The sequence below is a fragment of the Somniosus microcephalus genome, chromosome 10, assembly GCF_052327205.1.
Source record: "Somniosus microcephalus isolate GS21.2 chromosome 10, FLI_Smic_1.0, whole genome shotgun sequence".
NCBI classification, from domain to species: Eukaryota; Metazoa; Chordata; class Chondrichthyes; order Squaliformes; family Somniosidae; genus Somniosus; species Somniosus microcephalus.
Window position 1 is genome coordinate 157,367,286 of NC_140996.1, and position 144,179 is coordinate 157,511,464.

The 144,179-nt window shown below is 43.8% G+C and overlaps 2 protein-coding genes across 6 annotated transcripts in view; both read left to right on the forward strand.

Annotated features, from left to right (window-relative positions):
• The first annotated feature begins 4,914 nt into the window (after positions 1 to 4,914).
• On the forward strand, positions 4,915 to 74,478 carry ranbp2 (RAN binding protein 2). 4 transcript variants are annotated; one of them, XM_085999020.1, is made up of 33 exons: positions 4,915 to 5,151; positions 5,705 to 5,772; positions 10,688 to 10,799; positions 13,080 to 13,235; positions 13,655 to 13,885; positions 16,994 to 17,139; positions 21,274 to 21,469; positions 22,036 to 22,126; positions 22,273 to 22,482; positions 22,890 to 23,071; positions 23,158 to 23,333; positions 23,429 to 23,552; positions 24,631 to 24,792; positions 29,045 to 29,182; positions 29,263 to 29,412; positions 30,811 to 31,026; positions 31,594 to 31,677; positions 34,858 to 34,999; positions 36,274 to 36,368; positions 36,445 to 41,149; positions 48,286 to 48,363; positions 56,806 to 56,946; positions 57,535 to 57,618; positions 57,696 to 57,785; positions 57,862 to 57,969; positions 58,046 to 58,117; positions 59,283 to 59,488; positions 60,027 to 60,255; positions 64,889 to 64,981; positions 66,740 to 66,882; positions 69,868 to 70,141; positions 70,403 to 70,737; positions 73,319 to 74,478. In XM_085999020.1, the coding sequence occupies exons 1-33, from the start codon at positions 5,077 to 5,079 to the stop codon at positions 73,622 to 73,624; spliced, it is 9,618 nt and encodes a 3,205-aa protein (XP_085855146.1). In that variant the 5' UTR covers positions 4,915 to 5,076; the 3' UTR covers positions 73,625 to 74,478. The 4 variants fall into 4 exon arrangements, with proteins under 4 accessions (XP_085855146.1, XP_085855147.1, XP_085855148.1 ...); XM_085999021.1 differs by having other exon boundaries at positions 4,916 to 5,151; positions 60,027 to 60,240; XM_085999022.1 differs by lacking the exon at positions 48,286 to 48,363 and having other exon boundaries at positions 4,917 to 5,151.
• Positions 74,479 to 101,913: 27,435 nt separating this feature from the next.
• The window catches only part of ccdc138 (coiled-coil domain containing 138), a 162,197-nt gene continuing 119,931 nt past the window's right edge, over positions 101,914 to 144,179 (forward strand). For both annotated transcript variants that reach the window (XM_085999024.1, XM_085999025.1), the window contains exons 1-4: positions 101,914 to 102,717; positions 106,786 to 106,840; positions 110,117 to 110,252; positions 132,185 to 132,306. In XM_085999024.1, the coding sequence (XP_085855150.1) occupies positions 102,574 to 102,717; positions 106,786 to 106,840; positions 110,117 to 110,252; positions 132,185 to 132,306 (457 nt within the window). In that variant the 5' untranslated portion in view covers positions 101,914 to 102,573. The remainder of the gene's footprint in view (positions 102,718 to 106,785; positions 106,841 to 110,116; positions 110,253 to 132,184; positions 132,307 to 144,179) is intronic.

Here is a 144,179-nt window from a genome sequence, read left to right on the forward strand (position 1 = left end):
TCTGCCGGGAGTAGTCGGACCTTAGACCCGCAACGAAAGCGTCTCGTATCAGTCCCTCCGCATGTGCCGCGGCCGATACTTCCTTGCAGTCGCAGCCGCGTCCGAGTACCCACAGTGCCCGTAGGAAGGCCTCCACCGATTCCCCGGGCTGCTGTCTGCGAGATCTTAAAAGGTGCCTGGCATAGACCGTGTTAACCGGGCGTGCATACTGCCCTTTCAGTAGGTCGATAGCCGCCGCGTAGGTCGTCGCATCTTGGATTAAAGTATAGACTTGGTGGCTCACCTTCGAGGCCAGGATTTTCAGTTTATTTTCATCAAGAGTCACGGTCGAGGCTTCCAGATACGCCTCAAAGCAACGCAGCCATTGTGCGAATTTAGTCGACGAACCCGCTTCTTGGGGGTCTAGGTCCAGGCATGTTGGTCTGAGGGCTCGCAGCAGCGCCTGCTGCTCAGCGTTTTGCGCCATCGGTTGATCAGCATCCGCAGCCAACATTTAATTTTGGTAATAAAATTGATGCACTATCAATTGCTACAAAAGACTGGAAATTGAGAAAGTAATAAACAGGCTTTTATTACCAAAGAACAGAGCATGCCTCTTGTGGTTGCCTGGTATCCAAAAGGGCCGGGGGCTGCCGAGCAGCGACCTTTATACCCAGCCATGAGGGTGGAGCCAGGGGCGGAGGCAGCTGAGGCATGCACAGACAAGTACAACAATATGCAAGAGTGAACAACAGTACTAACAGTGAACAACAGTACTAACAACAGTGGTGAACAACAATACTAACAACAGTGGTTTACCACACTGAGTATTTCCAGCATTTTCTGTTTTTATTTCAGATTTACTGCATCCACAGTATTTTGCATTTGTGTTGGTTGGATTTGTTCCTCCATCTCTGATTTACTGATGTGTCCTGATTTTATGAGGTCCCGTGTTGCCGAAGAGAGCCTCCCTGGGAGCCAATGCATGTTGTCAAATTGGATATGTATGCCTGCAGTGAAATATGGCCAGCACTAGCCTCCTTGTAATGTATTTATTTTATTACTTAGGTCCAATACCAAATGTTGCATTCTTCAGATGGGTTCCATCCCTGGCACTTACCTTGCTTGCATAAAATGGGCAAGTGACTAATCCACTGAGCTGTCCTGTTCAAGTTGGATTTTTAAGGCTAGGTTTCTGTAGCAAAGGTTCATACTAAACTTGCAGTTATTCTCAAGAAGCATTGGAATTTAGTTTAATTTTGCTCCCTGCAGTAGTTTCTGTTGAGAACCTCATTTCAGCATAAGAACTTTCTTTGCATAAAATGTTGCACCAGTATTCTTGTTTGCTGTTGCAATTGAAGTTGGAGCAAATAAAGTGCTGAGGATGGGAATTCCTTTGAGTGTTCCTGTAGTGCTGCAGGATTTAGATTTAGATAGAATCATGGAACTTACAGCATTGAATGGGTCAATTTGACCTGAGCCTTACTGTTGGTGCTTGCTCAACTGAAGCTGTCTACTTCAATCCCATTTCCTTGCCCTCTCTCTAACTTTTATTATTCTTTTCCAATCAGCTAATTCAAATTTAAAAGATACTATAGTCTTGTGGTAAAGCATAATCATTTTCACATTATAATATTGTAGATGGGAGCAGAAAGTTGCAAAGGGGCATTGATAGATTAAGTGAGTGAACAAAACTGTGGCAGATGGAGTTCAATATGAGGAAGTGTGATGTCATCCACTTTGGACCGAATATAGATCAGACTATTTTCTAAATGGTGAGAATCTAGGAACTGTGGAGGAGCAGAGAGATTTAGGGGTCCAAGTATAGAAATCACAAAATATTCTAACAAGCCCCTATTGAGAATTCCAAAGCGCTTTACAACAAATTTATTAGTTTTAAAGTATAGTCCCTGTTATGTAGGGAAGCACAATGGCCAATTTGCACGAACAGTAAATGAGGTGAATTACCAGTAAATCTGTTTTTGGTGCTGCTGGTTGAAAACACTGTTTTTGATGTGCCAATATTTTTTTTGGTAGGGGTTGTTTGTGTCAGCTGGTTTTCTAGGTTGGCATATATGCAGGAAGCAAATTAAATATCTTTCATTCCAAACCACTCCTGGCTGGTCTCCCACGTTCTACCCTCCGTAAACTTGAGGGCACCCAAAACTCGGCTGCCCGTGTCCTAACTCACATCAAGTCCCGTTCACCCATCACCCCTGTGCTTGCTGACCTACACTGGCTCCTGGTTAAGCAATGCCTCGATTTTAAAATTCTCATCCTAGTTTACAAATCCTTCCATGGCCTCGCCCCTCCCTATCTCTGTAATCACCTCCAGGCACAGAACCCCGCCCTGAGATATCTGCACTCCTCTAATTCTGGGCTCTCGAGCATCCCTGATTTTAATCGCTCCACCATTGGTGGCCGTGCCTTCAGCTGACGAGGCCTTAAGCTCTGGAATTTCCTCCCTAAAACTCTCCGCCTCTCTAACCTCCTTTAAGATGCTCCTTAAAACCTACCTCTTTGACCAAGCTTTTGGTCATCTGCCCTAATGTTTCCTTATGTGATTCGGTGCCAAATTTTGTCTGATAACATTCCTATGAAGCGCTTGGGCCGTTTTACTACATTAACGGTGCTATATAAATACAAGTTGTTGTTGTATTGGTGTGCAAAACTCCCGAGTAGTGACGAACAGCTTTACAATCACTGTCAGCCATATTCTTTGTCTCTAAGATTGAGACCATCCATTCAGCTGCCTCTGCCACTTCCCTTCCTTCCCCTAGCCCACCGGGCCAAACTTCCTCTAAGGTTCCCCCCTGTCCTAGCCCTGAACTCACATCTTTCTCCAGTTTCTCTCCGATCTCCCCTCATGACCTCTCTGCGCTCATCTTGTCCATGAGGCCCACTTCCTGCTCCCTCGACCCCATTCTCACCAAACTGCTGACCACCCAACTTCCTTTTCTGGCTCCCATGTTAGCTGATATTGTTAACGGTTCTCTCTCCTCAGGTACAGGCCCCCTCTCCCTCAAATCTGCCGACATCACCCCTCACCTCAAAAAAACCAACACTTGACCCCCTCCGTCCTTGCAAACTACCGCCCCATCTCCAACCTCCCTTTCCTCTCCAAAGTACTTGAACGTGTTGTTGCCTCCCAAATCCGTGCCCATCTTTCCCACAATTCCATGTTTGAATCCCGCCAATCAGGTTTCCACCCTTGCCACAGTACCGAAATGGCTCTCATGAAAGTGACAAATGACATCCTTTATGACTGCGACGAAGGTAAACTATCCCTCCTCGTCCTTCTTGACTTGTCTGCAGCCTTTGACATGGTTGACCACTCCAACCTTCTCCAACGCCTCTCCACCGTCATCCAGCTGGGTGGGACTGCACTCACCTGGTTCCATTCTTATCTATCTAATCGTAGTCAGATAATCACCTGCAACGGCTTCTCTTCCCGCTCCCGCATCTATCCTTGGCCTCCTCCTATTTCTCATCTATATGTTGCCCCTTGGAGACATCATCCGAAAACACAGCATCAGTTTCCACATGTATGCTGACAACGCCCAGCTCTACCTCAGTACCTCTTCTCTTGATCCCTCCACGGTCTCTAAATTGTCAGACTGCTTGTCTGACATATGGTTCTGGATGAGCAGAAATGTTCTCCAATTAAATATTGGGAAGACTGAAGGCATTGTTTTCGGTCCACGCCACAAACTCCGTTCCCTAGCCACCGACTCCATCCCTCTCCCTAACATCTGTCTAAGGCTGAACTACACTGTTCGCAACCTTGGGTGTCATATTTGACCCAGTAATGAACTTCTGACCACATATCCGCAGCATAACAAAGACCACCTATTTCCACCTCCGTAACATCGCCCTTCTCCACCCTTCGCTGCTGAAACCCTCATCCATGCCTTTGTTACCTCTGGACTTGACTATTCCAATGCACTCCTGGCTGGCCTCCCACACTCTACCCTACGTAAACTTGAGGTCATCCAAAACTCGGCTGCCTGTGTCCTAACTCACACCAAGTCCCGTTCACCCATCACCCCTGTGCTCGTTGACCTACGTTGGCTCTCGGTTAAGCAACGCCTCAATTTCAAAATTCTCATCCTTGTTTTCAAATCCCTCTATGGCCTCGCCCCTCCCTATCTCTGTAATCTCCTTCAGCCCCACAACCCTGAGATATCTGCGCTCCTCTAATTCTGCCTTCTTCAACATCCCTGATTATAATCGCTCAACCGTTGGTGTCTATGCCTTCTGTTGCCTAGGCCCTAAGCTCTGGAATTCCCTGCCTAAACCGGTTTACCTCGCTACCTCTCTTTCCTCAAGACTCTCCTTAAAACCTATCTCTTTAACCAAGCTTTTGGTCATCTGCCCTAATTTATCCTTATGGGGCTCGGTGTCCATTTTTTTGTTTTATAATACTCCCGTGCTGCGCCTTGGGACGTTTTACTACGTTAAAGGCGCTAATGAAGGGTCCCAGACCTGAAACGTTAACTCTGTTTCTCTCTCCACGGATGCTGCCTGGCCTGCTGAGTATTTCCAGCATTTTCTGTTGTTATATAAATACACGTTGTTGTTGAACAATTAACACCTGCTCAACAGAAGCCAAAACTTCACTTCCGTGACCGGTGGGCGCCGCGGGGACTGGAGTGCATAATTGGATTAAACAATCAAATTTTAATTTGATTTGTTAAGGTTTATTTAAAGATTTTTTAGTGGTTTAGTTACAGTTTATTTGTTCATTTATTTGGTCTTACCAAAAGAGAAGCCAAAACTTCAGCCTCGCGAGATTTGATTGCAGTCGCTCCTTGCCTTTGTGCGTTAGCGCCGCTACGTTTGCGTGTGTGACGTTCGCGACATACGCGCGGAGTTTCTTGTGACGCCAGGCCTTGGTCATTGGCCTGTGCCCGTGTGCGGAAGGTGTAGGCGCGTTGGGTCGGGCTTGTTGCGTATTGGCTGCATTCGAGCCGCGGACCCGGCGCTAAAACGTCCGAGTTCAGAACAGCAGTAACGGCGCAGGACCGGAACAGGCCTGGGAGGAGAGGCGTTAACAGCGTCTTGTGTAGCTTTGCGGCCTAAGGCCGAGGAGCAAACATGATGCGTAGTAAGGCGGAGGTGGAGAAGTACATTGCCTCGGTGCAGGGCGTCATGCCGCTCTCACCCCGCGAGGTAAGTGCCTGGGACGATCCATCACAGCGGCCCGAGCAGCCAATCTGCGGGTCGAGGAAAGGGCTGTTGCGGCCTGTGCTGTTGGGCCTTGTACTTTCAGGACCGCGCTTATCTGAAACAAACCGGGGGGAATTCTGAACAAGCTGTAGTTCGCGCTTTGCAGGCGGCGGCAGCGACCTGTGTCATATTTTTGGCGATGCAGTGATTCTGGAGGCTGTAAACCAAGCTAATCCACACTTTGGTTGATTGTCATTGGTTTCGTTTCTGTGGAAATTTGAATGCTGGAGGACAGATAGTTGACAATGTTGCCGCCCACGATTGTGTGATCTCCCTGTGAGCGTTATGAATTGCTTGGGTACAGTGTATATAAATAGTGTAATTTGGATTTTTAGCTTATCTGCAGCAGTAATAATGGCCTGTACAATTTAATGGAATTTGACGTACTCTGTTATAATTAGTTTGTTTACCTCGCCAAGAATTTTGGGGGAATGGGCTGTTTTTAGAGGCTTTATTAATTTGTCTATTTTACACAACCTCCAACTTTTGTTTTTAGAAATCACTCAAAGGATTTTTGTTTGCAAAACTCTACTATGAAGCCAAGGAATACGAACTTGCGAAGAGGTAAAAATATTGCCAGTATTTTACAATGCTGCCTTAGTTTGTTTATTTATATGCATTTATTATATATTTATTTTGATTGTACAAGTCCAGGAAAATTAGTCTCTGTAGGTTGTTATACAAGCTTTTCAACTTGTACACTGCTGGGAAAATATTAATTACAGCAATAAAATACAAATGTATAGCTTTATTATTGAGGAAAACACTTAAAAAAATTAAGTACTTGTCCTTTTTCCATCTTAGTTTCTCTATCCTATTGTAACCTCTAACTTATTTTCCTAGCTGATATATTGCATCTCTAACTTTTTAAAAAATTGAGTTCAGTTGTTAAAGGTAGTGTGCAGCAGCCATGCATTCAGATCAGGTCAGTGTTAAATGGCAAAAGGGGTGCTACTTTAATGTTTGCAACGTAGGGCTGGAGAGGGGAAATCAACTGCTTTTCCTGCTCCTGATTATTATCTAGTATTGGATGTTGTGCCTTTTACTGTTGCAAACAACATCTTGTATTTATATGATAGCAAAATACTGCAGATGTTGGAAATCCGAAATAACAACAGAAAATGCTGGAAAAACTCAGCAGGTCAGGCAACATCCGTGGAGAGAAATTTGAGTTGACGTTTTGGGTCGAACCCTTCTTCAAAACTGGAAAGAAAAGAAAATAGATCGAAGACAGGGCTGCGATCGGACAAAAGAAGTAAAAGAGCTAGACGCGATGGTAATAGGCTGAGATTAAGTGTAAAGTGTACTGGCAGGGCAAGAGATAGCTGCCAGGTGTGAGAGAGAAACAAAAGGAAAGGGGGGGGAAGGAGTGGAAAAATTACAAGAAAAAATGTGTAATAGGGGCCGAGGTTATGATCTGAAATTGTTGAACTCGATATTGAGTCCGGAAGGCTGCAGAGTGCCTAATCGGAAGATGCAGCTATCTCTTGCCCTGCCAGTACACTTTACACCTAATCTCAGCCTATTACCATCTCGTCTAGCTCTTTTACTTTTGTCCGATCGCAGCCATGCCTTCGATCTATTTTCTTTTCTTTCCAGTTTTGAAGAAGGGTTCGACCCGAAACGTCAACTCAAATTTCTCTCCACGGATGTTGCCTGACCTGCTGAGTTTTTCCAGCATTTTCTGTTGTTATTTCTTGTATTTATATAGTGTCTTTAACGTAATAAAACATCCCAAGGCACTTGACAGGAGTGTTGTAAGACACAAATTTGATACTAAGCCACATAAGAAATCAGGGCAGGTGACCAAAAGCTTGGTCAAAGAGGTAGGTTTTAAGTAGCGTCTTAAAGGAGGAATGAGAGGCGGAGAGGTCGAGGGAGGGAGTTCCAGAGCTTAGGGCCCAGGCAGCTGAAAGCACGGCCACGGATGGTTGAGCAATTTTTAAAAAAATATTCGTTTATGGGATGTGGGCGTTGCTGGCGAGGCCAGCATTTATTGCCCATCCCTAATTATAGTCCGGGATGCTCAAGGGCAGAATTTGAGGAGCACAGACATCTCGGGGTTGTTCAGCTGAAGGAAATTAGAGATAGGGAGGGGTGAGGCCATGGAGGAATTTGAAAATAATGATGAGAATTTTGAAATTGAGGCATTGCTTAAATGCGAGCCGATGGAGGTCAGCGAGCACAGGGGTGATGGGTGAACGGGACTTGGTGTGAGTTAGGACACGGGCAGCCGAGTTTTGGATCACCAAGTTTACGTAGGCTAGAATGTGGGATACCAGCCAGGAGTGTGTTGGAATAGTCAAGTCTAGAGGCAATAAAGGCATGGATGAGGGATTCAGCAGCAGATGAGCTGAGGTGGGGCGGAGACGGGTAATACTACGGAGATGGAAATTGGAGGTCTTAGTTATGCTGCAAATATGTGGTCGGAAGCTCATTTCAGGGTCAAATATGACACCAAGGTTGTGAACAGTCTGGTTCAGCTTCAGACAGATGCTAGTTAGAGGGATGGAGTTGTGGCTAGGGAACGGAGTTTGTGGCGGGGACCAAAAACAATGGCTTTGGTCTTCCCAATATTTAATTGGAGAGAATTTCTGCTCATCCAGTACTGGATGTCAGACAAGCAGTCTGGCAATTTAGAGACCGTGGAGGATTCGAGAGAAGTTGTGGTGGGGTAGTGCTGGGTGTCGTCGGCGTACGTGTGGAAACCTACACCGTGTTTTCGGATGATGTCGCCAAGAGGCAGCATGTCGATGAGAAATGGACGTGACTGCTGCCAACGAAATTAATTAGTTGTGCATGTGCAGTTTGTGTTTTTTTGGTGGTTCCGAGTGGGGAAAAATACTGTTGGGTGAAACTATGCTGTGACGCCATTTGCTGCGACTGTTAAAAGCATCTGTTTGTTGCTCTGAGAAGAGGCTGTCACAGTCATATCAGAAGTGCTTATTCTGTATAGGTTCTATTTACTTTTTAATTGGGATGAAACTTTTTATAAAATAAGGTGGACACCATGTCTGGAGAAAGTTTGGAGGTTTGGTTTTTAAAAAAAAAAAAAAAAAAAAATTGAATCCATGTTAAAGGATCCCAAGTGCGAAGTGAACAGTGAATGTTTGCTGGTAAGTGTGGAGATTAATAATGAGTTTAATGCATTTCTGCTGAACAGAGCCACGTCCGGAAAAGATCATCTGGGTCAGCAAACGTCAATTTTTGTTACATTTCTTATCCTTTCCCTTCAAACAGAGCTCACGCTCCAAAAAAATGAATCTTTGCAACCCTCCCCTGTGAAATTATTATACATTAATATCACGGGTTAGTTTTAGTATTATACATTATTATTAAACCAACCCAGAGCTCCACAGATTTATGTGATATTACGATATTATTGTACAGATTTATGTGCAGAATGCTTCTGCGCAGCTTCTGGTCATTGGCACAGCTTCAGGTTTGTTGGCAGCAGACACTCATATGAGAAACAGGAATAGGAGGGGGCTAAGGATAGATCCTTGGGGCACCCCAGGGATAATGATGTGGGAGCGGGAAGAGAAGCTGTTGCAGGTGATTTTCTGGCTACGATTAGATAGAAAAGAGTGGCAACGACGAGTGGGGTCCCACCCAGCTGGACGATGATGGAGAAGGATGGAGTGGTCAACCGTGTCAAAGGCTGCAGACAGGTCAGGAAGGACGAGGAGGGATAGCTTACCTTTGTCACAGTCACAAAGGATGTAATTTGTGACTGAGAGCCGTTTCGGTACTGTGGCAGGGGCGGAAACCTGATTGGAGGGATTCAAACATGAAGTTGCAGGAAAGATGTGCACGGATTTGTGAGGTGACAGCGTGTTCATGGAATTTGGTGAGGAAAGGGAGGTTGGAGAGGGGTGGTAGTTTGCAAGGACAGAGGGGTCAAGAATTTTTTTGAAAAGAGGGGTGATGACAGCAGATTTGAGGGAGAGGGGGACAGTACCTGAGGAGAGCGAACAGTTAATGTCAGCTAACATGGGAGCCAGACAAGGAAGTTGGGTGGTCAGCAGTTTAGTGGGAATAGGGCTGAGGGAGCAGAAGGTGGGTCTTGTGGAGAAGTCAAAGGGAGATCGGAGAGAAACTGGAGAAAGATGCAAGTTCAGGGCTAGGGTGGGGTGGGGGAATCCTCAGGAAGTTTGGCCTGGTGGGCTAGGGGAAGGAAGGGAAGTGGCAGAAGTAGCTGATCAGATGGTCTCAATCTTAGTGACAAAGAAGTCCATGAGCTCCTTGCACTTGTTGGAGGTGAGTGTGGACAAGACAGGGGAGAGGTTTAAGAAGGCTATTATCAGTAGAGAATAGAAGCCGGAGGTTATCTTTGCATTCCAGAATGATCCTTGAATAGTTTTGGCAGACGAGTAGGACCCGATAATGCTTTGTGGTCCAGCCACATCTGGCAGTGAATGGCTAAACCAATTGTCTGCCATATCCGTTCAAGTCTGCGTCCCTTGAACTTGGAGCGAAGATAAGGGCCGTACCAGGAGGAACAGCCAGGGTGCGAGAGTAATGGTTTTAATAGGGACTAGGGCATTAAAGGTAGTGGTGAGGTTGAGCAGATTGGTAGCTGCAGAAGTGTCATGGTGAATGGAGGGCCAACGGCTGGACAGTTGGGATTTCGTAAGTGCAGTTGTAAGAGAGTACACACATATGAACAGTGGTCACTTGGGAAATATCGGAGAGCATCCATTGAATCCTCTTACAGCAGGTGGGCAGAACATTTCCAAAATTTGGAAATGGGAACATCTCTGGGGAAATGTTATTTGGCTTATGATCTGCTTGTAATGCCGATTATTTCAGCAAGTCAAATTGCAAGTACCAGAAAATCAGAATAGTTGTATCATGCATGTAACTGGATGGAATTGTCATGAGGCTAAGATACAGATTAACCATGATCTAATTGAATGGCGGAAGAGATTCTGAGCTGAATGGCCTACTCCTGTTCTATGAATTGGTTTCATGTTGAGAGTAAACTTTTGGTTTCCCACAGAAGAAACCTGTGCCCAAGTAAACTTGGTGTGTTAAGGATTAATGCAATTGTTCTGCTAATAGAATTCTTTGCTGTTTTCTATCATTTGGTTTCCTTATAAAATGAGAAAGCAACAACCAACCTTAAATATCCCAATTCTATTTAACGTGTTTCATGTCATCTATATCCTGGAACATTTGCTTAATTGGTATTGCTGGCTTATAAACAGATTTACATAGCTGATGCTGTTCATAGAACCATCCAGCACAAAATGAAGCATCATGCCTGTGATGGCTCTTTGAAAGAGCTGTCCATTTAGTCCCCTGTTCTTTCCCTGTAGCCCTGCAAATTGTTCCTTTTTCAATTATATATTACTCCCTGTTGTGACTCCCTCAGATTTAATTTCAGGGTTAAAGACCACTTGCTTGGCTAATTATGAAATATAATTTTATAAATGCATTTAATGGCCCTGCTGTAATCACTTAATTTTTTTTGCAGGCAGATATCAGCATACATAAATGTACAGGAAAGGGATCCAAAAGCGCATAAGCTTCTTGGCCAGATCTATGAGTCTGAAGGCAACATTGAAAAAGCCATTGGTTGTTACAAGGTAAAGGCTATGGTACAAATATGGCCTAATTGTTTTGTCTTTACCTAAGTCGGTACATTTTTTGAATTATTAACTGAAGACCTGTAGCTGCAGGTGTGGTAAAATATTCTTAGTAATTGACCTGAGAGGGCTACAATACATTTTAAAGATGAATTCTATGGTGTTTGCAGCCAGATAATTTGGCAATAGGCATTAGTAAAACATTCTAAGATGAATAGCTTTTTTATAGCTGGTCAAGTGTGTCATCCATTGTTATGTTCAACCAGTCATTACCATTACCATTGCAATGTTTGGGCACAGTTAATAGTACAAGCTTCTTCGCTTCAGGTGACAAAGGGCCAACAAAGATCAAATTACAAATATAAAGATTCAGGATAACTAGTCATCTTAGTGCATATAATAGCAGTTCTGGTAAAAGATTTATATTTCAATAAAACTCTTGTTGCCTATGAGAATGCAGCATAGGATTCCAGCAGGTATCCCTTGCCCCAGATTTTAAAAAATCCGCCATAATGCTGCTTGGAAGTTAAAAAATTGGCAAATCCTCTAACAAAAGTAACCAAATGTGTTTAGTCTATGGTTTGTGATTGTGTAAACTGATCAAGGATTTGGTGCAATAAATTATGGTGCCACCCAAATATATTCTAAACTGTACAATCTATTTGTCTTTATATAAAAAAAAAAAAAAAAAATTTGCAGGGTTTGTTGAGATCCCTTGTCATTCTATGACCTGAGCAAAGCATCATAGAATGGTTACAACACAGAAGGAGGCTATTCGGTCCTTCGCGCCTGTGCCAGCTCTCTGCATGAGCATTTCAGCTAGTCCTAATCCCCTGCCCTTTCCCCATAGCCCTGCAAAATTTTTTCCTTCAGACTTCCAATTCCTTTTTGAAAGCCATGATTCAATCTGCCTCCTCCACCCTTTCAGGCAGTGCGTTCCCAATCCTAACCACTCACTGCGTAAAAAAGTTTTTCCTTATGTCGCCTTTGGTTCTTTTGCCAATCACCTTAAATCTGTGTCCTCTGGTTCTCGACCCTTCCACCAATGGAAACAGTTTCTCTCTATCTACTTTGTCCAGACCCCTCATGATTTTGAACACCTCTCTCAAATCTCCTCTCAACCTTCTCTGCTCTAAGGAGAACAACCCCAGCTTCTCCAGTCTATCCACGTAACTGAAGTCCGTCATCCCTGGAATCATTCTCGTAAATCTTTTCTGCATCCTCTCTAAGGCCTTCACATCCTTCCTAAAGTGCAGTGCCCAGAATTGGACACCATACTCCAGTTGAGGCCAAACCGGTGTTTTATACAGGTTCATCATAACTTCCTTGCTCATACTTGTGGCGTGTCAAGGCCATTCATATATGCACCATTTTATACCTGAATGTAGTCTGACTAGCATTATTTTCTTTTTAGTTGTAATGTTCCCTTACTTCCACACACTACTGTTTTGCAGTATTCGTGAAATTTAACAGTACACAACTGTTAAGCTTTTTCTTGTCATCTGTTCTTTGTTCCTCATCCTTTCTCAAGTTGGTGACTCTTTGGGGTATGGTTCCACTGGTTCCAGTTACCCTGTTACATTGCCCAATTAATCATTGTCCGTATGAGTATTGGCAGGTATTCAACTGTGAAGCAACATCACAGTCAAGGCTAATCCTCTTTCCATTTGGTATTCAAGCACATGAACTTCAAAAAAAAAAAAAATCCAGAGATTACTATCTTTTCGAGGTCTTGTTTTCAATCTGATGCTTAACTCCGTAAACTCCCTCTGCAAGATCTCATGCCCTTCTATCTGTCATTGGTTCCAACATGAACCACGACATTTGGCTGCTCTCCATCCCACATTCCATAATGTCCTTCATCCTGCCACCAGGAAGGCAATATATCATTTGCGACTCCTGGTTATGACTGCAAGAAAGACTATTCCCTTCGCCTTCCTCTGCGCTACAAATATAGTACAGTATAAAATATTGGCATTCTGTGGTCCTTGGAGAAGAGAGGAGCTAAGGACAATAGATAAAAGATAAACTGACCCTTCACTTCCACCTGTTTGCTTTCTCCCCCCCCCCCCCCCTCCATTTTGTTCAGGCCTACTAGAGAGGCTGCTTATCTCTGATTTCTGCCTGAGAAACTGAACCTTTTCTTTCGAGATGACAGATCTGCTGTATGTTTCCAACACTCTTTGACTCGTAGAGGATATGAGTTGTGCTTTAAAGACTAATTTCCTGTAAATTGTCATTAAAGTTGGACTGACATACTTCCTCCTTGGTTCTTATTAGCGAGTTGTGGAGCTGAATCCCGTACAGAAGGACATTATTCTGAAAGTGGCTGATTTGCTCTGTAATAATGGAAACCTGATTGATGGAAAAGCTGAATACTGGGTGGAGAAAGCAGCCAAGCATTTTCCTGGTAATGGAATAGTTTACAAACTGAAGGTGAGCTAAAACATGCTCATTGTGGAGCTTTAAATAGTGAAAGTGAATCAAAACTCAGGAGATCTGATCCATGACACTGTGACATTATTTAAAAATTCACAGGTTTTGCCAATTGCATTCAGATATTTGCTCTTCATTGGCTGCAGTAATGAGATGCTAGGTTATCAGTATCCAGCAAGCTTAAATGTTTTTTGGAACTCCTAAAAAGCTCTGACAGCCAAGAATTTTATGTACTGTGATTAAAATCTTGTGTTTTTATAGCCTTCAAGCAATGGGGTATTTGAATTGCAGAAATGTAATTCTCTGGCACATTTTAAATTGGAACTAATTTGGGTTTGTGACCTATATTGTAAGCCTTTCTTTGCTACTATAGATCTGTTTCAAGCACTCGATCATCTTTGTGTATCTTTTTTTTAAAGGAGAAGCTGCTGAGCAGAAAGGGACAATTAGGCCAGTCTCAACTGTTCCACCTTATTCAGTCCGAACTGCATTCTAGGCCAGATGATCCACATGCTAATATTCGCTTGGTGGAATTCTACTGCTCTATGGGGAAACTTGAGGAAGCTGTGAATTTTTGCATTAGTACGGAGAAGAGAAGAACGCTTTGCAGAAGTCTGGAATGGTACACCTGCATGGTACAAACATTAAAGGTGTGTAATAATGTTATTTTTGTCATTCTTTCTGCAACACTGCACTTTACATTTAAAAAAAATATATATCGGCTATATAAAAGTCAATACTCTTTCTGTCAATGAACGTGTCAGCTTAACATCAGATTGATCTAAAAGTTTGTTTTCTAGGATCTGCAAAGTTTTTTTTAAAGTAAGGGTTCTCTACAAAGAAGAAAAGTAGTTACAAAATATGTGAATTTTCAAAGATTGTAAGAGCTTCTACAAGTATGTAAAAAGGAAGAGAGTAGCAACAGAGGCTGAAACAGGAGACATAATGGGGAATAAGGAAATGGCAGAGACTTTGAATGAATATTTTGTCTCTGTCTTCACAGTAGAAGACACAAAAATACCAAAAATAGTGGGGAATCAAGGGGCTAATGAGTGAGGAAAAGTAATTAAGATAAGTAGAGAAAAAGTACGTGAGAAACTAATGAGACTAAAAGCTGACAAATCCCCATGACCTGATGGCCCACATGCTAGGGTTCTAAACGAGTTGGCTGCAGAGATAGTGGATGTCCCTCAGAATTTTTTCCAATAATTTTCCTACCACTGATGTTAGGCTCACTGGCCTGCAGTTCCCCGGTTTTTCCCTACTCCCCTTCTTGAATAATGGTACTACATTAGCGGTTCTCCAGTCCTCTGGCACATCCCCTGTGGCCAGAGAGGTTCTGAATATATGTGTTAGAGCCCCTGCAATATCTTCCTTTGCCTCACACCGCAGCCTGGGATACATTTCGTCCGGGCCTGGGGATTTATCCATTTTTAGGCCTGCTAAAACCGCCAATACCTCCTCCCTCTCGATGTTAATATGTTCGAGCATATCACAGTCCCCCCGCCCTATTTCTATGTCTACATCGTCCCTCTCCATAGTGAAAACAGATGCAAAAAATTCATTTAGAACCCCTCCTACATCTTCCGGCTCCACACACAGATTGCCACTTTTGTCCCTAATGGGCCCTATTTTTTCCCTAGTTATCCTCACCCTTAATATACTTATAAAACATCTTAGGATTTTCCTTTATTTTGCTCGCCAGTGTTATTTCATGGCCCCTCCTTGATCTCCTAATTTCTTTTTTAAGTATCCCCCTGCACTTTTTGTACTCCTCTAGGGCTTCCTCCGTCTTTAGCCTTTTGTATCTGCCAAAAGCCCTCCTTTTTTTTTCTAATCCATTCTCGTATATCCCCTGACATCCAAGGTTCCCTGTGGTTTTTGGAACCACCCTTGACCTTTACGGGAACATGTTGCCATTGTATGATCTCAATCTCCCTTCTGAAAGCCTCCCATTGCTCCGATGCGGATTTTCCTACAAGTAGCTGATCCCAGTCCATTTTGGCCAGATCCTGCCTTATCCTATTAAAATCGGCCTTCCCCCAATTTAGAACCTTTATTTCCGGCCCATCCCTGTCCTTTTCCATGACCACCTTAAATCTCACCATATTATGGTCACTGTCACCAAAGTGCTCACCTACTAGCACTTCTTCCACTTGGCCGGCCACATTCCCTAGAATTAGGTCCAGTACCGCCCCCTCTCTTGTAGGACCTTCTACGTGCTGGCTCAAAAAGCTCTCCTGGATGCACTTTAAGAATTCCACACCCTCTGTGCCTTTCACACTCTGACTATCCCAGTTAATATTGGGGAAGTTGAAATCCCCCATTATTATTACCCTATTATTTGCACATTTCTCTGAGATTTGCCTACATATCTGTTCCTCTATCTCCCCCTGACTGGAGGCCTATAGTACACTCCCAGCAAAGTGCTTGCCCCCTTGTTTTTAAGCTCCACCCATATGGCCTCATTAGAGGAACCTGCTAATATGTCATCCCTCCTTACTGCAGTAATTGACTCCTTAATTAATATTGCGACACCCCCTCCTCTTATACCTCCCCCTCTGTCTCGCCTGAAGGTTCTGTACCCCGGAATATTGAGCTGCCAGTCTTGCCCCTCCCTCAACCATGTCTCCGTGAAACAAAGAGCCTGCAAAAGGGTATAGATAGTTAAGTGAGTGGGCAATAAGGTGGCAGATGAAGTATAATGTGGGGAAATGTGAGGTTATTCAATTTGGTAGGAAGAATATGATTTTTTAAATGGTGTGAAACTTAAATGTTGGTGTTCAGAGAGATTTAGGTGTTCTCGTATAGGAAACAGAGTTAGCATGCAGGTACAGTAAGCAGTTATGGCAAATGCCATGTTGGCCTTTATTGTACAGGGTTAGAGTACAAGAAGTCTTGCTACAATTGTACAGGGCTTTGGTGAGGCCACACTGGAGTACTGTGCACAGTTTTGGTCTCCTTATCTGTTTTGAAATCCTTATCTAAGGAAGGATATACTTGCCTTTGAGGCAGTGCAACAAAGGTTCACTAGATTGATTCCTGGGATGAGAGGGTTGATTCCTGGGATGAGAGAGTTGTCCTATGAGGTGAGATTGAGTAGATTGGGCGTATACTCTATGGCGTTTAGAAGAATGAAACATAAGGTTATTAGGGGAATTGATAGGGTAGATACTAAGAGGTTGTTTCCACTGGCTGGAGAGTCTAAAACGAGGGGACATAGTCTCAGGATAAGGGGCCGGTTATTTAAGACTGAGATGAGGAGGAATTTCCTCACTCAGGGTTGTGAATCTTTGGAATTCTCTAAGGCTGTGGATGCTGAATCGTTGAGTATATTCAAGGCTGAGATAGATAGATTTTTGGACTCTAGGGGAATCAAAGGGATATGGGGATCAGGCGGGAAAGTGGAGTTGAGGTCGAAGATCAGGCATGATCTTATTAAATGACGGAGCAGACTTGAGGGGCCGCATGTCCTGCTCCTAATATATATGTTCTTGCGTTCTTAAAGAACTAGCCACTCATATAGTTACTATATAAGTGGCTTTCCATTAGAAAGTATGGAAGCCAGGAAAGGGGGAGAAAATAACAAATTAGGTCCTTTTTCTCTGTTCCGTCTGATTTTGGTATCCAGTTGTGTAAGCGAGCATTACCTATACTTAGAATAGCCTAAATTCCAGAATAGTATAAGGGTTCCAAGTATTCTTTGGTAAACTTCTGTGTTTGTGTAATTCAGATTTTTTTTTTGTACTGTTCTGCAGAGAAATCTTGTTTCATCAAATGTCTCGGGAGCTGATAAAAGCAGACTGAGATTAATGCAGAAGGAGTTGCTCCTGGCTTCCTCTAATCTCATGGTTCTGACATTGGCAACCAGAGATGTCCAAGGTGCTGTAGATGCTCTAATGAGGTAACCTTTTGTGTGTTTTCTAAAACCTTTTTTGTTCTCTTGATGACATTGACCTGTGCCGGGGTTTGATTTCATAGGTGCTTCCTTCTATGTAGCCCTTCCATATCACCCATGGCTATGTGAACCAAGGTGATTAGTGTCAGCAGCCTTTGACTGGGGGCACCTTCTGGCCATGCCAGATGTTCTCACTAGATATCTGCATGCAGCAGGGGTCACTGTATAGAGATCAGGAGTAGGAGCCCAAGCTTGGTTTTCTCTCCCTAGGGGCACTTAGACCTGTAACATCTCTATCGTTGCTCCGCCGAGGTGACCTAAGTAGACCAGGAATCGAACCTTGGATTTTACTCGTCTGTTTGGCTTAGTGCTATAACAAAAAATAACTTGCACTTGTATAACTCCTTTTAACATAGGAAAATATCCCAGGGTACTTCAAAGTGGAGGTGATTAGTCACTGAACAGGAATTGAGAGAAGATTGGGATTAGTGACCAAAGGCATGGTGAAAGAGTTGAGTTTAGGGGAGACTTTCGGGAGAGGATTGATATGGCAAGGCGGCTAGGTTTAAGAAAATTTCAGATTGCTTGGCCATCATGGCCAAAGACCATGCTGTGGAGGGAGGGGCATGGACAGCCCAGACTAGAGTGGAAGGCGTGAGCTTAAATGTAATGGTGAAGGAGATTCTGAAGATTGGTTGGAGTGAAGAAATGGAGGGCTTTAAGTGAGGACAAGAATATTGTCCTCACTTAATGCTGGAGGACATTGAGAATTGAGGTGATAAGTGAACAGGACTTAAGGAATAGGATGCTAGGTGGTGAAGTTCTAGATGAGTTGGAGTTTGCAAGACCAACGAGGAGCGCGTTGGAAAAGTCGAGCCTAGCTGAAGTGGAGGGGGATGGGGTGCAAGATCAAAATAGGTGGTCTTGATGCCAGATTGGAAGTGGACTTGGAAACACCATACAAGACATTGTGAGAGTAAGTCCAGGTTAGGTGAAGGATGCAATTGGGACCCAGAGGACACATCTTTGGAGAGTATTAGATAAGGATGGCTTTGGTTTTACTGATTCAGGAAGTTCTTGCTCCTCCCTGACTTAATGGCAATCTGACAGAGCCAAACCCTAAATTGATCTTGACAAATGATACCAGTCTTGGTTACTGATCTCTGGTAATTTGATGATCCAACTAATGCTGAATCACGGTGATACCACTGGAACTGCCTTTATGATATCTGTTGTCTATTTTGTTAGTTAACCCTCTACAACTATTTCTGTCTATAGCTGTTTAGATACTCAATGTTGAGCATTGCTAATCATGATTTTGAAGCTAATAAACAGTGCATGACCTGTCTTCGATTTGGCAAGAACGGATTAATGCAGTCATTCAGTAGCTTGTGAGTATCCTAATGGGGATTGGTAAAGTAAGCTCAAATTTAATCTGAACTAGTTGATGCAAGACAATTCAACAAGCCAAACTTGGGCATCATTCACTCCTAGATGTAGACTGGGCAGGAAATCAGAAATGGGAAGCAAGGAGAGAGAGAGAGAGAGAGAAAAATTTTGGTTTGCAGCAGATTTTGCCTAACGTTATTGTACAGGTAGACTATCCTTTATCCGCACTTCCGAAAACCGAAAGTTTTTTCGTGGAGCGTAAGTCGTGCGCACGACATGACCCGAGTGGCGCAAAACATGACCCGACGTGGCCGATGCTTGACCCACGCAGGTGTGAGGCGTCAGTTGTGTCTCAGCGCTGTCACACGTGCGCCTGCTGCTCTCTTTGATATTTGTTGGTTTTTTACGATTTGTGAAAATGCTAAAAAGAGCTGCAGATACCCCTATGGGTAACAGTGAGAAGCAGAGAAGGAAGCATCTCTCATTATCGATCATCCGCAGAAAGTGGAGTTATTGCAGAAGCTTGATCGTGGTGTGTCTGCAACTTCTTACTGAAGAATATGGTGTGGGAACTACCACCATATATGACTTAAAGAAACAGAAAGCCAAGTTGTTGAAGTTTTACACTGACAGTGATGACCATAAACTAATGAAAAGTAGGAAAACATTGCATAGGGCAAAAAATGAAGATCTTGACCATGTGCTGATTGAGTGGATTCGACAATGAAGAAGTGAATGTGTGCCACTGACTGGTTTGATGGTCATGAAACAAGCTAGAATATGCCATGAAGAACTGAACATTGAAGTTGAGTGTGAATATTCAGAAGGTTGGCTGCATAAATTTAAGAAGCGTCATGGTATAAAATATCTGAAAATCTGTGGTGAAAAAGCTTCTGCTGATCATGAAGCAGCTGAAAATTACATTGACGAATTTGCCAAAATAATATCTGATGAAAACCTCGGTCCTGAACAAATTTACAATGCTGATGAAACAGCTCTGTTCTGGCGCGACGTTCCTAGAAAAACATTAGCAACGGCTGATGAGAGTGCACCAGCAGGTTTTAAGGATGCTAAGGACAGGTTGACAGTTCTTTGGTGTGCCAATGCTGCAGGCACACACAAGTTAAAGTTGGTAGTGATTGGAAAAAGCCAACATCCGAGATGTTTGAAAGGTGTATGCAATTTACCTGTGCATTATTATGTGAGCAAGAAAGCATGGGTAACCAGAGGAATATTTTCTCACTGGTTCAATAACCACTTCGTACCAGCGACACAAACTCATTGCAGGCAAGTTGGACTGGAAGAAAACTGCAAAATTGAATTGTTCCTGGACAACTGCTCCGCACATCCCCCCTCCTGAACTTCTTGTGAAAAGTTATGTTTTCGGCATTAACTTTCCCCCTAATGTGACATCTTTAATACAGCCTTGTGACCAAGGAATTTTACGCTCCATGAAGAGCAAGTATAAAGATGTTTTTCTTGAACTCTATGCTTGATGCAATCAACAGAGGCATAGGAATCCAAAGCTTCCTGAAAGAGTTCAATGTTAAGAATGCCATTTACGCAGTTGCTAATGCTTGGAACGATGTTGACAAACCAACATTAATAAATGCTTGGCACAGACTTTGGCCTTCAACGATGTTTCATGAAGATGGACCTGCAGATGAAGATTTTGAAGGATTTCCTGTCCGTCAGGAGAAGATGATATCAAACCTCCTTACTTACGCCGAAGGTTTATCATCCAAAAGTGTAAATAAGTTAGAGGAAGCTGACGTCGAAGAAGTGCTGAACATTGACAATGATGCACCTGTTGTGCATTTGTTGAGTGAAGGGGAAATTGCTGAAATGGTGTTAAATGAAGACAAGCATGAGGATAGTACTGATGATGATGATGATATTGTGAACACAGGTGAAAAAATCCCCATAGACGATATGGTGACAATGTGTGATCAGTTAATTGCTGGCCTTGAACAACGTGCATTTATCAGTGAGCAAGAGATTATGCAAGTTTACTCAATTAAAGAGAGACTGCTTAGACAGAAACCAATGTTAATGAGACAGATGACACTGGAAGAAATCTTTAAAAAGGCCATCTGTCGTAGTGCTGCTTTATCACTTGAGAATCCTGTTCCTGGCCCATCTTCAGATGTCCGACTCCAACCTGATGACGACGATGACAACACTGATGTACCCTCTTCTCCAAGATCCTCAAGCCAGATGTAATGTACCTTTACTGCATGTATATGTACAGGTATTTAGCTTAGTTTGTACCTGTATATGTTTGAAGTTTTACTGAATGTTTTCCTTACAAATAAACTGTACTAGAGTATTTATCCCTGTAATACTACAGTATTTATAGTCTTTATTTATCCCACTCAGTGTGAATACAGGTATTCATAAGGTTCGCTGCAGAAATATTAATGTGGTGGCTTACGGGGTGCTGCCCCGTAATACCTTCTGAAATCCGAAATTTTCCGAAACACGGCTAGTCCCAAGGTTTTCGGATAAAGGATAGTCTACCTGTAATAGTGTGTATGAAAGTATTTATGACATTTAAGGTCCATTTATATCTTTCACAACCAGTGGAACACCATTTTTAAGATACTGACATCTTTTAGGGATTTTATACAGATGGCAGCTCTTGGATAAAGTAAGGACATGGGTAGTTTAAGTTTTCCTTTTAGTCATAGTGACTGGCATTAGGAAAATTGTATGCCAACTCCTTAATGCTTTTTATATATTTTGTTTTAGTTTTGATCATGCAATGCACATTGCAAAGTCTTATGTAACTGCAACTATGGATGATCTTACTGCTGCTTTCACTGAAATACGAGGACATCTTTATTTACATGCTGGAACATTGCTTCTAAAGATGGCTCAACAGAACGAGATCCAGTGGAAAGTAGTTGTAGATCTTGCTGCATTGTGCTACCTAATTGCTTATCAGGTAGGCTTCTCCAGTGCTTTGAAGCTCGTGATCAATTGCCATGAAAATGCTATTACAATAAACTCTTGTTTAAACGGCACTTAATCATCCGGAATTCTTTAATAACCATCAAAATTGTATTCTGATTAATGCACATTCTAACTGCATGTTTAAATGGTGGGGAATGACTTGCCACTTGTTCCTGCCGTCGCTGTGGGTACTGCAATTTTCCCCGCACAGTATCAGCTGGCCGTCCAGCCAAAGAGGAACCCAAAGGTAAGTTTTACTGTATATTTGTGGGGCCAGAATAAGCAGATGTGCTCCTTCGGCTTTTGCAAAACCAGCTTGGGCCATTGCCACTCCATGTCCCACCTCCCCTCCTGAGTTTGGAACACCCCCACAGAACTACCTTCTGGTCTGAGGTCGGCCGATATATAAATAGCCTCGGTCGGTATACCTCTCCGTTATCCAGAATTTCTAATCAACCAGCACCATTCCGGTCCCGTAGGTGCTGGATACGAAAGAGTTTACTGTACTGACATTGTTTATAACATAATTGCTGTACTAAAGGATGTATATGTTTCCAGGTTCCAAGACCCAAGATGAAATCTATAAAGGCAGAAGAGACAAACCAGGAATTGATAAACTGGTTAGCATCAGACAGGCAAAGTCAGTCAGGTAATGCTACTTTAATTTTGTCTTCCTTGTTTTGTTTTTCAGTATAACTTGAGGTTACTTATACAGAACAGCTTGTTGCTAGCTTTTGTTTTACAAAATTCCTGCAACTTGACATTCTAACAGATCAGTCCCTTCTGTTTTTGTAGGGCATATGTTAATTAACTTAATGTTGGGGAAGCCTGACTTTCACAAAGAAGTGGTGGAGACTTTTGCGAACAAAAGTGGCCAGACTGCATTAATTGAGATGCTATTTGAAAGTCGAATATCTACCGAAAGGTCTTTTCTTGCCAATGATGATATCAGAAATGTTACAGGAGCACAACCAGATCTGAATGAACTCATAAAATGGGATGATGGTAGGAAACTTTCAAGATTTGAAATATTCCTATGCTTTGTCTTTAGATTGTTGTATAATGTCCAATATTGGCTTCCTATGCACTTTTGGTTATGCTGGTTGGTTTTGTAGGGCATGTTCTTGCCACGGTAGCTGATGCTGTGCTTTTTTCCTCTGTGTGGTCTTTTCTGAAATGAGGGAGGGGAAGGCATCTTGAGTATGTTCTGTTAGGTGGGTGTCTAACGGGTAGTTGTCTAGGGTATGTATATATAAAGTAAATTTTAATGTAAGTAGTCAGATGTGCAATGAAGCTAATTCTACATCCGGCTTTATTGATTACAAATTACAATTTAGGCTGCTACATAATTTAGTTACATTCTATACTTGTGTCTATCGTACATAAGGATTTTGTAACCTGTACTTTTTCAGCTTCTGTTAGATTGCATGGTGGAAATCTGCAGCATCTTGTTTGGCTTGGTTTACACCAGTTTTCAATGGGACAGTTGCCTGTGGTCCGGAATTGGCTTAAGCAGTTATTTCCTCGACTGCCCCAGGAAGCATCACGGCTTGAAACAAATGCTCCTGAGACTATTTGCATTTTGGATCTTGAGGTAAGATGAAAGCAATGCTAATTTTTGAAGTGCTGCTATAAATGGATGATCTTGATCAATATTAAAATAAAATATTTTTATTTCAGGTTTTTCTTCTTGGAGTGATATATTCAAGTCACACACAGTTAAAAGATAAATCAAATCTTTACTACAGTTTGCACCAACCAAGGTGCATGCCGCTACCAATCAGTAAACTGCTCTATACAGACCGACAAAGAGCATGGTGGGATGCTGTTTACAGCCTTATCTACAAAAGAGCGCAGTAAATATGCTAATTTTTTTAATTAATTGACTGCATATTTTGAGTATATTGAGAAAGCAATTTTTTTATTGCACCACATTTCTTTGTTTTTTAAGACCTGGTACATCAGCTAAACTAAGACTATTGATCCAACGTGAACTTGGTATCTTGAGGACACTAGAAAAGCATGGACTTCATCCTGCCCTAATTATACACTGGGCACAAAGCCTCATCAACATTGTAAGCCTTAATTGCTGTGCTTTTTGGGGAAATGTGATAATTCAGCTTCCATTATGCTGTTGTATGAAATGCTTAATTACATCCCATGAACTTTCTGTTGAAAGATCTGTTATCTGGCAAAACGGCTCGCTACTCCAGGATCATCCTGGCAAGCACGCAACTTTCCTTCTCCCCCATCCCCTCCGTGCTAGCTGACATTGTAGATGGTTTCCTTTTCTTCAGGTACTGTCCCCTTCCCTTTCAGTGCAATTGTCACCAACCCCCCCCCCCCCTCCCATGGACCCTGTTGTTTCAAACTATCACCGCATCTCCACACTCTTCTTTCAAGTCCCTGCCATGTTGTGTCTCAAATCCATGCCATTTCTTCTGACAGTGTTTGAATCTCTCCAATCAGTTTTCTGCCCTGCTACAGTATTGACACAGTGATAATCAAAATCACAAATAGCATTTGACTGTGACCATGGTGCACTATCCTACCTTGACTGCTCTGCAGCGACCACAACATCTTTCTCCAGTGCTCCTCCTGTGTTATCTAGCTTCGTAAGTTTGGTCATGCTTGTTTCCATTCTTACCAATCCAAGCATTCTTACCTGCCAGTACATCATTATCACTGGAGTTTCCCAAGGATCTAGCCTTGGCCCAATCCTCTTTCTCACCTGCATGCTGCCCTTCGGCAACATCCTCTGCAGTCATAGAATTTGCTACTACATGTATGCTGACGACATCCAGCTCTACTTCTCCGCCACCTGTCTTGACTTCCCCACCCCCTACTGCCTTTGTGGCGTTCGACTGCTTGCCCGACATCTTGGATGAGCTGCAATTTCCTCCAGTTAAATATTAGAAAGACTTAAGCCATCATTTTTGCCTCTGAGGCACCTCCCAAACCAATTCCATCCCAATCACTGCCTCTCCGGTTGAACCAGACTGTTTGTTTGCAACCTATGCATTTTATTTGCTTTCTAAATCAGTGATAACATTTTTGTTATTGTGTTGTAACTTTGAATGTGCCGTTATTGTTTCAAAAATACCAGTTTGCAACTTTTAAAAGTTTCATTTGACTTTTGTTTTGTCGATGCAGGGAAGTGGGTTAGATTCATACTATGACCAGAAAGAATACATTGGACGGAGTGTCTACTATTGGAGGAAAGTTCTGCCCTTACTGCAGAGCATCAGAAAGAAAAGGAGCATTCCTGAACCTATTGATCCATTGTTTATACACTTCCATAGCAAGGATATTAAGGTACCAACGTGGGCATGTAGTTAATCACCTGAGAATTGGAAATGTCAATGGTCGTGCATTTGATAGGGTATCATTGAGGTGTTGCCCAGCGTACATCAAATTTCTATGTCAGACTTGCATGAAATGTCATTCATAACTGAAAACAGCCAATTACAACTGAACAGATAGGGAACATATCAATCAACAAGTAGCAAGAGGGAAATGAAAACCGCCAATCATGAAGCTGAATAACACTACAAATCAGAACTGGGTGCTGAACAGCTCCCAGTAAAATCGCAAATCACTCCAAGCAGTTGATATTTAAATAAACTTTTGGCTGCCATCTTGGGTGCTGCACTAAGCTGAGCACTTAATGTTGGAAATAATATAATAAAACGACAAAGTTTCAAAGAAAATAATTACGTTTCTGCATTTGAAAGGCCTAACAATATTTTCTGTCTAAGACAGAGTCTTGTGTTTGTGCAGGTTCCTATAACTCATCGCTGTTAGTTGAAGAGGCTACAGTTCCAGCTTGCACTGTGTAACTACTAGAAGTTTTTTGATAGGCTGTCCTTTTAACATGTGTCTGGACTTGTAAGCATGCCCCTCCCACTCCTTTCTTTCACTGGAAAATTGCTGCTGATGTAAATGCTACACAAAACATTTTTAGAAGCGGCCATTTTATTTTGTATAATTTATCAAAAGAAGGGTAAAGTGTGAACTCCTAACTTTTTGAAAGCAAAAGGTATGCACTATATTTTCTGATCTCTCACGTCTACGGTCAGGAAGTACAGTAAGACTTGAATAGGTACAGCTGAGGAGAAACCAGTGAATAAGGAAAGATTTGAGGAGAACTCTGAACAGGTCTTTGTTTTGTAATGTGTTCTAAATAGTAACGCCAGATGTATTTCTTTTAGTATCTATTAATTTCAGAACTCAAATAACCAGGATTCATAAAGTATATTGTACCATTCAATTTGGAAGAAGATTCTGAATAAAAGTCCTGAGATTAAATAAAGTTCATTTAAATACTTTTGGTAAAACTACTGTTAGAGCTATATATGTAAAAAAAAAAGAGAAATACTAACTAGGCACAATAGAACGCAAACCCTTAGAGCAAGGTGAAGACTGATTTCCCATATTATATGCAGATTTATTTTTCTATTTATCTGCAGTGGATAAGAAACACATTTCCCCATAAACTAATAAAAATTGCATACTGCACTAATCTTTCCAAATTATTTCAATTGAGATTTTCACCCCTCCCATAGCCTGCTACAGCATAATGAATAATACCATGGGAGATCAGTTAGTACTAATGAACTTTCAAAAGTTCTGAATTTTATGTTTCTTCAAGAATACAGAAGTCCCCATTTTCATATTTACTTATGAGAGGCAAGCTACATCTTGGAGGTGAAACAAACCTACCCTTTTGGCAAACCCCTAAAAGATGAGGACCTTAATAGAATTATGTAAATTCTGTTGCGAATGTTCATTTCCGAAATTATTCAGCTGATCCAGCAGCTTCTGGGAGACAGAAGTGAAGGGGATGTTTGTCTAATCGTCGGGGGAAAAAAACTACAAGTTTCAAAATGCTGTGGATAAATAATGGTTGGAAGCAAACTAAAATTGATGGGGCATATGGGGCCCAAAGATATGCTACATGTTATAAGATTGAGAAAGGAGGCTAAAAGGAGAGGAACCACTTCTTTTCACTGTACAGCAATGATTTGTATATAGAACTAGAGGGAATAGTGTTTGTATTAGCAGACGATGCTAAAACAGGAGACATGGAAAAATAATTCTGAAGGCAGCTGCAAGGGGATATTGATGAGATGGTGAAATAGGCCAAGAAATGGCAGATGGAATTCAATGTCAGTAAATATGAGGTGTTGCATTTCATTTTATAAAGAATGCAATTTATAATTTGGGAGAAAGCTAGAGGAGAGGAATTTAGGGAGGGGTTCTGGTCCACAACATTAAAAGCAGCACCTCCAATGGATAAAGCCATAAAACTAATGGCATACTAGATTTTATGCAAGAGGTATGGAATATTAAAGTCAAGTTGTACTGTGTACAACCACAGCTGGAGTAGTGTGCAGTTTTGGGTTCCACACTATAGAAAGGATGTTGAGGCAGTAGAGCGAATACAATGCAGATTCACTGGAATGCTGCCTGCAGTGAAGAAAGACTTGAGAAAAATAGAGGCTGTTTTCATTTGAACAAAGGAGATGATGGGGAGCGGTGGGGTGGGGGGTTAAATATATGGAAGGATAGGACAGAGTAGATAGAACAGACTCTTTCCAGTGATTCTATGGGCTAGAGCTAGGAGATCTAGATATTTAGAACAGAGCAGAAGAAACTATTTTTATAAAGGGCTGAGACTGGAATGCACTACCAGAGTAAGTGAATGAAGCAGAAATCATGTCAACATTTAAGAATAGGTTAGGTGATTAAAGAAAAGGCGAATAAAGGAAATGGTAACTGGGCAAGCACATGGGATTAGGACTGAGAGTATAACCACCAACACAGACTGGTTGAGACGAACGGCCTGTTTTCATGTTGTCATTTCTATGTAATTCTATATAACTAAGGCTACACAAGACTGAGATGCTGTTCTTTATCTTTCATGGATAGTCTGTCTTTTAATTTGCCTGTGTGGAGAAGGAAATTGGAGCATAAACCCTTTCCAATCTTGATAGCCAAATTGGAAGTTGAGAGTTATACACACAACTCAAACTATTAAACCCTAAAATAAATACTCATTATAGCCTTAAATAAAAACAGAAAATGCTGGAAAAGTTCAGCAGGTCAGGTAGCATCTGTGGAGAGAGGGAAGTGGGTTAACATTTCAGGTCGATGACTTATTGTCAGAACTGTTTTAAAGATGATGGGCTGTCCATGGAACAGTGTAGGAGGCCAAGGACAGAGAGTGGGATGGAGAATTAAAGTGGCAAGCGACCCGAAACTCCGGGCTGCAGTTGCGGACAGAAGGGAGATGGTCAGCAAAGCGATCACTTAATCCGCATTTGATCTCCCTGATGTAGAGGCGACCGTGTTGTGAGCAGCCGATACAGTATACTAGGTTGGAAGAAATACAAGTAAATCACTCACAACTGGACGGAATGTTTGGGGCCCTGTGGTACGGGAAGAGGTGAAGGGACAGATGTTGCATCTACTGCGCCTGCATGGGAAGGTGCCGAAGGAAGGAGAGCAGGTGTTCGGGGTGATGAGGAATGAACTAGGGTGTCATGGAGCGAACAGTTCCTTCAGAATGCTGAATGAGGAGGGGGAAGGTGCGTTTGGTGGGATTGTGTAATAGTCCTTTCCCTGCCTCTGTACTTGCTTAAAACCTGTTACATCTCTAACCTTTTTCCAGTTCCGATGAAAGGTCATCGACCTGAAACTTTAACTCTGTTTCTCTCTCCACAGATGCTGTCTGTCCTGCTGAGTATTTCCAGCATTTTCTGTTTTTATTTCAGATTTCCAGCATCTGCAGTATTTTGCTTTTGTATATTCATGTATTAGTCTTGTTTGCTTAAAGGAAATCAATGATTCAAGTAAACTACTGCTTAAGTTGTGGACCTGTGAGGGAACTGCTGACATATGACTTAAATATCTACTGTTATGTAGTGGTATTGGCACTTGAAAAGTAGAATAGCAATGGCAGTCACATCCGTCCTAAATGGAAGACCATCTTAAAAGGGTTACAGCATATAAATGAGATCTCTAAACCAGCATAACTAATTTAAAATGGAAATTTGCCCATTCTTAAGGATTATCATTTGGGTCATTGGTTTGCCATGACTGAACGTCAAATTCTGTTTCTATTACATGAGATTCTTAAGTTTTTACCTGTGCTTGCAGATCACATACTGTGATTCAGTTTTCTCATGAAAACCTAAAACCAGTGGCCTTGCTTTTAGTGGAGCATGACCAGATACTGTACTTGTTAACTACCAATGCTTCACCCATTTGAAAAATAGATGGAATGCTTGTTAGATCCAAGAATAGAGAATCGCCATGGATGGAATCTAATATTCTGTTCTGCAGCGCAACATGTTCTGGTTTTAAGTGTTTTTGGGAGAAGATCGGGTTGGGTGGTGGATTCATACACCAGATGAAAAATTTAAGCTGGGGTTATGGCAGACATTCAAACAGGAAGTCGTAACATGTATGTGATTTTTTGCTTAAAATTTCGATTCACACTAGTATTAGATACTGAAGTACCCATTTTGGCACTGTATGAATTAAGAATGTTTATTTATTTTAGGTCACTGAAGTTAAAGATTATGAAAAGGAAGTGGAGATTGCTTTTGCTCATCTTGATGTAGTTGATGGAAAAATTGATGAGGCAATTGCTGCTTTTGAATCAATCGATAATATTGTTGCACATTGGAATCTTGCTTTGGTAAGTGATGGCTGTATCTATTATATTTATAGACATGTCTGCAAGTGCTGGGGTAACTTGCATTTTACTGGTTTTGTTAGATATTTCACCGGAGGTCTGAAGACTATGAAAATGGCGATGAGATGGCTCCTGATGAACAAGAAGAATGTAAAAATTGTTTGCTTAGCAGCAGAGAATACCTAAGAAAGGTCCTGAATGAAACTGAATCTAATGATGCAGCTATTGACAGAGTAAGTGCCCACTTATTAATAAATAGTATAGCATCCCGTTGATGTGAATAAACTTGGTTATTTGAAAAAATATTACAGTATGTTGAAACGAATTCAATATTAGGCCGACAGATGAATTACTGAGCCTTATGGGCAAAGTAATGGCAGATTAGAATTCAGTTCTTAACTTTATTAGTAACTGTCATACTTCATCCAAGCTCAATATTAGCATTCAATTCTTTGGATCCTGAATGGCTCAGCAAGTTTATCCAGTTAATAACTGAGCTATACGGACTAGGAATAGGAAGATCGTAGGCTCAGCCCCTGGTCTTTGCTGACTTGCCAGATCTCCACCTTGGCACTAGAGAGGGTGTTAAAATTGGTCTCTGTGCCCATGGGTTAAGGAGAGGGCTCCTGCTGTCCCTGTTTAGTGACTATCCTGCAAGTAGATATTGGATGAATACAAGATCTGGCTAGGCTATAAATGCTCCACTGACTAGCCTCCGGACAATTCTCTCCAGGCTTGTGCATGGCTAATAGCTATTTGACTAAGACACTTATGGAAGCTTACCTTTGGTGAATAAGGAGAAGAAAACTGTAATTTATACTTGATGTGCATCAATACTTGAGACATTAAACTGAGACCAGATCTCCATGTTCCAGTATCTACTAAGAGGAGACTTCTTCCCAGTCTTCCGGCCGATGCCACTAAAACATGTCAATTGGCCATTATCTCAGTTGCTGTATGTGGGACCTCATTCAAATTGGTTGCAGCATTTGCCTGCCTAAGTTACTAGACTTAACTCATTTGGCTTTTCATAGTCTACTTTTGTTGCCAATTACTCAAAGGAGGAGGCTAGACACACAGTATATTCCCCTTCTGAAGCCATGCTGACTGCTGTTTACTAGATTAATGTTGTCGAGATAATCTTTGAGTTTACTCCTGAGATTCTGTTTTACATGGTATGAAGACTGATGGTTCTGTAGTTTCATTTTTGTCACCCTTCCTGAATATGGACACTGCAAAAGCCTATTTCAGGCCTGCTGGTACCTCAAGTGTCCAGTGATTCTCTTATAATTGTCAGTGCCTCACGTCTAGTCTCGGCATTCTGAGATAATTGCCATCTGTCCCGGGGAAATTACTGGTTTTAAACCGTTTTGACTTCCATTTCATTCAAATCAAGTCATTAATCTTGCTTTGGTTACCTCTGGTTGGGGAAGACTGCTCATGTTTTTTCTAGTGAATACTTGAAGGAAGTAATCATTTAGAATATGAACTATTTAATGCTCATCCTCAGTTTTGAGCCAGGTTTCAGCTTTTATGGTTTTTGCCTATTCTTTCCTCGTCCCGCCTGAACACTCCCCTCACCCATTTTTTCCATTATTGTAGTTTTACAATGTCTGTCTTTTTTTTGCTAGTTGCCTGTACCAATAGATACAGTGAAAGAAATGCTGGAGTTGGTAAATCAGCATCTTCAAGAATATAATGGAGATGTGCTTGACCAAGGAGAAGAAATAAATGAATATTCCCAGATAGCTGAAAATGGCACTTCTATGGAGTCAGTAACATTGCAAGTAAAACATTCTACCCCCTCTCCAACAAAGCTTACTCCATCACCAACCAAGAGTTACAAGGTAAATTTAGTATTTGCAAATTGACTTGTCTACAAATGATAAAATGGCATAAATTTCTGATTCATACTTTTAGTGGGGAAATAATTTTTGGGCTGTTGATGAAAGTGAAATGCCATTCCCCTCCCTCTTCATTCTCGTCAGCATCCACTGCTCCCAGATCAGAGGTTTGTTTCCGTTTTCATCATCTTAAACCTGATCTCGCACCTACAATTAGGTATCCCTTTGATCTCGTTGAATTCGTGTATCCAGTTTACTAAAGCATCAAGACCAATTGAAGGCTATACTCAATTGTTGATACTTTGTCTTAAATATCCAAAACACAAGAAACTAAATGATTACACAAATATTAATATGATGGATACTTGGCAGTTTGTGTAAATTTAAAATATCTGTGGACTGGATACTTTATTCAGTTACACAGGAAGAGGGAGATGTTACTTTGAATATAATTTTACCTTCTGTAAATGCCAGAATAAAATTTCTGTTGTGTATAAACTGCCCTATTCTGAATTTGCTCCTTGTGAGAAATTGATTTGGTGTAGAACTTAATTCAGGGTCTTTCTTTAGTGGTCTCCAAAAACTCCACCTCGCTGGGCTGAAGATCAGAAACATTTGCTGCAGATGCTTTGCCAACAAGTAGAACAGCTGAAGGTATGTAATCTTTGGAAGTGTCACAATTTCATGTGTAGGTAGTGGTGAATAACCTGGTGAAATGCAATAACAAAAAAGTAATACCTATTAATTGACTGGTCCTTTTATCCTGTTTGTTGCTACTTAATAATCTTTTGGCATAACTGATTTTTTTTACCAATTAAAAGACTTTTTGTATATCCAGTTTTACATAAAATGAGATGTGGTTATTTTATGTAGGCTAACATGAATAAATGTGTTACAAGATAGTGATGTTTAGTAATTCATATGATGTGCTAAACCACTTGGGCAAAATTCAAGTGGTTTATCTATGTTATCTTAAACATGAAATGTATTAAGAACATAAGAAATAGGAGCAGGAATAGGCCATTCAGCCCTTCAACACTGCTCCACCATTCAATCAACTCCACCTTCCTGCACTAACATAGAAACGTAGAAGATAGGAGTAGGCCATTCGGCCCCTCGAGCCTGCTCTGCTATTCGATGAAATCATGGCTGATCATCCAAATTCAGTACCTTGTCCCTGCCTTCTCTCCATATCCCTTGATCCCTTTAGCCTTAAGAAATCTATCTAACTCCTTGAATATATTTAATGAATTGGCCTCTACTGCCTTCTGTGGTAGAGAATTCCACAAGTTCACCACTCTGGGTGAAGAAATTCCTCCTCCATCTCTGTCCTAAATGGCTTACCCCTTATCCTTAGACTGTGACCCCTGGTTCTGGACTCCCCCGCCATCGGGAACATCCTTCCTGCATCTAGTCTGTCTAGTCCTGTTAGAATTTTATAAGTTTCAATGAGATCCCCTCTCATTCTCCTAAACTCCAGCGAGTATAAGCCCAATCGACCCAAGCTCTCCTCATACGTCATTCCTGCCATCCCAGGTATCAGCCTGGTGAATCTTCGCTGCACTCCCTCCATGGCAAGAACATCCTTCTTCAGATAAGGTGACCAATATGCAAGATGTGGTCTCACCAAGGCCCTGTACAACTGCAGCAAGGCATCCTTGTTCTGTACTCGAACCCTCTCGCTATGAAGGCCAACATACTTTTTGCCGCCTTAACCACCTGTTGCACCTGCATGCTTGCCTTCAGTGACTGGTGCACAAGGACACCCAGGTTTTGTTGCACTTCCCCTTCTCTCAATCTATTGCCATTCAGATAATCTGCCTTCCTGTTTTTGCCACCAAAGTGGATAACCTCGCATTTATCCACGTTATATTGCATCTGCCATGCTTCTGCCCAACCTGTCCAAATCATACTGGAGTTTCTCGGCATCCTCCTTACAGCACACACGCCCACCCAGCTTTGTGAAGTCTGCAAACTTGGCGATATTACATCTAGTTCCCTCGTCTAGATCATTAATATATATTGTGAATAGCTGGGGCCCTAGGACCGATCCCTACGGTACCCCACTAGTCACTGCCTGCCACTCGGAAAAAGACCCGTTTATTCCAACTCTTTGCTCTGTCTGCCAACCAGTTCTCTATCCAAGACAATACCTTGCCCCCAATCCCATGTGCCTTAACTTTACATGCTAATTTCTTATCGAAAGCCTTCTGAAAGTCCAAATACATCACATCCACTGGTTCTCCCTTCTCTATTTTACCAGTTACATCCTCAAAACATTCCAGTAGATTAGTCGAGCACAACTTACCTTTTGTAAATCCATGTTGACTTTGTCCGATCCTGTCACTGTTTTCCAAGTGCTCTGCTATTACATCTTTTATAATGGACTCTAGCATTTTCCCCACTACCGGTCTATAATTCCCTGTTTTCTCTACCACCTTTTTTAAATAGTGGGGTTACATTAGCTCCCCTCCAATCCATGAGAACTGTTCCAGAGTCTATAGAATTTTGGAAGATGACCAGCAATGCATCTACTATTTCTAGGGCCACTTCCTTAAGTACCCTAGGATGTAGATTATCAGGCCCTTGGGGATTTATCGGCCTTCAATCCCCTCAATTTCCCCAACACCATTTCTCTACAAATACTGATTTCATTCAGTTCCTCCCTCTCATTAGACCCTATGTTCCCTGACATCTCTGGGAGGTTATTTGTGTCCTCCTTTGTGAAGACAGAACCAAAGTATGTATTTAATTGGTCTGCCATTTCTTTGTTCCCCATTATAAATTCCCCTGATTCTGACTGCAAGGGGCCTACGCTTGACTTCACCAATCTTTTTCTCTTCACATATCTATAGAAGCTTTAGTCAGTTTTTATGTTCCCTGCAAGCTTACACTCATTCTCCATTTTCCCCCTCTTAATTAATCCTTTTGTCCTCCTTTGCTGAATCCTAAACTGCTCCCAATCCTCAGGTTTGCTGCTTTTTCTGGCCAATTTATATGTCCTCTCTTTGGATCTTATGCTATCCCTAATTTCCCTTGTTAGCCACGGTTGAGTCACCTTTTTTGTTTTGTACTAAATGACTGAGCATCCACAGCCTTCTGGGGTAGAGAAATCCAAAGATTCACCACCCTCTGAGTGAAGAAATTTCTCCATCTCAGTCCTAAATGGCCGAACCCTTATTTGGAGGCTGTGACCCCTAGTTCTAGACTCTCCAGCTTGGGGAAACATTCTCCCAGCATCTACCCTGTCAAGCTCTAAGAATTTTGTTTCATTGAGCTCACCTCTCATTCAACTAAATTCTAGGGAATATTGTAGACTTTATTTGCACAGGAATTCATTAGAAGGATGGGCCAATTCTATATGGACTTTTGTCATGGCAAAAGAATCTCGTGAAATTCATGGAACGTAGTTAATAGCAATATACTTGTCGGACAGTAATTCAGGTGTTCTATGACGGAGTGAGGACAGAAACTTACCAGTCAGTAGAAGGTCCATGCACATTCAACTGTGGTAGTACCTTGTGTAGGAATAGCATATCCTGTATACAAGAGTATGAATGACATAATTTGAGCCTGTATTCTGAGTAGAGGGAGGTGTTCCCTGATTTCTTTTTGTGTTGATTGTTAATTCAAAAAGTGATGTCTGGAGTCTTGGTTCCCCCTTTTTCCTTAGATTTAGGAACTGCATTTTGCATGGCTGATTTGAATAGAGGATGAATCTGTTCCTGATCCATGCCCATGTCTTCCTGTGTTGATGCATTAAAATAAGTGTGTATATTTTTTTTTAAAGTAGTAAAGATATGGTCAATTTGATATGTTATTAAAATACTCCAGGGTGAAGTGCGTGAACTGAAGCTCAATAGTTCAAATACAACTGAATCGCCGCATCCTCGATGGCACACAGATAGTTATGGTGGAGATGCCCGTCCGGAAAGCTATCAGGGACCACAAAGTTTTCAGGGGGCACCTTTAACAGGTAAATCCAAAAGCAAAATACTGTGGATGCTGGAAATATGGCGCAAAAACAGAACAAGCTGGAAATTCTCAATAGGTCAGGCGGCCTCTGTGGAGAGAGAGAAAGAGTAATCTTTTCAGGTTGATGACCTTTCATCAGGTAAATCCAAATTTGTAAACTATGTTGTCGGGAGGATCAGTGAAGCTTTCACTCCTTGCCACGAATAAAGATGGGCTATCAAAGTTTCTATGCTTCTCTCTAATATCAAAATATTAAAATTAGTCCATAAAATAAGTTATAACCTACTGATATTCTAACCACATGCAGCTGTATGAGCAATTATGTACGCGTGTTAAGCAGTAAGCGATATAACTTAGCTGTAGAGAGAACCATTAAATTAGACACTGGATTTTTTAAATCCTAGTACAGTATTCTAATTGATTTGCATGTGCTGCTCTAGTTTTCTTGGAAATCTTGCAGGTTTTAACATTTTCGATAAACAGCAGCTCATCTTCCGATTAGGCACTCTGCAGCCTTCCGGACTCAATATCGAGTTCAACAATTTCAGATCATAACCTCGGCCCCTATTACATTTTTCTTGTAATTTTTCCACTCCTTTCCCCCCCCTCCCCCCTTTCCTTTTGTTTCTCTCTCTCACCTGGCAGCTATCTCTTGCCCTGCCAGTACACTTTACACCTAATCTCAGCCTATTACCATCTCGTCTAGCTTCGAATACCTTTTATTGTCTCTTTCACTTCTTTTGTCAGATCGCAGCCCTGCCTTCGATCTATTTTCTTTTTCCAGTTTTGAAGAAGGGTTCGACCCGAAACGTCAACTCAAATTTCTCTCCACGGATGTTGCCTGACCTGCTGAGTTTTTCCAGCATTTTCTGTTGTTATTTCTAAATAAAGCAGTTAGTTTCATTTCATAATCCCTTTTTATCTTCGTTTTTTCATACAATTGATCTGAGTGACCGTATGAAGAATTAATGCTAAGGTAGAAACTGAGTGACACTAAATGCATATAAAATACTGGAATTTAAGGAGGTTGCCCAATAATTGTGAATAGCAGGTTTTAGCTTGCTTCTGTTTATTTAAAAAAAAAAGTATTCCCTTCAGAATAGCAGTTTTGGCTCAGCCTAGTAATTTTAAATATAACATTTTAAAGTACTGTTTATATTAAGCTATTTAAAAGTAGTTTTTTGATTTGTTATTCACATGGACTCTTATAATGTATTCTGTTAATAGCCATTGAGACATTTATGTAAAAATACGAACTAACACGCACATTCTTAGTTGCTACCTCAGGACCATCTGTGTTCTACAATCAATCCCCAGCGTATAACTCCCAGTATCTTCTTAGAACAGCAACCAATGTGACTCCAACTAAGGTACCTAACATGATATTCAGCATTTAATGTGTTTGTGTCTAATATTTGACACTGACAGTTTTTTTTCTTAAAACAGCCTCCTGCATATGGAATTGGTCGGATTCCACCACAACAATCCATGTATGGATATCAACAGCAAACTCATACACCCCCTATTCAAACCAACTCAGCTTGTATGTATTCACAGGATATGTATGGAACACAGATGCGTTTTGAATCTCCTGCAACTGGATTGCTTTCACCATTTGGTGAAGACTACTACAATCATGGTGTTCCACAGACCAGCACAAACCCACCATTGCCAGAGCCTGGTTACTTCACTAAACCATCAGTGGGAATACAGCTAACTAAACCTACAGAAACTAAGGGGATAGAATTTGGAAAACTCAACCAACAAATGCAAAGTGAAGCTACAAAGGCTTCCTTGGTTACTGGACTAATGCATTCCACACCAGCAACAACATTCAAATTTAACTCTAATTTCAAGAATAATGAAGGGGATTTTACATTTTCATCACCACAGATGAAAACCCAGACACCACCTTCATCTGCCAGTGATAGTCTTTTGGGCATTTTAACTGCAGGCAGCTGTATAAAAAGTGGCCAAATTGGAGGTCAAATGTCTACACACGAAGCAGTACCAAGTCAAGGAAGCTGCTTTTCTCTGGGAGTGCAGGACTCTTTTGATTTTTCAGCTCAGAAGCAAAATAAAAATTCATTCAACAATGTTTTGAGTAACCAGGCATTTGGTTTCCGGGATGCTGGTAAGGCAGCAACGTCTGGAGACAATGCAGAAGACCGAGGTGGTGAAAGTGATGGGGACGGTGTCCCCGATGAAGAGGATGGTCCGCATTTTGACCCAGTTATACCACTTCCTGACAAAGTAGATGTGAAAACTGGAGAAGAAGATGAAGAACTACTGTTTTCCAACAGAGCTAAGCTCTTCCGTTTTGACACCGAGACCAAAGAATGGAAGGAACGAGGCATTGGACATGTGAAACTACTACAGCACAGGACGTCTGGCAAAATCCGACTCCTAATGAGACGAGATCAGGTTCTTAAAATCTGTGCAAATCATTACATAACAGCAGATATGAAATTGAAGCCCAATGCAGGATCTGATAAATCATGGGTCTGGTGTGCTTTAGATTATTCTGATGAAATGCCAAAACCTGAGCAACTTGCTGTTCGATTTAAAACTGCAGATGAGGCTGCATTGTTCAAAACCAAATTTGAAGAAGCACAAAACTTGGTTAAAGGTCAAAAATTTAAACCAAGCAGTCTACCTGGTCAAGAAAAGAAAATGGGAATTAAAATCAAGGCTGAGGATGCAAACTTGGGTGCCATGAAGCCTACTACTGAAGATTCTGGATTTGGTGCTCAGTTCTCCAAGAAAGATGGCGAATGGGATTGTAACTTTTGTCTTGTACGAAACCTTGCTGCTGCTGCTGTGTGTGTAGCCTGCCAAAGCCCAAATACCACTATTGGAAAACAGGGTTTGCCCTCTACTTCACAAACCTCAGTGCAAAATAGAAGTGTAGTTGAAGCAACTGAGAAGATTACACCTTTGACCAAAACAATAGGATTTGGTGACAGATTTTCTAAGAAGGAAGGCCAATGGGATTGCAGTGGATGTTTTCTCCGAAATGAAGCTAACTTATCGCATTGTGCAGCTTGCCAGGCACCAAATGCCAACAGCAAAGATGGCATTACCTCAGCCATTCAGGCACCTGCAGCTTTTGCATTTGGTGCTAATAAAGGCATTGCAAAGCCAATTGCACCTGCTGGTTTTGGTCCACTGTTTGGCAAACCGGATGACGAGTGGAATTGCAATATATGTAATGTGAGAAATGAAGCAACTGCACTAAAGTGTGTGTCTTGCCAGGCACCAGGTCTATCTTGTAAAGATCCTAGCACATCATACAACCAGCCAGCAACTACCTTCAAATTTGGTCTCCACAGCGAGTCTATCAAAACACCAAAAGGTTTTGGTGCATTCAGCAAAAAGGAGGGACAGTGGGATTGTGTTACTTGTTTGGTGAGGAATGAAGCAAATGCAGTAAATTGTGTAGCCTGTCAGACACCCAAACCTAATGACAAAGTTACAGTTGTCGCTTCAATGGGTCAATCGGCATCAGCCTTTAAATATGGCCTTGCCAGTGAGAGACCATGTACATCTGCACCAGAAGCATTTGAAGGTAGATTTTCCAGAAAGGAAGGACAATGGGATTGTGGTACTTGTTTGGTGAGAAATGACGCAAATGTGGCAAAATGTGTAGCCTGTCAGACACCCAACCCAAACAGTAAAGCTGCAGCAACTTCAACAACTGCTACTGCCCTATTTGGTCTTGGCAGTGTTTATACTAAATCTGATGCACCCGAATCAGGATTTAAACTTAACTTTCCTGCAAGTGGTGTTAAATTTAGCCACAGTGATATTAACAGCTCAACACCTTTCAAGATTGAGCCATCCTCATCTCAGTCTTCAAGATCATTTTCTAGTACTGCATTTACATTTTCTTCATCCAGTTCAGGTGGTGGATTTAAATTTGGATTGCCTGATGTAAGCAAAGATTCCACTGATAAAAGTAGCCAGCCAGTACAGGAAGGATCAGCTGCGCTCTTTTTAAAAACCTTTGCTGAGCAGCAAAAAGAGAGAGAGAGAATAACTTCAGTATCTGTTGGCGACACAATTCAAGCATCTGATACTTCAAGCCAAAGTGAAGATTTTTTTCTAGGTAAGGATACCAGTGTCTCTTCCTTTGCTGATCTTGCAAAATCTGCAGATGAAGAATTTCAGTTTGGCCATAAAGATCCTCATTTCAGAGGTTTTGAAGGAGTAGGTCAGCAGCTGTTTTCAACATACAATACAACAGCTGCTTCTGCAGAAAATGAAGATGATGAATTGTACAAAACTGAAGAGGGGGATAATATTCATTTTGATCCTGTAGTTCTCATGCCTGAAAAAGTAGATCTCATTACAGGTGAAGAAGATGAAACTATACTTTACTCCCAAAGAGTTAAGCTATTTAGGTTTGATACAGAAACCAGCCAGTGGAAGGAACGTGGTGTTGGAAACCTTAAAGTTCTCCAAAACAAAGCTAATGGCCGCCTTCGGATACTAATGCGTCGAGAGCAAGTTTTCAAAGTGTGTGCAAATCACTGGATCACTACTACAATGAATCTCAAACCATTAATGGGCTCTGATAGGGCATGGATGTGGTTGGCTAGTGATTTTTCAGATGGCGAGGCAAAGCCAGAGCAGCTAGCAGCAAAGTTCAAGACTCCTGAGTTGGCTGAAGATTTTAAGGAGAAATTTGAGGCATTCCAAAGGCTATTGCTAGATATACCACTGCAGACACCTCATAAACTATTAGACAATGGTAGGACTGCTCGACTGATACAAAAAGCTGAAGAAATGAAAAGTGGTTTAAAAGACCTGAAACATTTTTTGAAAGATGAGAAAGGAAGGTCAAAAGATGAAGGGAATGTAATGGTGAGTTCTGCATCTGAAAGCAGCAGTACCTCTGGTTTAGTAATTAAACCACATTCTGAAAGTACTGGGCCTACATTGGAGTGGGATAATTACGATCTGCGCGAAGAGGCCTTGGATACAAGTGTATCTAGCACTGCATATGGGTCCCCTGATACTAGCAGTCCCGTGAGAAAAAACCTCTTCCGCTTTGGTGATTCAACAACCGGGTTTAACTTTAGCTTCCAGCCAAACTTGAGTCCATTAAAATCTCCTAAACTGAACCAGAGTGGGTTGTCTGTGGGTACAGATGAAGATTCCGAATTCGGTCAAGAGGAGGAGAAGGATGTTCAGCATTTTGAGCCACTCATTCCACTGCCTGATTTGATTGATGTATCGACAGGGGAGGAAAATGAGCAAGTTATCTTTTGTCACAGAGCCAAACTTTACCGATATGACAAAGAAGTAAGTCAGTGGAAAGAAAGAGGAATAGGGGACCTGAAGATTTTACAAAATTATGATTCTAAGAAAGTTCGGATAGTTATGAGACGGGACCAGGTGTTAAAAATTTGTGCCAATCACTGGCTAACGCCAGAGGTAAGAATTGAGCCCATGAAAGGAACAGAAAAAGCATTCATTTGGAGTGTTATGGATTTTGCAGATGATGAGGGAAAGATGGAACAGTTAGCTGCACGGTTTAAGCAGCAAGAAGTTGCCAACTCTTTCAGAGACCTCTTTGAAGAGGCTAAGAAGGCTCAAGAGCAGGGAACATTAGTTACACCATTGTCTTCAAGGGAGAATACACCAAGAGAATCTCCATGTGGTAAGATTGCAGTATCAGTGCTAGAAGAAACTATTAAGGAGGCAACAGAGCAAACAAATACTTGTGTTGCATCTCCAACCAGTGCAGTCAAGTTAGCAAGTACTAGCTTGACTGAAGCACCATCATATGCCTCTGGCTCGCCTCCAAAATTCGTGTTTGGATCTGATTCTGTGAAATGCATCTTCAGCAATGAGAAGGAGAGGCCTTTCACCTTTGGTGGTAGTTCAGCAACTGGATCCTTGTTTGGTTTCAGTTTTAAAAGTACAGATTCTATGTTAAAGGATCAAGTACAAAATGGCTCCTCTGCCATTAAGAACAAACTGCAGGAGGTAACGAGTGGTGGATTTGATTTTCGTAAAGCAGCTGCATCTCTATCAAAGTCTACAACAACCAGCATGTTGCCTTCAGCCACAACAGAATGTTTTGAAACTGCTTTTGCAACTGGGGATAAATCCAGGCACACTACATTTAATATGCCACAAACTGGTAAGTTGCTGTAGTAGCTCAGAATTATTTGCTTATGTTAGCACACTTGTTGACTATGGCCCAATTTGAGTACAGGAAGACCCTTGGTCCATCTATCTCTGACAAAGCTGTCTCTGATCACTTTCTCACTTCTATTAACATGCACTTAATTATGCCTGCTGCACATCTTTCTACAATCATTCTGTGCTCCTGGAGGATAAACTTCTCACCACCACTCTCCCTGGTCTTATCTTTCGCCCCCCCCCAATATTCAATTTCTAACCACCTCTGAGTCTTAGCTTCATCTCCTCTGGCCTCAAATCAACTTGCTCGACAGCTGCCTTGCCTCTGCTTTTGCTAGAATCTCCTCCAAGTCTCAATGTCTCCTATTGTTGTCTTGGTACAATTCTTATCCCTGCACTCTTAAAGCTGAGGGCTGGAGCACACTTGGCACATGACTTGCCTTGGTTGTTCACTGCTAGATCTGGCTTGATCATAAAACAATATCCTGCTTCCCTCTCAATTCTCTCACGACTGATTATCCTGGAGACTAAGAGCAGCCCCAAGATGTGCTTTCCTTTCCTCCCTCCCCTTCTCTGTCTTCACCTCTCAACATCAAATATAAGAAGCTCATGAATTTCTTCATGGTTAAGATCATGTGCTCAACCGCCTCCTCCTTTTCCCAGGTCCTTACCAAGCTCCTCTGAGTCCTACCTCCTGCACCCTTGATCCCCTTCTCACCTTGGTGGTCACTGATTTAGTCTGTGGCTGCACCTTCAGGATCTGTCCTTTCTATCAAGACTGCCATTGCCACCTTCTTCTCAAAAGCACCATCAATCCTGTCGTTGTCTCCCACCACCCCATCTCAAATCCTTGAAAGGGACATCACCACTCTGCTCCATGTGCACCTCTCCCATCATCCCTTCAAACCTGCTTTGGTGAAAGTCACCAAGAGCATTCTTTTTCATTACAGCTGTAACCTATCCTTCCTTGTCTTCGATCTTTCCACAGCAGTTGACAGACATCCACTCCATCCTCCTCCATCAACTTTGGCATTCCTTTAGCTTGGTTCTATTCCTACATATCCCAACAAAGCCAGCCCATTACCTCCTCTTGTCAGCTCCAATGTACTCCAAGGATCCATCTTTCATTATTTTTCCTCGGTGTCATTTTAGGCATGCTTTCACTTGTATGCTAATGACTCCCAGCTCTGTTTGCCACCACCACTGCCCTGTACAACTACTTAACCAACATAAAGTCCTGGATGATGAGCAAGAACTCCCTTCAGTTCTTCATCAGCAAGACCTTAAGCATCCTGTCCTACTTTTGCAAAGATTCCATGTCTTGGCCAACAACTCCATCCATCTCTGTGCCAGCTCTCATGCTTAACTAACTGTTTCAGATCCCATAACCTAGCTTTTTTAAAATTCATTCCTGGGATGTGGGCGTCACTGGCAAGGCCAGCATTTATTGCCCATCCCTAATTGCCCTCGAAGGTGGTGGTGAGCCGCCTCCTTGAACAGCTGCAGTCCGTGTGGTCAAGGTATTCCCACAGTGCTGTTGGGGAGGAAGTTCCAGGATTTTGACCCAGTGACGATGAAGGATCGGCAATATACTTCTAACTCAGGATGGTGTGTGACTTGGAGGGGAACTTGGAGGTGGTGGTGTTCCCATGCGCCTGCTGCCTTTGTCCTTCTAGGTGGAAGAGGTCGCGGGTTTGGGAAGTGCTGCCGAAGAAGCCTTGGCGAGTTGCTGCAGTGCATCTTGTAGATGGTACACACTGCAGCCACGGTATGCCGGTGATGGAGGGAGTGAATGTTTAAGGTGGTGGATGGGGTGCCAATCAAGCGGGCTGCTTTGTCTTGGATGGTGTCGAGCTTCTTGAGTGTTGTTGGAGCTGCACTCATCCAGGCAAGTGGAGAGTATTTCATCACACTCCTGACTTGTGCGTTGTAGATGGTGGAAAGGCTTTGGGGAGTCGGGAGGTGAGACACTCACCACAGAATACCTAGCCTTTGACCTGCTCTTGTTGCCACAGTATTTATGTGGCTGGTCCAGCTAAGTTTCTGGTCAATGACGACCCCCAAGATATTGATAATGGGGGATTTGGAGATGGTAATGCCATTGAATGTCATGGGGCCATGATTAGACTCTCACTTATTGGAGATAATCATTGCCTAGCACTTCTGTGGTGCGAATGTTACCTGCCACTTATCAGCCCAAGCCTTAACGTCGTCCAGGTCTTGTTGCATGCGGGCATGGACTGCTTCATTATCTGAGGAGTTGTGAATGGCGCTGCACACTGCAGTCATCAGCGAACATTCCCATTTCTGACCTTATGTTGGAGGGAAGATCATTGATGATGCAGCTGAAGATGGTTGGGCCTAGGACACTGCCCTGGGGAACTCCTGCAGTGATGTCCTGGGGCTGTGATGATTGACCTTCAACCACCACAGCCATCTTCCTTTGTGCTAGGTATGACTCCAGCCAGTGGAGCGTTTTCCCCCCCGATTCCCATTGACTTCAGTTTTACTAGGGCTCCTTGATGACACACTCGGTCAAATGCTGCCTTGATGTCAAGGGCAATCATTCTCACCTCACCTCTGGAATTCTGCTCCTTTGTCCATGCTTGGACCAAGGCTGTAATGAGGTCGAGAGCCAAGTGGTCTTGGCGGAACCCAAACTGGGCATCAGTGAGCAGGTTATTGGTAAATGCCGCTTGATAGCACTGTCGATGACACCTTCCATCACTTTGCTGATGATTGAGAGTAGACTGATGGGGCGGTAATTGGCCTGGTTGGGCTTGTCCTGCTTTTTGTGGACAGGACATACCTGGGCAGTTTTCCACATTGTCGTATAGATGCCAGTGTTGTAGCTGTACTGGAACAGCTTGGCTAGAGGCACGGCTAGTTCTGGAGCACAAGTCTTCAGCACGATAGCCGGGATGTTGTCGGGGCCCATAGCCTTTGCTGTATCCAGTGCGCTCAGCCGTTTCTTGATTTCACGTGGATTGAATCGAATTGGCTGAAGACTGGCTTTTGTGATGGTGGAGACCTCGAGAGTAGACCGATATGGATCACCCACTCGGCACTTCTGGCTGAAGATGGTTACAAACGCTTCAGCCTTGTCTTTTGCATTCACGTGCTGGACGCCATCATTGAAGATGGGGATTTTCATGGAGCCTCCTCCTCCCGTTAGTTATTTAATGGGCCACCACCATTCACGACTGGATGTGGCAGGACAGCAGAGCTTTGATCTGACCCGTTGATTGTGGGATCGCTTAGCCCTGTCTATAGCATGCTGCTTCCGCTTTTTAGTATGCAAGTAGTCCTGTGTTGTAGCTGCCCCAGGTTGGTACCTCATTTTTTGGTACACCTGGTACTGCTCCTGTAATGCTCTTCTACGCTCCTTATTGAACTAGGGTTGGTCCCCTGGCTTGATAATGGTAAAGTGAGGGATATGCTGGGCCATGAGGTTACAGATTGTGGTGGAATACAATTCTGCTGATGGCCACAGCGCCTCATGGATGCCTAGTTTTTAGCTGCTAGATCTGGTCTGAATCTATCCCATTTGGCACGGTGGTAGTACCACACAACACGATTGAGGGCGTCCTCGGTGTGAAGATGGGACTTCATCTCCACAATGACTGTGCGGTGGTCACTGTTACCAATACTGCCATGGACAGATGCATCTGCGACAAGTAGGTTGGTGAGGACAAGGTGAAGTAGGTTTTTCCCTCGTGTTGGTTCTCTCACCACCTGTCGCAGGCCCATACTGGCAGTTATGTCCTTCAGGACTCGGCCAGCTCGGTCAGTAGTCGTGCTACCGAGCCACTCTTGGTGATGGACATTGAAGTCCCCCACCCAGATTACATTCTGTGCCCTTGCTACTCTGTGCTTCCAAGTGGTGTTTAACATCAGCTGAGGGAGGGCGGTAGGTGGTAATCAGCAGGTTTCCTTGTCCATGCTTGACCTGGAGCCATGAGACTTCATGGGGTCCAGAGTCAATTTTGAGGACTCCCAGGGCCACTCCTTCCCGACTGTATACCACTGTGCCACCACCCCTGGTGGGTCTGTCCTGCCGGTGGGACAGGACATACCCAGGGATTGTGATGGAGGAGTTTGGGACATTGACTGAAAGGTATAATTCTGTGAGTATGACTGTGTCAGGCTGTTGCTTGACTAGTCTGTGGGACAGCTCTCCCAATTTTGGCACAAGTTCCCAGATATTGGTGAGGAGGACTTTGCGGGGTCAACTGGGCTGGATGTGCCATTGCCATGTCCATATCCGGTGCAGAGGTTGTTGCCCGATGGTCCGTTCGGTTTCATTATTGTGTTTCGTAGCTGTTTGTTACAACTGAGGCTATTTCAGAGGGCAGTTAAGAGTCAACCACATTGCTGTGGGTCTGGAGTCACATATAGGCCAAACCAGGTAAGGACGGCAGATTTTCTTCCCTAAAGGACATTAGTGAACCAGATGGGTTTTTACGACAATCCGTTACTGATGCTAATAATTATTCCAGATTTATTTAATTAATTGAGTTTAAATTCCCCAGCTGCGTGGTGGGATTTGAACTTGCGGCACTGGATTACTAGCCCAGTGACATTACCACTACGCTACCGTTCCCTACTGCTAAGACCACCTATTCCCACTTTTGCCCATCTTTCACCCTCATGGCATCTGAAACATATCCCAGTTTCTACTAATACTGCCTATTTTTTTTACTTTTTCAACTTTGGCAACTTCTGTCGCTACCCTCTCCCACTGCTGCTGAAATGCTCATCCACACCTTTGTCACCATCACACTTGATTAACTATACTGTCCTTACCAACCATCTGAGTCTACCCTTCACAAATTGCATCCAAACTGTTGCCAACTGCTCCATATCCTGCTTTCTCATCAACCTACATTTGTCCCCTATTCCCCAGCTCATGAATTTCAAAATATTTGTTCTCATCTAAATGTTCCTCCATGACCTTGCCCTTTCCTACCTTTCCAGGCCCCTTCAGCTCTGTTTCTGCTTGCACTTTTCACTCCTCCAACTCCTGGCCTGTTTTAAGTCACTGTTCTCTTTGCACCACCTTCAGCCAAAGAGCTTTCAGCTGTCCTTCATAGAATTACACACAATCTGCAGCACAGAAACCGGCCATTCATTCCAACTGGTGTATGCCAGGAGTTATACTCTGAGCTTCTCCTACTCTAATTAATTCTTCCCACCATGCCTCTGTTCTTCTATTCCCTCCTCCCTCATGTATGCATCAAGCCTCTTAATGCATCAGTGCTATCTGTTTTAACCACTCCATGTGGCAATGAGTTTCCCATTCTCACCACTTGGTGTAAAGAAATTCCTCCTAAATTCTTTAATTGATCTGTTGGAGACATAAATACAAGACAGCCACTTTTTTCTGGACTTATCCCCAAGTGGAAACAGTTTCTCCACATCCACACTATCAAGCCCCTTCATAATTTAAAAAACCTCAAATCAAGTCTCCTCTTAATCATCTCTCTCCCAGTGAAAGGAGGCCCAGCCTGCTCAATCTTCCCTGATAGTTGTTTCACCCCAATTCTGGTAACAGCCTTGTAAATTTCACTTTCTCCAGTGCTTCAATATCCTTTTTGTAATATGGAGACTAGAATTGCACACAGTATTGCAAGTGCAGTCCAACCAAGGTTCTGTATAAATTTAACATTCCCTTTTTTATATCTCATTCTATTCTTCTAGAAATGAGCCCTAGTACTTTGTTTACAGTCTTTATGGCCGTATCAACTTGTGTTGTCACTTTTTAATGATTTATGTATATGTATTCCCAGATCTCTCGCCCTCTATCCCATTTAGGTTCTTGCCTTACAAGGAATGTGACCTCCTTATTCCTCCTACCAAAATGAACCGCCTCACATTTGGCCCCGAACTCTGAAATACCATCCCTAAAAACCTTTGTCATGCTGCCTCCTGAAAACCTCTTTGTTAACGCCTTTAATCACCACCACTAAATCAGTCTCCCACCACTGCTTCTGTTATTTTCACCTCTGAAGTGGTCTGATTCTGTTAGCAATGCTGTTGAAGTCTAACTTGGAATTGATGAGTTACAGATTGACTGAGGAACTAAAATGAGGTGAGTTAATATAACAAATCACTGGGGCTTAATGTTAAATTCTGCAGTTTAGAGATTGCCCAAGGAAAACAATGGTGTAATTTTACCCTAACCCGCCTAGTGGGGAATTGATGGGATTGGATTAGCTGCCTGTTTTACACCCTGCCCATTTTTACTTTCCATTGATTTTGGAAAGTATAATCAGGCAGGGTGTAAAATGGGCAATTGCCCACCAGGAGGGTAGGTTAAAATTACCCCCAGGGTCTTGAAAATTACATTTTTCCCCTTTTCTGTTGTATCTTCCGACTCTATTTCCAGGTTTCTAAGTTTTAATGTAGTAAGTTGCTGAGCTGCAGAGAAGTATTTTTCTCTCTTCTATTTCCCCTCCAATTATTCTAAGGAATAATGTATGCATGATCTTGGCAAATTGTGGGTGAACAGTACAATTGAAGGCTGAGAGATTTTAGTTCATTTAATGCATTTAATACTTTAGTACAGTTCATTTACACTTAAACACTTGTAGTGTTTCATCATTTTTGAAGAATTTGTAACTTTTAATTGGTCTGAATTATTAGAACAGTTTAAGTTGCATGGGAAATCACTGGGGCTTCATTGTGTGACATGTTTCACAATGCAGAAAAGGTTCTGTGGATAATAGGTGCAAAAATGTTAGATTTGAATTAATCCAAATAGATTGGGGATTACTGTTGAATCCAAATAAATTGTGTTGCTGATGTGTAAACCTGGAAAATTATGATAGATTAGATTTAGAGGATTGAATTATATTGGAAATTATTTTAAGTACCGTGGAAATGAGCAGCCTCCACTGTCAACTGCTTTGTTATTTTATCCTATTTCTTGGTGTCCTGACATTTCAAGTGTGCATTTATTGGGGATGAGGGAGTAGATTGTTGTTTAGCAATAGCTTGTATAAATGGTTAGACCAAGAGATCTGTGCAGTGTGCAAGTATGATTGTAAATTAGTACTTTACATTTGAAAAGGGTCCATTTCTTTTGACCAACTTTTTGCATCTAGATATTGACATGGGAATTCTTATTTTTAGGATTTAATTTTAGCCTTTTCAAATCTAATCCGTCGGCCTTTTGGACCAGCACATCTGTCCCACGGTGTGAAAATGAAGGTATTTCTGGTATCTTGAGCAGCAACTTTGCATCAAAATTGCAAAATGATACAGCGGTGGTGTGCAAAAAATAAATAATATACTACTCCGGCAACTTCTGCATGTAATACTTGTTTTTGGCATTTCCTCTTGGAAAACACTCAATGAGCATGTTTTTTTTTTAAAAGCTTTGTTTTGTGTTGGGGGTGGGGGAGTGGCCATGGCAGGACAACTCTGCACTTTAATCACCTGTTGTCCATATTTGAATGCACTCAAGTCAAATATAACACAACTCCCTCTATTTTCTCAAATCTGTCTTAACCGGCAATTTTGGGTCACCACTTTCTATACTGTTGGAAATTACCCAGTTCCCCCACCTGATATTCTCATGAACTCTGATTGCTGAATTGTTACGTGTTTACGGTGGATTAACTCTTGATTAGCTAAGTTAAGACTGCCGAAACACACTTCACGTAGACATTTTAGAGCCACCACTGACCTGAGTGCATGTGTGTCTGTCTCATCTCTTTCTTCCTGTCTCTTTCTTTCTCTGTCTACCTGCCTCTGGAGCTCTGTCTTTCTCCTGCTCTCTCTTCCCTCACACCCCCCACAAATTTTCCCTCCCCTCCAGTTTCCTGTCAGCAACACTATTTCCATCAATCCATCTAGCTGCACCATGCCTTTTTAGGTCTACAATCCACCCACTGCCGATCTTCAGTTAATCTCCATTCCTGCTACTTAATGATTTCCACCTAGACAGGTCTCCAGTTTCCCTTTACTCCACCCAAAGCATTTTCTGCCTTGGTCACTCCCTGCTCCCCCCGCCAATTGTACTCCCAAAGCAGCACCCCCTTATTCACCTCGATCTGCACAGTTCCCGCCCATATCTTTATTTTGGACCAAACCGCTCAGACCCTCTGTCCACTACTTTCCCTCTTTGCCGCCAGATTCTCCCAACTAGCCATTCTCCATCAGTCCCTTATGAATGAGGCTAATGCCGTCCTGTATAATTCTGGCGACATTTTGGACCGTGGTGGCTACCACCTTACTAATGCTACCCACCCAGCTACATATTCCATCACTTTCCCCACTGTGACAGCTAACAATATGACTCTCGTCACTCAATCCTATCTTGGCCTTCTCCCCAACTCCGCTAACATTTTATCATCTTTGGTGCGCCTCGCGTTGTACCACACTTGCTGCTTTAAATTCCTATCATCTACTGACTTCCCAAATCCCCTGATAACTTTCTCGCCAAAATCTACAATCTCACCTAACCTCTGCACCATGACTCCATCTTCGGTTAGTTCAATCTTTACCTAAATTGTCCTTGGACCCAGGCACCCCACCCCATCAGTTTCTCTGCATTTCTGACCTCATTTGATCTCAGCCCACTTCTCAATTCCCCCACCCAGATCCACAGAAACCCCTTAACCTTGGTATCTTGCGAAGCTTGACTACTGAGATTTATATCACTGACACGTCTATCATACAAGAACATAAGAAATAGGAGCGGAAGTAGGCCATACAGCCCCTGGAGCCTGCTCCACCATTCATGGCTGAACTTCTACATCAACTCCAGTTTCATGCCCTATCCCCATATCCCTTGATTCCCTTAGTGCCCAAAAATCTATTGACCTCAGTCTTGAATATATTCTTCAACTAAGCATCCACAACCCTCTGAGGTAGAGAATTCCAAAGATTCACAACCCTCTGAGTGAAGACATTTCTCCTTGTCTCAATCCTAAATGGGCGGCCCCTTATCCTGAGACTATGGCCCCTAGTTCTAGCCAGGGGAAACAGTCTCTCAGCATCTACCCTGTCAAGCCCTCTAAGAATTTTATGTTTCAGTGAGATCACCTCTCATTCTTCTGAACTCCAGTGAATATAGGCCCATTCTGCTCAATCTCTCCTCATAGAACAGCCCTCTCATCCCAGGAATTAATCTAGTGAACCTGCACTCCCTCTAAGGCATGTGGATCCTTCCTTGGGTAAAGAGACCAAAACTGTACACCGTACTCCAAAGTGCAGTCTCATCAAAAGCCCTATAAGACTTCCTTATTCTTGTACTAAAGCCCCCTTGCAATAAAGGTTAACCTACCATTTGCCTTCCTAATTGCTTGCTATACCTGCAGGTTAACTTTGTGATTCATGTACAAGGACCCCCAAATCCCTCTACATACCAACATTTACTAGACGCTTACCTTTTATTTAAAAAAAAATTAAATTCTGCTTTTCTATTCTTCCTACCAAAGTGGATCGTTTTTCACTTCCCCACATTATACTCCATCTCTTGCCCAATCACTTAACCATTCTATTCCTCTTTGCAGTCTCTTTGCATCCTCCTCACAGCTTACTTTCCCTCCTAGCTTTGTATCATCAGCAAACTTGGATACATTTCACTTGGTTCCCTTAAAGATTGTAACTTGCTGAGGCCCAAACACTGATCCCTGAGGCACTCCACTAATTACACCCTGCCATCTCAATTAACTGCTCACTTTCTTCAACAACTGCATCCCTTTGTCTGCCTCTACTATACCCCTTTGCGCCTGAAAATACACTGGAAAAACAAAACCATATGTAAATAGCACACAATGAAAAGCATGGGAGATGGGTAAAAGTAACAGTTTAGATAAGTTATTTCAGCTTAAGGAAGACAAAGCACCAGGACCTATTGCAGATGACCTGGAAATTATATTTCAGGACTTCATTGAGACTGGTTGTGTGCTGGAGGACCGGAGTGGCCAATGTAATACCCATTTGTAGGAAAATGTTAGTATTTAAGGATGTATAACCACATATCTAGAAAAAGAGAAGTTAGAAGTGATCAGCATGAATTTCAAAAGGGAATATCATGCTTGATAAACCTCATAGAATTCTGTGAGGCGGTAACAGACATCATAGATGGGGGAAATGCAATGTACATGGACTTTAGGAAAGCCTTTCGCAAAGTACCACATGGGGATTACCAGAGAACATGGGAACAGGAGTAGAACTTTCAGCCCCTCGAGCCTACTCAGCCATTCAGTTAGATCATAGCTGATCTGTACCTCAACTCCATTTACCCTTCTTGGCTCTATATTCCTTGATACACTTACCTAACAAAAATCTATCGATTTCAGTCTAGAAAACTCTAATTGTCTCGGCATCCACAGCTTTTTGTGGTGGTGAATGAGTTTTACTATGCTTTGTGTGGGAAAGTGCTTCCTGATTTCCCTCCTGAATGACCTAGTTCTAATTTTAAGATGACATCCCCATATTGATTTTCCCCCATCAGACGAAATAGTTTCTCTGTTTTAACATTTTAAACACCTTGATCAGATCACCCCTCAATCTTCTATACTCAAAAGAATACAAGCCAAATTTATGCAACCTGGCCTCATAATTTAACCCTTTAACTCCCAGTATCATTCGGAGAAGATTAAGGGGTATCTAATTAGGGAGAAGTTAACAAACAAATCAATCATCGGTTGGGAGAATACAGATTAGATGTTATGGGTTTAAGGCGTTCAGAGTGGTTGGGGATAAGCAGTGATATATGTAATTCTTTAGAAGTTGAAAGGAAGCTGCAATGGAATATTAAAGGGGTTGGGCTAAAAAGTGACCGAGATGGTACCAGTAAGTGATGCATTTTGGCTAAAAATAAAAGTGGTAATTCTATTCTGATCGGAAATGGTGCTGTGGAAGAGCTGATTGATTTATTTTTTTACAAGTTCACAGGAAATAGGTTGATATGGCTGTTTATATTTTTAATAAGGCTATTGGAATTCTAGGTTTTATCATGAGATAATGATGAACCTATATAAAACTCAAAGACTTCAGTTAGAGTACTGCGTACAGTATTGGGCTCTGCACTATAGTAAAGATACTAAGGCTTTAGGGAGAGTATAACAACGATTCAGTAGAACACTGCCTCGTATGAGGAAATACAAATACGAAGAAAGACTTGAAAAATTAGGACTTTTTCATTATAACAATGCAGATTATGGGGTGATATGATTTAAATGTTTTAAATTATGAAAGGATGGGATAGGGTAGATAGAAGTAGACTGTTTACAGTAGTTGAGGGGTCAAGAATGAAGTGCTATTGATACAATAATGCAAGAGGTTTAGAACAGAAGGCAGGAGAAACATTTTACATAAAATTGAGAGGCTGTGGCATTTATGTCATGGGGTAGTGGTTCATGCAAAAACTACATCAAACTTCGATTGTATAGGTGCATCTGTGCCCTGTCCACCATGATTGAGGGAAATGTTAGTGAAGGAAAAAAGACATTTTACAGGAAACTTTGTGCTATCCGGCACTGACGGGACCGAGCTGTTGCCGTCCCATCAAAACTGCCGGCCAAACCAGCGCTAATGTTGAAACATACGGAGATTTTGAGCTCCGTATCTGGCAACAACCCCTGTGGCTTAGCAACAGCTTCTAAACAGTCGGCCGTACCTTGCAAGCGTCTCTGTAGCTTAGCAACAGCTTCAGCGAGACCTTGCAGAGCCTGACTGGTGGGGAAAAAAAAGCAACGAAAAGAAAAAAAACTAACGAAACGGCTCCTGATTTTTGCCGGTGGCTCGAGCATTCCGGACAGTTAACCTCCGGATAATACAAAGTTTCCTGTAATAGGTCTGGCGTGGAAAATAGTCATCAGAACAGATATAATGGACACACAAACTGGGAGAAAAGAATGCAATCTTTAAGAAAAAATCTAATCCAGTGTGTTGTGGCTTGTAATAGATGTCTGTGAAAAGTACATTGCCAGAGATGGTGAAAGAAGTCCAGGAAGGGAGAAGTGATAAATAGACCATGTAAAGGGGAGGAATGGGTGGGAATTGGAAGAAAAATTCTCTCAATCCTCAAGATCAGAGTGAAAGCAGGGAGCAGCACCAACAATCACAATTGTCGAAGTACCAGAGAGCATCAGAAGAGTTGTACAAGTAAATGAGTAGACTGGACTGAGAAAGGGGTTGGGAGGGAGAACGGTGGAGAAGGAATGAAGTCAGATGAGAGAGAACTAGTTTGGTGGGGACAGAAGCAGGGTGAAACTCTGTCCAACAGGACAGTCCTATTTGTGTATTTTGAAAGGAGGTAGCAACAGACTAGGTTTGGAGGACTAAAGTTGGAGATGGTAAAGGAGGGAGATATGGATTGGTAAGTCTGAGAAATGATTTGGTGTTCAATAGTGAGGTCATGGTTCAGAGGGAGATGGTGGGAGGAGAAGTGACATAGTTAGTGTTCACCCTTAGCCAGGTAGAAGCACTTTAATCATACAACAGATTTTATGGGGTTGATACAGATCTGTACATAACTTTGTGAATGAAAATCCAAACTTAAGTACATGGAAGTTATAAACACAATCTTATGAACTAACTACTGCTACTGTTCAAGAATGAGGCTGCTATGGCAAGATTGCTTTTAATGCATGAATGCCAGTGCCTCTTTTAGAATTGTGGTCCAGGCATCAATTTTCAGTCATTGATTTCACCCCCTCCCCCCCGCCCCTCCCTTTCTACATTGGCCCTGAAATTAGGATCGGGGGCTTGCCGCGCGTGCAAGCCCCCGATCTGCACTCACCCGGCGCGCTGACATCTGAATCCCGGGCCTGTTTGCATTTCCTGTCCCTGGCCCGGTTCAGATGTCAGCGCGCAGTGCTTACCTGATCCAGCGGCGTAGTTAGTGCGATGTGCTGGCTGGGATCAGGTGAGCACTGTACAACCAATCAGGGGAGGGGAAGGTTCGTTCATGAGTTTGAGAGTAATAGCTGTCAAACTCATGAAAACTACAGGGGCCCAAAACACTATTTAAACTTTAAATAAAAATTTAAAAAACATCCCAATCATTAAATTAAGTATAAATAAGTTAAACAAAATAATTTAAACAATTTTTTTTTTTTTGAAAAAAATAAATTTTTAATAAAAAGGGTCTAAAACTAAACTTACCTTATTGTAGATTCTTTAAAATAATAAACCTGTGGAAAAAAATTTTCTAAATTGCACTAAAACACCACTTACCTGTAAAAATAAATACTTACGTATGCTTTTTACAAGCGTAAAGACCGGAGGCCTTTACACATGCGCAAATCCCCCAAAACACAGGAAATCCAAGACGCACGCGCTGCCCCCTACAGCGCACGCGCTAGCCTCTTCACCTCTTGGGTTAGAGGAGAGGAAATGCCGGTTTTCAGCGCATGCGCTGTGCATGCTGAAAACCGGCATTTCCTCCGGCCAGACGCGTGAATACCCCTTCCGTACTCACGCGTTTGGGGAGGAATTACTGCCCCATTGTGTTTAGTGGTTTTTAAAGTAAGTGCTCTGTTGGGGAATGGAACATTTCCACTTTTCATACTTCGTGTCTCTGTCAAACATGACCAGATTTAGAGTAAACCTCCCTCTACTCTAACCTAACCCCAGTAGCACCTTCCTTTCCACTGCAACTACCAGTGCAAATATTTCCATCCTTTTTAATCTCCAGAGTGAGTGAATTTGTGCTAAATTGAGTATTTTGTGCTGTAGACACGTGTCCACTAGGACCTAGAGTAGAAATAGTCAATACTATTTTAATATAATTGCCTTTTGTTCCATTAGTCAGCTTGGCTGATATTTGGAAATTTGTAGTGCCTGATCAAATAGCTTGCAACACTTGCATCCAGCTTCCTGGATCATGGGCATCTGTGACACTCCAAGGCCTACTTTATATGACTAATTCATTTTTGGATTGTTTAAAAAAGCAGAAATTTAACACTGGCTATACTGATTTAAATTGTTTTTAAAACAGTATAGCATTGTTAAATTAGTATTTGCAAAAATGTCATGGTTTTATTAAACTGTGAGTGTGTGCTGTTTGCATGAACTGCTTTTTGAGTTGGTTGATTTCAATTAACTGAACTTGCTTCTAATGAAAGAAAACAGTGTTTTGCTTCTGAACTATTAACCAAAATATAGGTTAAACATTAGATGTAGAATAAACTGTACCAGGTATGTTAATGTGTTGAAACATGTACCCATGAAATCATACAGCACAGAAGGAGGCCATTTGGCCCATCGTGTCTGCGCTGGTCCTTTCAATCCCCTTCTAAAAGTTACTGTTGAATCTGCTTCCACCACCCTTTCAGGCAGTGCATTCCAGATCATCTCTCAAAATTCTCAACTCCCCTCTAGTCCTTTTGCCAGTTACCTTAAATCTGTATTCTCTGGTTACTGACCCATCTGCCAGTAGAAACCATTCCTTCTTTACTCTATCAAAGCACTTCATCATTTTGAACACTTCACTAAATCTTCCCATAACCTTCGCTGCTCTAAGCCAAACAATCCCAGCTTCTCTAGGCTCTCGGCATAACTGAAGTCCCTCATCTAATATTGAGACGGGGACTCGCCAAAATTAATGTAAGCAAAATAACAGTAATGAAGAAAATAATGGCACTGAAGAGTGACAAATCCCCAGGACCAGATGGTTTTCATCCCAGGGTTTTAAAGTAGGTGAGAACATTGCAGATACCCTAACTATAATCTTCCAAAGTGTTCTCTATTCAGGAACTCTTCCTTTTAGATTGGAAAATTGTGTATGTCACTCTGCTATTTAAGAAAGGCGAGCGAGGGAAACCAGGGAATTTTAGACCAGTTAGCCTAACATCTGTTGTTGGGAAATTACTAGTTTATAATTAAGGATAGAGCGACTGAACACCATGAAAATTGAGTTGAACAGAAAACCAGCAGGGATTTATAATGGGTAAGTCATGCCTGATGAATCTGATGAATTTTGTTGAAGAGGTGACACTGGAATGTTTATTATGTTTATATGGACTTCCAGAAGGCATTTGATAAAGTCACTCATAAAAGACTGTTTGCTAAAGCTGAAGCTCAAACCATCTTCCTTTATCTCTGGCCTCCAGTGCATCATCCCTCCCTTTGTTCTGCCATCAATCCTACCCCACTTCTCTCTCCCCACCCCACCCCCCATGCATTTTGAAATGACTTCTTAAAGCTATTGAACCATATCTTTGCTTACCTGTCCTAACTTATGCTCCGTGCTCATTTTTACTCAAGTGCTTGGGAATGTTTCTTAAAGGTGCTATACAAATGCAAGATTGTTGTATAATAGCTGGTTTCAACCTCAAAGTACCTTGTGTTCAGATTGATATCTGCATCATTTTAGGTTATAATTTCTCTGCTATACATTTGAATGCTAACATTATGCTATGTTCTCATGATGGCATTTTCCTATTTGTAGATGCAAAGTCTTCTGTTATGCAATTAGAATTTATGGGCTGGAGTAATCTGCTCTCTGCTGTGCCATTATATAGAGTACCATTGATGTGCATGGAGAATTCTTGCTGGTTGTGGGGAAGGAACACAGGGTTTGAGAGGTTTTCGATGTGCATTCAGTCTGCTGATGTTGTAGGCGATGTGGGTTGACTAATCTAGAAATTCTGCACTTCTAGAAGACTGTTAACGCAATTGATTCTTTCTTAGTTGGAGATGAAGATGTGCAGATTATTTTTGTATTGGCACCCACACCTGAACAAGCAGCTCTTGCAGAAGAACTGCAACTTCCTCCAACATTCTTCTGCTATAAGAACAAACCTGGCTATTTCAGTGATGACGATGAGGATGGTAAGATATGTTGAGACAAAAATGTCAGTCTTTACTGGTGGTTCATAGTTTAATTGGTGTATGTCTATAATTTAAGCAAAGCTGCCACAACCAATCATACAAGACTGCAAATTGAACCAATTCATTCATTTTTTTCTCGAAGCTGCCAATCTGGGGACCCCAACTAGCCCAAAACTAAATTGTTTCTTTTTCAGTTCTGTCGCCTGCTGCCTACCGCCCCCTCTCTCTCCGGCAGCCCCCCTGCCCCCTCCCGGCCTGCTCTCGCTCGCTCACTCCCGGCCTGCTCCCGCTCGCCCCCCTCCCACTCCCCCTCTCTCTCCCGCCCCCCCCCCCGCCCTTTGCACCACATAGATTAGAAAATTAAATTACTAGACTCCTTTTGTGTACCTTCTAATGGCTAATAGGTGTAATCAACTCACATGGTTGTCATCTCATCTGTGTAAATCTGTTTGGAGCATTGAAGGGCAGAACAATTTTTTAAAAATTCTTTATAAATACACGAGACAATTCTGTAAACTAGATTTGTTTTGCACTTAGAAATAGCTTGTTGTAAATTACAGATGTCAAATTAAACTTTTTCTGTTTAAGATGAAGACTATGAAGCTGCTGTTAGAAAGCTCAATGGAAAGTTGTACCCAGATAAGCCACAGAAACAAAAGACATCTAACACAGGTACAAATTGAAATTGGGGAAACTACCGTATAAATTAAAAATGCCAAAAGATTAATTCTAGAATTTTGCTGTGCTAGGTGAAATCATGAAAACTGGTAGAAATTTGGATCCAGGTGAGCCAAGGGAGCAGTTGTATCCAAATGAACCAGAAGACTTCTCTGAAGCAGGTAAATAAAATTCTTTAACAAATATTCCTTTTGGAACTAAAATAACTCTGTCCTAATTGTTGTTTTTATATTTAAGAGAAAAGGTCAGAAGCTGATAAAAGGCTTAGTGGAAGTTTGTACCCAGATCAGCAAAGTGAATGGGCGTACCAAGATGAGTCATGGCAGCAAGTCTCTGTTGAAACAGGTACAGATTTTGTACAGAAAATTTCCATGTGATTTGAGGGTGTCAAAAGTTTTAACTCAACATTTTCCTATTCAAGGCACATCCTTGGAAACTACTGATAGAAAGCTATATGCAGATGAGCAAAGGGAGCATAAGTCCTGTGCAGCAGGTATGCATTTTAAATGTTTTTATATTTCTGTAACGATTGTCCATATGGATCTGTAATTTAGATCTGAGCATTTGATACTAGTTTTGGCACCTGCAAACGTAATTGGATGGTGTTAGTAGCTGGCTACAAGTTTGTGGCTCAGTTGATGTATAATTTTTGGTGTGTGCATAAACTGGTGTTTCTAAATCTGAGATTGTCTAATGCCACATTAACAACTACTAATTGTGGTCTACTGAAGAGCTTTGTTGTCTGAAAAAGGACGAAGCTTTATGTATTCTGGATGAAAAATGCAAGTAGATATTACATATAATATAGGCATTGCATTTTGAAGAAAGGATGCGTACTTTCATAATGAGAATTCTACAGAACAAAGGTACCCAAACATTATGTAACGGGAGTAATAAAATTCTTCCATTCAGGACATCCAGAATTTTCCCAAAATGGTAGTTGCTCCCAACTGTAATACTCTCGTCCACTCCGCTCCCAACTGCATGACTCATGCGTCCCTGTTCTCTTTCTCTCCCCACCCCCCCCCCCCCCCCCCCCCCGCCAAATTTAGACAATTGGTTGTCTGGTGGTAGTAAAACCACAAAGCCGAATTGCATCACTAGGTACAGGAGTCATGTTCAGTGGTATAAATTTAAATTTTATCCCTTCCAAATACTTCAAACCTAATTTCTTGAAATTTAATGGGGGCTAGTTTTGTCCCATTCGTTTCCCTACTCCAACATCACTGATTGATTGACCTCTCTGGCTCATTCATTCCAACACCAATATCCTTTGTTAAAGCTTTGGGTACCATGTAGATTGTGCCTGTTCCTAGAAACTGTATGTGCCTTAGAGCCATGCTTTAATTTCCTGAGACAAGTAGAACGACTGGTGGCTTTCATTTCCATTCTTGAAGGATTGATGGGGAAGTTGACTTGTTTGAGGTTGACATTGCATTATGAAATTCAGTTTTTCTCATCCCAAGCCTAGAAAAAAAATTGGGGTGTGAGGAAAGAGGTATAGTCCTTCAGAATTCTGTCTTTTTGAAGGGAAGCGCGACTTACAAGTTAAAATTTGATTTATTAGACACTAACCGATACTAAATAAGTCACTTTTCAAGTTTGGGATAGCATTTTTTCTTTCTCTAGTATCTTTTGTGACCTTGTACTTTTTGTAGTGGACTCCAGTGGAGATAATACAGTAGAAGATGGTGACAAAGACTGTATCCTTGTGTGGGAGAAGGTGCCAACCCTTCAAGAGAAGTTGAAGGCTGAAAAGCTGTCGCTTCCTCCTACCTTCTTTTGTGGTATAAGCAGTGATACTGAAGGAGAGAAAGAAGATGATGACTTTGAGACTGAAATGAGAAAAATCAGGGAATTTCAGGTGAGATTAAAAATGTCTTGATTGTAACCAGTGGAATCATGGACACAGGTAATGTCCCTCATGCAGTGCATTGTAACTCCAACATACAGCTGCTCCTAATCAGCACATTCAAATATTGTCCCAAATGTTCACATCACATCTCTTTTGGAAGTAGACATTTGTATTCGCCGGGTAACAAAATTGAAGCTTTACTTTTCCAATAAAGTAAACATTTACTGATTTGACATTTACCAAAAGTTTGCTGTTCCTGGAGTTCAGTTGCATTTTGTGCCTGGAGTGGCTTTGTATTTGACAAGTTAGTATTTAATGTTGTGATATTTGGTTTAAAATGCGTAGCATGCTCATGTTTGGTTTAAAATAAAAATCAAGAATATCCTTACTTTGTTTCTAAATTGACCTATTACTATTTTAATATAGAAGCCATTAGGATGAGTTTAATTAGAGCAAAAGTGTCTTTAGTTTTCAGACATTAACAAATGTCATTTGTGGACTCTGTATTTAATTGCAGTTAATTAGGATGTTGTAATTTTTGTTCCAGATAGCACAAGAAGAAATCATCAGCAGCTCCACTGATGTAGCTTCCACAGTCCAGTTGAATGAACAGACTGCTGCTGCACCAGCTATTGTTTCAGAGGCTGAACCAGACTCTACAACACAATTTGTACATAAGGCAGAATTCCCAGATGCGGACGACGGCAGGCCCATTGATTTATCAACTAAAAAAGAAATGGAACCTGATTCTACTACTCGAGGTACAAAAAGGGCTGGTAGGTGGGAAGAATTAATGTGAAATTATTCCCTTTGGCTGAATGTAATGGAAGTACAACAATCCTCCAGATTTGTTAAAAGGGAGGCATAACTGGGGGAGTAAAAAGAGGAAAAACTTGTTTGTGAGGATCCATCAAGTGGTGGGTTGTTGTGGATCATGTATTGAAATCATTCCTAAACCTAATGGGTTGCAATATATTCTGGACACTGAGGATGGTTAATTTTTTCAGACAAACTTATGTAGTTTGTTTTTATTTAAGAAGGGGCTAAGGCTGCTTTTCAATTTGGATGCACCTTGGTTTTTTTTTTTTAATTTGTCCATTGGTTTGAAAAGAGTTTAATTAGAGCAAAAGTGTCTTTAGTTTTCATACTTGTAAAAGTTTTTAGTGTTGATTTTGATATCCCATGCAAGTTTCTTTTCATACTCCCTTTTTGTAGCTCCTACTATCTGTTTTGTCATATTTTGTGTATCTCCCATTCGCCAGAATCTCTGCTTTTTTGCATTCTTGTATGCTTATTCTTTTAGTTTTACGTTGTCCCTTACCTCTAGTCGTCGATAGCTGTTTTTGTTTTTTGGCAAGTAGAGATCTTGCCCCTTAGGGGTATAAACTGGTTCTGTATCACAATAAATTATTTGATCACCTTCCACTGATCACCTGTCGTTTTACCCATTAACAGATTTGCCCAGTTTACAATGGATAGTGTCTCTCTCATCCGGTTGAAGTTGGCCTTACCTAAATCTAAAATCTTAGCTGTTTTGTGTTTCTCCCTTTCAAACACAACATTGAACTCGATCATATTATGGTCGCTATTAGATAAATGTTAATGCACCGTTGACACATTACTCACTATTAAATCTAATATGGCCTGCCCCCTTATTGGTTCTAGGACATATTGCAGAAAAGTATCCTGAGCGCACTCAAAGTTCGCTACCTTTCTTACATAACTCATCTGCCTATCCCAATCTATATGGAAGTTTAAAAACCCCTATTTAAACCACTCTGCCTTTACTACATTCCTGTCCAATCTCTGCATTTATACATTCTGCCACTTCACAGCTGCTACCAGGGGGCCGATACACAACTTCCACTACAGTCTTCAATCCTTTTCTATTTTTTAATTCTACCCATGGAGTCTCCACTGCCTGCTTACCTCTTGTTATATCATCTCTTATAAGTAATTTCATCCATAATCACTAATGCTACTCTTTTTCCCCCCTCTACCAGATTCCTTATCCTTCCTGTAGACTTTATAACCTGGTATATTCAGTTCCAAGTCCTGACCGTCATGCAGCCATGTCTCAGTAACGACTACCATGTTGTACCCTCTAAGTTGAATTTGTGCCTGCAATTCATTCAGTTCCTTATACGCCGTATGTTTATTTGAGCCACATACCCTAACCTGTCCTTCTGTGTTTGTCTACGTAATGACTACACATCAAAATTTAATTCATTGACTGTGAAGCACTTTGGAATGTACTGATGATGTGAATTGCACTATTAATGCAATTTCATTCTTTTAATAGTGTGAAGGATCCATATTGTTTGAAGAAAATTGGTTTCACAATACAACCCTCTAGGATGTAACATTTGATGTAACATTTTCAGATTTGTGGCAGATACTTAAAAAATTAAATCGTTGGACAGCTGATGGCTATCTTGAATTTGAACTACTTTATCCCAAATTCTATGTCTGCCCAATAATCCTAAAATGTTACACGGTGATTATTTTGTGCTTACGAAAGTGAGGCCTGAAACAGTTTTACTTTCCCAGGACTGATATAATACAGCCTTTAAACATTGACACACTCCTGAGGGATAGGCGGCCCATCCTAACTTCCAAAAAAAAGGGCAGCTACCCAGACCAAAGATGTATTATCAGTGTACAACTACAGAAATAACTAATCTAGGAATCTAATGACCATAGGGATCACTTCACTTACCCTTGGGGTCCCTGGGTTCTAGTCTAAATAGACTTGAAACCCCTCTCTGCTGTGCTCCAAAAAATGTGCCTTAAGCATAGAACTAAATATATTTGTGGCTAAGAGATGATTGCTGCAGTCATGGTTTGTGCTGTGGACCTATAAGAACGGAGGTAAAATGATCTAGTTTTTTCAGTTTAGAGCAAGCAGAGAAGAAACTTTCATCCCAGCTCTGGACTGGATTTAAACAAAGCTCCAAGGTAAAAATAGTGTGCATATTTTACCAGACCCTACACTGGAGTAAGGAACCTCTACCTAGCGGAAGCTGAACGCCAACTCTCCGACACCACCTCCTACCTCCACCTGGACCATGACCCCACTACCGAACATCAAGCCACCGTTTCCAAGACTGTCACTGACCTCATCTCCTCTAGAGAGCTTTCCCACCCCCCCCCCTCCACAGCCACCAACCCCGCACAGCCCGCTTCTACCTCCTTCCCAAGATCCACAAACAGGACTGCCCTGGTAGACCCATTGTTTCAGCCTGTTCTTGCCCCACCGAACTTATCTCTTCCTATCTCGACTCTCTTTTCTCCCCTTGTCCAGTCTCTTCCCACCTACATCCGCGACTCTTCGGACACCCTCCGCCACTTTAACAGTTTCCATTTTCCTGGCCCCAACCGCCTCCTTTTTACCGTGGACGTACAATCCCTCTACACCTCCATCCCCCACCAGGATGGACTGAGAGCGCTCCACTTCTTCCTTGAACAGAGGCCTGACCAGTCTCCATCCACCACTACCCTCCTCTGCCTGGCTGAACTTGTTATCACATTGAACAACTTCTCCTTTGACTCCACTCATTTCCTCCAAATCAAAGGTGTTGCCATGGGTCCTAGCTATGCCTGCCTTTTCGTGGGATATGTGGAACACTCTTTGTTCTAGTCCTACTTGGGTCCCCTCCCTCACCTCTTTTTCCGGTACATTGATGACTGTATTGGTGCCGTTTCCTGCTCTCGCCCTGAACTAGACAATTTCATTCACTTTGCCTCCAATTTCCACCCTTCCCTCACCTTCGCATGGTCCATCTCCGACTCTTCCCTTCCCTTCCTCGACTTCTCCGTCTCCATCTCTGGGGATAGGTTATTGACCAACATTCACTACAAGCCCACTGACTCCCACAGCTACCTGGACTGCACTTCCTCCCACCCCGCCTCCTGTAAGGACTCTATTCCATTCTCCCAGTTTCTCCGTCTCCGTCGCATCTGCTCCGACGATGCCACCTTCTACACCAGTGCTTCCGACATGTCTTCCTTTTTCCTCAACCGAGGATTCCCCTCTACTATGGTTGACACGGCCCTTGACCGTGTCCGTTCTATCTCCCGCACTTCTGCCCTCACCCCTGCCCCTCCCTCCCTGGAACCGCGATAGGGTTCCCCTTGTCCTCACCTTTCACCCCACCAGCCTCCACATTCAACGGATCATCCTCCGCCATTTCCGCCACCTCAAGTGATCCCACCACCAAACGCATCTTCCCCCTCCCCTCCCCTTTCAGTATTCCGTAGGGACCGCTCCCTCCGAGACACCCTAGTCCACTCCTCTATCGCCCTCAGCTCTCCTTCCCCTTCGCCCGGCACCTTCCCGTGCAAGCGCAGGAGATGCAATACCTGCCCTTATACCTCCCCCTTTCCCACTGTCCAGGGCCCCAAACACCCCTTCCAGGTGAAACAGCAATTTACTTGTACTTCTTGCAATCTGGTATACTGTATTCGCTGCTCACAATGTGGTCTCCTCTACATTGGGGAGACCAAACACAGATTGGGTGACTGCTTTGCGGAACACCGCCGTTCAGTCCGTAAGGATGACCCCGAGCTTCCGGTCGCCTGTCATTTTAATTCATTGCTCCACTCCCACTCAGACCTCACTGTACTCGGACTCTTAGCACTGTTCCATGGAAGCTCAGCGTAAGCTCGAGGAACAGCACCTCATCTTCCGATTAGGCACTTTACAGCCTTTCGGACTCAATATCGAGTTCAACAATTTCAGATCATAACCTCGGCCCCCATTACATTTTTACTTATTTTTTTATCCACACCTTTGTTTTGGCCCTTCCGCCCTCTCCCCTTTTTTTCTCTTCCCACATGGCAGCTGTCTCTCACTCTGCCAGCACATTTCACACCTCATCTAGAGCCGTCTTTTGTCTCCACTAGTCCTATCACCATCTCGTCTCGTTTTGAATACCTCTTAATGTCTCTTCACTTTTGTTTTCTCCCAGCCTGGCCTTCAGTCTTGCCAAAGGGTTTGACCCGAAACAGTGACTCTATTTTCTCTCCACGGATGTTGCCTGGCCTGCTGAGTTTTTCCACCATTTTCTGTTATTTCACTTGGTTAAATTTGTTGTTCTGAAGACTACTGTGGCACACGTTTTAAGAATTATCTTGAAGTGGGTTCTCTTGGAAGTTGCTCAGTATTTAAAACCGTGATGTTTTATACACACTGAAATAGTACCTTCAAAAAATTATACAACTTAAATAGCTGTTTAAAATGACAGTGAAATACAGTGCCTATTTGAAACTTTATGACTAGTCGTCATTGTTTAATGACATACCCAATGGTGAATTGACAATTGCTTATGTTTTATCTAGGTTGCAAAGCATTTACTAATGAATTTGATTTGTATTTGTTCTTAATGCAATTTTTTTGTCACCTTCCAGAGCATTGCGCATTTGAATTTGGTGACTCTAAAGGATTTTCTTTCGCAGATTTGGCTGCAGAGTGTACAGAAGGATATGCATTTGTGCCGAAAGGTAGCATCTGAGTTGCAGTTTTATAACTAAAAATAACATTTTATATGGTACAAGCTCTTATGTTCGTCAAGGATACGTAAAGATCAACAATGGATTATAGCAAAACATAAGCATTTTCTCTTTGTAATCATACAGTTTAATTTCCTGACTTTTGTATACCAGTTAGTCTCCTCAGATTACTTCCCTGCTGGGATCGACTGGCCTTTAAGAGGTACCAGAGAGCAGCCTGGATTATTGATGCCCGTTCCCCTTTTTAGGAAGTGAATTTCCCAAAAGCAGTACTGAAATTGGGAGCTCTGCTTCTCCGTGTCTCAGTGTATTGCTTTGTTTTGAACTGTGCTTTACAGACCAGGAATGGCCTATGTTTGATATCTGATCCTTGCTGTTATCTCACCTTGGCCAGGGTGAGCGTATGTTGCAGTTGGCCTCAGTATTCCCAGGCTATACAACAGGCAAATCAGCTGGCATGCCCACTCCTGACATCTGTGATACTGCTGCAAAGTGCAGGTTTGTGGATGTTTGCTTATCTGTGGTGCACCCTTCCCTCCGCGCCCCCCCCCCCCCCCCCCAAATAGTGACAGATTGCCAATGTGAGTTCATATCCCACCATGGCAGTTTGGAAATAAAATTTGGTGTCTGTAAAAGTGACCAAGAAGCTGTCAGATTGTTGTAAAAATCCAACTGGTTCACTAAAGGCTGCTGCCATCCAAGTGAGCTGCAAGTCGGCATGAGTCAGGAGGAAAGAGGAAACATTGAGTTGTAGGCAAAAAATCATTTCCTAATCACTCCATTTTAAACGGACACCAGTGCATCCCACTGTCCTGTTATTATTCCTGAGTCTTGGCTGCATGAAACTTTCGAAGCTTAATTGTTTACTCAAATCTTCACTTTGCTATTTATTTTTTTTAAAACATTGCTTTATTGTATAAAACTATATAGCAGTTACAGCTTTCATAAATAAACTGAGCAGTTTTGCCCACTCAAGTAAACAAATGTTAGTAAATACAAAATGAAAGTTTGCAAATGTCAAGTGTTCTTGTTTCGGCCAATTTATTGTTTAACTGCTGATAAATGAGAAGGTTTTTTTTTACACAAAGCTTTTATGTATTTGTCCTATTAATTTTACAATTTGGTAACTGGAACCTTTTTTGAGTGAAGTTTATAAGTGAATACAGGTGGACTACCCTTTATCCGAACTTCCGGAAACCGAAACCCTCTAAAAACCGAAGGTTTTTTCGTTCAGCGTAAGTCGTGCGCGCGGACCCCCGCCGGCCCCGACCCCCGCCAACTTACGCTGAGCGTCAGTGTAAGTCGTGCACACGACCCGCCGACCCCGACCGTAAGTCGGCGGGGGTCGGGGCCGGTGGGGGTCCGCGGGGGGGGGGGGGGGGGGGGGGGTCGTGCGCACGACCCCCCCACCCCCGCCGACCCACCTTCCGAAATCCAAAATTCTCCGAAACGGCTGGTCCCGAGGTTTTCGGATAAAGGATAGTCTACCTGTACCTGTTCATAGTTTGGATATTTTCTTCATAAATTGTACTGCCTGCAAATAAGGTGCCCAGTTTCATTGCACTTCAAATTGTTGGTGGCTTTTTGTGCTTTTTTGAAAACTATGCTAGTTTTTCCTGATTGTGGCAATTTGCTTGCATAATTCTGCACAAATGGTCACTGATAAACTGCTGGGAATGATCAAATTAGATGCCATTTTATTTTCTGTTATGCTCTTGATAACGCAACTTTTTTTCCCAAAAAACCCAGAATCCAATTTCATATGGGCAAATGCAGGAAATGTTGTGTTTACTTCAATGGTGCCCAGAACTCCAGGTGAAGCTGAAGATGGTGGTGCTGATGTGGTATCTAGTGATGATATCCACTTTGAGCCAATAGTTTCTTTACCCGAGGTAAAAAGCAAAGTAATTGATCCAACTGTGCTATCGGTTAATCATTGCAGGTCTGTGAAGTCATTGGCATTTGTGGTGGTGATAAATTTATTTAAAGTAACACTTCGCATTTATTGTATCCCATTCGTTACCCATTGGTCAATTACTTAATGGTCAAATTTCCATAAATAATTGGTTTAGTAAGTCCATAAATAATAAGTATTCTGTAGCATAGTTAAAAAGTTGTTAGTTTTCTTAAACAGGCTAAGAAACACAGCTAAGAAAGGAAAGTATCCCGTATGCCTTAACCACCTTATCTATCTGTCCTGCTACCTCAGGGATCTGTGAACATGCACTCCAAGGTTCCTATGTTCCTCTACACTTCTCAGTATCCTACCTTTTTTTGTGTATTCACTTGCCTTGTTAGCCCTACCCAAATGCATTACCTCACTTCTCCTGATTGAATTCGATTTGCCACTTTTCTGCCCACCTGACCAGTCCATTGATATCTTCCTGCAGTCTACATCTTCTTCATTATCAACCACACGGCCAATTATTGTATCATCTGCAAACCTCTTATTCATGGCACCTACACTAAAGCCTAAATCACTGATATATACCACAAAAAGCAAGGGACCTAGTACGGAGCCCTGTGGAACCCCACTGGAAACAGCCTTTCAGTCACATACACACACCCCCGTCGACCATTGGCCTTTGCTTCCAGCCACTGAGCCAATTTTGGATCTAACCTGCCACTTTCCCTTGGATCCGATGGGTTTTTACTTTCTGACCAGTCTGCCATGTGGGACATCATCAAAAGTCTTGCTAAAATCCAAGTAGACTACATCAAACGCACTACCCGCATTGTTCCTCCTTGTTACCACCTCAAAATTTCAATCAAGCTAGTCAGACACGACTTTCCCTTAACAAATCCATGCTGACTGTCCTTTATTAATCCGTGCCTTTCTAAATGAAGATTAATACTGTCCCTCAGAATTTTTTCCAATAATTTGCCCACCACTGAGGTTAAGCTGACTGCCCTGTAATTACTCGGTATATCCCTTTCTCCCTTTTTAAACAACGGTACAACATTGTTAGTCCTCCGGCACCACGCCTGTAGCCAGAGATGATTGGAAAATGATGGCCAGAACCTCTGCTATTTCCCGCCTTGCTTCTCTTAACAGCCTGGAATACATTTCATCTGGGCCTGGCAATTCATCTTCTTTCAAAGATGCTAAACCCCTTAATATATCCTCTCTCACTGTTTATCTCATCTAATATTTCACACTCCTCCTTAACTAAAATGTTTGCACCGTCCCTCTCTTTTGTGAAGACAGACACAAAGTATTCATTGAGAACCATAGCCACTTCTTCAGTCTCCACACGCAGTTTACCTCTGGTCTCTAATAGGCCCTACTCTTTTCTTAGTTATCCTCTTGCTCTTTATGTATTTATAAAACATCTTTGGGTTTTCCTTGATTTCACTTGCCAATAATTTTCATGCCCTCTCTTTGCTTTCTTAATTTCCTTTTTAATTTCACCCTTGCACTTTCTATACTCTAGGCTTTCTGCAATATTGAGCTCTCGGTATCTGACAAAAGCTTCCCTTTTTTCCTTACCCTACCCTGTATGCTCCTTGACATCCAGGGAGCTCTAGATTTGGGAGTCCCACCCTTTTCCTTGAATGCTTCCCACTGCTCTGAGACTGATGTACCTTCAAGTAGCTGTTTCCAGTCCACTTTTGCTAAATCACATCTCTGCTTAGTAAAATTGGCCTTTTCCCCAATTAAAGACTTACTCCTGGTCTACTCTTGGCCTATCTTTGTCATTTTCCATAACTACGCTAAATCTAACTGAATTATGATGATCTCCCATTGATATTCATTCCACCTGCCCAGCTTCATTCCCTAAAACGAAGTCCAGAACTCTTGTTGGGCTTGTGGCCCCAGGACAGTGACAGGGTAACACAAAGAATTCGACCCAACACAATCGTCACTAAGCAAAAGGAAAAATATCTGTCATATTGGGCAGAAACAACAAAAACCCAAAGCAAACTCAATTGCTACTTGGCCCTAAACAGACAATACAACATAGCTGATTACCTGACCATGGTAAAGGATAACAAACTGAGAAGAACCTTGACAAGGTACAGACTTAGCGAACATAGCCTAGCGATCGAAAAAGGCAGACACAGGCAGACCAGGCTGCCAAGAGAAGACAGGATATGCTCTCACTGCAGTCAGGGAGTAGTTGAGACAGAGATGCACTTCCTCACAGCCTGTGGAAAATATCAGGGCATCAGAGAGAATTTCTATCAAAAATTCTCACAAATATGCCCTGAATTCAGAAATCTGACTGACAACCAAAAACTCCCATTCCTACTGGGGGAGGAGAGAAGCTGTGTAACACTGGCGGCACACTATGTTACAGCTTGCCATGAACAGAGGGACAACCAGTAAACTAAGACAAGAGTATATATAAACAAGGCGAAAATATATTTATAAACTCAGGGATATACCTGTTTATACACTGTATGAATGGAACCGCGTTTATGTGTTCAACCATAAATGTATTTTGATGCTTTGGCAACATAAGATGTACCTTATCATGCCAATAAAGCGATTTGTATTGTATTGCTATGTACTGGCTAAAAAAGTTCTCCTGAATGCATTTTAAGAATTCTGTCCGATCTGTACCTTTTACACTGATTTTATATTAGGGTAGTTGAAATCCCCTATTGCCTTTGCACTTCTCAGAAATTTGCATATATATTTGCTCTTCTATTTCTATGTATAACTTAAACTTAGTTGTCTAATTACTTTTTATCCCCATCTAATTTGTATATGATCTTTGTCACCTAGGTCAGTAACTAATATTGTGACACTAGTACTGCCCAACGTTCGTTTCTTTGGAGTTACAGAAATCTTAGGAAAGTTGATTGCCAATGAAATTCACATACCAGCAATTTTGTAAATTATTATTAATAAATGCTATTAATGCTACTAGGTTGAGACAAAATCTGGTGAAGAGGATGAGGAAGTTATATTTAAGGAAAGATGTAAACTGTATCGCTGGGACCGAGACACTTCTCAGTGGAAAGAACGTGGTGTTGGAGATCTAAAAATTCTGTATCACTCCCAAAAGCAATGTTACCGTATTTTGATGAGGAGAGAACAAGTTCTCAAGGTCTGTGCAAACCATGTTATTACTGAGGAAATGGAACTCAAATTAATGAATACATCAAGTAATGCATTTGTCTGGACTGCAGCAGATTACACTGGTGAGTTCTGTCCTGCATTATTCAGATAGTGGCACTGTTTATTAAAAAAATATGTAGTCAGTCAGTTGTGATCACTACTTAGTTGTATTCCATTGAATAATTTTAGTATTCTGCATAGTCTTTAATTCTTTTAGAGCTCTAGTGGAGAAAGCACAAAAACTATTTTAGCATTAAATTATTTGGACATCGTTCTGATAAAAGAATATAAATTGCCCCTGCCTACTAGCCAGAAAAGTAATATACCTGTTGGTACTTTTTCAGATGGAGAAGCAAAAATAGAACAACTTGCTGTCCGATTCAAAACTCCAGAGTTGGCTGCTGTGTACAAAAAGAAGTTTGAAGAATGTCAAAATGCACTTTCACAGCTCCAAAAATCTGAGGAATCCCAAGTTATGGCCCTATCAGATAGCAGCAATCCTGTTGTTTATTTTGATGTATCAGCTGGTGAGGAGATCTTGGGGCGAATTACTATGGAACTGCTAGCAAATAATGTTCCACAAACAGCTGAAAACTTCAGGGCCCTCTGCACTGGAGAGAAGGGTTTTGGATTTAAAAACTCAATATTTCACCGGGTTATTCCAGAATTTGTTTGCCAGGTAATTAGTTACCTTCTGTCCCTACTTGTATTGGAACTGATCTTTTTGTTTTTGGCAGATGTATGCTGTTTGTAGCTGTAATATAAAATGTATGCCAATATCTTGTTTTTTGTTAAAAGATGGCCAGGGTGAGTAGTTGATCCAGTAAGTTGCAGATTGGCTAGTAGAACCCAGCTAGCCCAAAGTTAATGGGTTCAAAGTCTCTGCTCTTGCTGAGAGGGCTGTGTATTTGGACAATTGCAGGCCAGTTCCAAGTGAACACAAGTCCATAGCACAAATTATCACCAAAGGCACCAAGAATTACATAGAATATACAGCACGGAAACAGGCCATTCGGCCCAAATAGTCTGTGCTGGTGTTTATACTCCACACCAGTCTCCTCCCATTACATATACCTCATCTCGGCTTTTGAGCATATCTTTCTATTCCTTTTTCTCTCATGTACTCATCTAGTTTCCTTTTGAAAGCATCTAAGCTATTTGCCTGAACCACTTCTTGTGGTAGCAATTCCACATTCTAACCACTGAGCAAAGATATTTCTCATTTCCCTTTTGGATTTATTAGTTAACTGTCTTGTATTTATGGCCCCTAGTTTTGGATTCTCCACAAGTGGAAACATTCTCTCCACATCTACCCTGTACAGCCCATTAATTTTAAAGACCTCTATCAGGTCACCTCTAGCCCAGTACTTTCTCCAGTGCTTCTATATCCTTATTTATAGTATGGAGACCAGAACTGTGCACAGTACTCTAAGTGCTGCCTGACCAGGGTCCTATGCAAGATTAACATATCTTCACTACTTTTGAATTCTATACCCATAGAAATAAATCCCTGTGCTTTGTTAGCATTTTTAATTGCTTTGCTGACTTGCAATGCTGCTTTTAATTTGTTCACCTGTATCCCTATATCCCTTTGTTCTTCTACCCTACTCATTTTCTTATTTTCTATGGTGTAGGTAATGTTTCTAATTTTCCTATCAAAGTGCATCACTTCACATTTATCTGTTAAAGTTAATTTGCCACTTAACTGCCCAGTCTGAAAGTAATGTAGGAAACGCAACAGCCAATTTGCACACAGCAAGGTCCTGGTCTGAGAAACAATGGCCCTGATTTCACGGTCAGTGGCAAAGGAACAGCGCTCGCCGTTCACTGCGCTGACAGCTGCCCACAGATATTTTGCGGGCTTTTGAATGAAGACTTTGTCATCAGGCATTTGATCCAGCGTGGCGCCTTCTACAGAGGATCTGTGGTGTCTGTGAGCAGGCCGAGAAACAATGAGGCTCTTCAGCCAATCAGATTGAAGAATCCTCACTGAGCCACGCAGAGTCTAAACCAGGAATTCTAAATTAGATTTAAATCATGTACAGAAAGCAAAATAAAGATTGGAAAAGAAAGATGTGATTAAGAGAGAGATAAGAGACGGATATTTTTTTTAAATTTATTTTTATTTTAAATCTCCAACACTAATTAAATTCTGATGGAATGAGACGCCACACTTATGAAATTAAATTTTCAGGGCCAGAGAGCTTGTTTGGCAGTAATTATGACTGATCACTCTGTTAAAAATTCACTTACACCTGAATGCACCAGCCCTAACCTCTGGCATATTTAGTGGGTAGGCACAGCAACTTCACAGTCTCGGCATTGATTTCAATGCCGAGACTATCGGCGAGGTACTGTTATAGCGCAGTCTGTGGAGGAGCAAGGTACTTCCGAATTTTCACATTTAACTGCGGGTTTACTGTCCAATTTACTCCATAATAAAGGTGAGTGCTATTAGCCTCACCATTATTCTCGATGCAAAATCCAGGCCAGTAGGTTAATTGGCACTACAGTGGCTCTTGAGGTTGAGGTTAAGGCATATAAAAGATTTGTTGCATCTAATTATGCTGTATCTGACCTGGGAGTTGTGCCCAAAATGAGTTCCATTTCCAGCAATAACATCCCACCACTTCTCGATTGCTGTAATAATGAAGTTTTTCCAGTTCAAATTCAAGGGGCAAAGTTATCAGTGTGAGATACTTCCATTTAGCACCTACAGTGCTTGCTCTTAGTCACAACATATTTCAAGACGCCACAGATAATTGGACCCAGGAGGAGATGGCATCGAAGGATGGGGGTGGAGGATATCCCTTGTGGATAATTGGCTACTCCAGTCCATCCTCAGCTGCTGCCTCCTCCCCTGCCCACCACCCTCCATTATTGTCGTCTCCTACGCCATCTGTCATCTCCTTGCTGCCTCCTTCTCCTCCTTTGTAATATGATTGCAACTAGAAAGGGCTTAAAGTTACGAATCTAAGATGCTATGGTAATTTTCCCCTGATTTTCAATTCATGCTCTTGCAAAACTCTCAAATTTTACATAATTAGCAAGACAGCTATAGGGAGTGGGCTAAGATTTAAAATCAGCAGGAGGCAATGTTATTTAAATACCAATGGTAGAGCAGCAGATAGGCATGCAGCAGTTGAAATGAGAGAAGAAAGAATATGTATTTGTAGATGCCAATGGGATGAAATTTAGAATTTAGGTAGAAAGTAACTTTATAATGTTTGTCATGTAACATGAATTGCATTCTGTTTCAGGGTGGCGATATCACAAAATTCAATGGATCTGGTGGAATGTCTATTTATGGTGATAAATTTGAAGATGAAAACTTCATTCTGCGACACACTTGTTCTGGTTTGTTGTCCATGGCAAATAGTGGGCCAAACACCAACACTTCACAGTTCTTCATCACTCTGAAGGCAACCCAATGTTTAGATTTGAAGCATGTAGCTTTTGGCTATGTAAAAGAAGGCATGGATGTTGTGAAAAAAATTGAAACATTTGGTTCAAAAAATGGCCACACGAGTAAAATCATTGTAATCACTGATTGTGGACAACTTTAAGTGGTGAATACCTGGTTTCTCTCTGGTCATGCTCTCCACTATCTAGAAATCTTGCATTAAGGGTTTGGAATGGTGTAATATTGGATATTACCACAGTGTAAAACTACTGGTCAAATTGGATGTACAAATTATATTGACTGCTACCAGCTGTTAGATTTTTTTTTAGTGTTGGATATTGCATGTTTCAGAATAAAAGTTTTGACAAACATTTAATGAGTAGTGGAATTATCTTAAATGTACATGTAACATTACAACATTTTTCAGTTCCAGTCAAATTGTACAGAGCAGTTTTTAACCTGGCAATCGGTGTTCAAAAAAAATGTAATTAAGTTCCAACATTTTTTTAAAAAGTGTAACATTTGAGAATTAGAGGTGCAACTTAGTAACTGCATTCCAGGACTAAAAGTGGACATTGACACAGAATTGGGTGATTTTCACCAGGCTATTTTGGTTGCATTCAAATTTTAGTGCAACACACCAAAAGTTTTTTCAATTCAGGATCTTCGAATGGGGTTAAATTTGCTGATAGTAATTCACTGTCTTGTTGCCAAGATGAAAGTTCTGCTATTAACATTGCAAATACTGAAATCGATTTGACACTATTGTAAAATGTAAAGTTTTTTTTTACACATTGTCTAGTATTTGCTAATGTTTGATTGGCTCTGTAATTTTAAATTGGTAACTTTAAATAGTTAAAACCCATAACTTTATAAATATTTATAATAAAGGATTAATTCTGTATCTACTTCTGTTGATTTAAGCAATTTCCTTTCTATTATTTTGTTTCAAATTCATGCACACTTGAAGTGGAGGTACATGCCTACTAACATTAAATTTTGTTGTACCTTTCTAAATGTTTTCAAATTGTGCATTCTTTCTCATAGCTTCATTACTAAGTCATTAAAGAGATGATGCATTTAAGAGATTAATACATGGGGTTATGGTAGTATAGTGGTTGTTACTGGACCTGTAATCCAGAAGCCTGGACTAATGATCTGGTGATGTGAGTTCAAATCACACCACAGCAGCTGGGTAACTCAAATTTAGTTAATTAAATAAATCTGGAATAACAAGCTAGTATCAGTGGTGACTATGAAACTACCGGATTGTTGTAAAAACCCATTTGGTTCTCTACTGTCCTTTAGGGAAGGAAACAGGCCGGTCTGGCCTATGTGACTCCAGACCCACAGAAATGTGATGATTCTTAACTGCCCTCTAAAATGACCTAGTTGTACCAAACCGCTACGAAAAGTAGTAAGAATAAAATCGGATGGACCACCTGGCATCGACAAAGGCACACCCTGCAAAAGTCTCACGAACATTTGGAGACACGTGCCAAAATTGGGAGAGCTGTTCCACAAGCTAGTCAAGCAACAGCCTGACATAGTCATACTCACAGAATCATACCTTTCAGCCAACATCCCAGATTCCTCCATCACCATCCCTAGGTATGTCCTGTCCCACTGGCAGGACAGACCCACCAGAGGTGGCAGCACAGTGGTAAACAGTCAGGACTGAGTGGCCTTGGGAGTCCTCACCATTGACTGCTATGAGGTCTTGGCAGCAGGTCAAGTGTAGGCAAGGAATCCTGCTGATTACCACCTACTGCCCTCCCTCAGCTGAGGAATCAATACTCCTTGTTCAGCATTTGGAAGAAGCACAGAGGGCAGCAAGGGCACAGAATGTACTCTGGGTGGGAACTTCCATGTCCAGCACCAAAAGTGGCTAGGTAGCACTACTAACAAAGCTGCCCGCGTTGTGAAGGACGTAGCTGTCAGATTGGGCCTGCGGCAGGTGAGGCGCAAACCAACAGGAGGGAAAAACCTACTTCACCTCGTACTCGCCAATCTAGCTGTCGCAGATGAATCTGTCCAGGACAGTATTGGTAGGAGTGACCACTGCACAATCTTTGTGGAGACTAAGCACTGTCTTGACACTAAGGTCAAGCTCCATCGTGTGGCACAACCACCGTACTAAATGGGATAGATTCAGAACAGATCTAGCAGCTCAAAACTGGGCATCCATGAGGTGCTGTGGGGTATCAGCAGAATTATATTCCACCACAATAGCATCATGTTCTGGCATATCCCTCACTCTACCATTACCATCAAGCCAGGGGACCAATCCTGGTTCAATGAGGAGTGCAGAAGAGCATGCCAGGAGCAGCACCAGATGTATCTAAAAATGAGGTGCCAACCTGGGGAAGCTACAACACAAATACATGTATGCTGAACAGTGGAAGTGACATGCTACAGACAGAGCTAATTGATCCCACAATCAACGGATCTGATCAAAGCTCTGCAGTCCAGACACATCCAGTCGTGAATGACAGTGGACAATTAAATGACTAACGGGTGGAGGATGCTCCATGAATATCCCCATCCTCAATGATGGTGGAGCCCAGCACTTCTGAGTGTAAAAGACAAGGATAAAGGGTTTGCAACCATCTTCAGCCAGAAGTGCCGAGTGGAGGATCCATCTCGGCCTCCTCCTGAGGTCCCCATCATCACAGAAGCCAGTCTTCAGGCAATTCGATTCACTCCACGTGATATCAAGAAACGGCTGAGCGCACTGGATACAGCAAAGGCTATGGGCCCCGACAACATCCCAGCTATTGTGCTGAAGACTTGTGTTCCAGAACTAGCAGCACCTCTAGCTAGCCAAGCTGTTCCAGTATAGCTACAACACTAGCATCTCCCCAACAAGGTGGAAAATTGATCATTCGGCTCCAGACCTCATTACAGCCTTGGTCCAAACATGGACAAAAGAGCTGAATTCCAGAGGTGAGGTGAGAGTGACTGCCCATGATGTCAAGACAGCATTTAACCAAGTGTGGCATCAAAGAGCCCTGGTAAAATTAAAGTCAATAGGAATCGGGGAAAACTCTCCTGTGTCGGGAGTCATACCTTGCACAAAGGAAGATGGTTGTGGTTGTTGGAGAACAATCATCTCAGCCCCAAACATTGCTGCAGGAGTTCCTCAGGGCAGTGTCCTAGGCCCAACCATCTTCAGCTGCTTCAGCAATGACCATCCCTCTAATATAAGGTCAGAAGTGAGGGTGTTCATAGAAACATAGAAGATAGGAGCAGGAGCAGGCCATTCAGCCCCTCGAGCCTGCTCCGCCATTCAATGAGATCATGGCTGATCATCCAAACTCAGTACCCTGTCCCTGTCTTCTCCCCATATCCCTTGATCCCTTTAGCCTTAAGAAATATATCTAACTTCTTGAATATATTTAATGAATTGGCCTCAACTGCCTTCTGTGGTAGAGAATTCCACAGGTTCACCACTCTCTGGGTGAAGAAATTCCACCTCATCTCAGTCCTAAATGGCTTACCCCTTATCTTTTGACTGTGGCCCCTGGTACTGGACTCCCCCGCCATCAGGAACATTCTTCCTGCATCTAGTCTGTCTAGTCCTGTTAGAATTTTATAAGTTTCAATGAGATCCCCTCTCTTCTAAACTCCAGCGAGTATACGCCCAATCGACCCAATCTCTCCTTATACGTCATTCCTGCCACCCCAGGTATCAGTCTGGTGAATCTTCGCTGCACTCCCTCCATGGCAAGAACATCCTTCCTCAGATAAGGCAACCAAAACTGCACACAATACTCAAGGTGTGGTCTCACCAAGGCCCTGTACAACTGCAGCAAGACATCCTTGCTCCTGTACTCGAATCCTCTCGCTATGAAGGCCAACATACCATTTGCCTTCTTAACCGCCTGCTGCACCTGCATGTTTACCTTCAGCAACTGGTGCACAATAACACCCAGGATTCATTGCACTTCCCCTTCTCCCAATCTATTGCCGTTCAGATAATAATCTGCCTTCCTGTTTTTGCCACCGAAGTGGATAACCTCGCATTTATCCACATTATACTGCATTTGCCATGCATCAGCCCAATCACCCAACTTGTCCAAATCATACTGGAATTTCTCGGCATCCTCACAGCACACACGCCCACCCAGCTTTGTGTCATCTACAAACTTGGAGATATTACGTCTAGTTCCCTCGTCTAGATCATTAATATATATTGTGAATAGCTGGGGTCCTAGGACCGATCCCTGCGGTACCCCACTAGTCACTGCCTGCTATTTGGAAAAAGACCTGTTTATTTCAACTCTTTGCTTCCTGTCTGCCAACCAGTTCTCTATCCAAGTCAGTACCTTGTCCCCAATCCCAAGTGCCTTAACTTTACACGCTAATCTTTTATCAGGGACCTTATCGAAAGCCTTCTGAAAGTCCAAATACACCACATCCACTGGTTCTCCCTTATCTATTCTACCAGTTACATCCTCAAAAAATTCCAGTAGATTAGTCAAGCACGATTTACCTTTTGTAATCCATGTTGACTTTGTCCGATCCTGTCACTGTTTTCCAAGTGCTCTGCTATTACATCTTTTATAATGGACTCTCGCATTCTCCCCACTACTGATGTCAGGCTTACCGGTCTATAATTCCCCATTTTCTCTCTACCAACTTTTTTGAACAGTGGGGTAACATTAGCTACCATCCAATCCATGGGAACTGTTCCAGAGTCTATAGAATTTTGGAAGATGACCAGCAATGCATCTACTGTTTCTAGGGCTACTTCCTTAAGTACGCTAGGATGTAGATTATCAGGCCCTGGGGATTTATCGGTCTTCAGGCCCCGTCAATTTCCCCAACGCCATTTCCCTACAAATACTGATTTCATTCAGTTCCTCCCTCTCATTAGACCCTATGTTCCCCGACACCTCTGGGAGGTTATTTGTGTCCTCCTTTTTGAAGACAGAACCAAAGTATGTATTTAATTGGTCTGCCATTTCTTTGTTCCACATTATAGATTACCCTGATTCTGACTGCAAGAGACCTACGCTTGACTTCACCAATCTTTTCCCTTCACATATCTATAGAAGCTTTTACAGTCAGTTTTTATGCTCCCTGCAAGCTTACTCTCATACTCTATTTTCCCCCTTCGTAATTAATCCCTTTGTCCTCCATTGCTGAATCCTAAACTGCTCCCAATCCTCAGGTTTACTGCTTTTTCTGGCCAATTTATATGTCCTCTCCTTGGATCTTATGCTATCCCTAATTTCCCTTGTTAGCCACGGTTGGGTCACCTTTTTTGTTTTATTTTTATGCCAAACAGGGATGAACAAATTCCATAGTTCATCCATGCGATCTTTGAATGTTTGCCGTTGCCTACCCCTTGGTATTTCTCAGCTCTACCCATACAGATGCCACATCATCAGAGCTAATATCCTTCCTTACTGTTGTGTTAATCTCCTCTTTAACCAGCAATGCCACCCCACCTCCTTTTCCTTTTTGCCTGTCTTTCCTGAATATTGAATACCCCTGGATGTTGAGTTCCCAGCCTTGGTCATCCTGGAGCCATGTTTCCGTAATCCCAATCATATCATATCCGTTTACCTCTATTTGTGCAGCGAATTCATCCACCTTATTACGAATGCTCCTCGCATTAAGACACAAAGCCTTCAGGCTTGTTTTTTTAACGCTCTTAGACCTTTTAGAATTATTATTTACTGTGGCCATGTTTGATTTAAACCCTTGATTTCTCTGATTGACACCTTTGCTTTTCTCCTTCCTGTCTTTTGCTTCTATCCTTGTTTCCCTTTCCTCTGTCTCCCTGCTCAGGTTCCCAACCCCCTGCCATTTTAGTTTAAACCCTCTCCCAGAGCACTAGCAAACACTCCCCCTAGAACATTGGTCCCGGACCTCCCAGGTGCAAACCGTCCAGGTTGTACTGGTCCCACCTCCCCCAGAACCGGTTCCAATGTCCCAGGAATTTGAATCCCTCCCCCTTGCACCGTTCCTCTAGCCACGTATTCAGCTGAAATATCCTTCTATTTCTACTCTGACTAGCACGTGGCACTGGTAGCAATCCTGAGATTACTACCTTTGAGGTCCTATTTTTTAATTTACCTCCTAACTCCCTATATTCAGCTTTTAGGACCTCATCCTGTTTTTTACCTATATCGTTGGTACCTATATGCACCACGACAACTGGCTGTTCACCCTCCCCTTCCAAAATGCTCTGCAGCCGCTCTGAGATATCCTTGACCCTTGCACCAGGGAGGCAACATACCATCCTGGAGTCTCGTTTGCAGCCGCAGAAACGCCTATCTATTCCCCTTATAATAGAATCCCCTATTACTATAGCTCTACCCCTCTTTTTCCTCCCGTCCTGTGCAGCAGAACCACCCATGGTTCGTTGATGATTGCACAGTGTTCAGTTCCAATGAAGCAGTCCATGCCCACATGCAGCAAGACCGGGACATCATTCAGGCTTGGGCTGATAAGTGGCAAGTAACATTTGCGTCATAAGTGCCAAGCAATAACCATCTCCAACAAGAGAGAGCCTAACCACCTCCTCTTGACATTCAACAGCATTACCATCGTCAAATCCCCCACCATCAATATCCTGGGGGTCACCATTGACCAGATACTTAACTGGACTAGCCACATGGCTATAATAGCAGGTCAGAGGCTGGGTATTCTGTGGCGAGTGTCTCACCTCCTGACTCCCCAAAGCCTTTCTACCATCTGCAAGGCACAAGTCAGGAGTGTGATGGAATACTCTCCACTTGATTGGATGAATGCAGCTCCAACAACACTCAATAAGCTTGACACCATCCAGGACAAAGCAGCTCTCTTGATTGGCACCCCATCTACCATCTTAAACATTCACTCCCTCCACCACCGGCACACTGTGGCTGCAGTGTGTAGTGTCTACAAGATGCACTACAGCAACTTGCCAAGGCTTTTTCGACAGCACCTCCTAAATCCACAACCTCTTCCACCTAGAAGGACAAGGGCAGCAAGTGCATGGGGACAGCACCACCACCATCCAAGTTTCTTCATTGTTTCTGGGTCAAATTCTTGAAACTACCTACCTAACTTCCCCACACAGACTGCAGTGGTTCAAGAAGGCGGCTCAGCACTACCTTCTCAAGGGCAATTAGGGATGGGCAATAAATGCTGGCCTTGCCGTGAATGAATAAAAAAGACATAATTCTTCCAAGTTCCTATATTAAGTCATCCTTCCATTGGCACTACTTAGTTTTTCCTCCTTTTGCCAGCAGTGTTTTAGTTATAGCCTCATAAGAAATGTATTTAAAATGAACCTTTTTCCCATCTAAGTTCTGTTGGAGGCTACTTTAACCTTCAACTTTCATTCACTCTTCAGCTGTTGCCAGCATGGAGTACTTTTTTCTCATGTAAACATTTTCTTCATATCAAAGTTCGTCTTCAAATTCTGAATATTTTCATTGTACATATGGAAGGCACATGTAGCAGGATATAATCCACCAGTATAATATATAGTGTGAAGATTCTCAGTTGCCCAAGGCAAGGATGTTGAGATTATCCTGAACGACAGGATGTTTTTGGTTAGCTAACTGCCACATACCAGGGATGAGTTTTATGGATGTTCGCTGTGCCTCTGGGTCAAAAGGTTGTGGGATCAAGTCCCACTCCAGATACTTGAGCACAAAATTTAGGTTGGCAGTACAGTACTGAGGCATTGCTACACTGTCTAAGGTGCCGTCTTTCGAACGAGATGTTAAATGGTGCTATTTTGAAGAGCAAGGGAGTTCTCCCTGGTATCCTGGCCAATATTTATCCCTCAACCAGCAGCACTAAAACAGTTTAGCTGGTCATTATCACATTGCTGTTTATAGCACTTTGCTATGTGCAAATTGGCTGCTGAGTTTCCTACATTGCAACAGTGACTACACTTCAAAAGTACTTCACTGGCTTTAAAGCACTTTGGGATGTCTTGAGGTATTGAAAGGTGCTATTTCAATGCAAGTCTTTTTTCTTCCTCACACTAATCCAAGAACACAAGCACCCAAACAAAGGGTCCATCCAGCACAGCAGCAGAATTGTAGCAGATCTCTTGACCATGATGATGCAAGTTGCAGGCAACATAGGCTTTATGTCCCTCATTTGATTGGGAAAGCTATCTATGCATCTTACTGTGGGAGCGAAAGTCCGTATTACCTGACTACTTCAATGTTCTTTCTGCGCAGTCTCTGAGACCAGCACATGGTGAGTTAAAAGTTAAAACAGCTTTCTGCTGAGCATGGGTTGTAAATTGTGTAAGGGGATTTTTTGAAGCAAATGTATCTCCACAGATCAGAGGGCTGACCTGTGTGCCTATCAGGTTGGGAATCAATTCACTTGTATTTATTATGGTAATAAAATGAATGGGAAGCTTAAGATATGTTTTTGGAAGTGCATGTTTGTTGGGTTTATGCTGTTATTCCATTGTCATTTGTATGTATCTTTGATGTACTATGATTTATTAGTAGTATGTATCGAATGTAGTGATCAAAGGTAAAGAATAGTATAAGAAATGTGAGGGAATGACTGTTTAGCAGCTCATACTGGAATCGTGGATAGTGTGATGTCTCAACAGCAGCTCGCTCTCATACTGGAATGGTGTAGTATGGAAAGACCTGAGCTCTCATACAGGTTGTGGATGGTATGAGGTTTCAATAAAGTCCTGATCCTGCATTACTACAGCTGAATGCATGTATAATCTGGCGTTTAAAGTAACAAAACGAAAAAGAACAAGAAAGCAGTCCAACACTTACCAGCTTGTTTTATTCCCAATCCTAAGCAGCCTCTTCTAAGATGGAGGTACAGGCACCATCACTGCTGTCGTGACTAGTAGGCTTTCAGGAGGGCAAGTTAAAACTGAATTCTGATACCAATACAGATTTCCCTCATCCTGAACCGACACTCATATCAGATTTATATATAGATCTTATCCTGACTGCTGCTTGGGCTAGAAATTGCTCCCCATTAAATGACGCTAAAATGCTGGCCACCACGCTTTCACCAGCTGGTGGCGGGTCCTGCGGTGGCCACTGTTTTTGTGCTTACCTTTGTGCTGCCAGTAACTGGCAGTGCCAGGCTGGAGAAAATGGCGGCGTGGTGATGTCAACGCTGACTTAACATCACCAATGCAAATTTCAACCCTAGCGCTCTGGGTCCTAAAAATGCCGGGTTAACCTGGCGTGTAAGCAGGCTGACAGTGGCGATGTCAGCACCTCTTAAAGGGACACACACATCTTTCAGGTAAGTTTGTATTTAAGCTTTTGGAGCGGTGTTTTTGATTTTATTGAAGTAGTGGCTTGCTGCAATAGATGTTAAAAGTTTTTTAAGTGTGTAGGGAGTGCTGCTGGATGCTTGCAAGGGCTCGGATAGTAAATGAAGGCCTTTGAGAAAACAGAAAATGCTGCAAATACTCAGCAGGTGTGACAACACCTGCGGAGAGAAAAACAGAGTTCATGTCTCAGGATGAGATGCTGCCTGACCAGCTGAGTATTTCCAGTATTTTATGCTGTCATTTCAGATTGACAGCATCTGGTCGCAAAGGAAGGAGAAGATACAGAAGAGGAGGAAGCTAAAGAGGAAGAAGCAGAAGAGGAGGAAGCTAAAGAGGAAGAAGCAGAAGAGGAGGAAGCCGAAGAGGAGGAAGCAGGAGAGGAGGAAGCAGACGGTAGGATGCATCCCAAATAACTCCTTTCTGGCCGGGATATGCGGGATGGAATCATTCGTCTGCGGTCCCAGCGACCACAACCGCAATTCAACTTTCAACATTAGTCCCACACCTTACATTCCCTCTGTTACTGACCATCACAATGTCCTCTTGGCCACGATGCTGAAATAAAAGCCACCACAAAGCAAACTTTCCAATCCACCTATGTACATCTATCCATCCACTGTGACATCAGGAAATCAACTCATAACCCATATACATTCTCTGAGTGCCTGTCTTGTGTGTGCCTTTACCTATCCTACTGATGTCACGCAGTGCTACCACAGTGGCTGCAGCATGGCTGGTGGAAGGCTGTTGACTTTCAGTGGGGGACACTGTAAATGGCTTTGCTGGTTGACCTTGAGGAACTGGTGGCTGGGAGTGTTAAATCAATCTTCTTCTTCTTCATCTTCTTCACTCTCCTCTCCCTCTTCTTGGACACCTACTGGCTCGGCAGGCTGCATTTCTTAGGTGTGTGAAATGAAGAAGGCACAAGGGTGGAGTTGTGGTGCTGGGAGGGCAGGAAAGCATGAGGTGCATGCCAGAAGGAGGATAACGCATGAGGATACCAGAATCTTGTATCCTTTCAGCCCTGCCACTGGCCAAGGTCTCAGCCATGGCCCAACCAAGAATGGCCTGCACTGTCTCCTCTAAGGGAGTGAGGTGAAGCTAGGAATGGAAGATGTGCCTTGTGATTGGTGCAGATTGTTGGTAGGTGATTGGGGGTCATGCATTGAGCAGTGTGTGAGGCTAGTGGTGCAGTTGGTAGGAGACAGCTTTTGAAGATGCATTCACTGACCTTGACCAGTAGTCTGAGGGCATGAAGCTTCTTTGGGCACTGGAGCCAGGTGGTGGGGGCGACACTGCTGGCAGTGACAGCCTCAGTGATGTGGTCCCACATCGTTCTTTCTGGAGGGCCTCCTGCCCCCTGTGGGTAGAGGGCCAGTCTTGCAGTGTTGACCTGCTGCACAACGCTGGAATGCTGCATGCGAGACCCTGGGTACCCCTCCCCTGGCTTGCTGAGCCATTTGTATTAGTGCTAAGGCATTTTTCCCATTTTTTGAGGTTAGGAAGGGAATTCAGCTTTAAGTGCTGAATATTCACATTTGGGACTTTTTAATATTTTTTTTAAAAGGCAGAAAGGGCTGAAAACAGCATTGTTTCACTTCATTTTAATTTGTATTGCTTCAGTGTGCATGGCCCCTTTAATTCTCAGACATCTTCATTGCCCACAATTCCTTGCGAGCTCCACAACCTCGCTTCCAGAGGCTGTGGGAAGCTGCAACGTTGCACCTGCGCACAAACTCTGCCTCGGATGCCTCCAGCAATGCCACCAGTTTGGTGTTGCAGGGCAGGTAAGTGCTGCACCAACAATCTCCATCCCCTCAGATGAATTTTGCCCCATTAGCATTGCAGCCATTTTCAGTGGCCGTTAACTCCAGTTGCCGGTGACACCAGCAACTTTCCTGGCTAAAACGAATATCTCCCCCAATGTTTTTATATTCCCTAAATTCCCCCCCCGCCTCGCCAAAAAAAAAATCCAGTTCCATTAAGGTCGCTTCTCCCAAGTGGATGAGTGTCAGATTGGGCTTAATTTGCTGATCTACATTTAACTTTCAGTAGACCCACATTTAACTTTGTCATTAAGGATTTTGTTTCCAAAATAGCTTGACTGGCACAGTGGAACGCAGCATTGAGATGGCTGGTTTATCCTCTGCTGTAGGAGTTGAATGCCTTTTGTTTGCTTTGGTCCATCTGGACTTGGACCACATTTCTGATTCTTCAGAAACTGATGGCAGGAAGATTTTTTTAAATTCATTTTTGGATGTGGGTGATGCTGGTAAGGCATGTGTGGGAGGAAAGCAGTTACGACCAAGCTGATGTTGTTGCAGAACAGGAATGCAGTCTAAAGCGGATCCATCTGGGCCTTAACAACCTTGAGATGAGGGCCCTATCTATCCCATGAGGGACCTGCTTGAAAATACCAGCCAACTAATTTTTAAAAATATGTTCTCAGGATGAGGGTGACACTGGCGAGTTTGCATTTATTGCCCATCCTTTGTTACCTAGAGAATGTGGCGATGGGCCTTCTTGAACTGCTGTAGTCCTCGTGATAGTGCTCCCAATATGTTGGGGCATACCAGGATTTTTGACCTAGCAACAACTATGGTCATTATCTAAGTCAGGCTGACGTGTGACTTGGAGGTGATGGAGTTCCCAAAACATTGCTGTTCTTCTTCGTGATAGAGAGTGCAGGCCAGGGAGGGAGATGCTGTCAAAGTAACCGTGGTGAGTGGCTGCCATACATCCTGCAACCACAGTGCACCTGTGATGGAGGGGCTGAATCTAGAGTCGGTGGTAGGTGTTATGTTCATTAATAAATAGACATTCTTATTATGAACACAGCTAGCTTTTGCTGGACCTTTTATTGAGCACATGTGGACTAGGTACAGTATCTGTAGAGGCTTCCATCTTGACTGCTGCCTTGTGGGTAGCCTAGTGCCTCATGGGTAATGTAGTCTTAATATATATACAGCTGGGTAGTGTAGTCTTATACATACAGCTATATACAGCTCTACGCAGCTCTACGGCTCTACCTAGTGTCCACTATAGAATGACATGTTATTGATCACTACATCCCCCTTTCTTTGAGGTTTAACAAAATCAATATCAATCAACTTTCAAGAAAACAATAAAGATAATATCAGTAACACTTTTGTTAGTGCTCTATAAACATAAACATTTTCAAAACAGTCAACACATTTTCAAAGCTTTACATTGTACTCAAAGATTAAGTCTATCAGGCTTTTTTACTTCACGTGTGGATCTTCTCAACACGGGTAAGTCTGATGTGTCTTCATGAGATTGTTCTGGTGGTGAATGACAAGATGCAGTTGCGGCATTGTCATCAATCTGCTCTTGTATAGATTGAGGTCTCCTTGCGATCTTTGCTTGGAGAGGGTTTCAGTGTTTCCTTCACTCTTCATGCCATAACTCTCAATGTAGTCAATGCACTCTCGAAAAACTGCTGGCAGCTGGATCCCATCATACAGCATAGTCCTCTCAGCAGCCTCGGCTAATGGAACACCAAAGATTGGCCTGAGGGAAGAAGGAGTATCCACCGGAACTGCTTTCTGCTCTGGTGCAGGCTTCTTCTTTTTCTTTTTCTCTTTCCACTGCTTAACAACATCTGCTGCGGTTATATCTTTGGACTTTTTCTCCTTGTGTTTTTCCTCTTTGTGCTTTTCTTCCTTTGGCTTCTCTTTGACCTTAAAGTCTTTTTCTTTCTTCTTGGAGAAACTAGGCTTTTTGAAGACATGGATACCCTTTGGCCTTTTCATCCTTGATGGGCTCTCTGCTTCATCACCTGAGTCATCTGGTCTGCTTATGGCACAGTTTATACGGTAGCCTCTCTTGACCAGTTCTAAGTCCTCACAAGCTTTGTCACCTAGTAGAGAATCAAGTCTTTCAGCCACAACAGAAAACATGAGATGATGCACTTTGTCTTTGACTGTCACTTTAAGTCTGCATACACCTAAGCTATCTATTTTCTGTCCATTATAGTCCTTCAGTAGTACTGACTTTTTCTGTATTTTGGGCTTTTCTTTCATATTGTTAATGTCACTCATACTGATTAAGTTTGCTTTTGCCCCAGTGTCTAGTTTCAAGGTAACTAATGCTCCATTTACCTGCAGTGGGATCATCCATTTCTCCTCTTTTACTGCATTAACTTTATGTTCAGCATTGTCCATTTCTGAGGGCTGCACATTTTCTGTATCCTTTTTGATATTGTCACATGACACCATTCCTACAAAAAAATGTCTCACTTAAATCAGTGTCCTCAATTACATTAACTCATTGCCCTTTCTTAGTTTTTACTTTTGAAAAGCATTGTTTGGCAAAGTGATTCTTTCCATTACACTTTGTGCACATTTTTCCAAATGCTGGGCATTGTTTTAACTGGTGTTTGTAACCACAGCGTTTACAATTAAAAATTTCATCCTCCGATTGCTTTTCATTTCTGTTCTGCCCACGTTTCTTCCCCTTGTAGGACACAGCACCGACAGCAGCATTATCACTCATTACAATTGCATCATTATTGATTTCACTGAAAGTCTTCTCGTACTTTCGAGCTAGCTCGCTGGCTTGGCATATTTTCACCGCATTTTCCAAATTTAGTTCGGTTTCTCTCAACAGACGTTCCCTGACTTTTTTATCATGAATACCAAACACAATCTGGTCACGAATCATGGATGCTTTGAGCTCAGAGAAATTACACGTCTGTGCTTTCAGTTTCAGATCAGTTATAAAGCTATCAAAAGTCTCATTTTGTTGCTGTGTCCGAGAACGGAAGATGTATCTTTCATACATCTCATTCTTTTTGGGAGAACAATGTGCATCAAATTTCTGTAGCACATCGTCTAATTTGTCTCTGTTCTCCGCTGGATTAAATACAAATGTATTAAATACCTCTATCGCCTGTGGGCCTGCAACCGTAAGCAGCAACGCTATCTTCCTTGCGTCTGGCTTTGTACCAAATCCGATGGCTGCAATGTAGAGTTCAAATTGTTGTTTAAGAGTCTGCCAATTGTAGTCGATGTTTCCTGTGAGTTTCAAACGCTCTGGTGGCTTCAAATTCTCCATTTCGCTTTTCACAATTTTCAGCAGATCTTCACCATCCTGGTACCATGTTATGTTCATTAATAAATAGACATTCTTATTATGAATACAGCTAGCTTTTGCTAGACCTTTTATTGAGCACATGTGGACTAGGTACAGTATCTGTAGAGGCTTCCATCTTGACTGCTGCCTTGTGGGTAGCCTAGTGCCTCATGGGTAATGTAGTCTTAATATATATACAGCTGGGTAGTGTAGTCTTATACATACAGCTATATACAGCTCTACGCAGCTCTACGGCTCCACCTAGTGTCCACTATAGAATGACATGTTATTGATCACTACAGTAGGGACCACTGCTCAGTGAACTGCTCTATCCTGAATGAGCTGGAGTGTTGTGGCTGCACCTTTCCAGGAGAATAATGAGTATTCCATCACACTTTTGAGGCTTGTAATTGGAGGAGAATGTATAAGCGGTTAGGAGGTAATTGTAGAATACCCAGCCTCTGCTCTGCTCTTGTAGCTAGTCTATTTAAGCTTCTGATTAATGGTGATGGTAGGGGACTCAGTGATGGTGGTGCCAGTGAAGGTCAAGGGAGGTAGTTGGGCTTTTTGCTGTTGATGGTCATTGTCTCGCACTTGTGTGGTGCAAATGTTACCTGCCGCTTGTTAGCCCAAGCTGGATGTTGTCTACAGCCCAGCTGTAGGCTGGTATGGGCTGCTTCATTGTTGGAGGAGTTTTGAATGGAACTGAACACTCAGGAATCATCAACAAACAGCCCTACTCCTAACATTATGACAGGGAAAGTTATTGATGAAGCAGCTAAAATGGTTTGTGTTCAGCATGCTTCCCTGAGGAACCATAACTTTTCCCCCATAACCCTCCAAATTAGTCCTCTTCCAATACATATCCAATTACCTTCTGAAAGCTCCTATGGAATCTGATTCTGCCACCCTTTCGGGTAGTGCGTTCCACAGCATAACAACCCTGTGTGAAAAAAATGTCTCCTCATTTCCTCTCTAGTTCTTTTGGCAATTATTTTAAATCTATGACCTCTGGTTACCAACCCACTTGCCAGAAGAAACCGTTTCTCCCTACTTGCTCTATCAAAACCCTTCATAATTTTGAACACTTCTATTAAATCTCCCCTTTACCTTCTCTGATCTAAGGAGAACAATCCCAGCTTTTCCAATCTCTCCACATAACTGAAGTCCCTCATCCTTGGTATCATCCTAGTAAACTTCTGTGGTAAACCACTGTTATACCTGCCTGTGTGGGTGTTTGTATTCCACTGTGTACATGTCTGTACATGCCTTGGCTGACTCCTCCCACGAGTCCAGGTATAAAGGTGACTGCTCCACAGTCCCTCTGTATTCTGGACTGGTCGACCACTCGAGGCACACCTTCATTCTCTTGTTAATAAAAGCCTGTTAGTTACTCGCTTAACCTCAGTCTTTTGAGTAATTGATAGCGCATCAATTTTATTAACAAGATTTTTTTATAATGGAGAAGATCCTCACACCAGCATGCCTGGACTTAGACCATCGGGAGGCGGACGCATCCACCAAGTCTGCTCACTGGCTTAGGTGCTTTGAAAGATTCCTGATCGCCTCCGCTGCAACGGTCAAATCGGATGAGGACAAACTGGATGTCCTGACCTCCAAAGTGAACCACCGAGCGTACTCGGTCATCCAGGACGCGACCTCGTACACGGCTGCTCTCAAGCTCCTCAAGGACCAGTACACGCGCCCAGTGAACGAGGTGTATGCCAGGCACCTCCTGGGGAGTCGTAAACAACAACCTGGGGAATCGACCGAGGAATACCTTCAGGCACTGTCTGTGCTTGGCTGGGCCTGTGGTTGTAAGGATGTAAAGGCCACCGTGTACACAGAGGAACTTATCCGGGACGCTTTTGTAGTGGGCCACAGGTCCAATTACACCCGACAGCGACAGTTGGAGCAGAGTGACCTCGACCTCAACAAGGCCTCTGAACTCGCACTATCATTGGACGCAGCCTACCGGGGCGTGGATGCCTACTCCTCTGCACCGTGGACGCCGTGGGGAACGACAGCCTGGGACACGGTTGGACCGTCTCATAGCGCCGTGCCACCCCAGCCACATCCCAGCAACGGCCCAACTACCGCAGCAGTGTCCCAAGGCCAGAAATGCTACTTCTGTGGCCAGGCCAAACACCCCAGAGCGCGCTGCCCGGCGAAAAATGCGATCTGCTCGGGCTGCGGGAAGAAGGGACACTACGCCAGCGTCTGCAGGGCCAAAGCCACCCCGAACCCCAGCAGCGCCGCGTGTGGGCCGTGCGGGCCGCCATCTTGGGCCTCCCCAGCCATGTGCGAACCACCGGAACAGCAGCCATTTTGGACGCCTCCAGCCACATGGGGATCATGGACGCCGCCATCTTGGATGCCAGCCGGGACGCAGCAGGCCCCCAACACCGCCTCATCTGATACCCGCAGCGACACACCGACCCCTACGCTGGCCTCCGTTACGCTGGACCAAGCGAGACCGCACCAACTGGCCCGGTCCACAATGGACATTAAGGTAAATGGTCACGAAACAACCTGCCTTTTTGACTCTGGGAGCACGGAGAGCTTCATCCACCCCAACACGGTGCGGCGTTGCTCTCTCCCAGTCCTGCCTGCGCACCAGCGGATTTCTATGGCCTCCGAGTCCCAGTCGGCAGACATTGGCGGCTACTGCGTGGTGACACTCTTAGTAGACGGGACTGTGTACGATAAGTTTAAACTTCTGGTCCTGCCCCACCTCTGCGCTGCCGTTCTACTGGGGTTAGATTTTCAGTGCCACCTTAAAAGTGTTACGATGGCGTACGGTGGACCCCTCCCCCCACTCACAGTCTGCAGCCAGCAGCTTCCAAACTGCCCGCCGCGCACCAGGTGCAGCCTCTCCACACTCAGAGTCACCCCCCCCCCCCCACTGTTTGCTAACCTCACCCCCGACTGTAAGCCCATCGCCACAAAGAGCAGGCGATACAGTGCCGGGGACAGGGTTTTCATTAAAACCGAAGTGGAGCGGCTCCTGAAGGAGGGGATTATTGAGGGCAGCACCAGCCCCTGGCGAGCCCAGGTTGTGGTCGTTAAGACCGGCGAGAAGCAGCGCCTGGTCATCGACTACAGCCAGACAATAAATCGCTACACCCTGCTGGACGCTTACCCACTCCCCCGCATAGCTGATATGGTCAACCAGATCGCGCAGTACCGCGTCTTCTCGACCATTGACCTGAAATCAGCGTACCACCAGCTCCCTATCCACCCTGAGGACCGCCAATATACTGCCTTTGAGGCAAATGGCCGCCTCTATCACTTCCTTAGGGTTCCCTTTGGCGTCACCAATGGGGTCTCCGTCTTCCAAAGGGAGATGGACCGGATGGTCGATCAAAATGTGTTGCAGGCCACTTTCCCATATCTGGACAATGTGACCATCTGCAGCCATGACTTGCAGGACCATGACGCAAACCTCGAAAAATTCCTCTGCACCGCCCAACTCCTGAACCTGACGTATAACAAGGAGAAGTGCATATTCCGCACAACCCACCTCGCCATCCTTGGCTGTGTTGTGGAACACGGAGTCATCGGTCCCGACCCCGACCGGATGCGTCCCCTTATGGAACTCCCACTGCCCCACTGCCTCAAGGCCCTGAAGAGGTGCCTAGGGGACTAGAATACAAGGGGTTAGAAGTCATACTACAGCTATACAAAGCCCTGGTTAGACCACAGCTGGAGTACTGTGAGCAGTTCTGGGCACCACACCTTAGGAAAGATTTATTGGCCTTGGAGGTAGTACAGCGTAGATTTACTAGAATGATACCTGGACTCCAAGGGTTAAATTACAAGGAGAGATTACACAAACTAGGGTTGTATTCCCTGGAATTTAGAGGTTAAGGGGTGATTTGATCAAAGTTTTCAAGATATTAAGGGGAACAGATAGGTTAGATAGAGAGAAACTATTTCCACTGGTTGGGGATTCTAGGACTAAGGGGCATAGCCTAAAAATTAGAGTCAGACCTTTCAGGAGTAAAATTAGGAAACACTTCTACACACAAAGGGTGATAGAAGTTTTTAACGCTCTTCTGCAAACAGCAATTGATGCTATCTCAATTGTTAATTTTAAATCTGAGATTGATAGATTTTTGTTAACCAAAGGTATTAAGGGATATGGGGCAAAGGCGGGTATATGGAGTTAGGTCGCAGATCAGCCGTGATCTCATTGAATGGCGGAACAGGCTCGAGAGGCTGAATGGCCTACTCCTGTTCCTATACCTCAAAGTTCTGCACTATCAAAGACCTCTGCAAAGTTCCTTCATGACAGAAATGCAAAGGTCCCCTGCTATCATCCTACTCCCAAAAGTTGCAAGCGTGTACAGAAATGAACTCACGCTGTGTTTATGTTCCATCAACAGATGCCAGAAAAACTATTCATCACAACTACAACTACACACCATGTCTATCCTTTATGCCAGATAACTTACTTAATCGAGCTCCTCGTCTACTACTTCTTTCAAGGTGCTTCAAGTGAGATAAGGTTGAACATTGGGTGTTTGGGCTGGTTTCCCTGCAGTCTTAAAAGCCCGAGGTGACTCGTCTCAGGGAATCAGCGGTCTCAAGTAGACCAGCTTCCAGCAGCCTTTCTTTTGCAGTGGCAAAGGGTAGCAGGTCCATGTCTGAAGCTCCCCCATGTGCAGGCATTAGAGGGTGCCTTAATAAACTCGGCTTAATGCCACTCTTCAGAGAGGCAGAGAACTTGAACCCATTTCTGGCAGCCCACTGGTACTGGGCACGGGTTCACATGTGTTACTGGTCGGTGTGAGCAGTCAACCTCCTTCCTTCTATGGTTCACAACAACACACTTCGAGTAAGCATGAGACACTTGATGGTAGAGTATACGGAACAGGCTTTATTGATATACAGTACAGTGATTGGCCTAATTGTATACAGAGGGAGCAGCTTTTCGGTTTCTGTACCTTTTGAGCTCACTGAAGAACTATTGAAAACCATGCTCCTTTATACACCATGTTTTGCCTACATCAAAGGTACATGTCACAGATAAGAGCTCATGGCGTATCTATTTCCAAGTCCTTTGAAGACAGACTATCATGTAAACAGTTGTAGTTATTTACTCCAAAGCTACTTCCCTCAAACAAGACTTCCTGATGTAACTGTTCTTAACCTGAAATAAAAAAGAAAATGCTGGCAGCTGTTGATCATTCTGCTATTCCCATTTAGACTTCTTCTAGACCCATCTTTTGTTCCTTTACTTGTCCTATTACCATCTCCTTTTGCCTCACACAATCATCCCTACTATCTTTTAATCTCTCCTGCCTTCCACTCTGTCACAGACCTTTCCTTTTGTTCTGTTCTCCCCTCCCCCCATCCCTTGCCTCTGCATTTGCTTAAATCCTGTTACAGCTCTAACTTTTTTGAGTTCTGACGAAAGGTCATCGACCTGAAACATAAACTCTGTTTCTCACTCCACAGATGTTGCCTGACCTGCCGAATATTTCCAGCATTTTGTTTTTATTTCAGATTTCCAGCATCTGCAGTATTTGCTTTTGTATTACTGTTCTTAACCTCTTTGAAAAACAAGCTTTATTAACTATTTTTCTATACTACAGTTAATGGATTCTCTACCTATGTTTATTACCCTAGCCACTAAAGTTACACTTTAATCACTCATGGCTGACGTCATTACTGTCACTTATTTCCACTTCAAAGCCATCCTGTTTTTCTTGGAAAGTCTGTTGCTCCAAGATACAAAGTCTCCAACATATAACTCTCAAGGATGTCCAACATATGATGTCATTACAGATTAAATAGTACCATCCAGGCCTTGGAAGCCCTGTGCAAGTGTGGTGTTTGTCCAGTTCCAGCGTAGATAATATCATATCCTGGGCCTATACTCTCTAGAGTTTAGAAGAATGAGAGGTGATCTCATTGAAACATATAAGATTCTGAGCGGATTGACAGGGTAGATGCTGAGGGTTTGTTTCCCCTGGCTGGAGAGTCTAGAACTAGGGGGCATAGTCTCGGGATAAGGGGGTCGGTCATTTAAGACTGAGATGAGGAGGAATTTCTTCACTCAGAGGATTGTGAATCTTTGGAATTCTCTACCCCAAAGGGCTGTGGATTCTGAGTCGTTGAGTATATTCAAGGCTGAGATAGATAGATTGTTCGACTCTAAGGGATATGGAGCGGGAAAGTGGAGTTGACGTCAAAGATCAGCCATGATCTTATTGAATGGTGGAGCAGGCTTGAAAGGCCTCATGGCCTACTCCTGCTCCTAATTCTTATGTTCTCATACCTCTGTATCAAATTTTTCACCCAGTACTTATCTCTTGAATTTATTGATTCAGTAAGCCACCATTACTTCCCTTCACAGTCTATTTCATCCTTTACATAGTTAAATCTTAACTGTATTTTCACACTCCTCTTCCAAGTTTGTTGTAGAATCTGTGACTATGTTTAACAGATTGACATATATCTCATCTATACTCCTTAGGATCTTGAATACTTCAAAAGGGTCACTCCTAAGCCCTCTCTGCTCCAATAACAACTTGCATTTATATATTTTTTAATATTCGTTCATGGGATATGGGCATCGCTGGCAAGGCCAGCATTTATTGCCCATCCCTCATTGCCCTTGAGAAGGTGGTGGTGAGCTGCCTTCTTGAACTGCTGCAGTCTGTGTGGTGAAGGTACTCCCACAGTGCTGTTAGGGAGGGAGTTCAGGATTTTGACCCAGCGACGATGAAGGATCGGTGATATATTTCCAAGTTAGGATGGTGCGTAACTTGGAGGGGAGCTTGGAGGTGGAAGGGTTCCCATTCACCTGCTGCCCTTGTCCTTCTAGGTGGTAGAGGTCATGGGTTTGGGAAGTGCTGCCGAAGAAGCCTTGGCAAGTTGCTGCAGTGCATCTTGTAGATGGTACACACTGCAGTCACGGTATGCCGGTGGTGGAGGGAGTGAATGTTTAAGGCTGCTTTGTCTTGGATGATGTCGAACTTCTTGAGAGTTGTTGGAGCTGCACTCATCCAGGCAAGTGGAGAGTATTCCATCACACTCCTGACTTGTGCCTTGTAGATGGTGGAAAGGCTTTGGGGAGTCAGGAGGTGAGTCACTCGCCTCAGAATACTCAGCCACTGACCTGCTCTTATTGCCACAGTATTTATGTGGCTGGTCCAGTTAAGGTTCTGGTCAATGGTGACCCCCAGGATATTGATGGTGGGGGATTCGGCGATGGTAATGCCATTGAATATCAAGGGGAGGTTGTTAGAGGCTCGCTTGTTGGAGCCAGTCATTGCCTGGCACTTGTGTGGCGCAAATGTTACCTGCTACTTATCAGCCCAAGCCTGAATGTCGTCCAGGTCTTGCTGCATGCGGGCATGGACTGCTTCATTAACTGAGGAGTTGCGAATGGCGCTTAACACTGTGCAGTCATCAGCAAACATCACCACTTCTGACCTTATGATGGAGGGAAGGTCATTGATGAAGCAGCTGAAGATGGTTGGGCCTAGGACACTGCCCTGAGGAACTCCTGCAGCGATATCCTGGGGCTGTGATGATTGACCTCCAACCACCACTACCATCTTCCTTTGAGCTAAGTATGACTCCAGCCAGTGGAGAGTTTTCCCCCCGATTGCCATTGACTTCAGTTTTACTAGGGCTCCTTGATGCCAGACTCGGTCAAATGCTGCCTTGATGTCAAGGGCAGTCACTCTCACCTCACCTCTGGAATTCAGCTCTTTTGTCCATGTTTGGACCAGGGCTGTAATGAGGTCTGGAGCTGAGTGGTCCTGGCGGAACCCAAACTGGGCATCAGTGAGCAGGTTATTGGTGAGTAAGTGCTGCTTGATAGCACTGTCGATGACACCTTCCATCACTTTGCTGATAATTGAGGGTAGACTGATGGGGCGGTAATTGGCCGGATTGGATTTGTCCTGCTTTTTGTGGACAGGACATACCTGGGCAGTTTTCCACATTGTCAGGTAGATGCCAGTGTTGTAGCTGTACTGGAACAATTTGGCTAGAGGCGTGGCTAGTTCTGGAGCATAAGTCTTCAGCAGGACAGCCGGGATGTTGTCGGAGCCCACAGCCTTTGCTGTATCCAGTGCGCTCAGCCGTTTCTTGATATCACGTGGAGTGAATCGATTGGCTGAAGACTGGCTTCTGTGGTGACGAGGGCCTCAGGAGGAGGCCGACATGGATCATTCACTCAGCACTTCTGACTGAAGATGGTTGCAAATGCTTCAGCTTTGTCTTTTGCACTCAAGTGCTGGGCTCCAACATCATTGAGGATGGGGATATTCATAGAGCCTCCTCCTCCCATTAGTTGTTTAATGGTCCACCACCTTTCACGGCTGGATGTGGCAGGACTGCAGAGCTTTGATCTGTTCGCTTAGCTCTGTCTATAGCATGCTGCTTCCGCTTTTTAGCATGCATGTAGTCCTGTGTTGCAGCTTCCCTAGGTTGGCACCAGATTTTTAGGTACGCCTGGTGTTGCTCCTGGCATGCTCTTCTATACTCCTTATTGAACCAGGGTTGGTCCCCTGGCTTGATGGTAATGGTAGAGGTATATGCCGGGCCATGAGGTTAGATTGTGGTGGAACACAATTCTGCTGCTGCTGATGGCCCACAGCGCCTCATGGATGCCCAGTTTTGAGGTGCCAGATCTGTTCTGAATCTATCCCATTTAGCATGGTGGTAGTGCCACATGATTGAGGGTGTCCTCAGTATGAAGACGGGACTTCATCTCCACAATGACTGTGCGGTGGTTACTGCTACCAATGCGGTCATGGACAGCACGGTGGCATAGTGGGTTAGCACTGTTGCCTCACTGTTGCCTCACAGCGCCAGGGACCCGGGTTCGAATCTGGCCTCAGGTGACTGTCTGTGTGGAGTTTGCACATTCTCCCCGTGTTTGCGTGGGTTTCCTCCGGGTGCTCTGGTTTCCTCCCACAGTCCAAAGATGTGCGGGTTAGGTTGATTGGCTATGATAAATTGACCCTTAGTGTTAGGGGGATTAAATACATGGGGTTACGGGGATAGAGTGGGATATGTGTTGGTGTAGGGGTTACGGGGATCGGGTGGGATATGTGTCGGTGCAGGCTCGATGGGCCGAATGGCCTCTATCTGCACTGTGGGGTTTCTGTGATTCTGTGATTTCTGTGAGTTGCATCTGCGACAGGTAGATTGGCGAGGACAAGGTCAAATAGGTTTTTCCCTTGTGTTGGTTCTCTCATCGCCTGTCGCAGGCCAGACTGGCAGCTATGGCCTTCAGGACTCGGCAAGCTTGGTCAGTAGTAGTATATAGCACTTTTAACATAGTAAAATGTATCAAGTCGCTTCACAGGAGCGTTATCAAACAAAATGTGACACCGAGAATTCCAGAGTTTAGGGCCTCGGCGGCTGAAGGCACGGCCACCAATGGTGGAGCAATTAAAATCAGGGATGCGCAAGAGTCCAGAATTGGAGGAGTGCAGATATTTTTGAGGGTTGTAGGGCTGGAGGAGATTACAGAGGCCATGGAGGAATTTGAAAACAAGGATGAGAGTTTTAAAATCGAGGCGTTAGTGGACCAGGAGCCAGTATAGGTCAGCGAGCACAAGGGTGATCAGTGAACAGTACTTAGTGTGAGTTAAGAACATAAGAACATAAGAAATAAGAGCAGGAGTTGGCCATACTGCCCCTCAAGCCTGCTCCGTCATTCAATAAGATCATGGCTGATCATCGACCTCAACTCACCTTTCCCGCCAGATCTCCATATCCCTTGATTCCCTCGAGTCTGAAAATCTATCTATCTCAGCCTGGAATATACTCAAAGACTCAGCATTCACAGCCCTCTGGGGCAGAGAATTCCAAAGATTCACAACCCTCTGAGTGAAGAATTTCCTCCTCATCTCATAGAAACATAGAAGATAGGAACAGGAGTAGGCCATTCGGCCCCTCGAGCCTGCTCCACCATTCAATGAGATCATGGCTGATCATCCAAACTCAGTACCCTGTCCCTGCTTTCTCCCCATATCCTTTGATCCCCTTAGTCTTAAGAAATATATCTAACTCCTTCTTGAATATACTTAATGAATTGGCCTCAACTGCCTTCTGTGGTAGAGAATTCCACAGGTTCACCACTCTCTGGGTGAAGAAATTCCTCCTTATCTCTGTCCTAAATGGCTTACCCCTTATCCTTAGACTGTGACCCCTGTTTCTGGACTCCTCTGCCATCGGGAACATCCTTCCTGCATCTAGTCTGTCTAGTCCTGTTAGAATTTTATAAGTTTCAATGAGATCCCCTCTCATTCTTCTAAACTCCAGCGAGTATAAGCCCAATCGACCCAATCTCTCCTCATACGTCATTCCTGCCATCCCAGGTATCAGTCTGGTGAATCTTCGCTGCACTCCCTCCATGGCAAGAACATCCTTCCTCAGATAAGGTGACCAAATCTGCACACAACACTCAAGGTGTGCTCTCGGTTTTAAATGACCTACTCCTTATCCTGAGACTATGCCCCCTACTTCTAGACACTCCAGCTAGGGGAAACAACCTCTCAGCATCAACCATTCAATTCCCTTCAGAATCTTATATGTTTCAATGAGATCACCTCGCATTCTTCTAAACTCCAGAGAGTATAGGCCCATTCTACACAATCTCTCATCATAGGGCAGCCCTCTCATCCCAGGAATCAATCTAGTGAACCTTTGTTGCACCGCCTCCAAGGCAAGTATATCCTTCCTTAGATAAGGAGACCAAACTGTGCACAGTACTCCAGGTGTGGTCCCACCAAGGCCCTGTACAATTGTAGCAAGACTTCCTTACTCTTATACTCCAACCCCCTTGCAATAAAGGCCAACATGTCATTTGCCTTCCTTATTGCTTGCTGTACCTGTATGCTAGCTTTCTGGTAGAGAGAAAACAGGGAATTACAGACCGGTAAGCCTGACATCGGTAGTGGGGAAAATGCTACAGTCCATTACAAAAGATGTAATAGCAGCGCACTTGGAAAACAGTGACAGGATCGGACAAAGTCAACATGGATTTACAAAAGGTAAATCGTGCTTGACTAATCTACTGGAATTTTTTGAGGATGTAACTAGTAAAATAGATAAGGGAGAACCAGTGGATGTGGTGTATTTGGACTTTCAGAAGGCTTTTGATAAGGTCCCACATAAGAGATTAGCATGTAAAGTTAAAGCACATGGGATTGGGGGCAAGGTATTAACTTGGATAGAGAACTGGTTGGCAGATAGAAAGCAAAGAGTTGGAATAAACGGGTCTTTTTCCGAGTGGCAGGCAGTGACTAGTGGGGTACCGCAGGGATCAGTCCTTGGGCCCCAGCTATTCACAATATATATTAATGATCTAGACAAGGGAACTAGATGTAATATCTCCAAATTTGCAGACGACACAAAGCTGGGTGGGCGTGTGTGCTGTGAGGAGGATGCCAAGAAACTATAGGATGATTTGGACAGGTTGGGTGATTGGGCAGAAGCATGGCAGATGCAATATAACGTGGATAAATGTGAGGTTATCCACTTTGGTGTCAAAAACAGGAAGGCAGATTATTATCTGAATGGCAATAGATTGGGAGAAGGGGAAGTGCAACGAGACCTGGGTGTCCTTGTGCACCAGTCGCTGAAGGTAAGCATGCAGGTGCAGCCGGCGGTTAAGAAGGCAAATGGTATGTTGGCCTTCGTAGTGAGAGGGATTGAGTACAAGAACAAGGATGTCTTGCTGCACGATAGCAAAATACTGCAGATGCTGGAAATCCGAAATAACAACAGAAAATGCTGGAAAAACTCAGCAGGTCAGGCAACATCCGTGGAGAGAAATTTGAGTTGACGTTTTGGGTTTCGACCCAAAATGTCAACTCAAATTTCTCTCCACGGATGTTGCCTGACCTGCTGAGTTTTTCCAGCATTTTCTGATGTCTTGCTGTAGTTGTACAGGGCCTTGGTGAGATCACATCTTGAGTATTGTGTGCAGTTTTGGTCGCCTTATCTGAGGAAGGATATTCTTGCCATGGAAGGAGTTCAGCGAAGATTCACCAGGCTGATACCTGGGATGGCAGGAATGACGTATGAGGAGAGATTGGGTCGATTGGGCTTGTACTCGCTGGAGTTTAGAAGAATGAGAGGTGATCTCATTGAAACTTATAAAATTCTGGCAGGACTGGACAGACTAGATGCAGGGAGGATGTTCCCGATGGTCGGGGAATCCAGAACCAGGGGTCACAGTCTAAGGATAAGGGGTAGGCCTTTTAGGACAGAAATGAGGAGGAATTTCTTCACCCAGAGAGTGGTGAGCCTGTGGAATTCTCTACCACAGAAGGCAGTAGAGGCCAATTCATTAAATATATTCAAGAAGGAGTTGGATATATTTCTTAAGGCTAAAGGGATCAAGGGGTATGGGGAGAAAGCAGGGACCGGGTACTGAACTTGGATGATCAGCCATGATCGCATTGAATGGCGGAGCAGGCTAGAGGGGCCGAATGGCCTACTCCTGCTCCTATCTTCTATGTTTCTATGTTTCTTGCACGAGGACACCCAAATCTCTCTGAACACCAACATTGGAAAGTTTCTCACCATTTAAGAAATATTCTGTTTTTCTATTCTTCCTACCAGTGAATAACCTCACATTTCCCTAGATTATACTCCATCTGCCCCCTTACTGCCCACTCACTTAGTCTATCTATATCCCTTTGCAAACTCTTTGTGTTCTCCTCACAGCTTACTGTCCCACCTGCAAATTTCAATGCAGTACACTCAGTCGCTTGCACTTCAGTCCCACGCTCCTGATCTTTGGTCACCCGGTGCGGAGGGGAGTGGGCAGGTCGGAGGACCTCCTCGTAGGACTGCTCCTGGGCCTGGCCAAAATAGCCATCAATTGGTCCAGGCAGCGGGCGGTCGAGGGGGTCGTTTGGCCCGATTGCCTGCCTCTCTTCCGCGGCCATGTTCGCGCCCGGGTGGCCCTGGAGGTGGAGCACGCGGTGTCTGCCGGCACGCTTGAGGCATTCTGCGACCGGTGGGCGCCGCGGGGACTGGAGTGTATTATCAATTCGGAGAACAAAATTATAATTTGATTTAAGTTTTATTTAAAGTTTTATTAATTTAGTCAATTTGTTTACGTACCTATCAAAAGAGTACACTCAGTCCCTTCATCTCGGTCATTAATACAGATTGTAAACGGCTGAGGCCCCAACACTGATCCTTGCGGCACCCCACTAGTTACAGCCTGCCAACCTGAAAAAGATCAGTTTATCCCTACTCTCTGTTTTCTGTCTGTTAACCAATCCTCTATCCATGCTACTATATTACCCTGAACCCTGAGCCCAAATCTTGTGTAATAACCTTTTATGTGACACCTTATCGAATGCCTTTTGGAAATCCAAATATACTACATCCATTGGTTCCCCTTTATCTACTCTGCTAGTTACATCCTCAAAAAACTAATAAATTTGTCAAACACGATTTCCCTTTCATAAAACCATGTTGACTCTGCCTAATCATGTTAAGATTTTCCTAAGTGCCCCGATACCACTTCCTTAACAATGGATTCCAGCATTTTCCCCAACGACTGATGTCCCTCTTTTAGAAGACCAAGTAAATTAAACAAATAAACAAACTGTAACTAAACCTCTAAGACTTTAAATAACCCTTAGCAAAATCAAATTAAAATTTGGTTATCCAACCCAACTATGCACTCCAGTCCCCGCGGCACCCACCGGTCACGGAAGGGGCAACGACTGATGTCAGGCTAACTGGCCTGTAGTTCCCTGTTTTTTCTCTCCATCCTTTCTTGAATAGCGGTGTTACATTTGCAACCTTCCAATCCGCTGGAACTATTCATAGTTAGGATATGGGCAGCAGAGTTTTGGATGAGCATGTTTATGTAATGTGAAAGATGGGAGGCTGGCTACAAAAGCATTGGAACAGTTGAGTCCAGAGATAACAGAGGCATGAATGATGGTTTCAGCAGCAGATGAGCTGAGGCAGGGGTGGAGTCAGGCAATTAGTCTCTCTCCTTAACCAATTAAATTTAAGGATAAAAAAGCAGAGGACCAACAGAGAAGGAAATCAGGTGAATTAGTCAAGAGAAATAAAGAGGGAATGGACGATTGGATTAAGAGAGCAAAAAAGGGACAGAAAAAGTTGGAAAAAATTAAATGTAAAAAACCTCTAGGAACCATTTACTACCTGCAGGGTTGAGACGCCACATTTTCAATTGTTCCCTTTTTGGGCCTCGAGGTTGAGTGGCATTGCAGAAAAATAAATCTCTTCATTAAAATGGTCCTTAAATGATTAAATACCAGCACCTAACTTTCTGCATGAAGTTTAATTTGTTTTAACAATGCAAATGCAGCAATTTCTTGAAACTCATGGAGAGGTTTACACAGACTTCCCGTTTTTGCAAGGTCAATGGCGGAGCGGCGCGAATCGTCCAACAATTTGTGGCGTTTAGCAACTTCTGCTGTAGCTCTTCCTCACCACAAATTGATGAGGTTTTTACACACATAATGACGGCGAACACCATGAACTCGCTGTTATTTTGCCATCAAGTTCTGGGCTAAGCTCCTTGCTAAGAGGATAAATCGAGTCAGCTGCGTTGGCGTTGTCAAGAGGCGCTGCACGGCAGCTGGCGGTCGCTATGGAGACGAGCCTTCCTTTTGACCTATGAACCACCGGAAGTTCCGGCTGAAGATTCGAACGGTTGCCGCGGAGACGCCGCATCGTTTGTGGCGGCGAGCAGCGGCACGGTGATGGGAAGTAACGAGGACCAGGCCCTGGACTCCGTTATCGAGCGGTTAAAAGATCGCTACCTTGGCACTAAAGGGGCGGAAAATAGGAGAGGCCGTTCCTCTGTGAGCGCGATCGTGGAGCGGTTCGGGGACCGTGAGGATCAGGTGTGAGGATGGCGGCGGGGGGCCGGGAACAGCGGGGCGGGAAGTCACCGGCCGAGAGCTTCGAAGCTCACTTCAGAAGCTGCACTGAGACTACAGTGCTGTTAAATCAAAGCACAGCCTGCCTCTTCCGTGTATTTAAAAGATCCCATAGATGGGCCTGGAGCCAACATTCCATGCTCCACCAATAGTGGTCATTCATTTCGTTGTTTGTGGGATCTTGCTGTGTGCGAAGTGGCTTCCATGTTTGTCTATGTACGAGTTATTGCACTTCAAAATAATCCATGTATAGAAGATTTATAAGTTGTGATGTAGTCAGCCAAGATGCTTCCTTTTGAGCCTTCAGTAACTGCCCATATCCTTGCTCCACGTTGATGTTCAACATTAATATTAATGGGTTGTTAGAAATTACTAGAAACTTGCCATGATATAAGAATTAGGAGTAGGCCATTTGGCCCGTTGAGCCTGCTCCGCCATTCAATAAGCTCATGGCTGATCTGATCTTTGCCTCAACTCCACTTTCCTGGCTGCTCCCCATCACCCTTGACTCCCCTACAGTTCAAAAATCTGTCTATCTCCACCCAGCCTCCACAGCTCTAGGGGAGGGAATTCCAAAGATTCACGACCCTCAGAGAAGAAATTCCTCCTCACCTCTCTTTTAAATGGGCGACCCCTTATTCTGAAACACTGCCCCCATTTCTAGATTCCCCCACGAGTGGAAACATCCTCTCTGCATCTACCCTGTCAAGCCCCCTCAGAATCTTGTATGTTTCAATAAGATCACCTCTCATTCTTCTAAACTCCAATGAGTACAGGCCTAACCTGCTCAACCTTTCTTCATAAGACAACCCCCTCATCTCAGGAATCAATGCAAGTATATCCCTCCTTCAATAAGCAGACCAAAACTGTGTGCAGTACTCTAGGTGTGGTCTCACCAACATCCTGTACAGTTGTAGCAAGACTTCCCTACTTTTATATACTCCATCCCCCTTGCTAAAAGGCCAATATTCCATTTGCCTTCCTAATTACTTGCTGTACCTGCATGCTAACTTTTTGTGTTTCATGTACAGATCCCTCTGTACCGCAGCATTTTGTAGTCTCTCCATTTTAAAAAATAATTTGCTTTTTTATTCTTCCTACCAAAGTGGCTAACCTCACATTTTCCCACATTATACTCCATCTGCCAAAATTTTGCCCACTCACTTAACCTATCTATATCCCTTTGCAGATTCTTTGTGTCCTCCTCACAACTTGCTTTCCCACCTATCTTTGTATCATCAGAAAATTTGACAACATTACACTCGGTCCCTTCATCCCAGTCATTAATACAGATTGTAAATAGTTGAGGCCCCAGCACTGATCCCTGCGGCACCCCACTAGTTACAGTTTGCCAACCTGAAAATGACCCTTTTATGCTGACTCTATGTTTTCTGTTAGTTAGCCAATCCTCTATCCATCCATGCTAATATATTACCCCCAACCCCGTGAGCTCTTATCTTGTGCAGTAACCTTTTATGTGGCACCTTATCGAATACCTTCTGTAAATCCAAATACACTACATCTACTGGTTCCCCTTTATCCACCCTGCTTGTTACATCCTCAAAGAATTCTAGCAAATTTGTCAAACATGATTTCCCTTTCATACAATCAAGCAGAGTCAACATGGTTTTATTATGATTTTCTAAATGTCCTGCTACTACTTCCTTAATAATGGACTCCAGCATTTTCCCAATGACAGATGTTAGGTTAACTGGTCTATAGTTTACTGCTTTCTGTCTTCCTCCTTTCTTGAATAGGGGCGTTATATTTGCGGTTTTCCAATCTGCTGGGACCTCTCCAGAATCCAGGAAATTTTGGTAGATTACAACCAATGCATCCACTATCTCTGTAACCACTTCTTTTAAGACCTGAGGATGCAGGCCATCAGGTCCAGGGGACTTATCCACCTTTAGTCCCATTAGTTTGCCTAGTACTTTTACTCTAGTGATAGAGATTGTTTTAAGTTCCTCCCTCCCGATAGCCTCTTGGTTATCTATTATCTATTATTATTATTGGGATGCTTTTAGTGTCTTCTACTGTGAAGACCAATACAATATATTTGTTCAAAGTCTCTGCCATTTCCCTGTTTTGCATTAATTCCCCAGTCTCGTCCTCTAAGGGACCAACATTTACTTTAGCTGCTCTCTTGTTATATACCTGTAGAAGCTTTTACTGTCTGTTTTTATATTTCTTGCTAGTTTACTCTCATAATCTATCTTCTCCCTTTTTTTTAGTCATCCTTTGCTGGTTTCTAAAAATGTCCCAATCCTCTGGCTTACCACTAATCTTCACAACATTGTATGCCTTTGTTTTCAATTTGATACCATCCTTAACTTCCTTAGTCAGCCATGGATGGTTCATCCTTCTCTTAGAGTCTTTCTTTCTCACTGGAATATATCTTTGCTGAGAGTTATGAAATAAATATCTCCTTAAATGTCTGCCACTGCTTATCTACCATCTTACCCTTTAATCTATTTTCCCCAGTCCACTTTAGCCAACTCGGTCTTCATACCTTTATAATTCTAAGAGAATTCATTGCTGCAGTAGGTTAGCATATTGTACTCTGGGACCCACTTTTAAGCTCTTCTGAAACAGAATCAAAAGCCTAGAGGTGAAAGAACAATGTACCATTCTGCCACCCAATGGTTATAATCTAATCTTGATGCTCAGGTGACTGTTATGAACTACTTGAATTTTCTTGGACTTCATCTGAACTCATTGTAAAACTACAGGTATCCATTATTTGCTGTTTATTTACATTTTTATAGAAGTTAATTTCACATGTCAGTTGAAGCAGTGTACTGTAGCACTTGGATAATTAAAAGAATGTTCTGATTTGAGGAAAATGGTCTTTTAAAAAGGCAGGTATGAGAAAACCTGAATAAATTTGATGTAATCAAGTACAACATCAATTATCAAAATAATAATAAAAGTGAGTTTCATGCTGTACAAAATACTGGCCCTGAATTTCTGATCGGAGGCTTCCTTCGGGCGGATGCCTCCGATTGGGGAAATTTTTTTTACGAACCTACCTGCTGGTTCTGTAGATCCCGAGGCTTCCGATCCTGGGCCTCTCCGGGTCCATGCGGGCAGAGGCCCACGTATCCCAGGGGCGCACGCAGTTCACAAGCGCCCCTGGGATCACATGGGCCAGGCGAACCAATGAAGGAAGGGAATCCTCCTTTATACTTTTGACAGGACTGTAGGGACAGACCCGTCAAAAGTATGAATGGGGATCATATTTAAAAACACACGAACATTAAATAAATGTGAAAAAAAAATTAAAATTCAATATTTAAATTTTTTTTTAAACTTTGAAAAAAAAATTAGATGTTTTTATGGGACTAAAAAGTACCTTTTTGAAAAGTATTTTAAATTTATAAATGAGGTATCAAATTTAACTGTTCTATTTTTCAACACTCTTAAGCTGGTAAAAGCAGGCCGTACACCTGCTTTTACCAGACGTAAGAATTCTATGGCCTTTCAGCGGGTGGAAGTTGTGCAAAAAGCGCAACTCTCCACCCGCAGAGGCACTTTTCCCGGGCAGGCGGATGATCTGTCAAGAGAATTCTTGACAGATTGTAAGTGCTGGTTTTCAGCGCATGCACTTCACATGCCTGAAACCGGCACTTGCAAGGCTCCTAAGGATGCACCGTGGGGGTTGGAAAATCTGGCCCACTGAGATTTATAAACATTGTCATAAATTCTCCCATTGGTATTTCACCTCAACTTTGTGAGACTGGTCACTTACTAAATGAAAAATTAATAAAGCATGCATTATAATATTGGGATATTTTTAATTAATCATGAAGTGTTGCTAGGTTTATATTATGCACAAGAAAGATGTGGTAACTTGCCCATATTACTTGTTAAATAAACCTAGTATTATTGCTGTGGTGCAGTATTTTACATGTAACATAACATATGTTTGCCCAAAATTTTATGCAGCGAACTTTGCACATTTTGCTATTTTGGGTATCTGATTTAAAAGTCACAATACTCATTTTCAACAGTAAATTATTTTTAATTTAGGACTCCACAGTAAATATAACCAGAACTAGTTCGAAAAGCAACCCATCTATCAAAGGTAAGGTTATATGATTTTTACTATTCTATAGAATGAAAATAATAATTGTCCTAGATTTGTAAACTGGTGCATATTGCTGCAAAAACGTGTCTCTGCCAATCAGTATACTTGTATTTTCTTAGTGTATGTCAAAGTATTTGTACACTTGTTGCTATTTGCCTTTCCAGTACACAAGAGCTTTGGGATGCTGTCCATAACTATAACTGACAAGTAAATTTTAAAAATAAAACAATATATATAATACTAGTAGATCATCTGTGGTGCCAGTGGATACAATGGAGATATAACACTACTTAGTGGTAGCAATCTGGAACTGCAGTATCACAGGAATGCCCTATGTAAATAGGTCTATTAGAACTGTTAGAGGCATTTTCAATGTTAAGTTGACATGAAAAGTGTGATCAAAATTGCAGACTAGTATCCCCTCCCCTCACACTCTCTCTCCCTCTACCTTACTTTCTCTCAAACAACTAAGTCCTCATTTGATAAGGTTCCACACAATAGATTAAATTATTAATAAAAAATGAGCTCATGGAATTGGAGTTACCAACAACAACTTGTATTTATATAGCACTTTTAATGTAGTAAAGCATCCTAAGGTGCTTCACAGGAGCGTTTTAAGAAAAAAAAATGGATACTGAGCTACATAAGGAGAAATTAGGGCAGATGACCAAAAACTTGGTCAGAGGTAGGTTTTAAGGAGTGTCTTAAAGGAGGAAAGAGAGGTAGAGAGGTTCAGGGAGGGAATTTGAAAGCTTGGGGCCTAGGCAGCTGAAGGCCCAGCCACCAATGGTTGAGCGATTAAAATCAGGGATGCTCAAGAGGCCAGAATTGGAGGAGTGCAGATATCTCTGGGTGGGGGTTGTGGTGGGACTGGAGGAGATTACAGAGCTAGGGAGGGATGAGGCCATGGAGGAATTTGAAAACAAGGATGAGAATTTTAAAATTGAGGTGTTGCTTAACCAGGAGCCAATGTAGGTTAGCAAGCACAGGGGTGATGGGTGAACGGGACTTGGTGCGAGTTAGGACACGGGCAGCCAAGTTTTGGATGACCTCAAGTTTACGTAGGGTAGAACGTGGGAGGCCAGCCAAGAGTGCATTGGAATAGTCCAGTCTAGAGGTAACAAAGGTGTGGTTGAGGGTTTCAGCAGCAGATGAGCTGAGGCGGGGTGGAGACGGGCGATGTTACGGAGGTGGAAATAGGCGGTCTTCGTTTTAGTGCGGATATGTGGTCGGAAGCTCATTTCAGGGTCAAATATGACACCAAGGTTGCGAACAGTGTGGTTCAGCCTCACACAGATGTTAGGGAGAGGGATGGAGTCGGAGGCTAGGGAATGGAGTTTGTGCCGGGTACCAAAGACAATGGCTTCGGTCTTCCCAATATTTAATTGGAGAAAATTTCTGCTCATTTGGTACTGGATGTCGGACAAGCAGTCTGACAATTTAGAGACCGTGGAGGGGTTGAGAGAAGTGGTGGTGAAGTAGAACTGGGTCGTCAGTGTACATGTGGAAACTGATGCTGTGTTTTCGGATGATGTCGCAGCATGTAGGAGGGAGCCAATGATAGATCCTTGTGGGGACATCAGAGGTAATGATGCGGGAGCGGGAATAGAACCATTGCGGGTAATTCTCTGGCTACGATTAGATAGATAAGAATGGAACAAGGCGAGTGCAGTCCCACCCAGCTGGATGACGGTGGAGAGGCATTGGAGGAGGATGGAGTGGTCAACTGTGTCGGGCTGCAGACAGGTCGAGAAGGATGAGGAGGGATCATTTAACTTTGTCACAGTCACAAAGGATGTCATTTGTGCATGAGAGCTGTTTCGCTACTGTGGCGGGGCGGAAACCTGATTGGAGGGATTCAGGCATGGAGTTCTGGAAAAGATGGGCATGGATTTGGGAGGCGCGAACATGTTCAAGGACATTATGATTAGACATTGGTTGGGATAAAGGAGACGAACAGTAGGGATAAAGGTAATGTACTCTGATTGGTAGAATGTGACAAGTGGTGTTTCCCAGTGATCTGTACTGAGGCCTCAGCTTTTCACTATATATATATATATATATATATATATATATATATATATTATCTATCTATCTATCACTGACTGAGCTGATGACACACACACACACACACACACACACACACACACACACACACACACACACACACACTCATTAATATATATTGTGAACAGCTGGGGTCCTACGACCGATCCTTGCGGTACTCCACTAGTCACTGCCTGCCACTCGTAAAACGACCCGTTTATTCCAACTCTTTGCTTTCTGTCCGCCAACCAATTCTCTATCCAAGTCAATACCTTGCCCCCAATCCCATGCGCTGTTGTGGAACCAGCTGGTGGGCTTCATGGACCAGATAAGTTTAGTGAGATTTACTAAGTTCTAAATTTTGCCATGTTGAATTCAGTTGTTTTCATCTTATAAAACTTACTATATCCCTAAAAGAATGAAAACTGCATTTCTTTCTGAGCCAGCCCTAGATTTAAGGCGTTTCAGGAGTTTTGTCTTATTTGAAACTCTTAGTTTAAACTCCTGGAATGGCAAAACTAACACTTCTTTTGCTTCCTTTAACGTGGAGACTCGCAAACAAACTTAACACTTCACATATATTGACTGGTTAACAGGTGTTCTGGGCAGATATGAGCACTTTACATGTCTCTGTCAATTGTATATAAATCATACAGTGGAACAAGCAAGTTCTTTCACATCAAAGAACCAATGCTGCAAATTAAATCAAGGAAATGAACCAGTTAGTTCTTTGATGCAAATGAAACTAGCAACCAAGCCTTGTTACACCTAGCCTAAATATTCCTCGAGGCCTGTTTAATGAAAATTGAGTCGTATGACCCTATCCACAAAAGATCAGCTTTTGTCTTGTATTCCAAAGTTGAAAGAACATTTTGAATTATCTCTCTACAAATGAAGTAGTTGTATTTTACGTTCCTCGTTCCAACAGTAGTATGATTTCTTAAGTTCTGATTTTTTCCCCCTAATGAATGAACTGTTTAACACATTCTGTATATGCAGCCTTTTCCCACAGAAGCAGTAGATACACACCATTTGTGACAGTTATTTGAATGTAATTGCTGGTTCTTGATGTCAGATTTGAACCAGCAAACTGATACTTGTCAATTTTTTACCTTGTTAAATAAGGATTAGTGGCAGTTATGTTGTACACAGCTGTAATTTTTGGTATTTATGGTGTGTGATTATGCATTCTGAGTAATCCAAAACTAGCTTTGTCCTGAATATTAGGTGTTCCGGATACATCATCAGGAAAGAGATGTTCACCTTCTCCCGTGAAGTCACCTATATCTGGTCTGACATACAGCGAGAGAAAGCACTACAACAGAATATTGCATAATCTATGCAAGACAATTAACTCTGCATGGTAAGGCTGGAGACCTATAAAGGTGTGGTATACCTCAACTATAGCTTTCTGCATCAGAATCGTCTTTTTCAGCGAATACCATTAATTAAATATTTCATTTTCTCTTGCGTTCAGTATTAAATGTGATGATTTTGAAAATTATGTACTAACTGATACGCTTATCAATTACTCCATAAAAGGCGATGAATTAGGAAAGTAATGAAAAGGTTTTTATTAACTAAAGAACAGAGCATGCCTCTCGTGGACGACTGGTTCCAAGAAGGAAGTGGGTTGCTGGGCAGCCACCTTTATACCAGGTCATGTAGGCGGAGCCAGCTGAGGCATGCATTGGTACACCGTGAGTAGCAAGAGGTAACAATGTGCAATAACGATAACAGTAGTGAACGACAGTGAAAACAATAACAGTGGTTTACCACATTCACCCCTTGTTTAAAATTGAGTCCGGCGGGGTGAAGTGTACTAAAAGTTCGTGTAGGTAAGTCTATCAGGAGGCCTTGTATGCCGTCCTGATCGTCGTAGCAGCGGCGGCAGTGGTGCAGTATCCAACGTCGAGTCTGGTGTCTGAGTGGTCGACGAAGGGTCCTGGGGCTCCGGCATGCCGTCTACAGGGGTTGGGTTGGGAGAAGTGGTGGATAATAACGGTGGTGATTCAGGGGCGCCCGAGGGTGCGAGGTCTTGTATGGAGACCGTGTCCTCCCGCCCGTCTGGGTATGCCACGTAGGCATACTGGGGGTTGGCGTGTAGGAGGTTCACCCTCTCGACCAGGGGGTCCGTTTTATGGGTCCTCGCGTGCCTCCGCAGTAGGACGGGCCCAGGAGAAGTCAGCCATGTCGGTAGCGAGGTTCCCGATGTGGACTTCCTGGGGAAAACGAACATTTGCTGATGAGGGGTGGCATTAGTGGCAGTACAAAGCAGTGACCGGATGGAGTGGAGCGCCGCAGGGAGGGCCTCCTGCCAGCGAGAGGTCGGAAGGCCCTTAGATTTTAAGGCTAAGAGGACGGCCTTCCAAACCATCGCGTTCTCTCTTTCCACCTGGCCGTTGCCCCGGGGGTTGTAGCTGGTGGTCCTGCTCGTAGCAATACCTCTCGCGAGCAGCTACTGATGAAGTTCGTCGCTCATGAAAGATGAGCCCCGGTCGCTATGTATATAGCTAGGGAACCCGAACAAAGTGAAGAGGTCATTCAGACATTTGATGACCGTGGTACTGGTCATGTCTGGGCAAGGGATGGCAAACGGGAAACGGGAGTACTCATCAACAATGTTGAGGAAGTACATGTTGCGGTCAGAGGAAGGGAGGGGGCCCTTAAAGTCGATGCTCAAGCGCTCGAAGGGGCGAGTGGTCTTGATCAGGCTTGCTCTGTCTGGCCTATAAAAATGCAGTTTGCATTCGGCACAGATTTGGCAGTTCCTGGTCATAGTCCTGACCTCCTCGATGGAGTAGGGCAGGTTGCGGGACTTAATGAAGTGGCAGAATCTGGTGACCCCGGGGTGGCAGAGGTCGTTGTGGAGGGTCCGCAGTCTATCAACTTGCGCGTTGGCGCATGTACCTTGTGATAGGGCATCTGGGGGCTCATTGAGTTTCCCGGGCCGGTACAAGATATCGTAATTGTAGGTGGAGAGTTCAATTCTCCACCTCAAGATCTTGTCGTTCTTGATTTTGCCCCTCTGCTTATTTTTTTGAACATAAAAGCAACTGAACGCTGGTCAGTGAGAAGGGTAAATTGTTTTCCGGCCGGGTAATGCCTCCAGTGTCGCACCGCTTCCACAATAGTCTGGGCCTCCTTTTCGACAGAGGAGTGTCGAATCTCGGGGCCCTGGAGGGTCCTTGAGAAAAAGGCCACGGGTCTCCCCGCCTGGTTAAGGGTTGCAGCTAGGGCGAAGTCGGATGCATCGCTCTCCACTTGGAAAGGGATGGACTCATCCACTGCGTGCATTGTGGCCTTCGCAATATCACTCTTGATAAGAGTAAAGGCAGCACCCGCCTCTGATGTCAGGGGGAAGGAGGTGGACTTGATGAGGGGCCTGGCTTTGTCCGCATAGTTGGGCACCCACTGAGCATAGTAAGAGAAAAACCCCAGGCATCTCTTCAGTGCTTTTAGGCAGTGGGGGAGGGGGAGCTCCATAAGGGGGCGCATTCTGTCGGGGTCGGGCCCGATGACTCCGTTCTCCACTACGCAGCCGAGGATGGCAAGGCGCTTGGTGCGAAACATACATTTCTCTTTATTGTATGTTAGATTCAGCCGCTGGGCCGTACGGAGGAATTTCGCTAGATTAACGTCGTGGTCCTGCTGGTCGTGGCCGCAAATGGTGACGTTATCCAGATAGGGAAAGGTGGCCTGCAGCGCGTTCTGGTCAACCATCCGGTCCATCTCCCTTTGGAAGACCGAAACACCGTTGGTGACGCCGAAGGGGACCCTAAGGAAGTGGTAGAGGCGGCCGTTTGCCTCGAAGGCAGTATACTGGCGGTCCTCATGGCGGATAGGGAGTTGGTGGTATGCTGACTTAAGGTCAATGGTGGAGAATACCCTGTATTGCGCGATCTGGTTGACCATATCAGATATGCGGGGAAGGGGGTTATGCGTCCAGCTGGGTGTACCGGTTTATGGTTTGGCTGTAGTCGATGACCAGGCGGCGTTTATCGGCGGTCTTAACGACTACAACCTGGGCTCGCCATGGGCTGGTGCTCCCTTCGATAATGCCCTCCTTCAGGAGTCGCTCCACCTCAGCGCTAATAAAAGCTCTGTCCCCGGCGCTGTACCGCCCGCTCTTGGTAGCGATGGGTTTACAGTCGCGGGCGAGGTTAGCGAACAAGGGGGTGGGGGGGACTTTGAGTGTGGAAAGGCTGCAAGTGGTGCGCGCCGGGTGATTTAAAAGCTGTTGGAGGCAGACTGTTAGTGGGGGAAGGGGTCCACCGTATGCCAATGTGACACTTTTGAGGTGGCACTGAAAATCCAACCCCAGCAGAACGGCAGCGCAAAGACGGGGCAGGACAAGAAGTTAAAATTTTTTATATTCAGTGCCCCTAACCGAAAGGGTCACCACACAGTAGCCGCTGACGTCCGCTGAATGGGACTTGGACGCCATAGAAATCCGATGGCGCGTTGGCAGGACCGTGAGGGAGTGGCTACGCACCGTGTCGGGGTGAATAAAACTCTCCGTGCTCCCGCTGTCAAACAGGCAAGTAGTGGCGCGGACGTTTATCGTAATGTCCATCATGGACCTGGACAGATGATGAGGGAGGGCTTGATCCAGCGTAACGGAGGCCAGTGTATGGCTGAGTGAGCTGATATGGTCGTCCGACGAGACGGTGGTCGAGTCTGGAGACAGATTGGCGGTTGAGTGCGGCGGGCAAAATGGCGGCGGCCATGATTCTGATCCCCACGCGGTCGGAGGTGCACAAAATGGCGGAGAAGATGGCTGCCCCCACGGTTCACACGCGGCGCTGCTGGCGTTCGCGGGTTTCCCTCTGTTGGCGTAATGGCCTTTCTTCCCGCAGCCAGAGCAGGTAGCGGGCTTCGCCGGGCAGCGCGCTCTAGGATGTTTTAACTGGCCGCAGAAATAGCATTTTTGGGCCTGGTTACGGGACGTCGTTGCAGTAGTTGGTACCGGGGGCGGCGGTCCCAGTTGCTTTCGGGACATCGCTGCAGTAGTTGGTACCGGGGGCGGCGGTCCCATGTCCCAAGGTCGCGATGACCATGGCGCGGCCCCGTTACGTGCGTATGCTTCGAGGTTTCGGTGGGCCGCATCTAGCGATAGCGCGAGGGCTACGGCCGTCTTCAGGTCGAGCTCCTTGCTTTCGAGCAGTCTCTGCCGGGAGTAGTCGGACTGGAGGCCCTTAACGAAGGCATCACAGATAAGTCCCTCCGCGTGCACCGCAGCCGTTACCGCCTTACAGTCGCAGTACCTGCAGAGTGTCTGTAACGCCCGTAAAAATGCATCTACCGATTCCCCCGGTTGCTGCCTGCGGGATCCCAGGAGGTGTCTGGCGTAAATCGTATTCACTGGGTGCTTGTATTGCCCTTTTAGTAGGTCGAGGGCCGCCGTGTACGTAGTAGCGTCCCGGATGAGTGTATATACTTGAGGGCTCACCTAGGCGGTCAGAACTTTTAATTTGTTCTCCTCCGATGTCACGGCGGAGGCTTCTAGGAAGGATTCAAAGCAGCTCAGCCAGTGTTCGAAATTGGTAGATGAACCCGCCGCTTGGGGGTCGAGGTCCAGGCATGCTGGTCTGAGGGCTCGCAGCAACGCCTGCTGCTGTTGTTGCTGCTCAGTTCCGGACATCTTACTTTTAGTTAATAAAATTGATACGCTTATCAATTACTCCATAAAAGGCGATGAATTAGGAAAGTAATGAAAAGGTTTTTATTAACTAAAGAACAGAGCATGCCTCTCGTGGACGACTGGTTCCAAGAAGGAAGTGGGTTGCCGGGCAGCCACCTTTATACCAGGTCATGTAGGCGGAGCCAGCTGAGGCATGCATTGGTACACAGCGAGTAGCAAGAGGTAACAATGTGCAATAACGATAACAGTAGTGAACGACAGTGAAAACAATAACAGTGGTTTACCACACTAACAAGCTTACCAATGTGGATGATGGACAAGTCAGGATGCTGAGAGTATATCATGTTGAGTAAAGATGATCACTTTCAAAAAGAAAATGGAATGCCAATTCTAATCATGTAAGGATGCAGTCCAGGCTCAATCAGTGGTTGTAGTGAGAGGGGGGAATGGATAAATCAGGAATCAATCGAGAAATCAATTACTGTAATATCACTTCCAGGCAAAATGCTAGAATTTATAATTCGAGAAAAAGTTAGTGAACATGTAGAAATACATGGGTTAGTCAGAGTTTGTCGATGATTTGGACTCGAGCCTAAGAATACAATCTCAGTTTGCTGATACACATAAGTAGGGAATTTGAACAGTGAAGAAAAATTTAAAAGACCAGGAAGATATAGAGGCGCTTACTGGGAGAGGCAGACAGGTGCTAGAAGGATTTTAATTTGGACTATTGTGAGGTGATACATATTGGGAGCTAAAGCAAGGACTATACACTCAATGAAAAGATGTTGGAAGGGTGGAGATGAACAGAGAACTAGGAGTTCAATTGTAACTTGAAGGTCAACAGCATTTTGGGTTTTGTAGCTAGGAGCATGTAGTACACTCAATGAAGCAATGATAAGTTTGTACAATACAGTGATTAACCACAAGTACTGTGTGTAGTTTTGGGTGCCCCATTTTAGAGAGGTCATTAAGACCATAAACTGCATACAGGTAGATTCACCAGGGTGATGCCAGGGATTGGAAACTATAGTTATGAGGAGATACTGGATTTATATTGAATGGAGCAGAGAAGGATTATTGGGGATTTTAATAGATGAATAGTGAAAAACTATTCTCTGGCTTGGGGGTTAGTAACAAGGGGTCATCAATTTAAAATTGTCACTTAAAAAATGAGTAGAGGTTAGGGGATATTGCTTTATGCAGAAGGTTGTTGGAATGTCATGCTTTGCCACAGGGAATAGTTGAGGCAGGGATTGTTGCATCTTTTAAAGAAAAAATAGATAAATATTTGAAGCAGAAGATGCTACAGGGAGAGCGCAAGACATGGAATTAGTTTTGGATTGCTCTAACAAAGAGCCAGCACAGATGGCCGAATGATCTCCTTTAGTACCTCTAAATGCAGTGATGTAGAAAGCACAGTTGGGTGCAAACAATAAAATAAGGTTGCTCAGAAGAAGTAGACATCTTTTTGTTTTCAAGAAATAGATACCACCCTGACTATAACTAGAGACTTATAGGAACGGAGGTTCCTATCCGAATAATGGAGTTCAACTCGGTGAAACAAAATAACAAAGTTTAATAAACAAACAAGTTAACTGGTAAAACTACAGAAGATGTACACAGGTCTGTTCAGCTTGACCGCACCTCAACAACTGCTGCAAGGTTTATGGAAGCTGACGTCATGACGTCATCACGTTCTCCGCGCCACTGGCGGTCACGTGATCAGCGTCATGACGTCATCACGCAGAGTGCAAGAAAGTACATACAGTATAGTTAACAGACGGTTTAAAGGTGCAGTCCGCAGCTGCACTACACTAGTTAAAGGGATTGTTGCTAATTGCACCGAGTCTCTTGGTGGCTCCGCCACAGGCGCCCCCCCAGAATTCTCTTTAACAGACAGTGTCAAACGAACAGGAGGTTTGATGATCCTGCCCGACCGACTACGAAACTCAGACAGCAGCAGTGGAACGTTGGAAGATGAGCTGGTGCTTGGCTGTGTCTGAAGTGGCGCATCAGGGGTGGAGGAAACAGTAGCAGGAGGTGTGGGCGAGGATGAGGCAGAAGCAGGCGGTTCAATGGCGGGCTGTTGCATAACTGGTCTGGTGGTCGTCCACGGCGAGGTGGCTGGGCGACAACAACTGGTTCACCCCAATCTAGATGGGCTGGTTTAAGTCGGTCGATAGAGATGGTAGCGGACTTGCCTCCCACTTCGACCGTGAAAATTTTTTCTCCCGATGAGATGACACGAAACAGTCCAGCATAAGGTGGTTTGAGCGGATCTTTGTGAGCGTCCTGCCGAATAAAAACGTAATCGGAGCTCGAGTTCTGCTGGAACATGAGGCCTCTGTAGGCTGTGATGCGAGGTTGGAATAGGCAGGAAATTCTTTGCCGCCTCATGATGCTGAAGGAGCTGCTGAGCTGGCGACCACGGTTCTGTATGTGAAGGGAGGAAGTCCCCTGGTACTCGAAGTGCTTGACCGTAGACTAACTCAGCCGATGAAGACTGGAGGTCGTCTTTAGGGGCTGTGCGGAGGCCTAGCATCACCCAGGGGAGTCTGTCCACCCAATTGGGACCACGCAAGCTGGCACGGAGGGACGTCTTGAGAGACCGATGAAACCTCTCGCACAGACCATTCGCCTGCGGATGGTAAGCGGTGGTACGGTGCAGCTTGGTACCCAAACCCTGTGCAACTGCGTTCCGCAATTCTGACGTGAATTTTGGACCTCGGTCAGAGGAGATGTCAGATGGCACCCCAAACCGAGCCACCCACGACGAAATGAACGCCCTGGAGACGTCCGCTGCAGTGGTAGCGACCAAGGGAATCGCCTCTGGCCACCTGGTGGTGCGGTCCACTACCGTCGGGAGATGCATGAAACCCCGCGAAGCGGGAAGAGGACCCACTAAGTTCACGTGTACGTGATCGAACCGGCATTCCGGCACTGGGAAGATGGCCACTGGAGCATTAACATGACGATGGACTTTTGATTTTTGACAGTCCACGCAATTGTTTGTCCAGTCCCGAACGTCCGAATGCATCCCTTTCCAAACAAATTTGCGGGACATGAGCCGTTGTGAAGCTCGCACTCCCAGGTGTGATAAACCATGTATAGCCTGAAAAATCTTCTTACGCCATTCGACCGGCACAATGGGCTGGGGCACTCTCATGGATGTGTCGCACAAGAGCGTGGTTTCTGCTGCTCGGAACATAACATCGGCTACCTGCAAACTAGAAGGCGTGGTCCAATACGCCTGTACTTCGGGATCTGCCAGTTGTTCTTCCGCCAACCCGACGAAATCGATTCCCAGGTGAACTGCCTGGACTAGGGCACGTGAAAGGCAATCGGCCACGAGATTAACTTTGCCGGATACATGTCGTAAATTCGGATATAAATGTAAGGTGGTGCTGTTGCCGAGCTGACCACGGCTCTGCCGTTTTAGCCATTGCGAACGTGAGCGGCTTATGGTCCACGAACGCAGTGAACGGGCGCCCTTCCAAGAGAAAACGAAAATGCCGGATGGCCAAAAACAGGGCCAGTAACTCCCTGTCAAAAGTGCTATATTTTCACTCGTTCTTGCGCAGTTGGCGGCTGAAAAAGGCCAACGGCTGCCAAGTCCCGTCGACCCATTGTTCCTGAACTGCCCCGATGGCATAGTCGGAGGCATCTGTAGTGAGGGCGACGGTCGCGCCCGGGAGCAGGTGTGCCAGCATGGTTGCATCTGCCAACGCCGCCTTGGTGTCAAGGAACGCCTGGTCCATCTGCGGTGTCCAAGTGATAACGTCCTTGCCCGACTTCCCTTTGAGTGCTTCGTACAGCGGTTGCATCAACTGGGCTGCCTTGGGGACAAAACAATGATAAAAATTTACCATCCCCAGGAACTCCTGAAGAGATTTGACTGTGGGGCCGCGGGAATGCCGTAACTGCCTCTACCTTGGTGGCCAGTGGGATGGCGCCTTCTGAGGTAATCCTATGCCCCAGAAAGTCAATGCTGGTTAACCCAAACTGGCATTTGGCTAGGTTTATGATGAGGCAATGTTGGCTGAGACGGGCAAAGAGTGTACGTAAATGGACCATGTGCTCATTCGTATCCTTACTAGCGATGAGAATGTCATCCAAGTAAACGAAAATGAAGGGAAGATCCCGTAACAGAGTCCATGAGTCGCTGAAAGGCCTGAGCCGTGTTTTTCAATCTGAACGGCATTTGGAGGAACTCAAAGGCCAAACGGTGTGATGACCGCCGTTTTGGGGACATCCTGAGGATACACAGGAACTTGGTGATATCTGCGGACGAGATCTAATTTGGAAAATACTGGGCCAGAAATTCCAGGCCAGAAGCGTGAGTGCGGTCGGCTTACTCACGCTTCTGGCCGTTGGAAATGCCGGCGTTCAGCATGAACAGCGCATGCGGGGAACGCCGGCATTTCCAGACCTCGAGCGCGTGCGACTGCACAGGCAGCGCTTGCGCAGTGAACTTCGTGGATTTCATTCATGAAATCCGTGAGGTTAAGTCCTTAGAAGTTACACTGAAAAAAAGCAAGTGTAAAGTGGTTCATTGGCTGCGGAGGAAGATATATTTTATCGTGGAGCTTTTGAAATGCAATATTTTTGTTTGGGAAAGGGAGGGAAGTTATTTTAAGAAATTTTAAGTAAGTTTTAAAGTTAAAATTTTTTTTTTTTAAAAAGGGTTTTCAGAACGGTAGGTAGAAGGAGCAATTGTGGCTGTGTGAATGGAATGTGAGAATGAGTTATGTATGTATGTCCACATATATTCCTTTACGTATATGTATGTATGTTTTATATTCCTTTACTATGAATGTATGTTTTTAATTATGATTTTCCAATAAGTTACTTTCTCTGAAAGTCATAATTAAATAATACATTCATACACATAAGTAAAGGAATATATACATAACACGCAAAGGAATATATACAGACATACATACTTTCAGAAGCTCCACGATAAGAAATATCTTCCTCCGCAGCCTCTGTAGCAACTGTACCCATGCTTTTTTCATGTGTAAGTTGTAATGACTGGACCTCACTGAAAGCATTAATGAAAGCGGCGAATTATACTGCGCACGTGCTGCCTGTGCAGTCGCACGCGTTCTGCCTCTGAACCCCTTCGTTCAGAGGACAGGAAATGCCGGTTTTCCCCACATGCACTGTGCATGCTGAAAACCGGCATTTCATCCGGCCAGATGCGTAAGTACCCCGACCGTACTAGCGCATTTGGAAGGGAATTATTGGGCCAACATTTTACGTCAATAAAATAAAAAATTTAACACTTGCACGACTTGCCCCCTCGCATCTGCGACTGAGGGTCCAAGGAGGTGCATTGCGCCAGAGGTCATCATCGCACGTATCCTCACACTGTTCCCTTTGGGGAACTGTATGAAGTGGTGGAAGGATTTATGGCCGTGATTAACGCTCATTCCGTGACCGTAACCATCTTTGAACCAGCCATTAGGGTGGTTAGTCCTATGGCGGGAGGGTTTTACGGGCTCCCACAACCCATCTGAGGGGGGGGGGGCGGCCACCAACACCCACGGACGCAAGTATCCCGCTGGATGTCCACCCAGAATTTAAAGTTGGAGCTCCGACTCCACTTGCCGGGACTGTCTGGAGTGGGGTTCAAAACCCTACTCCTTCTGGCCCAACGGCAGGGATGCTTACTGCTACGCAAAAGGCCCACTCCGCACAAAAGGTGACACCCATACGTTTCCTGCGCCTTTTCCCTCCCCGTGACTGGAGCCCTATGCTGCCATTTCACGTAGCTAATCGGATTGGGCGTTTGTCATAGCGGTAGGATCCCCGCCGCTGGGCCAGATCAGGGTAGGGTTTCGAACCCCGCTCCAGCAAGTGGAGTCGGAGCTCCGGCTCTAAATTCTGGGTTGACATCCAGTGGGATATTTGCGTCCGTGGGTGTGGGTGGCCCCCCCTCCTTGTATAGCTTGTGGGAGCCCGTAAAACCCTCCCGCCATAGGACTAACCGCCCTAATGGCTGGTTCAAAGATGGTTACGGTCACGGAATGAGCGTTAATCACGGCCATAAATCCTTCCACCACTTCATACAGTTCCCCAAAGGGAACAGTGTGAAGACACGTATGACGACGACATTGCTAAATAAATAAATGGAATTTAAAAAATTCTTTTAGGGCTTTTAAAAGTCTTTAAATTGCTTTAATTCTCTTTAAAACTACTTCAGATTACTCAAAATAATGTAAACATTTAAAAAAGTTTATAAAAGTTACCAAAAACTTCCAAAAACCTATTTAAACTGCTGCTTTGCATGTAAAAAAGCAAAGCAGCTTGACAGAAACATTGGGGGCGTGTCCAGTGAAACTGAGACCTCAAGGGGCGTGTCTCACTTACACTGCACGCTCCTGGGTCCGCGCTGGCTGCACTCCTGGGCGGCGTGACGTCATACGCTGCCCGGGAATGTGCTTTCAATTTCTCCAAGTTCAGGCGTCCCAGAAGCTGATCGGCAGGAGCGCGGGGTAAGTGCAAATATGGGGCTTGCACGCGCTGCAAGCCCCGTTCTGGAATTTCTGGCCCACTGAGTTGCCAGCCAGATGAACCGAAAAATCTTGTATATGCGGTATTGGATACCTATCCGGCGTAGTGGCTTCGTTAAGGTGTCTGTAATCCCCGCAAGGCCTCCATCCGCTGCCTGGTTGTGTAGTGGGGAGGACCAAGGAATGTCGGACAATCCCAAGGCGCTCCATGGTCTGAAACTCCGCCTTTGCAGCTGCAAGCTTTCCGGGTTCCAATCTTCGTGCCCGAGCGTAAACAGGCGATCTGTTCATGGTGATGTGATGCGCCACACCATGCCTTGCGACTGCTGCCAAAAATGTAGGCCTGGTGAGCTCCGGGAACTCGCCGAGTAGGCGCGTAAACCCGTCCTGCGATGGAACCACACAGGCGACCGACCAGGAGACGGCGGTGCTGTGGTGGCAAGGCACCGCATGGAAAGTGGACGCATTAATGAGTCGGCAGTGTTGGACGTCGACCAGAAAGCCGTTGGCACAGAAAAAATCAGCCCCTAGGATGGCCTGTGATACTTTAGCCGTTATAAACTCCCACACAAAACGCTGACCGCCGAGGGTTAAATTGACTGTCCGTTTACCGAACGTGCGAATAGCCGCACCATTGGCTGCCTCGAGAGAAGGACCGTGACCGCCAGATTGCAGAGCCAGCTTAGAAGCTGGCAAAATACTGCACTGTGAACCAGTGTCACACAGGAATCGTCGTCCTGTCATGGAATCCGTAATATAGAGGAGTTTTCCTGCTAAACCGACTGCCGTGGTGAACTGGGCGTGTTTTTCAGACCCTGTCGTCCTTATCGAAGCTCGTGGGCCTGCTGGAGATTTTTTTTCGGCGAAACTACAGGGAGAACGGCAGCGTCGAGCCTTGGCGCCAAAACGGGCGTGGTACGTACACCAGCCTGCTGGAGGAGGGCTGGGCTTCACTCACGTGGGGGAAAGGCGCCTCGTGGCTGCACAACACTGCCGAGTGACCGTAATCTTGTCTGCCTCTGCAGCGAGCTCGGCACACTCCGTAATTGCAGAACTGGCCAAGGCTGCCTGAACTGGTTCAGGTAGCTGGCAGAGGAAGAGTTCTCGGAACAAAAAACATTGGGGCTCCGAACCCAAAAGCGTGAGCATCTGGCTCATCAGTTCCGATGGTTTTGAGTCCCCGAGGCCGGGCATAGAAATAAGCCTGCGTGTGCGCTCCGACTTATTTAGACCAAACACCTGTAGCAAACGAGTTTTTAGAGCTTCATACTTGCCCTCTGCCGGTGGATTGCCAAGGAGGCTGACGACCCGCGAGGCCGTGGTGCTGTCGAGAGCGGAGACCACGTAATAATAACGGGTCGAATCCGCTGTAATCTCCCGGAGTGCGAACTGGGCTTCTGCCTGGAAAAACCATGCTGCTGGTTGCTGTTCCCAGAACTGCGGCAATTTAAGGGTGACGGCGTTCGTGTTCATTATAAATATCTCAACGAAAGTTGTCTGACGAGATCAGGGTCACCAATATAGGAACGGAGGTTCCTATCCGAATAATGGAGTTCAACTCCGTGAAACAAAATAACAAAGTTTAATAAACAAACAAGTTAACTGGTAAAACTACAGGAGAAGATGTACACAGGTCTGTTCAGCTTGACCGCATCTCAACAACTGCTGCAAGGTTTATGGAAGCTGACGTCATCACGTTCTCTGCGCCACTGGCGGTCACGTGATTGGCGTCATGACGTCATCACGCAGAGTGCAAGAAAGTACATACAGTATAGTTAACGGACAGTTTAAAGGTGCAGTCCGCAGCTGCACTACACTGTAGTTAAAGGGATTGTTGCTAATTGCCCCGAGTCTCTTGGTGGCTCTGCCACAGACTACTGTATGTTCTCATCAAGGAGAAGCTGGGAACAAATTACCTTTCTGTGAATGTCTCAAGTTCCAAACCAATTGATAATCGCAGACATGGTTGTGCTGTGTACTGCTCGCATTTCATTACTTAAGTTGTATGTGATTTAGCAGTTTTGAATCAAGCCACTCGATGGCGCTCTATTCAAAGTCAATAATTTCCCACCCTTGAGTTCCCAGTTAAAATTAAGAGTGGGTATCTGATTGTAAATTTGCATTATTTTTTTGAGAATTTGCAACTTGAAAATACAAATTTGCAGTAGGATGGGTGCTCTTTTACAAACAAGAAAACTAAATTTGATAGCAAAATACTGCGAATGCTGGAAATCTGAAATAACAACAGAAAATGCTGGAAATACTCAGCAGGCCAGGCAGCATCCGTGGAGAGAGAAACAGAGTTAATCTTTCAGGTCTGGGACCCTTCATCAGAACTGGAAAAAGCTGGAGATGTAACAGATATTAAGCAGGTGCAGAGACAGGGGTGGGGGGTGGTTAGGAGGGGAGGAAGGAATTGAAAGAACACCCTGTACTTTTGTAAGAGGCAGGAAAGATAAAATGTTGCAAATGGGAATGGCAAAAATCATACAGCATGAAAAATGGGGGCAGGGATAATTATCTGAAATTGTTGAACTCAATGTCGAGTCCGGCAGACTGCAAAGTGCCCAATCGAAAGATGAGGTGCTGTTCCTCGAGCTTACGTTGAGCTTCATTAGGACAATGTAATAGGCCCAGGACAGAGAGATCAGAGTGGGAGTGAAACGGTGAATTAAAGTGACAGGCGACCAGAAGCTCAGGGTCACCCTTACGGACTGAACGGAGGTGTTCCGCAAAGCGGTCGCCCAATCTGCGTTTGTAGAGGAGACCGCATCGTGAGCAGCAAATACAGTATATTAAATTGCAAGAAGTACAATATAATAATATAATCAACTTTATTGTCATTGTTAGTGCACAAGTGCAGTACAACGAAATGTAGGCTTGCGGCGCCCGAGAGTGTACATTTAGATTAAGACATTTAAACATTCAACATTCATTTGGCTTGTAATACATAAACATAACCATAATAAAGTGCATTGGCAGATGTGCAGGCTTTAGAGTTTATTTGTGGAGTTCAGTAGGATGACAGCCCTGGGAAAGAAGCTGTTCCTAAATCTGGTCGTTCGGGTGCGAATGCATCTGTAGCGTCTCCCAGATGGCAGGAGGGCGAACAGACTGTGGGCGAGTAAATCGCTGTTTCACCTGGAAGGGGTGTTTGGGGCCCTGGACAGTGGGAAGGGAGGAGGTAAAAGGGCATGTGTTGCATCTCCTGCGCTTGCACGGGAAGGTACCAGGTGAAGGAGAAGGGCTGTTGGGGGTGATTGAGGAGTGGACCAGGGTGTCGCGGAGGGAGTGGTCCCTTCGGAATGATGAAAGGGGAGGTGAGGGGAAGATGTGTTTGGTGGTGGGATCACGTTGGAGGTGGCGGAAATGGCAGAGGATGATCTGTTGAATGTGGCAGCTGGTGGGGTGAAAGGTGAGGACAAGGGGAACCCTATCGTGGTTCTGGGAGGGAGGGGAAGGGGTGAGAGCAGAAGTGCGGGAAATAGAACGGACACGGTCAAGGGCCGTGTCAACCACGGTAGAGGGGAATCCTCAGTTGAGGAAAAAGGAAGACATGTCTGAAGCACTAGTATGGAAGGTGGCATCATCAGAACAGACGCGACGGAGAAACTGGGAGAATGGAATAGAGTCCTTGCAGGAAGCGGGGTGGGAGGAAGTGTAGTCCAGGTAGCTGTGGGAGTCGGTGGGCTTGTAGTGGATGTTTGTTGAAAGCCGATCGCCAGCAATGGAGACGGAGACGTCAAGGAAGGGAAGGGAAGAGTCGGAGATGGACCATGTGAGGGAAGGAAGTAAAGTGAATGAACTTATCTAGTTCAGGGCGAGAGCAGGAAACTGCACCAATACAGTCATCGATGTACCGGAAAAAGAGGTGAGGGAGGGGACCTGAGTAGGACTGGAACAAAGAATGTTCCACATATCCCATGAACAGGCAGGCATCGCTAGATCCCATGCGGGTTCCCATAGCAACACCTTTAATTTGGGGGAAGTGAGTGGAGTCAAAGGAGAAGTTGTTCAATGTGAGAACAAGTTCAGCCAGGCGGAGGAGGGTGGTGGTGGATGGGGACTGGTTGGGCCTCTGTTCAAGGAAGAAACGGAGTGCCCGAAGGCCGTCCTGGTGGGGGATGGAGGTGTAGAGGGATTGGACGTCCATAGTGAAAAGGAGACAGTTGGGGCCAGGAAACTGGAAACTGTTAGTGACGGAGGGCGTCGGAAGAGTCGCGAATGTAGGTGGGAAGAGACTGGACAAGGGGAGAAAAAAGAGTCGAGATAGGAAGAGAGAAGTTCCGTGGGGCAAGAACAGGCTGAAACGATGGGTCTACCAGGGCAGTCCTGTTTGTGGATCTTGGGAAGGAGGTAGAAGCGGGCTGTGTGGGGTTGGGGGACTATGAGGTTGGCGGCCATGGAGGGAAGATCTCCAGAGGAGATGAGGTCAGTGACACACTTGGAAACAATGGCTTGATGTTTGCTAGTGAGGTCATGGTCCAGGCGGAGGTAGGAGGTGGTGTTGGAGAGTTGGCGTTCAGCTTCCGCACGGTAGAGGTCGGTTCGCCAAACAACAACAGCACCACCCTTATCAGCAGGTTTGATAATGTTAGGGTTGAATTTGCTGCCTGGGTTCTCCTGATTTGCTGCAATGGACTCCAAATGTAGGCAGTCATCCCCCTCCAGCCAGCTTGATTTCTGCTGCTTTTCTCATTTCAAACTTCACAAAGTTTAGCCAGGGCCCCTTTTATGCTCCCACCATTAACTGAGGCCTGGTCCTATCCTTCATGTTGACTCTACTGTAACTTATGGCCTCCAACTGCTCCCATCACACCTTTCTGTTCAGCATCGGGGCAAATGAGAGGCGAGAGAGATGGGCAGAGGAGGGCTATAGGAGGAGCTGAAGAAGAATGTAGGAGAAATGCAGAGGAGATGGAGAGAGAGAGATGCAATTGGGTGAGAGAAATTGAGAAGTAGGGAAGTGAGGGAGCTATGGGAGAGGTTTGAAAGCGTGAGGGGAAAAGAAAATGAAGGAGTGGAGTGAGAGAGGGGTGAGGGGAGATAATGGGAGGCTCAGGAAAGTGAGAGCGGTTGGGGTAGAAAAGGGGTGGGTGAGAGAGTGCCAGAGGGGGAGAAAGTGGCAGACGGGCGAAAGAAATAGAGTCGAGAGTGAGAAACAGTGTAAGGATAGTCAGAGCAGTGGGGTAGATTTTGGGGGGCAGCAGGGCAGGCAGAAAAGGTGAGGGGGGGGGAAAGAGACAGACAGAAAAGATTGGGGTAAAGAGAAAGAAACAAGAAAGAAAGTGAGAACGAATCAGTGGTTTTGTTATGCAAGATTTGTTTTTCAGCAGTGAGTGCAGGTAGGAATGAGGCGGCAGCTTTAATTTAAAAAAAAGTTTAGAGTAGCAAAACCGTTTTTCAAAGAAGCAGTTATTCAAACTAACATTGCAGAGCTGGAAAAAGGAGAGCACATTCAGGAATGTGCCGTAGTTTTTTTTTCTAGGTATGGCATTGCAAAGCTGGGTGGAATGGGGCTGGGTGGCGCTGCTATTTAAATAGAGGCAGGAGAGCTGGCGGCAGGGCCTGAAGCGTAAGTTTGGGTTAAATTTCTTGGAGAACAGCTGAGCATAGAGTGAAAAGCAGTGCTACATTTTAAATTATTTTTTCTTGTCAGCTGGGAAGATGGTCCTGATAGAAGTGATTTTTAAATTTTCTTTTTATTAGCATGATCATGGAAAGAGCATGGAGCAGGACTCCATGGTGCTGTATTTTAAAATCTCGGAGAGCAGGGCCTGAAGGGGGCACAGGGCCAATTCTCCAGAGACAGTGGAGAAGGTGCTGTGTACCTGGATGGGATTGCAGGTGTGAATGTTTAACAACTTTACTGGAGATTTAAAGATGTAAATTTGTGAGACTAGGGGTTGGGACTACTGGACAGCAGTTGAAGTTTTTTTTTTTAAGTGGGGCTGCAGGTCTGAATTTAATGTTTTAGCAGCAAGCAAGGCTGTTGGCCTGAAGTTTAAAAAAAAAATGAACCAGTGACTGGGCCAATGAAAGTGTGTATATGTATATGTTTTAAAATCTGATAGCTCAGAGTGGGAGTTGGGGTGATCCAGTGGGATCACCCCGTCAACTCAACTAAACTAAAGAATGGTTAGGATGCATGAATCCTAGTTTACTGACCTGGACTTCATTCAGCAATCTCTGATGGGCTGTTAGAACCAAGATAAACCTCAGTTCAAGTTGAAATTTGCTTAGACTTATCCCACTCTGTTCAGTTTCTCATAAGGAGCATGCTCCAAACGATCTGTCCTCCCATACAGCCACCTGCTTTAGCATGCTTACCATTTTATGAGGAAATACTTTACAAGTGTTCCCATCTACATGTCCCATGACTAGGTTTAGAAAGCACTAAGCAAATGAAAGAAATCTTTCCAGAGCTCAATATTTGGGCATTTCATAGATGACAGATAGGCTTGAAGTGTCAGGAGAAGAGTCACTCGTTGCAGAGCACCCAACTTCTCTACGCTCTTTTAGCCACTGCTTTGATAGCATAGGACGTGCGGCCAGCGTGTATATCACAAACCTTGTACTGCTATGTATTCTTTTTAGACTATTATGCTAATTGCTTCTATGTAACTTTGCTTGTAATCTTTAGAAATTGGCGCTTGTCAGCATGGCTAAAACCGTAATGTCTGGATACAAGTATAATAATAACCTGTCATTGCTGATGTCTGTTACAATTGTATAGAAAGGTAAAATGTCAACAGATGGTCTTTGTATGGAGAAGTAAAACGGAAACAGTATCGATGTCTGATAACGAAATAGTCAGACTTTTTTGTTGTTATGGTTGAACAAGGCCAGGTCACAAATGTAGTAAACAAGTTGTGTGTATATAGATAATGTAGCTGGTGTCTGGCACACAGTCTTGAGAAGATAGCGTGCTGAAGCCATTATGCTACTGTTCCTAGATGGAGGTAATTATACTCTTGTCTTTTATTAACAGTACTGTAAAATACAATCTGTTTATTGTGAACTTGATTGTCTGTCTGGTGTCTGAAACCATAACTCAATACAAACAGTCAACATCCAGTTAGGCTTCTAGTCAATGGTGAGCCTCGAGATGCTCATGGCAAATTGGTGTTGGCGGGCCATTGAAGGTCAAGTAGAGATAGCTGGACATGGTCACTACCTAGCACTTTTGTGGCATGAACATTACCTACTTGCTTGATGGCACCACTGATTTTCTTGCCAAATGCATCTCTAGCTTCCTTTCAAAAGGTTTATTAGCTTTGATCACCTCCCTGGACAGTACACTTGAAGCATTCAACAGTTGTTTGCACTATTAATTATTTTTATTCATTCACTGGATGGGTTGTCATTGGCAAGGCCAGCCTTTATTGCTCATCCCTAATTGCTTTTGACAAGGTGGCGGTGAGCTGCCGCCTTGAACTGCTGCAGTTCATGAGGTGAAGGTACTCCCACGGCGCAGTTAGGGAGGGAGTTCCAGAGTTTGGCCCAGCGACGATGAAGGAACGGCGATATATTTCCAAGTCAGGATGGTGTGTGACTTGCAGGGGAACTTGGAGGTGATGGTGTTCTCATGCGCCTGCTGCCCTTCTCCTAGGTGGTAGAGATCGCGCGTTTGGTAGGTACTGTCGAAGAAGCCTTGGTGTGTTGCTATAGTGCACCCTGGTAGATGGTACACACTGCAGCCACAGTGCTGGTGGTGGAGGGAGTGAATGTTTAAGGTGGTGGGTGGATGGGGTGCCACTCAAGCAGGCTGCTTTGTCCTGGATAGTGTTGAGCTTCTTGAGTGTTGTTGAAGAGTATTCCATTATACTCCTGACTTGAGTTTTGTAGATGGTGGAAAGGCTTTGGGGAGTCAGGAGGTGAGTCACTTGCCGCAGAATACCCATCTTCTGACCTGACCTGCTCTTGTAGCCACAGTATTTATGTGGCTGGTCCAGTTAAGTTTCTGGTCAATGATCACCCCCAGTATGTTGATGGTGGGGTTTTCGACAATGGTAATACCATTGAATGTCAACGGGATGTGGTTAGATTCTCTCTTGTTGGAGATGGTCATTGCCTGTCCTGTGTTTGACGTGAATGTTACTTGCCACTTATCAGTCCAAGCCTGAAAGTTGCCCAGGTCTTGCTACATGCAGGCACAGACTGCTTCATTATCTGAGGAGTTGTGAATGGAACTGAACACTGTGCAATCACCACTTCTGACCTTATGATGGAGGGAAGGTCATTGATGAAGCAGCTGAAGTTGGTTGGGCCTAGGACACTGCCCTGAGGATATCCTGGGGCTGAGATGGTTGTGGTTGTTGGAGGCCAATCATCTACCTTTGTGCTAGGTATGACTCCAGCCATTGGAGAGTTTTCCCTCCTGATTCCCATTGACTTCAATTTTACTAGGGCTCCTTGATGCCACATTTTGTCAAATGCTGCCTTGATGTCAAGGGCAATCACACTTCCCCTCTGGAATTCAGCTCTTTTCTCCATGTTGGGCCAAGGTTGTAATAAGGTCTGGTGCTGAGTGGTCCAGGCGGAACCCAAACTGCGCATCGGTAAATAAGTTCCACTTGATAGCACTGTCAATGACTCTTTCCATCACTTTGCTGATGAGTGAGAGTGGGCTATTAGGGCGGTAACTGGCCAGATTCGATTTGTCCTGCTTTTTGTGCACAGGGCATACCTGGGCAATTTTCCACTTTGTCGGGTAGTTGCCAGTGTTGTAGCTGTACTGGAATAGCTTGGCTAGATGTGTGGCTAGTTCTGGAGCACAAGTCTTCAGCACGATAGCCGGGATGTTGTCTGGGCCTATAGCCTTTACTGTATCCAGTGCACTCAGCCGTTTCTTGATATCACATGGAGTGAATCGAATTGGATGAAGATTGGGTTTTGTGATGGTGGGGGCCTCGAGTGGGCCAAGATAGATCATTCATTAATATTAATATTGTTATTGCTGTGTCTTCATCATTGGCTGCAAATAGAAACATAGAAGATAGGAGCAGGAGTAGGCCATTCGGCCCCTCGAGCCTGCTCCGCCATTCAATGAGATCATGGCTGATCGTCCAAATTCAGTACCCTGTTCCTGCCTTCTCTCCATATTCCTTGATCCCTTTAGCCTTAAGAAATATATCCAACTCCTTCTTGAATATATTTAATGAATTGGCCTCTACTGCCTTCTTTGGTAGAGAATTCCACAGGTTCACCACTCTGGGTGAAGAAATTCCTCCTCATCTCTGTCCTAAATGGCTTACTCCTTATCCTTAGACTGTGACCCCTGGTTCTGGACTCCCTGACCATCGGGAACATCCTTCCAGCATCTAGTCTGTCTAGTCCTGTTAGAATTTTATAAGTTTCAATGAGATCCCCTCTCATTCTTCTAAACTCCAGCGAGTACAAGCCCAATCGACTCAATCTCTCCTCATATGTCATTTCTGCCATCCCAGGTATCAGCCTGGTGAATCTTTGCTGCATTCCTTCCATGGCAAGAACATCCTTCTCCGATAAGGCGACCAAAACTGCACACAATACTCTAGCTGTGGTCTCGCCAAGGCCCTGTACAACTGCAGCAAATCACTTGGAGACATCCTAAGGATGTGGAGGTGTTATATAAATCAAAGTTTTCTCTTTTGCTATTTCTCTCTTTCTTGCATATATCTTGGCATAATACAGTTTTACTTCTGTTATTAATATGGACTTGTGTATTATATAATTCCATTATTAATAAATATTATTGTTGCTGTCCAGGAGAAGCAAACTTCAGGATCTGGGTAGGTTCATTTGGATCTGGGTAGGTTCATTTGGATCTGGAGGCTGAAAAACCAGGAGGAGTAAGGGGAAAGATGCCAGGAAGCAGCAAGGTTGAGCCTGGTTGCAAGATCATACTGAAATAAATTAAGTCATTAATCTGTGCATGAGATGATATTTTCTTCTGGTGACGATTGCCCGTAAAAGATATTGAGAACTCGCCAAAAGAGTAAAGTGGAACAATTTAGATAATTTATTGTCGTCATTGACCTAGTTCCAAACCATTTCCAACTACCTTCCAAGCAGGACCCATGTTAGTAGGCTAAACCTGTCTGTCCACTGTGCTTTAGAGTAATGTGACTTTATTTTAACAGTAGAGATTTCAGAAATAAATTGTTGGACTGCATAATTTTCCAACTTTATTTAATGTGGCATTTGGGAGCTAGTTAGTGCCAGGCATAAAAACGACAGCCTCCTATTTGTCACAGCCTGCAAACGGGTATGCTCAGTGTTCAAAGTATTGGCAGGAAAGTCCAGGAAAACACTGCTTGCGTCGGGAACTTAATAGAACTCCAGCTGCAATCCCCAGAGATAGTGACCTACTTATGGAGATGACTGTAATTCTAAGATAAAATATATTGATTTATGGATCAAGTTAGTGATTTATTTGAGAGATTTTTGTTTCTTTAAAAATTATAAAAGAAACATATCCACTTAGAAAAAGTTGCACGAAGTTTTTTGAACAATTTGATTAGTTTTGTGTACACTTGAAGGAGCTTTGAATAACATTGATTTATTGACTGGGTTTTTTGCTGGATGTTCAATGCTGATTGGTATCTTTTGCTACCTTCCCAGTGAATGAAATGTCTTTTGATTGACCTATATATTTATATTTGGTCAATCAACACAGTTAACTTAATAGATGGTTATTTGAGCAAACTATTTGTTGCCCTACCAATGTACTTCTTTTGAAGTGTGATGCTGCAGACATAACTGGAACTTAAATTATATAGATAACCAACATAATTAGCATCACATTCTTAAAGGAGTTATGTTTCATTTATCTTGAGAGATGGCAAAAATAAATGTTGTGAAATTTTGCATTGAAATGTTGTTAGAACAAGTAACTTGCATTTATGCAGTGATTTCATATTCAGAACATTCCAAAGCACTTCACAGCCATCGAGTTACTTTTGAACTGTAGTCACTGTTTTGTAGCTAAAACAACATTGACTACACAGCTTCATGCTTATGTAATAATGTCAATAGATGCACATCTAGTGTTCATGTTTGTGTAGTTTAAAAAGAAAAGTTGCCTAAATATTTTAACTTGTATTTTAAACAATTTAATGATGCTCATTTAAAACTTCATTAAATTTACAGGGTTGATGATGCTTATGACTATCCTCATTACTCAAATCAAGCATTAAAGGGATCTTTGAGTGAGGAAGAACCCACGACGTACACAATACAAGATAGTGGAACACAGTTTTACACAGAAACTGGTTAGTATTGATGAGAGTCGAGCTCCTTTTACACTGATGTCTGTAGTAATGCTTTGTTTTTGTTCAGTTCTTGGTTTGGCAAGATGACCGGAACAATATGTTCCCAAAGAGCTTAAAGGAGAATGTCATATAAACAAACTAGTTGCTGTCATGTTTTTTCCTGTGTGGTCAATTTATGTGGTATGCTCGATCTTTGGCTCATCAAAGTTTCTACTGATTGCCAATGACTTGGTATGGGATCTGCATGACTCCGGCCTTGACATTGGGTCAATCACCCTGTACGAAGCAGAGCATTGAACAGTTTTGCCATGCTTCCACTTCCATCAAGAAAATATGTATTTCAAGTTTGTAGGTTAAAAGCACATTATACCTTACAGGGTGGTCAAATTGTACAGAATGTTCAGGAACTGCTGTAGATTCCTCTCTTAACCCACTCCCATTGAGTTCAGCCACAAATTGTGGTGTCTTTCCAGTAGAGCTCATTGAGCCTGGTGACTCCAAAATAAATTCAAAATATGTAGTCTCTGTCAGTACAGGCTATACAAAAAGCACAGTGGTCGTGCTACTGGACTATTTCTACTTTGAGTGAGGATCTGCAACAATTTATAGTCTTCAATCCCAAAACAAGTGGAAAAAGAAAAAAGAAAGAACTTGCATTTATATAGTGCTATTCACAACCTCAGGATGTCCCAAAGCACTTCACAGCCAATGAAGTACTTTTGAAGTGTAGCCACTGCTATAATGTAGGCAAACTTGCCAGCCAATCTTTGCACAGCAAGGTCCCACAAACAGCAATGAGATGATATGACCAGTAATCTCTTATTAGTGGTGTTTGTTTAGGGATCAGTATTGACCAGGATACAGTGAGAACTCCCCTGCTCCTCTTCGAATAGTGTCACAAGGGAGAGAACAGGAATTAATCAATCCATCAAACTCATTGCAAGTGAATAGATACAGTCCAGTCCGGTTATTGGTTGATGTGCAGAAGATCATGAAGCAGCCTTGGAGAGTGGCACGTGTGCCTCCATCTCTCACTTATCAAACAGCAGTTGCCAGTGATTCTGAATAGGAAATTGTTGAGGATAAGTTACGAGAACTATCCCTGATCTAATTGCTATCAAACTGGTACACAGGTGGGCCAACAATCTCAAATATGCCTTTTTAGAATAATGTCTCCTTTTTGACAGGTTTTAAAAACCAATAGTCATATTTAGGATCTCAGGGTCCCTCTGAAAAGAAACCTGCTCACTGTAGCTTTACTACTAAGTCAAGGGAATGACTCTTAAGCAGTGGGTTAAACATGAGGCTGCATAAGAATTAGGAGCAGGAGTAGGCCATACGGCCCTTCAAGCCTGCTCTGTCATTCAATAAGATCATGGCTGATCTTCGACCTCAACTCCACTTTCCCGCCCGATCCCCATATCCCTTGATTTCCCCTAGAGCCCAAATCTGTTTATCTCAGGCTTGAATATACTCACGACTCAGCATCCACAGCCTTTGGGGTAGATAATTCCAAAGATTCACAACCCTCTGAGTGAAGAAATTTCTCCTCATCTCAGTCTTAAATGGCTGAACCCTTATCCTGAGATTATGCCCCCTAGTTCAAGATAGATAAACAACCTCTCAGCATCTACCCTGTCAATCCCCCTCAGAATCTTCTGTTTCAATGAGATCACTTCTCATCTAAACTCCAGAGAGTATAGGCCCAATCTCTCCTCATGGGACAACCCTCTCTTCCAAGGGATCAATCTAGTGAACCTTCGTCGCACTCCTTCTAAGGCAAGTATGTCCTTTCTCAGATAAGGAGACCAAAACTGCACAGTACTCCAGGTGTGGTCTCACCAATGCCCTGTACAATTGTAGTAAGTCTTCCTTACCATTTGCCTTCCTAATTGTTTGCTTTACCTGCATGCTAACTTTTTGTGTTTCCTGTACGAGGACACCAAAATCTCAAGTCCAACATTTAATAGTTTCTCACCATTTAAAAAAAAAAAAAAAAAAAAAAATTGTTATCTTATTCTTTCTGCCACCTTATTGCCCACTCACTTAACCTGTCTATATCCCTTTGCAGGCTCTTTGCATCCTCCTCACAGCTAACTTTCCCACCTAGCTTTGTATCATCAGCAAATTTGGATACATTACACTCGGTCCCTTCATTTAAGTCATTAATATAGATTGTATATAGGTGAGGCCCAAGCACTGATCCTTGCGTCACTCCACTAGTTACAGCTTGCCAACTGGAAAATGACCTGTTTGGGGAGGGTTTTAACTCATTTGACAGGGGGATGGGCACCAGGATGTGGCATTGGAAAGGAGAATCAAGGTGCACAAAGGGTTGGGAGAGATAGATAGCACTAGAGTAAGAAATAGTACAGTATTAGGTGGGGTCAGACTAAGAGAGAATACAAGAACGTTTAAGATGGGTTTACAGTGCCTGTGTGTAAACGCACGAAGTGTGGTACATAAGCTTAGTGAGCTGCAGGCGCAAATAGCCAAATGGGAATATGATGTGGCGATAACTGAGATCTGGCTCAAAAAAGGTCAGGATTGGGTACCAAATATTCCTAGATATAAGGTGTTCAGGAAAGATAGGGAAGGAAAGAAAGGAGGTGGGGTGGCAGTATTGATTAAGGAGAATATTCGTGCTGGAGGGGGTCAAGGACAGAATCTATTTGGTTGGAGTTAAGAAACAATAGAGGTGCCATTACACTACTAGGTGTATTCTATAGGCCACCAACTAGTTGGAAGAATATAGAGGAGCAAATTTGCAGGGAAATTAGAGAGGTGCAAGAACTGTAGAGTAGTGATAATGGGGGACTTCAACTATCCTAATACAGACTGGGATAGTAATGGTGTAAAGGGCAGAGAGGGAAGAATTTCTGAAGTGTTTTCAGAAGAACTTTCTTGATCAGTACGTTTCGAACCCAACGAGGAAGGAGGCATTGCTGGATTTGGTTCTGAGGAATAAGCTGGGTCAAGTGGAGCAAGTGTCAGTAGGGGAACATTTAGGGAACAGTGATCATAGTATCATAAGGTTTAGATTAGCAATGGAAAAGGACAAGGAGCAATCTAGAGTAAAAATACTTAATTGGAGGAAGGCCAATTTCAGTGGGTTGAGAAGGATCTGGCCTGGGTAAATTGGAATCAAAGATTGGCAGGCAAAACTGTAATCGAACAATGGGCTGCTTTTAAAGAGGAGATGGTTTGGGTACAGTTGAGGTACATTCCCACAAGTGGGAAAGGTAGGGCAACCAAAGTCCGAGCTCCCTGGATGACGAAAGAGATAGCGAGTAAGGTGAAGCAGAAAAAGGGGCGTATGACAGATGTCGGGTTGAGAATACAAGTGAGAACCAGGCTGAATATAGAAAGTTCAGAAGGGAAGTGAAAAAGGAAATAAGGGGCAAAGAGAGCGTAAGAGAATAGATTAGCAGCTAACATAAAAGGGAATTGTAAGTTTAAATTCATCCGGTCCTTTAACCCGTCTAACAGTGTACAAAGTTCAGACCCGTGGAGCAGACAACACAAAACACAATGATTCGGGAATAACTTTCTTTTACTTAAAAATCAACAAGAGGTTACAAGCAATTTCGCACACATATATTTATTTATTTGTTCATTCGCCTATTACAGGTAAGCATGCACGATTCTTACTTATTTTAAGCTCAAGCGATTCTAAGTAAAACACATATGTACTAGCACCCACGAGTGGTCAGTTTGGCGGTGACTAGTACCTCTTGTAACTGGCAACTGACCAAGTTGCCCGACTGCAGCCCCGAGTGTCTTTTAACAGCACCTTTTATACCCCAACACTTGGCAATCTGCCCACTGCATACGTGTCCCAAACTGCGTGAGTAATGGTCAGTAGTTGTCTTTCTCTTATCAATGGGCCGCAAGGCCAGTTATATTCCAAAGCCTGAAGATGTTTCTGTTTTTGCAATGGTTCTATAGTTCAATAGCTTCTTTCTACAGAACTCTCAAGTCTGTTTTCCTTATCTGTTGAAGGACAGCTGGCAGCCTTCACACCTTTCAACCGCAGCATCTTATTTTTGCAAAAGTTCTCTCAGCAACCAGTCTCTTGGCCTCGCAAAGCATGCTGGTACATAAAATGTGATCAACTTTAAGTTTGGTCAAGTTACAGCGAATGACTTATTCTTACAGTCCACCCTCAAGTAGCTGTGTACCCGAATCTTCGGGCCACAGGCACTTCCACTGTGTATGCGTTGTCTTCTTTTTTCGGCATCTTCTGCAACAGCTTAACCAACTTTCGTTGCTTGCAACTCCTGTTAACACTGCAGGTTATTATCAATAGATATGACACATAGAAAAATAGGAGCAGGAGTAGGCCCTTCGAGCCTGCTCCGCCATTCAATATGATAATGGCTGATCCTCTATCTCAATACCCTATTCCCGCTCTCTCCCCATACCCTTTGATGCCTTTTGTGTCTAGAAATCTATCTCCTTCTTAAATATATTCAGTGACTTGGCCTCCACAGCCTTCTGTGGTAGAGAATTCCACAGGTTTACCACCCACCGAGTGAAGAAATTTCTCCTCATCTCGGTCGTAAATGTCCTACCCCGTATCCTGAGACTGTGACCCCTCGTTCTAGACCCCCCAGCCAGCCTGTCTAGCCCTGTCAGAATTTTATACGTTTCAATGAGACCCCCTCTCATTCTTCTAAACTCTAGTAAATACAGGCCTAGTCGACCCAATTTCTCCTCTTACGACAGTCCTGCCATCCCAGGAATCAGTCTGGTGAACCTTCGCTGCACTCCCTCTATGGCAAGTATATCCTTTCTTAGGTAAGGAGACCAAAACTGCACACAGTATTCTAGGTGTGGTCTCACCAAGGCCCTGTATAACTGTAGTAAGACATCCTTGCTCCTGTACTCCAATCCTCTTGCAATGAAGGCCAACATACCATTTGCCTTCCGAACTGCTTGCTGCACCTGCATGTTTGCTTTCAGTGACTGGTGTACAAGGACACCCAGGTCCCTTTGTACATCAACATTTCCCAATCTATCACTATATTTAAATAATACTCTGCCTTTCTGTTTTTCCTACCGAAGTGGATAACTTCATATTTATCCACGTTATACTGCATCTGCCATGTATTTGCCTACTCACTCAACTTGTCTAAATCGCCTTGAAGCCTCTTTGCATCCTCTTCACAAGCCCACCTAGTTGTGTGTCATCAGCAAACTTGGAAATACTACATTTGGTTCCCTCGTCCAAATCATTGATATATATTGTGAATAGCTGGGGCCCAAACACTGATCCCTGCAGTACCCCACTAGTCACTGCCTGCCAAAAAGACCCATTTATTCCTACTCTCTGTTTCCTGTCTGTTAACCAATTTTCAATCCATGCCAGTATATTACCCCCAATCCCATGTGCTTTAATTTTGCACACTAACCTTTTATGTGGGACTTTATCAAAGGCCTTCTGAAAACACTACATCCACTGGTTCTCCCTTATCTATTCTACCAGTTACATCCTCAAAAAAAAAAAAACTCCAGTAGGTTTGTCAAACACTATTTCCCTTTCATAAATCCATGTTGACTTTGCCTAATCTCGTTGCTATTTTCTAAGTGTCCTGTTATCACATCCTTTATAATAGACTCTAGCATTTTCCCTACTACTGATGTTCGGCTAACCGGTCTGTAGTTCCCAGTTTTCTCTCTCCCTTTTTTAAATAGTGGGGTTACATTTGCCACCCTCCAATCTGCAGGAACTGTTCCATAATCTATAGAATTTTGGAAGATGACAACCAATGCATCCACTATTTCCATGGGTACCTCTTTTAGTACTCTGGGTTGCAGATTATCAGGCCCTGGGGATTTATCAGCTTTCAGTCCCATTAATTTGTCCAGCACTTTTTTTACTAATACTAATTTCCTTTAATTTCTCCTGCTCACTAGACCCTTGGTTTCCTCGCATTTCTGGGAAGTTATTTGTGTCCTCTTCTGTGAAGACAGAACCGAAGTATTCGTTTAATTGCTCAACCATTTCCTTGTTCCCCATTATAAATTCTCCCGTTTCTGACTAAGGGACCTACATTTGTCTTCACTAATCTTTTTCTTTTTACACACTTGTAGAAGCTTTTACAATCCGCTTTTATATTCCTTGCAAGTTTACTCTCATACTCTATTTTTCCCCTCTTAATCAATATCTTGGTCCTTTTTTGATGAACTCTAAACTGCTCCCAATCCTCAGGCTTGCTACTTTTTCTGGTAACTTTATATGACTCCTCTTTGGATCTAATACTATCCTTAATTCCTTTTGGTGCCACAATCACCAACTGAACAATGACCAAAACACGTGAGATAGATAATCCTTATCCATGGGTATTTCTTTTCGTAGCTCACTATTTTCTGGGCCAGGGTATAACGGTGCTTCTGGGACTCACTAACGCGTCTCATTAACTCTGGCAAAGGTGGAATGTCACAGCCGAACAGAGTCACATACTGGTGTAATTTCGCGTTAAACACATCTTTTACAGTGATATCTACTTGCCTATGCAAATAAATGCTTAACAAAACCGCGCCCCAAGTCTCACGGGTTGACTGGGGTAAAACAAGATGTTCGTAAGTTGGTAAGTGGACATTGCCCTCATACATCGATCAATCACCCACGAGGGAAGTATCCCTTCAGCAATGCACTGCAAGTTTTCTCAGGCTTGTTCCGCTAACCAAGATCTATATACACATACATCATTCCGCACGGACTCACTGGAGACATTCTAGTCCTTCCTTGAAACTGATTTATCTTTGTGGCATATGATTCTAAAATCAAAAACCTAACTTGCAAACAACAGACAGCTAACCTGGCAGGGCAAGGCCATGCTATGTGCCCCTGGTGTGGAATATTATGTCTCCTCTAATCTAACTAACTGAGGCTCAAAGTCTAATACGGGCCTTCAGGAAATCGAAACTTGCATAGTTCCAGTAAAACACAACTTAAACATTAAGCACAGCATTATTTGCATTACAGTTTCATTCGCATGACCATATATATTTTTAGGCACGCCCCTAGGTTCTAAAAGTCTCACTTCTGACCCTCTACCAACCGTGCGAACTCTAACTGAATTATGATCACTACCACCAATATGCTCTCCCACTGATGCCCTTTCCACCTGTCCAGCTTCATTCCCTAAAACTAGGTCCAGAACTGCCCCCTCTCTTGTTGGGCTTGTTACGTACTGGCTAAAAATTTCTCCTGAATGTATTTTAAGAATTCTGCTCCCTCTATACCTTTCACACTAATTTTATCCCAGTTAATATTAGGGAAGTTGAAATCCCCTACTAGTACTGCTCTATTTTTGCATGTCTCAGAAATTTGCCTACATATTTGCTCTTCTAGCTCCCTCTGACTATTTGGGGGTCTATAGTATACTCCCTGCAGTGTGATTGCCCCTTTATTGATTTTCAGTTCAACCCATATGGCCTCATTGATGATCCTTCTAAGATATTATTCCTCCTCACAGTTGTAATTGTTTCTTTAATCAATATTGCGACCCCCCCTCCTTTTTTTAACCCCTTGCTATCTCGTCTGAAAACCCTGTAACCAGGAATGTTGAGCTGCCATTCCTTCCCTTTCAGCCATGTCTCTCTAATAGCTATAATATCATACTCCCACGTGTCTATCTGTGCCCTTAACTCATCTGCTTTATTCTCTAGACTCCTTGTGTTGAAGTATATACCATTTTAGTACTGCCAAACTCCCTTCTTGTCTATTTTCTAGCCTTTGTTTCCTCTGCCTTCCAAATTCACTTACTAATTTTATGCCTTCCATTTCCAGCTTTGCTTCTCTCCCTTATGAATCTACTCTCAGGTTTCCATCCCCCTGCCAAGCTAGTTTAAACGCTCCCCAACAGCACTAGCAACCCCCCCAGCCCCGTGAGGATATTGGTCCCGGTCCTGTTGAGGTGCAACCCATCTGGCTTGTATAGGTCCCACCTCCCCCAGAAACGGTCCCAATGCCTCGGGAATCTAAAGCCCTCCCTCCTGCACCACCTCTCCAGCCATGCATTCATCTGCTCTATCCTCCTATTTCTGTACTCACTAGCACGTGGCACCGGGAGTAATTTGGAGATTACTACCTTTGAGGTCCTGCTGTTTAATCTCTTTCCAGCTCCCTAAAACCTGCCTGCAGGACCTCATCCCTCTTTCTACCTATGTCGTTGGTACCGATATGGACCACAACCTCTGACTGTTCACCCTCCCCCCTCAGAATGTCCTGCAGTTGCTCAGTGACATCCTTGACCCTGGCACCAGGGAGGCAACATACCATCCTGGAGTTACGTTTGTGGCTGCAGAAACACCGGTCTGCTCTCCTAACTATCAAATCCCCTATGACTTGTTCTTCCACTCTTCTTTCCTCCCCCCCTCCGTGCAGCTGAGCCACCCATGGTGCTGTGGACGTGGCTCTGGCTGCACTCCCCAGAGGAACCATCGCCCCCACCAGTAATCAGAACTGAAAACCGGTTAGCAAGCCAGATGCACTCAGGAGATTTCTGCCCTACCTGTCTGGTCGTCCTCTTCTGTCTGGCGGCCACCCATTCCCTCTCTGCCTGCACACTCTTAAGCTGCGGCGTGACCACCTCCTGAAACGTGCTATCCACGAAGTTCTCCGCCTCGCGGATGCACTGCAGTGACTCCAGCCGCCGCTCAAGCTCCGAAACCCAGAGCTCGAGCTGCATTAGCTGGCGACACTTCCCACACACGTGGTCGTCCAGGCCACGAGAAGCATCCAGGACTTCCCACAGGGCACAGGATGTGCATTCTATGGGGCTGAGCTGCCCAGCCATGCCTTTACTTTGTAAACTATTAACTAGAAACACTTACCAGCTACTCCCCAATCAGCTCCTTCTCTGTTGTGACATCAGCTGCTTTGCAGTAGTTGCTTTTGTTGCTTTTAAGTACCACCGCTGTATTTGCCGCTGTCTTTTCCCACGTTCCTTTCTACAAAATCCTTAACTGTTTGTCGCACCAGTTTACTGTAAAACAACTCGTATGTATGGTTACACAAATCTTTTGTCATTTGGACCGTTGAGATATTAAATATTACTGGGACAATCTTGTATCCAACATTATTATACAGGCTCTCATGGGTGTGAGTTACTCCTAAACCATTATTCTGTTATTTCAGGACAATTTCTTGTTACTGGTTTTATTTCCTGTGATCTCCCCTCTCCTTTGTGTTATCACAACTATTCCCCCCATTGCTAACACACCATCCCTCACAGCATCGAGGGTTGTTCCCTGTAAAATTCTCTGTTACTTGGATTTCCACTCGTATTCACCCTCATGTCTTGGCCAAAAGGACGGCCAATTCAAATCATAATTCTTAATGTCCCAGTTTTCGCTCTTCACTTCATAGGGTATCCCCAGCAGTCCTGTTTTAACTAATGTTGTGGATACCTTCCGGTACCATCCTGGGGCTTTGCCTCCCGGTGCTTCTGGGGTGTACCCCTCTGTGTTGCAGTGTAGTTGCACCCGAACCCAGTTTCCCTCGGGAACCAAAAAGGTGGTGCATCCAATTGGTAACCATTGGTGGGCGTACCACACATCCCTCACAGATGAATTTTACTTTGCATATTTCCTTCAAAACGTGACGTGATATACCCTCACCAGAGTATGTACAGCAACCAAAATAGCCTTCCCATCTTTTTTCTGCCTTGTTCTGGCCTGTGGGAGAAAGGAACAAAAACTAAGTGTCACTCCCGGTCCTGTATCCCGTCACCCCACCATTGGCCATTCAGGCTTCTACCACTGATATCTACGAGACGTCCTTTTCTTTCTTTTACTACGTCGTTGAATTGGAGTGACTTGTGGGGTTCATCTCCGGACAGGAGTCAGTTCTGGACTTAGGGCCGGGGGTGGTCCTACGGCTCCCGTGTCCTGCACACTTTCTTTCATGCCGTGCTGTACTTTTTGGGGGGGGGGAGGGCACTTCATTGGGTGAGGGTGCCCCGTTAGGCACCCCATCTTCATCATCCCATCAAAGAGGATGAATCAGTCTCTCCATGCTCATGATTGTAGCTTGTTGTCTTCTTGACCTGTTAGTGGGCTGAAAAAGCTTCATCTAGTTAATGTGAAACCACTTCATTTTCTTCAGCGTACACCATGGGACTAGCTTTGTCGACAATGCTATACGGCCCCTTGTAGAGAGGTTCAAAGACTCCCACCCTCGCATCACCTGGCTTCCTGCTTCCCACTCCTGGGGCTTACTCTGAGCCAAGTGTAGTCGGTTGTGTTGGTGTGCCTTCCCAATGTTGTGGGTGGCTCTTGGGTGTACCTCCTTTTAAAGTTTCCCACAGGTCGCTTAGGAACTTGTCCTGAGTCACCACCTCAACCTGCTTGTTCGTTAACATGGGGACCAACAGATGTGTGGGATTTCGCATGGGTCTCCCCGTTACCAGTTCATGTGGGGAGCAACCCGTTCCTTTGGATTCTTTACTGCGTACTCCCATGAGAATTAGGGGAAGCACTTCATCTCACGTAGTGTAATGTTCATTCAATTCTTTTCTTTTCGCAGGGCCAACTTTAATATACGGTTCATTTTTTCCACAATTCCCGATGACTCTGGGTTGTGGGTCACATGCCATTTTCCCTCAATGCCAAGCAATTTCAGAGTGGCCTGCATTACCTGGCCTGTGAAATGACTCCCTTGGTCTGGTTCTACCACACGGAGTCCTCATCTGGAGAATACCTCCCTGACTAGGGTTTTGGCTGTCCACAGCGCTGTGGCCGACTTACATGGGAAAGCTTCTACCCATTTGGTGAAATTATCTACCAGAATTAAGCAATATTTATTGCTCTTTTTAGTGGTGGTCAGGGGTCCGATAAATTCTAACTGGACGCACTGCCACGGTCCCTCTGGTCGACGGGTATGTCCAAGGGGAGCCTTCATTTTGTGGGGGTCAGGATTGTTAGCTACACAGACTGAACAACTTTTACAGTAATCCTCTACGTCTTCCCTCAGATGAGCATTCTACCTCCTCTACCCGTTTCCAGGTTGTCTCCAGTCCGGGGTGTCCAGCCCCTGGTCCTCATGAGCTAGCTGCATAAATTCAACCCGATATAGTTCAGGCACAATCCACTTATCCCCTTTCAACAACATACCTTCCCTAACCACCTCATCGCTGGTGCCATAGGGTCCTTCCACAGACTGACCTGCCTCCTTTTCTTTAAGGGCAGCCTTTAACACAATATCTGCCAATTGCACCATTTTAAGATCCAGAAGGAGCGGAACCATGCCAGTCGGTCACTGGGGTTTTGACGGCTACCATTCCCGATTGGTACGGGTCCCATGGGACCCCCTTTTCCGTCCCTACCCTAGCAAGTTCGTCTGCTTTCCTGTTCCCCTCCCATCTGGGTTTGGTCTTAGAATGTGCCTTTACATAAGAACATAAGAAATAGGAGCAGGAGTAGGCCATTTGGCCCTTCGAGCCTGCTCTGCCATTCAGTAAGATCATGGCTGATCTACCTCATCTCCACTTTCCTGCACTATCCCCATATCCCTTGATTCCCTTAATATTCAAAAATCTATCGATCTCTGTCTTTAATATACTCAACAACTGAGCCTCCACAGCTCTCTGGGGTAGAGAATTCCAAAGATTCACCACCCCGAGTGAAGAAATTTCTCCTCATCTCAGTCCTAAATGGCCGACCCCTTTACTTTGTGTACGTAATAGTCCTCACCTCCCTTTTCTACGGCTTCCACTATAGTAATTACTGCACCAATGCTGGCTAACGGTTTGCTGTCTGCAGATTTAAAACCTCTCCTAGCCCAAATTGCCAAATATTCTGTAAGAGTTATACATAAACATGGAGCCTGAAGATATTGTATAATGTGGGGGAAGCTCGGTGGG

Coding starts and splice junctions, on each gene's coding strand:
- ranbp2 (XM_085999020.1), top strand. CDS start 5,077: ATGATGCGTAGTAAGGCGGAGGTGGAGAAGTACATTGCCTCGGTGCAG. Junction 35,000..36,273: donor TCAGGGGGCACCTTTAACAG/GTAAATCCAAAA, acceptor GCACATTCTTAG/TTGCTACCTCAGGACCATCT. Junction 58,118..59,282: donor GCATAAGTCCTGTGCAGCAG/GTATGCATTTTA, acceptor TACTTTTTGTAG/TGGACTCCAGTGGAGATAAT.